At 56.7% G+C, this 140084-nt stretch overlaps 2 protein-coding genes across 8 annotated transcripts; both read right to left on the bottom strand.

Moving 5' to 3' along the window:
* Positions 1–54154: 54154 nt before the first annotated feature.
* On the bottom strand, positions 54155–60834 carry AAR2 (AAR2 splicing factor). The gene is made up of 3 exons (XM_066330474.1): positions 60082–60834; positions 57772–58001; positions 54155–55261 (listed from the first exon to the last, which is right to left on the bottom strand). Exons 1-3 carry the CDS (start codon positions 60827–60829, stop codon positions 55094–55096), a joined length of 1146 nt encoding a protein of 381 aa, XP_066186571.1. The 5' UTR covers positions 60830–60834; the 3' UTR covers positions 54155–55093.
* A 1711-nt stretch (positions 60835–62545) lies between these two features.
* On the bottom strand, positions 62546–117217 carry EPB41L1 (erythrocyte membrane protein band 4.1 like 1). Of its 7 annotated transcripts, XM_066330487.1 has the most exons (25): positions 117165–117217; positions 90282–90472; positions 89555–89719; positions 87295–87399; positions 87177–87219; positions 86421–86496; positions 86085–86303; positions 85911–85998; positions 85509–85661; positions 84743–84840; positions 84420–84595; positions 83881–84029; positions 83323–83358; positions 81368–81559; positions 80103–80201; positions 73301–75862; positions 72659–72766; positions 71129–71527; positions 69693–69761; positions 69184–69264; positions 68933–68995; positions 67931–68026; positions 66998–67078; positions 66018–66134; positions 62546–64988 (listed from the first exon to the last, which is right to left on the bottom strand). In XM_066330487.1, exons 2-25 carry the CDS (start codon positions 90453–90455, stop codon positions 64980–64982), a joined length of 5358 nt encoding a protein of 1785 aa, XP_066186584.1. In that variant the 5' UTR covers positions 90456–90472; positions 117165–117217; the 3' UTR covers positions 62546–64979. The 7 variants fall into 7 exon arrangements, with proteins under 7 accessions (XP_066186584.1, XP_066186586.1, XP_066186587.1 ...); XM_066330489.1 differs by lacking the exon at positions 69184–69264; XM_066330490.1 differs by lacking the exon at positions 80103–80201.
* Between the last annotated feature and the right edge of the window lie 22867 nt (positions 117218–140084).

Raw genomic sequence — 140084 nt, 5'->3', positions numbered from 1 at the left:
CGGGCTTCATCCTGGACTGGAGCTTCCAGAGTGCATCACGGCAAAGGCCCAGAAGAGAGTTTGTTATGTGGCACCTCTCTCCTGGAGAGGACTGGAACGTGGGGGGGACATTTGTCTGCCCCTCCAAAAGTCTAATGATAGTGCAATGACCCAACCACCACTCTGGGACTGATCCAGGCCCCTTGGTGCAGCTGGAGGGGCACGGGGGGTGACACACAGGGACAAGGACAGCAGGCACTGACCTGCCAGGTGCTGCCACTTGCTGCCAGCCAGCTCCATTCCCTGCTGGCTCCACTCCCCACAGCCCCGCTGGCTCTGGGCAATCTGGTGCACCTTTACACGGGAAAACCCGCTAGAAGAAGGGTGAGGGTCAGGCAGCTCTGCCTGCAGCCACTGCCTGCACACTGCAAATCATCGCGGCCGAGGGGAAGGACAGAGCACACGCCAGGCACAGCAAACACAGGCCGAGACCGTGTCCGTGCCGGTGGCCACTCGTGGCTTGAGTACAGGTGCCCAGGGACCACCAGGGGCCGCAGCCAGGCTGGGCCCCGCAGGAGCAGGCAGCCCGGCCACGGGCGTGCTCACACAGCTCCCCACACGTGCCCGCTCCCTCCATCCCCCCTGTGCGTTCCCTGGCACGCACCTCCAGCCCCCACGCCCTGCACACCCGCAGGGACATCACCGGCGACCGCTGCACGCGCGTGTGTGACACACCCCCCCGGGGGGCACACACGGCCCCGAGGAGCGCACACGCACATCCAAGGGGTGCACACGCACATCCAAGGGGTGCACACGCACATCCAAGGGGTGCACACGCAGGCGCGGGCCGCGCACACCCGCACGCCCGGCCCGGGGCCGCTCCCCCTCCCCGGCTCGCTGCGGAGGGCACGCACCGGGAAACGGGGCCACCGGCAGCTCGACCCCCGCCCCGCGCCGTGGGTCCCGCAGCCAGCACGGCCCCGCAGCGGCTCCCCGCACACGCGCCGGGCCGGGGCTGCCCGCACACGCACGTATTTGCGATGCGGGAGCAGCGAGGCAACGGCGGGGCCGGACTGTGCCGTGGATCCCGCACCCCTGCGCAACCGCGGCCCCGCCACGCCGCAGCCCGCACCGGCAGCCGGCCGCCCGCTGCCCCGCACGGACACGCGTGGGGTGGGCTGGACCACGCCCCCCGGGGGTGCGGGATCTCACACACACACACACACACACACACACACGCTCTCAGCCTGGTTGCTCCGCAGCCACTTAACTCCTTGTTGCCCGTTCCCGCACCATCCAGCCCAGCCCTGCAGCAGCCAGCCCCTTCCCGCACCGTCCGGCTCACACCCCGCACCCATCCGGCTCGAACCCCGCACCCTGCGGCCATCCCTCCCGCACCCTGCGGCCATCCCTCTCGCACCAGCCGCTCCCTTCCCACAGCCGCCAGCCCTTTCCCGCACCGCTCGGACCTTCGCCCCGCGACGTCCATCCCTCCGTCCCGCACCGTCCGAGCCGTTCCCCACACCATCCGTACCTTGACCCCTCACGGTCCGTGCCCGCGTCCCGCACCTCCCTCCCGCCCCGCTCCCGGCCCCCCTCAGCCCCTCCTCACCTGGCCGGGCGGTGCGGGTCCGGCGGCGGGGCTGCGCCCGCTCCTGGCAGCGCCCCGGCGGGCTGGGCAGGGGGCCCGGCTCGGCTCGGCCCGGCCCGGCCCGGCCCCGGCCCCGGCCGCTGGCCGGCCCCGCTGCCCCCCTGGCCGCGGCGCGGTGCGGCCGCCTCGCCCCTATGCGGAGGCTGGAGCGGCACCGAGGCGATGCCCATTCATTCAGCTTGGCCCCCGCAGCCCTCCCCTTCCGCCCCGCGCCCCAGCCGCCTGCATGGAGGGGGCTGGCGATGCTGCAGCGGTACCCAGAGCCCCCGGAGAGCACAGTGCGGAGAGGAGGGAGGGTGAGGAGGAGGAAGGAGAGCAGAAGGAGGGAAGAGGAAAAAGGGAGAGGGAGATGGCTGCGCCCAAAACCAGAGCTGGATCTGGAGAAGACTCTGGGATTTCCACCAGGAAATCAGGGCAGGGAGCGGAGCGGGGCCGGCGCAGCACCCCCCGCCCAGTCCGGCGCGGCAGCCCCAGCCCGGCTCCCGGCCATGCCAAGCCACAGGCTGGCGACTGCGAGCGGTGGGCACGGCCCCCCTGCGGGCCGGGGCATGGCCCCCCTGGAGAACCCCGATGTCCCCTCTGACACAGGGCCGAGCCAGCCGGGGGGCACCGACCAGCACAGCCAGGAGCTTGGCTTTAAGGGCATGGAAAGCTCGGGGGGGCACCTCTTGCTGGTGTCGCTACCCTGGTGTGCACGGGCTGCGCGCTTGGCTCCGCATCTGCCCTTTTTGCAGAGCCCAGCTTTGCTCAGATGGGGACCCTTCACCCTCACACGCAGTCAGGACCTCCTCAAATGCACCGGGGTCCTGAGCCTCGGGATAACGTCCTGCATGCCGCATCAAAATTTCTCAGCTTTTTCTAATCTGGGTCTTGCTTAACCCTCTGGAAAATAATCCACTGACCATCTGCCACAGTGAAATTCATTTACAAGCTTGCACAAATTAGGCTCAACTGTTCACTTCCTGCTCCTCTTCTGCTCGGGGCTCTTGGTCACTCTGGTGCCTGAGTGTCTTCATTCTCAGGGGCTGGGGGTGACCTTGCCGTGGACTGGGGGTGACCTTGCCAGCCCTGGGCTGCAGGGCAGTGCCCGCTCCTGCCACGCTCTTGGATCTCGGGGTGCTTTCTCCCGGGGGGATGGCATTTGCATGCCCAGCCTTGCCACGGGCTGGAGGTGACCTTTCTGTGGGCTGGGATGACCTTGTCATGGACTGGGAGATAACCCTGCCATGGGATGGAATGTCGTTGCCATGGGCTGGAGGTGACCTTGCCATGGACTGGGATGACCCTACCGTGGGCTGGGATGTCCTTGCCATGGACTGGGGGTGACCTTGCCAGCCCTAGGCTGCAGGGCAGTGCCTGCTCCTGCCATGCTCTCGGATCTCGGGGTGCTTTCTCCTGGCAGGAGGGCACTCCCATTCTGTGATGGCACTCCCATTCTGCGATGGCATTCCCATGCCCAGCCTGCACAGGGTCCTGCCCTAGAGAGGGCTGAGGAGCCTGTTTGGGGGAACAGCCTCTCTCTGGCTGCCCTTGGAGATGTTTGCAGGCAGGTGAGGAGCTTTCATGGGTCCAGGTAGGACAGAGAACAAGAGCTCTTGGATTTCCCTCTGCCAGGGATTCCCAGCCTGACCTCAGGTGATCCGGATATTGATCCAGGTATTGGTGGTTTCAGAGGTGATTACGAATCTGTGGATTCTGCTGTTTTGGGATGCCTGGCCAGGGCTGCCCCGTGGGAGAGGGAGGTGATCGGAGCCAGGACTGCTCAGTTCTGTGAAACACCTCTGCAGTCTCTGCACCTGTGTTAGAGCCTGGCCTGAGGGGTGAGCACGGTGTGGGAGCAGCTACCACGGGGATTTTCCCATGCCTTTGCCCTGCTGCTTTTGCAAATGGAGAGCTGGCTTTCTGGGGAAGAGGCTTCATTCTCTAAGGAAAATGGAAATATACAGATTTTTTTTTTCCTTCCTGTAGCAGATTCAGCAAAAGTGCAGCTGCCTTCCCAGTCCTGAATACAGAATTGACCATTCAGTTCATCCCTAAGGGGAAATGGCCCAGAGAGGAACAACGAGCCCCACAGTGCTCTCTGCACCCTCCAAAGTCTTTCTCAACCCTGGCATTTTCCTCTCCCAAATTCCAGGAGTGCAGTGGAGGTTTTCCTTATGCTTCCAACCCCCCTGTCTGAAAACCTATCAGCTTCAAAATGTATCATTTTTCCCCCTTAAATTGTAACTTGTCAGGTTATTTGCCCGTGATGGAGCCTGGGGTGCAGAGGCACTGGCACAACCAGAGCAGGAGCTGGGTGAGTGGCTGACTGAGAGGCACCCAGGGGGAAAGGACATTCCAGCCCTGCCCAAGGTCAGGATCCCAGCGCTGGGATCAGGCAGCCTGGAATCCTTTGGCTGTGAGGAGCAATGCCTTTTCTATCATTCTGCCTATTCCTGAGCTTTATGGCAGCTCCAAGTGGCTGAAAGGACATGAAAGGAAGGCACGAGTGATGATGTTTCCTGCTGATTTCACCGTGAGTGTCTGGGTGCTCCTGAGGAAAGTCACTCAGTGTCCTGAGCAGGCCAGGCCAGGTACAGTGCTGGGGGGATGGAGCAGCCCTGGCAGGCTGCAGGAGCCCCCGCTGGGGTTTCAGTCAGCAAAGCCCATGTGGAGAAAAAAACATAAGACGGGATATCTGGAATTTAGGAAGACATTTAGGCATAAATTATTTTATAATATTTAAGAAGAAATTCCTCCCTGGGTGAGGGTGGGCAGGCCCTGGCACAGAGTGCCCAGAGAAACTGTGGCTGCCCCTGGATCCCTGCAAGTGTCCAGGGCCAGCTGGACAGGGCTTGGATGTGGAAGGTGTCCCTACCTATGGCAGGGGGGTTGTAACAAGATGTTCTTTAAGGTCCCTTCTGGCCCAAACCATTCTGGAATTCTATGAATTAAGGGCATCTGGGGAAGCTTTCCTGTGAAAGAGCCCAAAGTCTCATTTCTCAGCTGTACCAAAGCCAAGAGGGGGCTTGGACCTACAGGAAAGCCACAGGCAGCTACAGAGGCTTCTCCAAGTGAAGACAAATGGTTCTCATTCCTGGTGATCCAGGAGGGACAATCAAGGGTGACACAATTCAAGGCAAAGGGGAAATGATCTCTCCAGGGGCTGGTGTGGTGAGCACTGGTTAACCACCGGGCCGGAGAGCTGGGGGCAGCCCTAATCCAACGTCCCTGAGCCCAGGGGAGTGCTGGCCTTGAGGAACTGACACCCCTGGGAGCAGTGATGGAGAGAGCTGTGGGACTCAGGTGGAACTCGGAGTGGCTGGGAGGGGGAGCTGAGCTTGAGGTGGAGCAGAGCAGTGTCTGCACAACAGGGATGGGGGAAGGCCTTGGACCAGGGTAACTCTGTGCTAAAAGTGGGCAGAGGGGCTGACTCTGCACCAGGAAACGTCAGCCAGGCTGGCTGGGTTTTTGAGAGAGACAAGTCTGGCACAGCACGGTGGATCTGAGAGTCACCATAGTGATAGTGGCTGGAGCGGGTGGGTGGTGGAGAGCAGCCAGAGATGGCTGCGAGAGGGGGGCAGGCAGGGCTGCAGGACAGCGTGCTTTGGGCACCCAGCAGGACAGGGAGGCAGGGGAAAGGCAGGCACAGATGACAAAGACACATAGAAAACAAGGAAAGGACATCAGAGAGGCTTTCTAAGCCTTTCTATATGTGACTGAATGTGCAGAGAGTAGGAGAAAAATCAGAGAGCTTTGAAACCTTTGGGAGAAACCTGGGGCCAGGACTCTGCTATGCAGGTGGGACAGAAGGCAGGGACAGTTTGAGTGTGGAGGTGGAGGAAGAGAAGACCTGGGAGATGGGGCAGCAATCCAAGGGGATTTCTCCAGGTCTAGAGATGTTTGTGCTGCAAACCTGAGGGGCCCTGGCACTGGTTATGGGGACAGCAGAGCAGAGCAGGGGGAGGGTCTGATCAGGCTGTCCCCGTGGCAGGGTGCTGATGGTGTTGCCAGGAGAAACAGAGGGATGCAGAAGAGTCCCACCACAGCAGCAGGGAACAGCAGAAGAGGATGAGGGCTGACAAGTTATGGGCTCTTGATCTCTTGTGAAGGATGCTGTGTGGGAGGGAGGGCAGCCAGCTGAGAGGAACAGGGTCTTTCAGGGAGGAGGAGACGGAAACAAATCCCAGAGGAACAGTTTTGAGCTGAGGAGTAGGCTTGGGTTGAGGTCTTGTGTTATGGTTTGCTCCCCGGGCACTCGGAGTGTGTGACCCCCTGCTCGCATTAGAACCCTTCTATCTGAAGTTTTATCACGGCAGGGTTCAGCTGGTGGTGGCTCTACAGACCATAGGATGGGCCGTGAGTGTCACTCTGCTCTCAGGCAGGAACCATTCCCCTGGCACTGCCTTGCTGTTTTCTCCAGGGGTGACAGAGTGGGTCAAAAATGACAATGGCCAGTTAAGTTATAATGTGTCAGATCTTCAATGCCCGCAGGAGAAACGATGGGTCTGGCTCCATCCAGGAAGCCGGGGGGGACCGGGGGAAAATGTGTGGAGTGGAAGGTGAGAGGAGAAGGAGCGACCAAGGAGGCAGTGCCCAGGGCTGGACACAGTGTTGAGCATGCAGCGAGCATTGCTGGGGCTGCTGCATCCGTGGGACAATCCAGGGCCTGGGGGACAAGGGGGAGGTGAGTGAAGGCAGGTGAGGGCACTGCAGGTGAGCAGGGTCCAGAGCCCAGAGCTCTCAGCCATGCAGAGGGGCAGGAACAGGGACAGGCACCGACCACTTGGCTCCCGCCAGGCTCAGCTCTGAGTCCTTCCAGGGTGATCCTACAACCTCCTGCACTGCAGGGTGCTGCAGCTACCTCTGGAGACCCCTGAGAGGTGGAAGGGCAGGAAATCTGTGGTGGGCTGTAAGAGATGAGGGATGTGTGCCTGGTGGGTGCAGACATCCCCCTCCTCCCCACCAGGCAGAGGGCAGCCCTGCTTTGCTTTGCTCTCCTGCCCATAAATCTCTCACAAGTCAAATCTTCCCCTTTCGGCTCCTCACGGAAGTCAAACACTGGTGAGTAGCAGCCTGTTAATGCAGCCTGGTGCCCAGAACCTCAGTGTCCCTCTGCCCCTGCCTTGCTCCAGCATGGCAGCCCCTACAAAGCCTGTTTCAGACAAAGAAACCCTCTGCCACAGTGGCCTCTGCTACCCTTTGTCCCAAAATTCCTCCTGACCAGGCAGTGGTTCATTCCAGCCATGTGCCTCTGCTGAAGGTTTGAAATTGTCTCTGAGGACAGATGGGAGTTTATTCAATGGGCAGCTCTGGGCAGATCAAGGAGGTCTTGTGCTGTCTGGAGGCCACCAGCCCAACTGAGGACAGACGTGTTCCGTGCAGACAAAATGCATCATCTCCAGTTGATGAGATCTTGGAATAAAAAATGTCCTGTGCCCTATTCTTGGAGCACATACAAAATAGGGCACAGCAAGGGCTGAATACTCAGAAGGGTGAGAGTCTGAACTGAAGTCAGTCCAGGTCTCACATTGAAATCTTCTGTTTCATGCACAATGAACCAAGGAGTGAGCACAGGAGGGCTGGGAGTATCCCTGCTTACCTGCTGGGGGGAACACTGAGGAGTAATGGGATAAAACTGAAGGGAAGAGCTCAGGTTCAGGAAGATTAGGCACTTAGGGAGCAGAGGAGCATCTGCAGCCGTGGTAGGCATGAGGAGGAGGCAAACAAGGGACTGCAGCCCAAGTGCTGCTCCAGTTGGGAGCCGGCCCCTGAGGGCAGGGCTGCAGGGCTGGAACCCAGAGTCATGGAATATCCTGAGCTGGAAGGGACCCACAGGATCATCAATCCAGCCCTGGCCCTGCACAGACGCCCAATAACCCCACCCTGGGCACCCCTGGCAGCGCTGTCCAAACACTCCTGGAGCTCTGGCAGCCTCGGGCTGGGACCATTCCCTGGGGAGCCTGGGCACTGCCAGCACTCTCTGGGGGAAGAACTTTAAGGGTGTTAAAGGACTTTTCTGGCACTGGTAGCCATGAACCACTGCTGAACGTGCAGACAGGGCACCAGTTTGCTCTAGTGTGATGTTTGCAGGTTTTTACAGCAGGAAACCACGGCCTGGGCATGAGGACACAGCTGGACACTGTCCAGCTGCTCCTCAAGAGCTGCCAGTGCATGTGGCATCTGCACAGCTCTGAGTGATATTCTGTGAGAAATGAGCCTGTACCAGAAAAGAAGAAGGGAATTAATAAGGCAGCTCCAATCTTCCCTCCACAGCTCAGGAGCTCACGGAGCTGCCGCACTTGAGGAGCAGCTTCACTTTGCAGCTGGGGAGCTCAGAAGTGCCAGGGCAGGGCAGGGCGAGGTGTTGTGCCCATCAGCACCTGCAGGATGGCCCAGAGTAGCAGAGCTTTGCAGGGCTTTGCCTCTGGAGCCTGGCTCAGGGTGCTGCAGCCTGGCCAGAGCACCCCGGGGTGCTGCCAGGGCAGGGCAGGGCTGTGCCAGGAGGGCAGTGAGCCCGTGTCTGGAATGAGGCAGGAATCTCCTCTGAAAGGAGCAGAGGAGCAGGAAGGTGGTTGTTGTGTAAGGATGAGGCCGGAGCAGGATGGCAGAAACCTCCCTGTGCTCCGACTCCTGCCCATGTCCCCGTGGGCTCCAGGCTGTGGCAGTAGCAGCCACATGCTCCTGTTTGTCCCCAGAACCAGGGGCCACATCCTCAGCTGTGGGAATCCTGGGCTTGGCCCTCAGGGCTCCTTCAAGCAGGGATCAGACTGCAGGCTCGGAGCATCTCAATTCCTCTCACGGGGAATTTCATCCCCATGCTGCTGAACACTGAGCTCCTGCTGCTCCTGTGGCGCTGCAGGATGGAGCTCTGGGCCCCCCTGTGCCTTGGGTCCCCTCCGGTGCCACTGCCATGTCCCCACGGCCGAGTGCCTGTGCAGAAGGGACAGGCTGGCCCTTCCCCAGCCTGGGAACGCCGGGTCCCTCCATCTCACAGCAGAGATCAGCTGCTGGATGCTCGTTGCTTGGCAGCCACAGGCTTAGAAATGTCAATTCCTAATTAAAACCGTGCACCCGAAATGTGGGATTTTGTAGCCTGTTGTCAGCTGTGGGGGGCATGGCGATATCCCCCAGTGTGCCAGCGGCTGGGAATGAGCCAGGGCTGTGCCAGGGAGGAGCCAGGGGAGGCACAGGAGGCCCTGAGCCGGAGGGCCGGCTGATGCCAGCTGATAAGAAGGGAGATGGGAGATGTGACCCAGAAAGAGGAGAGAGGAGGGCTCCACTGGAGCACATGGCAGCGATGCCAGGCACAGAAACAAGGGCAGTGGGAAGTGAATCCCACGGGACATGGAAGTGCTGGGGCCAGAGGCAGGGCAGAAGCAGCACCCCGGGCCAGCCAGGCCACATTTCCCTCCCTTGGAGACCCGTGTGTCTGTCCCACAGGGGCCTGGAGCCTGTGCTGGGCAGTGGTGCCTGGAAATCACCAAACCCCAGAACATTCTGGGTGGAAAGGGACCTTAAAGCTCGTTCAGTTCCACCTCCTGCCCTGAGCAGGGACACCTGAGTGTCACCTGGTGCCCTGAGCAGGGACACCTTCCACTAGCCCAGGGTGCTCCAAGCCCTGTCCTGCCTGGCCTTGGACACTTCCAAGGATGCAGGGGCAGCCACAGCTGCTCTGGGCGCCCTGTGCCAGGGTCTCCCCACCCTCAGAGGGGAGAATTCCCTCCCAATATCCCATCTGACCCTGCCCAAATGGTTTTCCTTGTGGGATGTGGTGTTTGTGGTGCTGGGAGCTGGATCTCAGGGTGAGGTGACATTCCAGAGCACCTGGTCCCTGGTTCTGCTTTGGGCAAGGACACAGAAAAACTACCCCCCGTGGCTGCAGGAAGAAGGTAGCTCCAGGGTAAAGTCTAAGCATGAGGAAACTCAACCCCACTGAAAAGTACAATAAAAGAAATTAGTGTTTTTTTAAAATCCATGTCATTGGATTGCAAGTTTGGGGAGATTAAAAATTAAAATTGTTGGCTTTGCAGTATCTGAACCTTTAGCATTTGTATTTCTGTGCTCTTGCTCCACGAGATTGACAAGGAGAGGGAGGAAAGGCCGTGGGAGCCCCAGAAAAGCCCCCTGCCAAGCAGGCCATGGCCAGCACGGGGCTCACAGAAGCAAACAGCCTCGCTGGGGAAGGGATTTTATTTTTTGAAGTTTGCAGAACCTCTTTTTAGCATTTTCTCACGGAATAATTCTGGGTTTCTGCTTCCAAGTGACATTCAATTTCCACATCTGAGCTAGGGATAAAATGAATATTTTTACAACCTGACTGAATTCAAACCAAAATGCTCAAAAAATGATGAAACTGTCATCCGTGGAGCCAGGGAGGGGTGGGCAGGCAGCTCCAGCTGCTTGATGGCTGGGGATGGGGGCTGGTTTGCCCAGTTCAGACTGGAGGAACCTCGAGTTTGCCCAGCTGGGGCTGGCCAGTGCCCACCAGGGGAACCCAGAGGAGGGAGCAGCCTCAGGGCACAGCCTGGGCAGGGGCTCTGTCCATTTTGGTGGGTTTTCCCCTGCCAGATCAGCCGTGGTACCACGCTCATCTCTGCCATCCTCTGCCTCCCTTCTCTCCTTTCAGCTGATCTCAGGAGACATTTGATTGGCAGGTCATGCCAAACACATTTGCTTTGAAGTTTCCCCAGTTTCCTTGGAAAAGACTTTCTCATGAAAAGGACCTCGCTGCCTGATTTCCCTCAGGTGGAGAGCACAGCCCTGAGATGGGGAGGGTGGGAGATGTTCCACTGGGCAACCTGGGCTCCTGAAGGCGTCCCTGCCCATGGCAGGGGGTGGAATGAGGTGGGATTTATGTTCCTTTCCAACCCAAACCAGTCTGGGATCCTGTGATAGACATCCCAAGAATAACTCCCCGCCCCCGCCACCAGGGTCTTGCATCCCCTGTGCCATAAAATAATCCTTTAATTAGTGAGGCCAAAGTGTTCCATAGTTAATACTTTGGGACCTTTTTTCCATCATGTGCATAATGGACACACCTAATTAGTCAGGTTTAGTTTATCCACTCTCATTCTTCAGCATTCCTTGGCCTTACTAAAATCTCCGAATTCTGTCTCAAAACTCAATTCCTGGCTGAAGCAAGACAAAACAGCATTTGCTCTCTCTTTGCAGGGTTCCTTGGGAGAAGACAGCTGGGCAAAGACCAAGCTTTTAGCTGGAGAGAGGAAAAATGCACCTTCCAGGTGTCAGGCTGGAGTTCCCTCAAGAGAAGTGGAATTTCCAGGGCCTGGGAAGCAGCAGACACAACATGTGGGGTCACTGGGCTATCCCAGAGCAACTGGCCCTGCACCAGTGCTGGGGGAAATCTGGGAGCATTGTCCCCTGGCAGGATGGGATGGGGGGAAAGGGCTGGTCCAGAGGTGCAGCATCAGCATCCCATAAGCCTGGAGTTAATTATCTAAAAAAGCCAACTATAAGCTTCATAAAACCCTATAAAGGCTTTATAAAAGCCTAATAGAAATAGAAATAGCTGTGCTTTGTTTTTAAAATCACTTACAACATGGATCATTATTAGTCTAATTATCTCCCTGCAGTGTGGAGATGCCATGGGGTTGGTGTTTTTTTTTTTTTTTTTTTTTTTTTTTTTTTTTTTTTGTGGGGGTTTTTTTGTATTTTTCAGGCACAGAAAGCACATAGGGCACATTTTGGAGCTGGAACAGGAAGGCCAAGCAGGAGGCAAGGAAAGCTGTGCTGTCCCAGGAGCCTGGGGCTGACTCCTGGCCCTGGTGTCCAGCTCCCTGCTGCCCTTCCCAGTCTGGATCCTGAGCCCAACAAGGTTCAACCCAGGGCTGGGCTGAGAGGCCAGGGCTATGGCACCTCTGGCACAGGGCAGTGAAGATGCCAAGAGTGAACAGGAATAGAGGGAGAAAAACTCGAAAGAGAAATTAGTGACAACACAACAAGAATGGAAAGTAAATAAATGGAAGTTAATTAAATCCATGGGTGTGTTATTGAATATCCAGAGACCAGGTCTGTGTTGTGAAGTGTGTGAGCTGAAGGGAACTGAGTGAGCATATCTTCCAGCTCAAAACTATTATTTTATTGTTCTGTGAAATCCTCATTTTGTGTTCAGGGCATTGACACCAACAAGACAGTACAGCCAAAGGACACAAAGGAGATTTTCCTAAACTACCTTGCCATTTTTAGTGACAGATACACTTCTTCCCTGCCAGCCATTTATTCTCCTTTACTGATATTCCATCCATTCCCTGGTGGCTGCTGCTCCCTGGGTGCATTAATGGCAGCAGCTCAGCACACCCAAGAGTCCCTCCTGAGCTCCTCGTGGAGAAGCAGAGCCTGGCCCAGAGCCCGTGGATGTTCCCAGAGGTGACTCTGGGGGTGAGCAGCAGGGCAGGAGCAGCAGGGCCAAAAGCACTTTGCACTGGGGCACCAAGCAGGGACCATCCATGTGCTCGGGGCACAGCCTGAGGTGTCTCCTTCCTCCAAGGGCACTGCAGGACACACAGGACTTCCCTGGAGCTGAGGCCACTGAACTGGGACATTGCCACTCCACCTGGAAGCTGCCTGCTGCAACCCTTCTGTCTCCATCTGCTGCAGATGGAGCCAGGGATGGCCCTGCAGGCATTCCATGGGCACTGGGATTGCTGCTGCCCTTCACAGCTACCTGTGCACAGCGACAGGGCCCCTGCAGACACTCCTGCCAAGGTTGAAAGGTTATTTTAGCATCACTTCAAGTGCCACGCTCTGAGGGGACTGCTCAGGGTGTCCCTGTGCCCTAGAGCCCTCACCTGCCTCTGCAGGAGCTCTCTGACCAGGTGAGCACGGGTGGGGGAGGCTGGGCTGGCACCTCTGTGGGTTGTTCTGCTGGGATCTGGGAGAGAGAGGAGGGCAGAGATAGTGCCCAGCCTGGCATCCACCCAGGGAGGGCAGAGAGGGGCCCGGCTGGGCTCATGGGCAGGAGGTGCAGCTCTGCCCTCCCCGTGTGCAGGGTCTGACATCGGAGCTCTCCTCCGACACATCTGGGGCCTCTTGGCACTTTCCCAGCTCCAGGTGCCAGGCGCAGGCTCTGCCAAGCAGGGGGGAGGCAGGGACAGATCCCAGGCCCGTGGGGATGGATGGGCTCCATGCCCCTGCCAGGATCTCCTGCTCAGCATGGACATGGCAAATCAGCGGAATAGAAAATGCCAGGCCTGGACATTCTGGGTGCAGAGCCCACCAGTGAGGGTCTGTCCTGTGCTGCTGCAGGTGTTGGGACAGGAGCAGTGGCCATGGCATTGCTGGGGATGGGGACAGTGACAGAGCTGTGGCTTAGGGGGAAACAAGTGCACTGGGAGATGTGACCCTGCAGCCTGGGAATCGCAGAACCTCAGGCTGCTTTGGATTGAAAGAGACCTTAAAGCTCATTTTGTTCCAGCCCCGTGCCTTGGGAAGAGACACCTTCCACTACCCCAGGTTTCTCCAAGCCCCATCCAGCCTGGCCTTGGACACTTCCAGGGATGGGGCAGCCACAGCTGCTCTGGCAGGAGATTCCTGGATCTCCATGAGCCACTAGAGCAGCCGGGACTGAGTTACTGCCACAGCACTCGCCCCAGCTGCCTCCTGCTCCTCCAGAACATGTGGACGGGGAGCAGGGCCTCTCAGCAGCCGTGTGATGTGAGGGCTTTATCTTCTTTTCTTCGTGTTAGAGCTGGGATTAACACACAGGAGTCGCAGTTTCGTGTTCGGACTCAGTGTTCGTTAATTCTTATCTATAGTACAGCCTCACGAGTCCTGAGCTCTAACAAGCGAATTAGAAAATGGAGGTACAGTGGATGCCTCCAACACTTTCCAAGGTTATTTAAGCACCAATCACCCAATTACTCAATAATGAAGTGATTATTATTTATATTTTTGACCCAGTAATTAACCACCCAAAGCCCACAGTGAGGACCTATTTTACCCAATTTGAGAAAACTACCCAAAACCAAGAAGAAGAAGAAGGTGAAGAAGGACTTAGACAGCACCCTAAGTCCTCCATATTGTGCCGTATATATTACTGTATACTAAAATCCCAAATTCTAAGTTTTCCACCCTGTGAGATCACACAATACTATTCAAACCAGACACCCACAAACCCAGTGCTATCACTCAACTTCAGAAGCCTGTTCCACTTAAGTCAAATGTAGTGCTTGCCTGAAGGTCAGTGCCTTTTAGCACAGAAAACCTAGATTTTTAGTTTCCAGAATTCCAACAGTGTGACAGCGAGGGATACACGGCTCCATCCTGCTCCCAGGGAGCTCCAGGATAGCACCACGGCCTCCTGGTGGAGCTGTGCCTGGTGTCTGGGATCAAGGAACACAATTAGGGCCCAGAGGGAATGGCAGAGGCTGAGCATGACTCCCTTGGATGCTGTTTTCCTTAACAGCACCAGCGGTCTGTGGAGAATCGCAGCGTTCCCAAAGCGCTCCGGCTGCAGGGCTGGGACAGGAGCCCAGGAATGGGGGCAGCCCCTGCTCCATCCCTGTGTGCTCCCAGCCTGGCAGAGAAGGGAGGAGGGGCCCTCGGTGCTGGCAGCTGGGCACAGCCCCGGGTGTGTGCCCAGGGGACGGTGTCACTGCGCTGTCACAGCAGTACTGGCAGGAAGGGACATCCCCTGTCCTCTGGCCACCAGCCCTCCAGGGACAGCAGTGACCAGCCAGAGGGGTGGCACCCAGCTGTTCTTCACCGTGGCTGAGGCTTGGAAACTGCGTTTAGTAAGAAACTGTTACCACCCGAAACCTGCATCAATCACAGCTGAGGGGGGAAACTGCCCAATAAAGAGAGCGTTTCCAAAATGGAGATAACTGGGAGAGGAAAAGGGCAAACTGTGTTTTAAAACAAAACGCACAAAATTTAGAATAAAATGCTGACTACATCACTTTCCCAGGGAGGCAAATGTTATTTCTATCCATTTCTCTCACCCAGCAGTGCTGTGTAACATGCACCAGGCACATGGTGAGGCAGTGGTTTCCTGCTCTTCCATTAATTTTTTCCCATTGCTGTATTTGTTTTACAACGTTCAGAGCAGCTTTTACTCAGTGTTGATTGAAACATCTTATTTTCCAGATCAAAGTGCTGCTTTGTGCTTTAATAAAATACTTTGACACAATAGCTCTGTGTTTGTTAGAAATCATTATTGAATATATTGAGAGCTGCTGGTCCTCTCATTAACTTGCTGTGTGCTTGTCTTCCCATCTCGTTCCAAGTGTCAAAACATTTCACTACAGAACAATTCCATCAGGATATACCAGCAGTGCTTGTACACACCGGGATGAGGCTTCAGATGGGATGTGTGTGCTGGCCCAGTATCAAAATAATAACAACAGTGAAAATTAGAGGCTTGAAATGAAAATCAGGTTTGAGTGTAATTTTGTCTCCCTTGTTAAAATCTTTTTACACTTTACCCAAATTTCACCCTATTTCTCTCCTTTTCACTCACTCAGCTGTCCCTTTTCCCTATCTGTTCATTTCTGTGCTTGTCTTTCCACCTGTAAAAGTCCCTTTTCTCCACTCGGAGTGCCCAACACGTGCAGTGGAACACGGAGATGCTCTTTGCCAGGCTCCTCATCCCCTGGTAGGAATGCAACAATCCTGTTTTCACAACGTATTTGCAAATCCCTACAAACCTTTTCACTGAAAACTGCCAGTTTTCTCTAATCCCTGGGAAAAGTATAGAAAAGAAATGAAGACCTTTAAGTGTCATTTAAATTGGCCTCAGCCTGGAAATACACATTTTTGTGGCTCTCAGAGAAAAGCTCAACTTGAAAAGCAGAAATCTCAGAAGTGGAGGAGCAGCGGCAGGAATTTGGGCTGTGCAGAGCTGAACTCCTTGCCCTGCCCTGGGCTGGGTTCGGGGTCGGTGCCGCCCGCTTTGGCACGGACAAAGGGCCCGGGCTGGATTGATGCGGGAGCGCCCCGCGGAGATGCTGCGTCCATCCCCGAGCTCCTGCAGACCCTGATGTGCCCTCTGCCAGCAAGAGCCTCATTCATTGCACTCCAGCCGAACCGTGAGAGGCTTTGGCTGCTTTTCCAGCCGTGCTCAGCCCCTGTCGCCGTGTTTTTCCGTGTGCTCCTGGCAGCTCCCGGGGGTTCACTTCGCTCGCACTCCCGGAGCAGCCGCTGCCTGTGCGGGCACAGCGGATCGCCTCGCTCCGTCTGTGAGCGAGTGCCTGACACAGACAGCTCGTGGACAAACCCAGTTCCATCACTGATGCTGTTCTGGCCGCTCTGGTGTTGCAGGACGCGGCGGGGAGCGGCTCTGACGGGCTGTAATTTGGCTGCGGGAGGACGGAGCCGCTCCTCAGCGCAGGCTCTGCCTCAGCCTCCCCGCCAGCCCCTTCGGAAGCGGCTTCTCCGGTGTAACAAATGAGAAGCCAATCCATGGAGCAATATAGGCAGTTTATTAATTGGCTCGATGAAAGAGTGAACAATTACAGCACCGGCTGTGCGGGGGTCACCAGCCCAAGCAACGCACGAATTCAGCTCTCGAGCCGTGTTCTTCTCATACCATTCTTGGCACTTCACTGCCCCGAGTTTTTAGTTATTTTTGGCTTGCTTTTCTTCATAATCAGCAGTTGTGGTTTTTGGAGGTCTGTTGGGGAGGTGGTCCGAGATGGTCTTCTGATGTCCCTCCAGTCTCCTATTCTTCTTTTTAAAATATCTTTTTCCACTAGCCTTATTTTTGGTTATATAGTTTGCTCAACAAGCAGATATATATATTGTTAGTCAGCATACATTTTGCAAGCCTCCTTTCAGTCATTACACAACCCAAAGCTAGCAGGGCCCCAACACCTGTCTACATGAGGCCCCTTTTTGTGTTACAGAACCTCAAAATCAGCATGTTTCAAAATGTCTCTGTAAAGCCTGTCAGTTTTATGTTAGTCCCAGTTCCCCTTTTAATGATTACAAATCCTTCTATACTTATACTAAGGACAGTTTAAAACTTATACAAAGTAATGAAACAATCACAATTTTGTTGCTAAAACAAACTGTTAGCTAAAAGCCTACTGTTACACAGTTGTCTTGTTAAACCCCACTTCCATGCCTTACTTAGCTGATTTAAAACTCTTCTTTATAATAATCCCATGGTCTGTGTTCACACTGACCACAGACACACATGCTATTTCATTGACACGAATTACACCCTGATTTCTCACGTGCACTCAGCTGTGGGATAATCCAGGGCTGGAGCAGAGGAGAAGGGTCTGGGAGCACGGGGATAAGGGCAGGGAAGGGCTGGGCATGATCCCTGCACCTCCTGGAGACGGCATCTGGTGTTTCCCAGGTTATTAACCAGACCATGGGCCATCCCCTGCTCTGTGCATCCTCACAGATCCAGCAAAGAAAAGGCTTTCTTCTGGGGGATGGGGGGAATAATGGCAGGGAATTGTCCCATCAGGAAAGTCCCAGGCTATGGGTGGCTCCTGCAGGGTCCTTGGGGCACGGAAGGGGAGGTGGAGGGACAGGGACACAAGGGCTGGTTGTTCACTGTCCCAGCACAGGAGCTAATCCAGCACAGATGCTGCACACAGAGGGTTAAAACATGCAAAAGGCAGGATCTGCCCATACACACATGAGGGAATTACGGACAGTAAAGGAATTTGGGATGGCGGAAGCCCAATATCCAAGACGATGGTCTGCACACAGTCCCAGAAGTGGCACCTCATTGTGGCAGCTGTAGAAGGAGTTTGGGCCCGTCATGTTACCAGCAACTCTCCCTCAGCATCCTCCACCAGCCACAGACTCTTGAGGCAGCAAAGCCTTGAAGATCCTCTCCTTAGTACCTCAAACAGCTCGGCATTCCCACCTCCACGCTTTGGAGCAGCTCTTTCCAGAGCAAATGCATCCCAGAATTCCAGAATGGTTTGGGTTGGAAAGGACCTTAAAGCTCATCTCATTCCACCCCGCTGCCGTGGGCAGGGACACCTCCCATAGACCAGGCTGCTCCATCCAGGCTGGCCTGGAGCACCTCCAGGGCTGGGAACCAGGTACAGGGCCTGGAGCCCAGCCCACAGCCCGGGACAGTGCTGGATTTTGTGCAAGGTGTCCCTGTGGCCCTCTCTGTCTCTGATCTTTGATAGAGAGGTGCAAGGCATGGCCATGCTTGCCCAAGCATGCCTGCCCCAGACTGCTAAAGCAGCCAGAATCGGAGCAGGAATTCTCAGCCAGGTGCATAAAGCCATGTTTCATTCGCCTTAGATATATAGAGCAGGGTTTTGCCTCACTGCTCTGTTCATTCTGCACCACAGATCAAAGGAAAAGAACCCTTTCAGTGTGGCACTGCCTGCTGGGGCACAGCCAGGGCACGGGGACATTGCCAGTGGGGCAGGGGCTTGTCACCTGGGTCTGTCCCTGCCGGGCAGGGCAGGCTCAGCCCAGAGCCACCATCACCAGGGCAAGCGGCAATGGCCTCAAGCTGTGCCAGGGCAGGTCTGCACGGGATAGCAGGGAAAATTTCTTCAGGGAAAGGGTGCCCATGGCAGTGGTGGAGTCATCATCTCTGGAGGTGTTCAAAAAACATGTGAATGTGACATGTGGCGACACGGGTTAGTGGTGACCATGGTGGCGGTCTGGCGGCCTGGCTGGACTCAAGGATCTCAGAGGTTTTCCTGTTGTAACGATTCCATGACTGTGATCAGACAAGTCACTGGTGGTGGCACAGCTCCAGGGCCAAGGCGAGGCAGGGCCAGGGTCAGAGGTGGGAGCTGAGGTCAGCCCAGTGCCCACCCAGCAAATCCAGGGCAGGGCAGGGGCTCGGAGCCAGGCAGGCCCTGGGTGCAGGACAGGTAACCCTGCCAGCGATGGGATCAGCCCTCAGCGAGCCCCTGCAGAGCTCTGGGACTGCACCGAGGGCCCCAAGGCACAGGGACCACCCTGGAGCCTCTCCAGAGGAAACCCTGTGGGGAGATGCTCTGGGGACCCACCCTGTGGCTGCTGGGTTGCAGAACATGGCTCAGCCTGTCAGGGACAGTGGCACAGGCACTGCCAGCTCCCAGGAGGCAAAGTCCTTCAGGTCCGGGGTCACAGTGTGTGTGTGGGCTGGGGTGAGGCTGCCCACCTGCCCTGTGCCAGCACAGGGACACAAACACAGCAATGCACCTGGCTGTCCCCATGAAGGCACCCAGAAATGTCACCGTGGGGCTCACAGAAAACCTCCAGCACGGAACAGGAATGTGCCAGGGGAGCTGCTGATGGGAGGGGATACAGACCCCTTGCTCAGCCCATTCTGCCTGCTCCAGGCTCTTCTGGGCTCTCAGCAGCAGGCCTGGGACTCTGCTTGTTCAACTCCCCTGGGAGACAAACACTGCCCCAGTGGTTGTCATTTAATTGCAATTTTGTTTTCCAGGAACTGCTGCCCAGGGGATGTGTTGGGGGTCAAAACAACACCCCAGGAACACCGGCATGGGCCACCTGGGAGGCAGCTGGGACAGAACTGGCTGCAGTGCAAGCTGTGGTTCATCCCCAAATCACGGAGCTGAGCCCAGCTAGGATGGGAACCAGTCCTCCAAGTGCATTCAGCACTGTCCCTTGAGGTAGGGGACCCTGCTGCCACTTCCAGCTCCCATGGACTGATTATCACACCTCGGTGACAACAGGTATGTCACAAATGAGCCTGGGGACTCTTCCAAGACAGGACAGTCTCCCTCAAAGCACAGGAAGACACAAAAATGGTGGGTTTGTCTTCCTTTGGACCTTCCAGGAAATTCCCACCAAATTGTGTTGGTTGTATTTGTGCCCCTGGGATCACAAAATTTGGGTATAAAAGACAAAAAAGCCCTGAATGAAATGAACTGGTGACAACCAACCTTCCCTGAGACATCTGAGCACTGAAGTGGTGGAGAAGGCACAGATGGGGCAGCACGGTTTGTCATGTTTTTATCTTCTTTTCTTCATGTTAGAGCTGGGATTAACACACGGGAGTCACAGTTTCATGTCTGGACTCAGTGTTTATTAATTCCTGTCTATAGTACAGCCTCACGAGTCCTGAGCTCTAACAAGCAGGATAGAAAGTGGAGGTAAAATGGATGCCTCTAACTCTTTCCAACGTTAATTTAAACATAATTTGTCTAATAATGAGATGACACCTCTACTATTTATATTTTTAACCCAATAATTGATCACACGAGGTCTGCAATGTGGGCCTTTTTCACCCAATTAGAAAAAAACACCCGGAACCAAGAAGAAGGGGAAGAACGTAGACTTAGACAATGTCTTAAATCCTCCATATTGCATGTTACTATATACTAAAATTCCAAAATCTAAGTTTCCAGAATTCCAACAGGGTCCTGCTCAAGGGCATGAGGAGCAGAGCTGGGTCAGGATGCACAGGGATGAGCTGGAGAGAGGAGCAGGGCCCTGCCCTGGACTGGGGCTCCTGCAGCACTGAGTCCAAGTAGCAGCCGAGCAGCTGGGTCAGGAGGGCATTGCACAGACTCCTGTGGGAACCTGCACTGCCCAGCTCACCACAAGCCCCCCCAGCCCCTTCCCCTGCCCAGAGCACTTTTCAGGCACTGACATTCCCTGTTCCCACCCCTCTGACAGCAGCAGCTCCTGGCAGAGCACAGCTCCTGGGAGCTGACGGAACCTTCATGTGAAACCACCTCAGTGAAGTGGCAGGGTGAGGGCAGGGACTGTCCCCAGCTCTGGCACTCCACCGGTGCGTGTGGGGGTGACTGGGGGCACAGGGCAGCACCTTGGGCAGAGGGTGGCAGGCTTGGAAATGCACAGAGCTCAGAGCTGGTGTCCTGGCTCAGTCCTGCCCTTTATGACTCCACTGCCTCTTGATCCAGCTCCCAGCAAGCACCAGCCAGGAGAGGTGCAGGACAAGAGGGGACATCCCTCAGGTCCTCACCCTCACAGCCCGACGTGAACCTGCCTGCTCTGCCAGTGGCCACGTATCCCCTGTGCTGCTGTCACTGCTGTCACTGGTGTCACTGGTGTCACTGGTGTCACTCGTGTCACTGGTGTTTGCCAGTGAGTGCTCAGAGCCAAGTCTGGCGCCTCACTGCAGCCAACATCACCCCAGACATGTTATTTACTGACTCCATCCTTTTCCTCGCTTCACTCCCTGACTTTTCCCTAAACTTAGTGGGGTGGTGGTGTCTCTGATGGTTTCCTTTGGATTGAAAGGTCCCAGTGGAGCCCCTGGGCTCTGCCCTGCTCTCCTGAATGCACCATTCCACAGAAGCCCCTCAGGGCTGACCACAGTGTCAGAGATACCCCCACTAGTGGGAGATTTTGAATCCTCAAAGCCCTGTGCTGGCTTCCCCTGATAGCATCTTCTAGATGCTGCAGGTACAGCCAGGGCATGAATTGATTTGGGGGCTAATAGGGGTGTGAAGACAGCAGAAGATTTTTTTTTTTTTCTAAAACTGTGGCATTCCTTCAGCTTCCCTGGACCCCAGCAGTGACCAGGGGAGTGACACTGGCTTGTCCCACCCCTCTGTTTGCAGTTTCTCACCCGTCTGTGCTGCTGCCTCAGTGCATGCTCCCCCTCCAGAGCCCTCCTGCAATCAAAGGCTGATCCAGGTCTTTTCTCCTCACCCTGGGCAGCTCCCTGCAGAGGGAGGTCTCCTCTCCCCCTTCCCAGTCGTTTTCCGTCCATCAGCCTGTCTCCAGCCCCTGCCGACCCATGTGCTGCTCTTTGCAAATTCCCACCTCGTGTCCTTTCCTGGAACAAACAGATCCTCTGCCAGGTCAAGATCATCAGGCCAACTCATGCTCCATGTGCCAGTTTTTGTGTTTACCTTCGGGGAGTGAATCCTGATTGGTTTGGGGTTCATTCTGTGTCTTTCTGGTGGCTTTTGGAGCTTTTTCCTCATCTCTGAATTGCTGAAAGGCCTCATCTCCTCTGAGGAATCCATCAGCCCTGGCAACGTTGCCTCTTCAGATTCGCAAGAGCCACAAATTCTCCGTGCTGATTTCTGCATTCATGCGAGGTGCTGCACAGCTCCTCCGGTTTTATGAAGGGCACAGAACGCCTCAATTTTCCATAATTCCCCATGATCATCATCTTCCTCTGCCTAGATTGGTTGAGAGTATCACAAACATCCTGTGCTCCAGGCTCTGTGTGGGAGGCAAGGAGCTGCCTTCCCTCAGCCTTCCCTCTCCCTTGCAGAGACATGGGGCAGCACCCAGAGCCAGCTCCCACCCGGCCCTTCCCGAGGGGCTGTGCCTTGGGCAGGGCTCCCTGCTTACCCTGGGGACCTCTGCAGCCCTTGTGTGACCCGTGGGGACCAGGGATCAGCCCCTGGCACCAGTCTTGGCACGGCTTTGGAGGAGCCTGAGCCTTCCCCTGCTCAGCAGGGCAGGAGGGTGATCCCTCCTTTGCCTCAGTCCTGGGGGACCTCCCTCCTTTGGGCTCAGCCCCTTGCTCTGGGGGTCCCTGCAGTGCTGGGCCATGCTGCACTGGAAATGCCTTTCCAGAGCCTTGGAAGCCCCATGCCAGACACATGGATGGGAGCATGGGCCAGCAAAAGCCTTTGTCACTGGGTCCATCCCTGCAACCTAAGCCAGGGGCTGCTCTGAGCTGCTCCATCCCCACGGCCCAGAACAGTCCCCCACCTCTGCTCAGGGGACTCTGAGGACTAGGACAGCCACACTGAGCACAACAATGGCACAATTGCCCCATCCCACAGGAATCGCTGGGGTGCCGAGGTGGCCAGTCCTGTCCCTGGGGTTGATGGAGGCTATTCCAAAGCCTTCCTATCCTTCAGCAGCTGGGACACTGAATGAGCCAGCTTGGGCACAGAGTGACCAACAGTGTGTGGTGGGAGAGGGTGATTTGGGTGCTTTGAAGACATGTGTCACCTGTCACTGCCCTGGTGAGGGGGCCAGCTGATGCCAGGGTGGCCAGGGCACAGGGCAGTCATTGTGCAGGGACTGTGAAGGAGTAGAGGAGCTCTCAGAGCCATCACAGTCCCACAGCCTTGCCCATCACTGGCTCCCCTAGAGGACATAGCACGTGAGGCTGAACCCGGGAACCCTCCTGTGCCCTCCTTCTGCAAGGTCACCCAAATCCCTGGAGGTGACTAAATATTGTGAATTGCTGTGATCAGCTGTCCCACGATGCATCAAACACCCGTCACCGCCAGTGTGCCATGAGCTCTAGCCACTATCCCTTCCCCCAGAACTGCAAGGGAAGATGCTCAGTCTGGAGCAGACCTCCTTCACCTCCTCTGCCTCCTCCTCTCCCCAGCAGTGCTGAGGGAGGCAGGTGAGGTCCTGCCAAGCGCAGCACTTGCCTCATTCTGCCATTGAGCATCACGTCAGCGCACTGATTACCTGCAGTTAGCGGAGCAGCGAGCGCAGCGCCCTGGCCGTGCCTGCCCGCTGAGCACACGGGGGACGAGGCTGCTCAGCGCCCCTGTGAGGTGCAAAGGTCCCGGGTGGCCCGGGGAGGCAGGGCTGAGCGCTTCCCCGGCCCTGTTTGCTGGAGAGGAGGCTCGTGGGTCCCAGTTCTGTCAGCCCCGCTTTCAGGCTTCGCTGGAGAGCGATGGGAGCGGCGCTGGCAGCAGGAGCAGCACCACTGCGCGGGGGCCCGGGGTCTCCAGGGGGGCTGTGTTAGCCTGGAACGGCCAGCTCAGAGCAGGAGCCCTCGGAGCAGCCGGTCTCAGTGCTTTGGTGTCGTTGGAAGAACTGCAGGGTGACTCTCCTGTGCTGGGAACACCTGGGGGCTGCACCTACAGCCCGGCCCACACGGGAACTGTGCCACATCTGGGAGGAGAAAAGCTCTCAGGACACGGCCGGCAACTATTCCCCTTCTTACCTCTCCCTTCAGAGCAAGAAAAAGAGAGTCTTGATCTAAATTGGAGCTTTGAGGAACTGAACAACCTTTAACCTGTCTCTGCAAGCTTTTTCTTTTAAGACACCCAAGAAAGGGTCTGTCCCAGTAGAAACAAACCAAACTCACTTGATTCCTGTGAGCTGTGTGCTCCTGCCCAGCAAACAGGTTGGGAAATCAAAAAGCCAGCACCAGCCAGTGACAAGAATTGCTAAGGAATGAGCCCAGGGATCAGAAAGGCCAGGAGCCACAGTGCTGCCAGCAGGAGCCCCAGCGTGTCCCTGGCACCACAGGAACACAGTGAGGAGAACATCCCTGCTCCCTCCTGCCAAGGCACCCCTTGCTCCTGGACAGAACAGTGATGGGGTGAGATGGGGCTCTGGGGGCTTTGGAGCCCTCCTTCCCCATTTCCCTTGGGAGAGAGAATGCTTTGAGTTGCAAGTACTTTTTTTACATAAATCATGGGTTTCTGTCCAGGATGTTTTGCCTCAGTCTCAGCGTTGTGAAAGTGCTGCTGCTGTGCCTGGAGCAGCGGTGGCAGGTGGCTCCGTGTCACTCTGTCCTTGCCAGGGCCCTGCAGGGGTGATGGCCCCAGCACTGTGGCTCAGCTGTGCCTCTGCAGGGGCCCAGCTTGGGGTCTCTGGCCCAAACCGAGCCCTTGCCCCTGTCCTTTGTCCCAGCAATCTTGGGGTGGCAGAGTAAAGGGAGGGCAGGGCTGGGTGTTTGTCCCCAGGGCTGGGAGCATCCACGGCTGTGCTGCCAGCCCTGTCCCTCAAAGGGTCAGAGAGGCTGCAGGATCCCACCAGAGCCAAGATAGACTCATGGGCTCTGCTGCTCAGACCAGTTTCTCCAGCCACCTTCCAGCTCACCTGCTCACCCCTCCCTCTCCCCCCATCCCACAGAGTGCCAGAGCAAAGCACTGGCTGCTCCTGCAGCATTCCCTGGCTTTGGAGGCTTGTCAGCCTGGACAAGGCTGCAGAGAAAAGAGTGAATCCACCCAGGGACTCTTCCTGCTGCTCCCATTGCTGCAGCCAGCCAAGGGAGATGGGGGCACGTGCTCTGCAGGGATGGGGTGAGGTGCGTGTCACCATGCCCAGCAGCCCAGGACTGGCACACCACAGTGCTCCCAAAGGCCTGGCACTGATGGCAAGAGCCAGTGGGCCCAGGGAGGGCACTGAGCCTCCAAGGCAGCATCTGTACAGATCTCCTGGATAATTCCAGGACAGACTTGTAGACCAGGCAAACCCAGCCAGATCCAATTGGCAGATTGGGTTAGTGAGGAGAGATAAGCCAATCCACTTAGGGTTTTTGCTGGGCTGGATTGGCTAAACCAGATTAGGTTTATGCAGCTGCCTGGGTGGTAGGAGGTGGCCCAGGACTGGGGGGCCAGGACACAGCAGCAGGACTTCCCTCCCAGTAATCTCTGCAGTCCCCAGGGACACAGGGGAAGAGCTGCAGTGACATTAATGCAGGAGGATGGATTACGTGGCAGGCTTGGAGGTGGCACTGGGCACAAATTTCTGCTTTGGCTCACTCCAGACACCTCACCCCAGCCCTTCTGCAGAGGCAGGGGCTGCACCAGGGCTCAGCCCCTCTGCCAAGTGCTGCCTGTGGCACTGATGTGTTCCTTTGGCCAGGCTGCTCCAAGCCCTTCCAAGCCTGCCTTGGGACGCTTCCAGGGATCCAGTGGCAGCACCGTGTGCCAGGGCCTCCCCACCCTCACAGGGAAGGCTTCCTTCCCAATATCCCATCCATCCCTGCCCTCTGGCAGTGGGAAGCCATTCCCTATGTCCTGTCCCTCCAGGCCCTTCTCCCAAGTCCCTCTTCAATGCTCTTGGAGCCCCTTTAGGCCCTGGGAGCACCTTTCCCATGAGGAAAGGCTGAGAGAGCTGGGGCTTGGAGAGGAGAAGGCTCCAGGGAGACCTTAGAGCGCCCTTGGAACGAGGGGGGCTTTCGGATCACTTCCAACCCAAACCAGTCGGGAATTCCATGGTCCGTCCTTCCTCCTCTGCATCCCTGCGATTCTCCCTGCACAGCACAGCTCCTTGCCCCAGCCACATCCAGAGGGGACAGGACGGGAGCAGCTCCAGCGGAGTGTGGGAGGAGCAGCTCCGGCGGCACCTGGGCAGCTCCGGCGGCACCGCCCCGAGCAGCCGCAGCCCCGGGCAGGGCTCGCTCCAGTGAATGAATGAGGCAGCTGATGAATATTCAGAGCTGGCAAAGCAGATCGCTTTCAGCTAAATTTGATCACAATACAGGATAAATTAAGCCCCGGGATGAATGCATCTGAAATGAAGATTAAAAGAACTCACTGTACAAAGTCAGGAAAGTAGGTTTAGCCAAAATCTGACAATGTACACAAACAGATAAAAATAAAGTTCCTTTCACTGAGCAAATAATGAGGTCGGGATCAGCCTCTCTCCAAGTTCCTATGGAAACATGTATTTTTTTTCTTTTTAATTTAAAAATAAAGGGGGTGGGGGTAGAATGCCTGGGAAGCAAATGATGCTCAGAAGGTCCACGAAGGTGGGCAACACCTTGGAGGTGCTCAACATAAGTGATATCTGGTGAGAAAGTAACCTCTCCTCAGGGGAGGGCCGGTGGGGGCTGCCAGCCCTTGACCCCCCACACCAAGGGAGCGACAGGACCAGCACAGCCCCAGCCCCAGCACTGGCACAGACGATGCCCAGCTCTCTTCCAGCTTGCTGAGGTCCTGGATCAGGGCACTGTGCTCTTCTGGCAGCTGGGAGAAGAGTGAAGAGGAGGAGGAAGCTTTTGGGTTTGCCATGGAACAGAACCGGGGAGCCGGCAGGAGGCTGAGGAGAGGCATGGGGGCTCACATCACATCTGCTCCCAGGTTTGGAAAATTCAGATTATTGTGGGTCCCTAGAGCAAAGCCAGGGATGGCACAACTGGGGAAACCGAGGCAGTAATCCGGCAGAACAACCCGCCCAGAGGCCGCCAGGGAGCTGGGTACCCCCTCCCAGGCACAGGCAGGGTTTCCATCACCTCTCGCTGGTGGTGTCGGCATCGGTGTCACCCCCAAGGACCCTGTTTCCTCACGGCCCCCGTCCCCGTGCGTGTGCTGGGCCGGCAGGGCAGGGGGCGGCCGCCCTGCTGCGGGAGAACCATCCCTTTGGGGTGGGTTTCCCCGCCGCCAGGAGGGAAGAGCTCCCGCAGGGCTGCAGGGCCTTTCCGAGCGCGCTGTGCGCCGTGCCGGCTCCTCGGGGCACCGGGGGCAGGGGAGCAGGCCGGGCCCGGCAGGGCTGCCCCGGCCACGGCGGCCTCCGGGGGTCAGGGGACATCGGCACATGGGGAACGGGGGAGGAAGGCGCCGTGTCTGCGCCGGCTGCGGCTGAGCAGGCAGTGAGGGCGGGCAGGGGCTGAACCCAGCCCCACACCGTGCCCGGGCTCCCGCCGGGCCTCAGCGGCCTCAGCGGCCCCAGGCCCCGGGAGCTGCTGCCCCGGGAACAGCCCGGGCTCCCAGGGCAGGGACAGGGACAGGGACACGGCTCCCCAGGGAACAGCCCGGGCTCCCAGGGCAGGGACAGGGACAGGGACGGGACACGGCTCCCCAGGGAACAGCCCGGGCTCCCAGGGCAGGGACAGGGACAGGGACAGGGACAGGGACAGGGACAGGGACAGGGACAGGGACAGGGACACGGCTCCCCAGGGAACAGCCCGGGCTCCCAGGGCAGGGACAGGGACAGGGACGGGACACGGCTCCCCAGGGAACAGCCCGGGCTCCCAGGACAGGGACAGGGACGGGACACGGCTCCCCAGGGAACAGCCCGGGCTCCCAGGGCAGGGACAGGGACAGGGACGGGACACGGCTCCCCAGGGAACAGCCCGGGCTCCCAGGGCAGGGACAGGGACAGGGACAGGGACAGGGACAGGGACAGGGACAGGGACAGGGACAGGGACAGGGACAGGGACAGGGACAGGGACACGGCTCCCCAGGGAACAGCCCGGGCTCCCAGGGCAGGGACAGGGACAGGGACGGGACACGGCTCCCCAGGGAACAGCCCGGGCTCCCAGGACAGGGACAGGGACGGGACACGGCTCCCCAGGGAACAGCCCGGGCTCCCAGGGCAGGGACAGGGACAGGGACGGGACACGGCTCCCCAGGGAACAGCCCGGGCTCCCAGGGCAGGGACAGGGACAGGGACAGGACACGGCTCCCCAGGGAACAGCCCGGGCTCCCAGGGCAGGGACAGGGACAGGGACGGGACACGGCTCCCCAGGGAACAGCCCGGGCTCCCAGGGCAGGGACAGGGACAGGGACGGGACACGGCTCCCCAGGGAACAGCCCGGGCTCCCAGGGCAGGGACAGGGACAGGGACGGGACACGGCTCCCCAGGGAACAGCCCGGGCTCCCAGGGCAGGGACAGGGACAGGGACAGGGACGGGACACGGCTCCCCAGGGAACAGCCCGGGCTCCCAGGGCAGGGACAGGGACAGGGACGGGACACGGCTCCCCAGGGAACAGCCCGGGCTCCCAGGGCAGGGACAGGGACGGGACACGGCTCCCCAGGGAACAGCCCGGGCTCCCAGGGCAGGGACAGGGACAGGGACGGGACACGGCTCCCCAGGGAACAGCCCGGGCTCCCAGGGCAGGGACAGGGACAGGGACGGGACACGGCTCCCCAGGGAACAGCCCGGGCTCCCAGGGCAGGGACAGGGACACGGCTCCCCAGGGAACAGCCCGGGCTCCCAGGGCAGGGACAGGGACAGGGACGGGACACGGCTCCCCAGGGAACAGCCCGGGCTCCCAGGGCAGGGACAGGGACACGGCTCCCCAGGGACCAGCCCGGGCTCCCAGGGCAGGGACAGGGACAGGGACGGGACACGGCTCCCCAGGGAACAGCCCGGGCTCCCAGGGCAGGGACAGGGACGGGACACGGCTCGCCAGGGAACAGCCCGGGCTCCCAGGGCAGGGACAGGGACGGGACACGGCTCCCCAGGGAACAGCCCGGGCTCCCAGGGCAGGGACAGGGACAGGGACGGGACACGGCTCCCCAGGGAACAGCCCGGGCTCCCAGGGCAGGGACAGGGACAGGGACAGGGACGGGACACGGCTCCCCAGGGAACAGCCCGGGCTCCCAGGGCAGGGACAGGGACGGGACACGGCTCCCCAGGGAACAGCCCGGGCTCCCAGGGCAGGGACAGGGACAGGGACGGGACACGGCTCCCCAGGGAACAGCCCGGGCTCCCAGGGCAGGGACAGGGACGGGACACGGCTCCCCAGGGAACAGCCCGGGCTCCCAGGGCAGGGACAGGGACAGGGACGGGACACGGCTCCCCAGGGAACAGCCCGGGCTCCCAGGACAGGGACAGGGACAGGGACGGGACACGGCTCCCCAGGGAACAGCCCGGGCTCCCAGGGCAGGGACAGGGACAGGGACGGGACACGGCTCCCCAGGGAACAGCCCGGGCTCCCAGGGCAGGGACAGGGACAGGGACAGGGACGGGACACGGCTCCCCAGGGAACAGCCCGGGCTCCCAGGGCAGGGACAGGGACAGGGACACGGCTCCCCAGGGAACAGCCCGGGCTCCCAGGGCAGGGACAGGGACAGGGACAGGGACAGGGACGGGACACGGCTCCCCAGGGAACAGCCCGGGCTCCCAGGGCAGGGACAGGGACAGGGACAGGGACAGGGACAGGGACGGGACACGGCTCCCCAGGGACCAGGCTGCCCCCAGCAGCGCTGCGGCCGGGAGCCCTGTCCATTGCGCTGGGCTCGGGCGGCACTGCGGGCACTGATGGCTTCCCCTTGCACCCTTCAGGCCTTGGCTGAGGAACCTGATCCCCAGGGGCGCCGTGATTCCCTCCTCGTGTCCCTCCCACGTCCCTCTGAGGGTTCTTACCCAACCATCTCGTGAAAAAGCCACCAGTGCTGGAGCCCGGGCAAGGCAGGGCGCGAGTGACCCCAGAGGACAAGGGGGAGGCAGATGGCAGCAGGAAGAGGCCAAGGCCAGGATTTCCAAATGCCTGGAGTCCAGGGCATTCCAGCCAGGAATTTGAGAAAGGGATTTGCAGAAGGCGATGGGCGCTTGCACGGCAGGACGGGCACCCCTCAGAAGGGCACGGGGACAGGCAGGTGCCGCCCCAGCACACGCAGGGAGGGAGCTGATGGCCACAGCAAAGAGTGCAAAGAGCTGGGGGATCACAGCCCTCATCCCCTCCTTGGGGGTGCCCTCCTTGGACCTTTCCTCCTTCCCCTCTCCATCAGTTGCCACCCCAGAGTACCCCAGGAGCTCCCCCAGCCCCTGGGACAGCTCTGCAGTCCCACCAGTGCTGCCCAGAGAGGAGCTGCTCTGCTGAGGCACCGCTGCAGGCTGGGCTGGGGGAGGCAGAGCAAGGTCTTGGTGAGGCAAAGGGCTGTTAATAGCAATGTCCAGCTTTGGCCCTAGAAGAAACAGGGATTTGAGCTCCCTGCAGCGTAGCCAGTGGGGGAAAGAAGCTGAAGCCAGTCCAGGATGGCTTCCTGCCCTGCACACATCCCCACCCCATGGTGGGACCTCAGGAGCCATGTGCTGCCTTTGTTGGAAACAAATGCTGCACCAGGAATATTTATTTAGCTGTATTTTAGAGCTCAGGCCAGAAAAAACAAATAACGGTGATTTTTACCTTCTGGAGAGCTTTCCACACGCAAGGAGGTAGAGGTCGGAGTGAAAGGAAGGTCCATCTGCAAGAGGATCTCTTCCTGCTTCCCGGCCTCTTCCCTGTTCCCTGGGTTCTTTGGTGATCCCACTGTGCTCAGAGGGTCTCACCCCTATTTCCTGTGCCCTAAAGGGGAACTTGTTTCTGTACCTGAAACACTAAATCCCTGTCTGTCCCCTACTGAGAGCATTTGTGTCACACCCTGGGATTCTGGCCCAGTGCCCCAGGACGGGGAGGAACCCAGAGGGGAGGGAGCCTCAAACGAGGTCAGGACCAGGGATGGGTAAGGGGCGGCTCCTGGGATGGAGAGGCCAAATGTGCTTGCAGAGATCAGCACCAGCTGCCTTCCACCAGTGCCACTGCCGTGGAGTGACCTTCCCCCAGCATCCAAGGGCTGGATCGTGGCACAGCCCTGCTCCCCTCCCTGGGCTGGAGGGAGGATCCTCTGTATGAGCCCTGTGTTACAGGGCAGCCTCATCCAGTGTCACCTGGGGAGCAGGACAGGGCTAGCCCCAGGTCACTGCAGGGCTGCAGTGACACACAGGGTCTGCAGTTAGCAGCACTCGTTAAAGGAATTGCTACATTAATTATTGACATGTGGCAGCTCAACCCCCAGCTCTGGCACTCGGCAAAACTTCCACTCGAGTTGACCCCCACTGCAGGAGCTTCCCAAAGCCCGGGAGCCCCGTGTGTGGGGATGTGGCAGGGTGGGCACTGTCCCAGGGGAGCTCCCTCCTCCTCCCTGGGCTCTGGAGGACCTGTCCAGTCTGGGGGGACCACACACTTGGGCCATTTGCCACAGGCCACCAGGGCCCAGAACGGCTTCTGTTTTCCTCCCCCACTTCCCACCCTGTGCCAATCCTGGGGAGAGCCCAGCACGTCACAGCTCTGGGAGGTGTGGGGGAATTGTCCCCACAGACCTCCAGAGGGGCTCAGGACCAGCATGACCAAAGCAGCACATCCTCCCAAACAAAGAAGGCCTTGGAATGCCTGAGGTGGGGTCAGGATGGAGCAGTGGAGCAGCTGGAGAGCTGCCTTGGCCAAGGCTGCCAGAGCCAAGGGGATCCTGGGCATGGCCTGGGCCAGGCTCCCACCTGGGCTGCTCTGCTCTCCTCCCAAGCTGGGGCTGAGCCCACCCAGCACCCCATGGCTCCACTGGGATGGTCCTGATGGTCCTGTGCCATTCATCCCTCCAGCCCTGCCTGTGAACCTGCCTGTGAACCCCTCCTGCCCAAGGAGTTCTGAAAACATCCCTGAGCTCAGGGATTCTACCTGAGGTTAACAGTTCTGAGGCATGGCAGACTTTGGCTCTCTCTCCAATAAAGGCTTAGGGCTGGCAATGCCAGTGGGAGCTTCAAAGCCAGAGGAGTTTGGACAAATCCCTTTCAGCTCTGGAGCTCTCACAGAAGCCAGAACACAGCTCATGTTGGCCTAAGGAACTGATAGAACAGTTCCTGGCAGGAACTCTGTTCTGCTGTGAGGTTTGTTCTTTCCTATTTCATGGAATCAACAGTCAGTGACACAGGATGGAGAGAGACCAGTGCCTTTCAGCTGCCCACAGGGACAGAATTCCCTTTGCAATGGACTGGATCCCGTTTTTCCAACTGTTCCTGTGAGCAGCAATGGCACCAGGACAAGAGTCCTTTAAACTCTTTACATTCATTCCCCAACCTCATAGGTACAGGAACAAAAGGATCATCTTGAGTCAGAGATTCCAACATCACAGAATCATCAAATCATGGAATGGTTTGGGCTGGAAGGGAATATAAAGCTCATCCAGGCCCACCCCCTGCCCTGAGCAGGGACACCTTCCACTGTCCCAGGTTGCTCCAGGCCCCATCCAACCTGGTCTTAGACACTTCCAGGGATCCAGGGGCAGCCACAGCTTCTCTGGGCACCCTGTGCCAGGGCCTGCCCAACCTCATAGGGAAGAATTCCTTCCCAATATCCCATCCAGCCCTGCTCTCTGGCAGTGAGGAGCCATTCCCTGTGTCCTGCCCCTCCATCCCTTATCCCCAGTCCCTCTCCAGCTCTCCTGGTGCTCCTTTAGGCACTGGAAGGGGCTCTCAGGTCTCCCTGGAGCCTTCTCCTCTCTGAGGGAGCACCCCCAGCTCTCCCAGCCTGGCCCCAGAGCAGAGGAGCTCCAGCCCTGGGGGCACCTCCACAGCCACCTCTGGACTCACTCCAAGGCAAAGGGATCTTCTGCAACAAGCCACTGCTGCCTATAATCTCTGCCCCAAAATCAGGTAGCTGCTGAAAAAATGAGGTGGTTTTGATTGAGCCACAGGCAGTGCACTGCAGGTCACCTCCCACCCTGGACTCATCCTGCTGGATTCCAGTGTACTCCTTCCCAAGATCCAGCCTGGCACAGATTTCTTCCTTGTTGTTCCCAAGATGTAGATGTTTAAAGAGCTCCACCCAGCCTTACTTAAAAGCCACATGAAATTTTCATGCTGTCAGTCTGCGGGGACGAGTTTAATGGTGTTTAATAAAGGCTGATGGCGCCTGAACTTCACAGCAGAGTTCTTTGGCAGACTCCCTGGTGGAGGCAGTTCTCATCCCTACTGCCTCTTTTGCTTGATCTGTCAGCACGAGGAACAAGCCCTGGTGAGCCACGTGGCAACTGTGCTCCTGAGACAGCAGAGAAAACCCTGTGTGGCTGTGGGTATTTTGTGCAAATGAGTCAGCATGGTGAAATCTGTGTTCTCGGTTTTACACGCTCTCAGGTTTTTCTCTGAACCAAGATGGTCTGGGTTGGAGAGACAAATGCTGTCCCTACCTCCCAGGAGGAATCTGGGGCAGAGGTGGGGAAAGCCAACAGAACTGGACAGGACAGAGCTCAGTGTGATCCTGCCCAGGCTGTGTCAGTGCTCACCTGGGAGCCCAAACTGCTGCACCTAGTGCAGGTGTGTCAGCACCTGGCACTGCCTGAGCAGAGCCCCCAGCACAGGGACCGTGCCCAGAGCTGGCCCCAGGCTCAGCTGCAAACCTCCCCAGCCCAGTCTGGAGCCACTTGCAGCTCCGGGAGCCCCCTCACACCATCCATGGGCCAGGCTTCCAGCCCATCCATGGGCAAACGCTCCAAGGCCACCCAAGGGCTGCTCCCAGCACTTCCAGAGCAGGTTTGGAGCCTGTCCCAGCACATCAGTCAGACAGGCCAGGCTGGGGTTTTGACTAAGGCCTGGAAGAGTCCCAGTTTGAGGGGATCAAAGGAGAAGAGCCTCCCTGGGCACCTCATGCTTGAGATCTGAGGGCCACCAGTAAGATCTTGGGTCAGATGGGATCTCAGACCTCGTCTGTTCAGGAGACTGGAAGTTACTGGGATAACAAACCCCACCCAGGGCTCAGATATTGCACCAGGCTTGTTATTTCCAAATTGAGATGGATCAAGCCAGATGGCAGGAGGGTGGGGAAGGGACAAGGCAATGATTTTCCTTCCCCAGCTGGAATCACAGCCCGAGCTGGGGGACAAACCAGGGCCACTGCTTTACCCACCAGGAGCCAGCTCTGTGCACTGCCAGGAGACAGCACAGACAGCAGTTATTTAGGGACACATCTTCCCACGGGTTCATCTCCTGAGAGGAAAGGAGGAAGGGTGCAAACAGAATATCCCACTGGAGTTACAGGTCTGGAATTCAGAGTTCTTGTCTTTGAAAAGTGTCAATGGCAAATACCAATGGGCTGCAGGACCAAAAGGCATCCTGAGAATGGCACCAGGCAAAGAATCAGGTTGACACCTCTTAGACATGGGCAGTCACCCCAGGACTGTGCCACCATGTCCCAGATCGACTGGGAGCAGTGTCAGCCAGAGACAGAAGCAGGAGGTTGCTGCTGAGGAATGATCAACCAGGGTTTCACCTGGTTCTCTTCAATGGAGCAGGTCCATGACAGGGACTCCACGTGGGTGTCACAGCACCCCTGCCTGTGTACAGGAGAGACCTCCCACAGCCCTGCAGTGCCACCAGCACTGACAGCCTGCTGCTGCCCACCTCCTCTTTTCCCCTGGGCTCTGGAATGTGAGGGCACAGATGCAGCTCCATCCCTCGGAAATCAGAGTGGAAATAATCTCAGCCCAGAGAGCAAAGCCATCGCTGCTGTGTTCTGTGACAGGAACAGCTCCTTGGTGCCTTGGCTGAGCTCAGCCCTGGGGCAGCCCCAGTGTCCTCCAGCGTGGCTCCCTGGTTGTGGTTGTGGATCCCTGTGTTCCTCTGGATCCTTTCTGGAGCAGGGGCTGCAGCACCAGGCCAGGTCTTGCACTTCTGTTCAGATCTCTGAGCCCTTCAGACACTGCCCAAGAGCAGTGGGAGCCACAGGTGCCCCTGTCCTACATTCAGAGGCACAGCACCATCTGGTTGTTTTGGGATGAGCACCTGCCTCTTCTCTCCAGCGACAGCAGCGCTTTGCCAAGAGGTTGGGATGGAAGGGCTGTAGGTAGGAGGCACCTCGCCAGCCCCAGGGCTGCCCTTGGACTCCTGTCCCCTCACCTCTGGCTCAGCCACCCCTGCTGGCTGCTGCACCCCTAGAACAGGATGGTCCCCGGGCCTTGGGTGGCAGTTTGTCCTCTCCTGGGGCACCAGGGGCTGCAGCCAGAGAGCAGATCCTGGCAGGACACAGCAGCTAAAGGAACAATCAATCAGCAGCAGCTTGGACAGCCGTGGGCACTGCACAGACACAGTGCTGGCCAGGACATGAGTATTATCCCTCTCCATTAGCAAAAAGCACTATGGGAGTGCTGGCATCTACCTGAAAAGCCATCAGGGACAGTCAGGAGGAAATTTCTCATCAAAAAGGGCTGCTGCTGCTCAGCGTTTGCTCCTGGGAGGCTTTGCCTTGGACCCCTGGGTCCCCTTGAAATAACAAGCCTTTTATATTCCCTATCTTTATGCTTGGAAGGAAGGCATGGGTCTTTGAACTCCCCCAGGAAGTTCATTTGCCCTTGGCTGGCTCAGGCTGGGCAATCGGACCAGGGCAGGTTTAGGTGGTCAGACCACAGCATCTGTGGCAGGGAAAGGAGCAGAAAGGTACAATAAAATGCACTCAGGCCTCCCTGATGGAGGTGACCCCCTCCAGACAGCACCCTCGGGTCTCCCTCTGGCACTTCAATGGCTCCACCAAGCCTCTCTGGGCTCCTGGTGAGTGAGTCCCTTGACCAGCTCACACCATGGGAGAAAAACCTGGCAGCACCAGGAGGAGCAGGAGGAACATTTCCTGCTCATGTGAAAACAAACTTTCCTCTGCAGCAGCTCACGCTGGGCCAGGGGTGACTGCAGTGCCATGGCTCTGGGGACATCCTGGGAGGAGCAGGCACCTCTTAGAGCCCCTCCCAGTACCTCAAGGGGTTTGTAAAAAACGAGAGAAAGCAATTTTACAAGGGCAAAGAGGGACAGGACAAGCGGCAGTGGTTTCAAATGGAAAGCGAGTAGGTTTAGATAAGACACTGGGAGAGAATTTTCCCTGTGAGGGCACAGGGTGCCCAGAGCAGCTGTGGCTGCCCCGTCCCTGGAAGTGTCCAAGCTCAGGTGGGACGGGGCTTGGAGCAACCTGGTCAGGTGGAAGGTGTCTCTGCCCACGGCAGGAGTGAAATGGGAAGATCCTCAGTATCCCTGGCAGCCGCAGCCGTGCCGGAGCCCGGGGCAGCGCACTCCGTGTGTCCTTGCCCAGCGCGGCTCCCCCGGGCGGTGTCTCCGCAGCGCTGCCGGCTCCGGGCTCTGCGCAGGGGCTGCGCCGCCTGCCTGGGGAGGGGAGGGTGACCTTGTCCTATATTTGAAAGGCCACTTTTCATCTACAAAAAGCAGCCAAACGAGGGCAGCAGCAGGGAGGAGAAGGATGCAGAGAGATGCAGTGCGGCGCGAGGCACGGGCGATGCGCCTCCGTCGCCGCCCCGGCACAGCCCCGGGAAGGGGCTGCCCGCAGCCCTGCCTCCCCTCCTGCCCCCTGCAGAGCTGGGGGAGGCAGGGATGGCAGCAGCGAGGTGCCAGAGGGGCAGAGCAGGAGGGTTGGGACCCACAGCCCTGGGTCGGGGTCACTGAGTCGCTGCTACCAGGGACTGGTACAGCACCCCTGGCACAGAAGGCACAGCCCCGTGGTCCAGCCTTGCTCTGGATCTCAGACACCCAGGGAGTGCCAAACCCCATCAAGAATGTGAAACAGGACCCCAGCACACCCCACAGACATCCTGCATGTGACCAGCCTTATTTCCTCAATGAAAGGTAAGAATTCTCTGCAAGGGAATCCAGTTGCACCATCACATTCCGAACCAGTCTCCCAGCCCGGTTCCAAACTTCAGGACATCAATGGAGAAGCCCGAGTGCGTGGTCAGCTTTGCCAGGGCAGCACAAACCTGAGGGTGGCACACAGACACCGCCACCACTTCCCGAGGGCCCTCCAGGCACGTGTCCTGTCGCTGTGAGCAGCACCGGCCTCAGGGAAGGGCTGGACCTTGTCCCTGTCTGTCCAGGGCCCAGGCAAGAGGCATCCCGAATGTCTCATCTGCTGGCACTGAGCCGGGGATGAGAGCTCCTCCAGGCATCTTGTGCTGCAGCTGTGAGCTCTCACTCCAGGCTCTGGAAAGCACCTCAAAGATATTCTTCAGCATTTTGCTGCTTCAGGGCTTTAATGACAAGTGCCTCGTTTGGCTGGCAGCGGCCGCAGCTTCCCTCCTCCCTAGGAAGCATTAGCTGAAGAAAGGAAGGCTGCATTAGGGGCTGATGGTCTCCATTCAGTCTCCCATTTTCTGGGAGGAAGGATTGTTCAAGTGCACCCATTAAAGAGGAAAGCAGGCCCAGCCTCTCAGCCCTAAAATTGGAAGCTTTGCTCTGCTTAAAACAATTCAAGAATTCCCAGGAAAAAAAGGTCAAGGTGTCTGCAGAGGAAAGGGTGGGGACGGTCAGGGCAGGGGTGCAAGGGGACACAACTTCTGCATCCTTAATCCAGAGGCAAGACATTGCTCTGCACACAGGGTCCTGCTAAAGCCCAGCCTGGGGCACTGCAGGGCCCTCCCTGTGCCTCCCTGCCTGATGTGCAGGTGTGAAGAACCTGGAAGTGCCATTGGAGCATCAGTCTGGGATGGCCTCCTGCTCTCCTCCCTCCCATCCGCTCCTCCCACAGTGCCAGCTGCTCTCAAACCTCGAGGCTGCCACAGTGTGTGACCTCTCCCCCTGCTGGGAGCCCCCAGCACTGGGGATGAAGGAGCCAGAGCTGGGGGAATGTCCCCAACACCTGGGGGATGCTCAGAAGTGCAGGCAGGGGGGTCAGCCCGTGAGGCTGTGGCTGCTCAGAGTTCCAGACTCCCCTAGAGATGCTCTCAGAGAAGTTCTCAGATGTTTTCTGCCTCCAGCTCTGGCCACAATTTGAAGCAAAAAAGGGAGGTTTTAGCCAGGTGGGGCTTGGGGCTCTCCCCGGTAATGACTGACAGGACTCAGGTTGCATCAAGGGGAAATCTAGGCTGGAAATTAGGGAAAAATTTCTTCACAGAAAGAGTGGCCTGGCACTGGATCAGACTGCCCAGGGCATGGTGGAGTCGCCATCCCTTGGTGTCTTCAAAGGCCATATGGCTGTGGCACTTGGGTTAGTGGTGTCCTCGGGAGGGCTGGGGGAACAGCTGAACTCGAGGATATTAAAGGCTTTTCCAACCAAAATGAAGGGCACTGAGCCCTTGGTGGCACAGCTCTGGGCTCAGACGGGCTCCATGTCCATGGGATTAGGTCCTTTGGGATGAGCTCAGGGCTGCAATCCATGAAAGGTGCCAAACCTGGGAATGGAGCTTCCTTTAGGAGACATCAACCTCCTGTTAGTGCCTGCTGTGCCAGGGAGCCAAGGGCTGGGCAGGAGCTTACAGGGGTGCCTAGCACCTGGGAGGAAGAGAGGCACAGGATTAGCTGGAACCAACAGCTGGAACTAACAGAAAAAAAAAGGAAGTACAGTCCCAAAGCCACTTCTGTGAAAATCCATCCCCCGTGTCTGGAGGAAAGGGAGGGCAGGGAGTCTGGGGGCTGTGCTGAGCTGCAGAGGTGCAGACCGAGCTTCTGCAGCCCTGGGGAGCAGCCAGGGGCTGTCCGGAGGCGCCTTCCAGCCCCTCACCCGGGCTAGGACACGGGCTGGGCACGCCAGCAATGCCTCTATGGTGCTGGGGAGGGAAGGAGCCCTGCCGCAGCCCCAGGGGCAGTCCTGGTGCTCATTGTCTCTACCAGCGGTTTGGCTCGGTCAGTCATTAATGTTAATGGCTGCGTAAATTATGCATACTGTGCATAATGCATAATTAGCATGTGGCATCCCCCAGCCCTGCTGCTCCTGCCAGCCAGCATCCCGGGACACCACAGCACCAGCGGCACCAGAGACCTGCCCGCAGAGCCAGGACTGCAGATCAAAGGGGTTTATTCTATGAAAACCACAAAACACAAAGCAAACATGAAAACAGTCCGGCCTGTGGAGCCAAGTCCTCCTGCCAGTGCGGGGCAGAGTCTGGGAGGAGGGACAAGCAGTGCTGTCACCTCTCTGCAGGTGTGACAGAGGACCCAAAGGGAGGGAGGGGCCCTCTGCCATGGGAACACAGAATGCTTTGGTTGGAAGAGACCCCAAGGATCATCTTGTTCCACCCCCTGCCATAGGCAGGGACAACTTCCACTATCCCAGGCTGCTGCAAGCCCCATCCAGCTTGGCACTGGACACTTCTTGGACACAGCTTCTCTGGGCAGCCCGTGCTGGGGCCCTAGAATTGGATGCAGTACTCCAGGTGGGCCAAGGTAGAGCAGGTGAAGGGAGGAGCCACCTCCTGACCACCCATCCTCTCCCCAGGATGGATCAATCCCTGGGACTGACCTGGAGACATCAATCCCATCACAGCCTAGATCTACTCTTCCCTATCTCCTTCCCACATCTCCCTCTCAATATTTTTTCTCATGAGATGCTCTGCTCCCTGGATTCTACTGCTGTCTCTTGTCACTGCTGATATGAGCCCAGATCACATCCCCCTGTCATTACCCAGCTCCTGATTCCCTGGTACACGGTGTCCCTGTGTGTGAGCTCTGCACAGCCCTGCGCTCCATTCAGAGCAAGTTCCTGTCTGTCATCTCCTCGTGCTCCCAGCCCCCTGCTCTGCGCACAGGATGCCTGGATGCCTGTCCTGCTTTAGGGCAAATCTTGGAGGAAACCTCCAAATGGGGTCCCTCTGGAAAAGCAAACCCAAACTGCTCCTTCCCCAACTGGTCTTCCCCAACCCCAATAAAATCTCTTTATTTAACAAAGTGCCCACAAGCATAAAAAATGAATAGCATGAAACAACAAAACCTCTTGCCACTCTGGAGAGAGATGTCAGAATTGAGGAAAGTCCTTGCCATGGGTGTAGCACAACTCTCTCAGTCCCTTATCAGTCCTTCTGGCACTGGAAAATGCTGTCCTGGGCCCTGGTGGGCTGCAGGTGTGAGCTCCCAGTGCTCTTCTGGGTTTTTCAGTCCAGGACAGGTTTAAACAGTCCCAAGAAAAAAAAAACAAAACCAAAAACAAAATCAAAAAAACTCCCAAAAAACAAACAAAAAACCCCCACCAAAACCAAAAACAAAACCAAACAAACAAAAACCCCAAACAAACAAACAAACAAAACCAATCCAGGGAACTTCTCTGCCTCAGCTAGCTAAAAACTAACTAAAAGCACAGGAGATGTCTGTCCCGCTGTCTGCCCATGCTGCAGACAACAACAGTCCAGGAGAGGAATGTGGAGGAGTGAGTGCTGTTTCTGAAAACAAAATCAGCGCTTCTCTTTCTCCCTGTCTCACTCTCAGAACCAGTCTGAAAGGCACAGAACGTAATAACCAACACAAACAGAACAGACAATTGAGGATACAAGCATCATAAAGTCACCCCAGGACAATGGCCCACTGCCTCTTACATCGTGCAACCACATGCCCCTGACAGCAACCTGTGCCTCAGGGCCTGGAGCACTCTGCTGATAAAGGGCTGAGATAAAGCTGAGTGACAGGGTCCTGTTTGGAAATCTGAGTGACATTGATTGTCTGCATCGTGGGTACAGCCTCCAGTGTGTTCCAGGGATGAGACCCCAGATAGGCCCAAGGATCCAGGGTTATATACCAGATAAAAGGGGTGGTCCTGAGGGTCAAGGTCCAATAGGGATGGGAAAAAATGGTGCAGAGGGGTGGCCAGGAACCAGGGGAACCCGGTGGAACACTGCAGCAAAAATAACCCAGTGGGGTCCAAGGGAAGGAAGAATATTTTAGGAGGAGTGCATATATGGTGAATGGGACATAACTTGACAAACCAATGAAACAATGAAACCTAAGAAATATTAACATGCGGCTGCAAAGGCCCATGGGAGGAAGGTCTTTCTCACCCGAATCTAAAGGATATCTCTCCTGGTGGCAGGGCCCTGGGCCTCCCCACTGCCCATCCACACATGGAGATTTCTTATGGGCAGAGCTCTGGGCACTGCTGCTCTGCCCCGTGTCCCATGCCCAGGGCACAGCTGAGGGGCCTGGGATGTGCTGCCCAGCAGCAGGAGCAGCAAAGGGAATTCTGCCCCTTCCACTTCCTGCCGTCACTGTGACTGTGTCTCTAAAGGGCACCTGTGAGGTACCACTGAATTGTTTAGGCTGGAAAAGCCCCCCAAGATCATTGAATCCAACCATTCCACCAGCACTGCCAGTGGCACCACTAAATCATATCCCCAAAGTGCCACAGCCACATCTTTCTTCAACACTTCCAGGGATGGGGACTTCACCACTGCCTTGGGCAGCCTGTTCCAATGCCTGATCACCTTTTCCACAAAGTAATTTTCACTGATATCCCATCTAAATCTCCCCTGATGTAACTTGAGGCTGCCAGAACCAGGACATGCTACACAGGGAGCAAAGCACCCTTGGAATGTCCCACTGCCTCCCCTCACCTGAGCGCCTGGAGCCAGGCTGCTCACCCTGCCAGCTGCTGCAGGTGCCACATCAGGGCTCTAGAGCTCCCTCCTTTGCCTGACCTGGGGGGAAGATAGAGCCTTGTCTTGGGTTGCAATATTTTACCAAAAGTGTGTATTCTATTTGCCATCTGTTGAGACTTCTTAGGGAGGTGTTTTTTCTTTTATCTCTTGTATAATCCATTCCTCATAACTCCAGGGGTGAGGGGGCAGGTGCCTTCCATTAATGGGCCAGCTGTTAAAACCAGGTGGAGCAATCGATGTTCCTAATCTCTTATCTGTTCCCATCCTCCCTCCGGGGGATATCTTCTATCAGTGGGCCATTAAGGCTCACCACATGACTGAGAAAATTACATCATTCCATTGTGGGATGCTCCACCCAGCAGGAGGGGCCAAGTGTTTCTACCTGGATAAAACCTGAGCATCAGATGAAACCAAGGCAGCCTGTTTTCCACTGGATTCTTAGAGGAAGACTGGACTCATCTCATTGCCACTGGACCCTTTTACAGGATCATCTCTACTCCAACAGAACCTCATCTGTTACTCCTGGAAGGACTTATTTGGACTGCTCCCAACACCCTGACCAACAGGGTGTCAGGTTGTATTCTGACTCTGTCAGTGTTTTTAGCATTTTTTTGTTTGCTTGGGTTTTTTTGTGCTACTATATTTGTATTCTTAATATTCCTAGTAAAGAACTGTAATTCCTATTCCCATATCTTTGCCTGAAAGACTCTTAATTACAAAATTATAATAATTTGAGAGAGGGGTTTACATTCTCCATTCCAAGGGAAGCTCCAGCTTCAGCCCCTATTTTTTCAAACCAAGACAGAGGCACAGACAGAAAGGACTTTGGGGTTGAAGAACTTCATGGTGCCAGTTCTGGGCAGGGACAGACCATGGCAGGAACCTCAGCCTGTCTTCCACCATTCACCCCAAATTCCCAGGGCAGTGCCAAGTGCCACACTTGGAGAACAAGCACTTTAGCCAAGAAACAGTTTCCAACCAGAATATACAAGGAGGGAAGAGAAGAGCCTGATGTGGGACAGAGGCATCCAGAAGAACCTGCTTGGTCCTCAGGGGATGAGGCACCTCCCAGACAGTCCTGTCCCTGCAGCTGCCCTGAGCACACAGAGCAGGAGGGGACAAGGACTCACCACAGCCATCTCCAAACCCACAGAACCCACCCCAGCACGAGAAAAAGGTAGATGTTGCACTCTCCCCACCAGCCACATCTGAAGGGATTTCTCAGCCACAGCTGGCAGATTTTTGCTCAATTCTCTTTGAAGAAATTCTCTCTCTCATAGCTCTGGTCTTTACAACACCCTGTGAGGAGCTGCTTTCCAAGCAAACCTGGGGCTGGTGGAAGGAGGCTTTGAGGTCATCAGGTGCTCTCTAGCAGCTTGGTGGAAGCTGTCCTGGGTGTCACCTCTCCTCCACACCTCTGGTTTCTCGGAGAGGCTGTTTGGCAGTGCCTGTCCATCCCTAAAATCACCCTGTCCCTCCTGCAGTCCCACCAGTCACTGCAGAGCAGCAGCAGGGACACTGACACAGGTGCCCTGGGATCACATGTGGCCCGAGGGGGACACAGAGTGACAGCCCTGAGGGCACTGTCCAGGCCAGCTGGGTTACCTGACCAGGAGTGGTCATGAGAGCTCCTGGAGTCACCCAGAGCTGAATTCCCGAGGTCCCCTGCAGGCCCCATGGAGGGCAGCTGTCCCAGAGGCCAGCACAGGGACTGAGAGCGCTGGTCCTGCCCGTGCTGTCCCCCCCAGCAGCGGGGCCACCCCTGCCCACGTCCCTAGGAAGGAGGAATGAGTCAGTGCTCGAAGGCCACTCATGCATGGTGTGGGTGGAGCAGAGCTGTGATTTCTTTCCCAGGAGATTACACTCCTTGCAAAGCCATCTTTATTTATTTCTCCTTATGGAACACAGCAATTACTCGCTCCCCGACTCCCCCGCACCCGGGGCTGCCACACGTGGGCAGGGGACACTCTTCTTTTCCCCCCCGGTGTGCCAGGCTGGCAGCACAGCACAGCGCTCAGGCAGGGCCAGAGGGTCCTCTGGGACTGATGTAACACTGAGGAGTCAGAAACTCACCACCAGCTTCACCCCTGGGCCACGGGGCACCTGCACCCCCAGTGCCACCCAGGCCTGAGTGGGACACCCGGAGCGTGGCAGCCAGAGGTGCCCGGCAGTCAGACACAGCCTGGCTGGGGTGTGGTGGGAGAGAGGCAGGAGAAGCCAGAAGGATGCTGGAAGGAGCCTCAGGGCTCCTCCTGGCTCTGTGGCACTCCGTGCAACCTGGGATGGTGTCACCCCATGTCCCCAGTGAAATGCAGGTGTAACTCACTGCCAGCTGCAGACAAACAGAGCTTTTAGTGCTGAGGACACTCCACCACACTTCCTAGGGAAAGCTGCAAAGTCCCTGCTCTGAACAGAGCCCTGGGGCTGCTGATGACCCCATAAGCTCTGTCTTAGCCCTCCTGGGGTGGCCACCACCTCAGCCAGCGCTGGATCCTGCCCTGCCGGGGACTGGGGCTCAGGGACAGGGAAATAAGGGAACCTGCTGAAGGGCTGCCAGAAGCAGGGCTGGTCACAAGCCAGGCTGTCCTCTGGGGAGGGGACAGGGCTGAGGACAGCATCCAGCTTACTCCACACTCAAATATTAGAGCTGCCTTCAATCAGCATCATAGGAGTGCAAAGCGCCTCCAGGAGCAGCTCCAAGCGCTGCTGTGGGAGAACAGAAAATCTACCAGATGTCCAGGCAGGATGGAAGGAAAGCAGAACCACTCCAGGAAAGGTCACCTCATGAAAAAGCTCCTCCTGCCGTCCTCTCCATGAGCTCTCCTTGCTTGGAAGGACACAAAAAGGGTTATTTCTGAGTCTCCACAGCACATGGCACCTGCATTGCCTGAGGCCTCTGCTGCCCACCAAGAGGGCACGGGGAAGCCCCAAAGCCCCCATTTTCTGCAGGAGGTGCCCCCAGGGCAGCCTGCACCCCCTAGACCAAGCACAGCCTGTGGGACCGATGGGCTGCTCCTGCTTTGGCATCCAATTCCTCACATCACACAGTGGAGTCCTGGGCAATACCGAGGTGTCCCCTGGGCAAGGTCACCCTTACACACGTGCCACCCTCCAGCTCAGAGCACATCCAGCTGCTGGGGCTGGAACAGGGATGTCTCTGTGGCTCTGCCCCAGCCCTGGGGCTGCACCCACAGCACAGGCTCCCAGCCCCCCTCACCCTGCTGGGCCCTGGGGGAAATCCTGCCTCTCCAAGCCATCTTCCTACCAGCACATTTCTCATGCCCAGTGTGGAATTGGGACTCCCATCGGCACTGGCCCTGCTGCAGAGACATTTCCCTGGCTGCTCACAGGGTGTTGACCCCTGTTCCAGCACACTGAGGGAGGAAGAGCTGTGGGGTTGGAGGAAGAGATCAGCCCTGTCGGATTTTGCCGTCCTTCCTCATGCCAAACACCCGCCTGCCTTGCCTTGCCCAAACCCCACTGCCCACTCGGGTTCCCATCCCACCTCACCCCCTCACACATCCCCCAGAACTGTCCTCTCTGTGTCCTTCTGTTAAATCCAAGCATTTGCATTCCACTCCATGAAACCCGCTCCTGGCCCGTGTCCTGATGCCAGAGGACATCTGGGAAGGTCTTCAGAGGAAGCCACTGCTCTCCTCCCCAGATCTGCAGGGGCTCAGTGCTCTCCTGGAGACCCCACTGGGTGTTTTCTTGGGCTGCTGGTGCCACACAGGGACACCAAAGCCGGGAGGGAGGAAAACACTTCCAGCACCTCCCTCAGCCCAGCCTGTGACCCCTCAGCACCTCCACGCCTGCAGTGTGCCAGGTCTGATTCGTGCCTCCATCCCTGACAAACCAGCCTCCATCCCTGCCTTTGCCTCCACGGGTTCTCCAGGGCAAAGGGCTGAGGCACCGCTGCTCTGGCACCAGGCTGGTCACACATCTGTGTCCCAGCACAGAGGACAGGCTCCTGTCACATGTCACAGAGCTCTGCAGCCACCACAGCACACAGGGGCCGCTGGACAAGGGCAGTACCTTGGGCACCCTCCACACTCATTCCCATCCCCTTTGGGAAGCAAGCAGGCCGGGGAGGCAGGGAAGGCACACAGAGCACCCCCCACTGCACTTCCCCACTGATGCACAGGGGCAGGAGAGGCCGGGATAGGCGGCGGAGGGAGAAACCAGGGCGGTGGGAGGAGGAGAAACAGCTTTGAAAGCCGGGCACAGAGCCGGGGGATGGGTGCTCAGGCAGGTCCCGTTCCCGGGCACTTCCCTCAGCCCCGCTCCCTGCAGGACAAGTGCAGCCGCTGCTGGTGTCCCTCCATGGCCACAAAGCTTTGTGACAGTGGGGACTGAGCAGATCCTGTCCCAGCGCCGGGCTGGATGCAGCCAGCCCTCAGCCAAAGCCCGCTCCTTGCCGGGACACCCTCGGGCATCCACCGGAGCGCTTACACCTGCAAACCCTTTACACATCTGGGGGAAACGCAGCCACAGGCCCCCGGGCTGGAGCCATTGCCAGGGATTCCTCTCTCCATCACTGCTGGAGTCCAGGACATCCCTCTGGATGCCCTGGAAGGTCACAGAGCTCAGCAGAGAGGACGGGGACCCGAACCAGAGGGTTTGAATCCTGGCCGGGGGCTGTGCAGCCAGTCCAGGGGCACTGCCTGGCACAGAGCCCAGGAGGACACAGTCTTTGACTTCAGCCCATGGAAAAAACTTCCAACACTGAAAGAATTACAAGTCACAGAGGTGTGAACACAGTAGTGTAGTTTGTCACAGGGTGGAAAATTGTGTAGTTTTAGGTTTTTAGAATATAGGTGCATGGGGGATAAAATGGAAGATTTAGGGCGGTGCCATGGGTTCATCTTCTTCTCCCTTGGCCTCCATCTTCTGATGTGATGGTGGCACAAAGTAGTTCAAGGAGATTGGGTCAGAGTAAAGGTGACCCCTTTAGTATAGGTGATAGGCATTGCTACATAACTGTAAACAATATACACGTAATTATCTGTCTAAGAGGACAGCGACCTCCCATTGAGAGGGGAGTTGTCCTGTGTCCGAGCAGCAGAACAAGACCTCGACTGGGCACAGAGAACACTGTAAGATAAGAATTAATAAACCATGTGAGAAACCTTGAAAAACAAGACCTTGAAGACTCCGTTTCATTCTTGCATCTGGCTCAGGGCCTTCAGAGGGCAAAACCTAAATCCCAGGTGCAGAACCCAAACCTGAGACATCAGCTCCCACTGAGCCTCACTCACCAGGGACAAGAGGGAGAGGGGAGGTTCCAAGGGGCACGGGGAGGAACCACGGGGAGAAGCTGAGCCCAAACCTCCCTGGCTGCTCGGGACTTCCAGCTGTGTGATGCCCTTTGTGAGGAGCTCGGGCTGCACACGCAGCTCAGAGGGACCTTACTGGGAGCACAGGCAAAGCCACCAGAAGATGCTTTCACTGTGTTGGGAAATATACCAAGTTTAAATAGTTCTATTTTATAGCTTTAGTCAGGTTTGCTTGCCTTTGCCTAGGGGGAAGGGAACTGAACTTTCTTTTCAGGGGATTGGTCCAGCAGGCCAGGTCTGACACGCTTAACAACTCAACAGACTGGCAGTAGCACAGAAGATACACAAAAGATGAGGACAAACATCACCCCTGGCATGGTCGGAGATAACTGGTCTGGGAAAAGAGAGATAAGAATGAGAACCTACTTAGCATCAGATGTGAAGAGATGGCTAAGCAGTAGGAAACCTGTTACTGAGAGCTGCACAAACATAGGACCAACAAACATTGAACCATGCATTTCTATGGGATTTGACCATGTAAGTATCTGAAAATTCTAGTAAAATTCATGAGTGATGGAATGATTTTCTCTGCACTCCTGGGCTAATGTGTGGATGAAATGACCTGTTGCACATCCTGGCCAGAACAACAACCTGGCCAGGATAAAGTAACCCCTTTGATTCTCTAACACTAAAAATGCTTCTGGAGAGGTTTTTTTTTTTTGTTTTTCCTGCAGTTTTGGTGACAACTGGGTGGTGCTCATGGAAAAAAAAATGGTTTACTGCTGGCACACGACAAAACCTTCCATCTCCTTCCATCTCCTTCCATCTCCTTCCATCTCCACCCAGTCTTCAAGTGTGGGGAGGCTGATGAGCTGAGTCTCATTAGAGCTGGATGAGGATCCCTGCCACAATCAGAGGAGTTGTCTCATCTTTTGAAGTAGCAAGAAATGTTTTGCCACTGAAGAAGGAAAGGGAGAAGAAGAAAAAAAAGTAAATCAAAGGTAGCTTTTCCCTTGGAAGTTTAAAAGAATCTTTGCAGGGAACAGTGGATAATAAGGAAGGTGGAACATCTTTTGCTAATGCAGGAGGGCTCTTGACCTACCCAATTCTACTGAGAAATGAAATGAATGAGAGCTCCAGAAGGAACTTTAGATGCACTGGTTATCAGTCTTGTTAAGAAATTCAGTCCATTAAATGAACACACTGAGGCAGTGAGAAGTTTCAGCAGCGTTGAACATGCAGAGCCCTCCCCAGTGAGCTGTGCTAATGAAATAAAGCCATTAGAGGCCCCGAGTGACCACCCAGCACAGCTGGGTGACGTGTTTAACTGCTCCCCGCTGCACTGACTGCACAGGCAAGGTCTCTCCGAAGTCTGTGGAGCTCAGCAGACTCTCAAGTGATGCTTTTTAAATCCTGAAGTGGCTGTCTGAAAAACACAACAAAAATACCCCCAGACAGGAGGCTGTGCTTCACACAAGTGGAAAAATCGAGCCCAAGGGGTCGCTCAGCAATTCTGCCTGACCCTTCTCCTCTCCCCAGGTTTGCCAGCTCATGCCTTCTCCATCCTCTCCTGCCCAGGAATTCACTCCAGGGACATTTGTGAATCTCATAGAGGGGGTCAGGCAGTCCTGTGACAGGAGCCTGTGTCATTGCCCTGCTCTGGAGCCACTGACCATGGGTGGCAGAGCAGGAGATCCCATCCCATGGGATATGTGTGTGTGCAGCTCACATCACTGTGAAGGGCGTAAGAACTTACCTAGAGAAGGATTTCAGCACTGAGTGAATGCATATTAATGTGGTCCCATAAAATCCTCCATCAAACCTTAATAAAGGCTAAGTCACTTTCTGTCCCTGGGAGCAGCTGGGCTTTGCCTGGAGGGAACACCTGACCCGAAATGCAGGTTCTTGCAGGGATGTGTGGTGCAAAGGCTGCCCTGGTGCTCCATGGATCAGGCAATCCTGGGGGCTGGAGCAGCCAGCCCCTTCCACAGCAGGAGGAATTGGGGCACATGGGCAGCATCAGCTCCCAACTCAGGCCATGTCACAGCGTTCAGCCATGAGGCAGCGCTCCCAGGATAACCCTGGGATAACAATTCCTTGGAATGACTGGGGTAGGGCTGTCTCCTGCTGGCTGTGTGAGCCAGGCACCAGGATTCCCTGCAGCCAGTGCTGAACACACAGGGACGGAGCAGGAACACAGAGATGTTCCTGTAGCACAGATGCACAAATTCCAACATTCGCCGCCAAAGCTGTGAGGATGGAGCCACCCAGAGGTCCCTCTCCTGCTCTGGCACCCCTGCTCTGCACAGCGGCAGCTTTCCCTCTCTGCAGTCAGCATTTGCTCCAGCCGGCTGAATTTTAACAGCAAAGCTGGATTTGAAGCCTCTGAGGATGCTGCTCATGGGAACCCTCCCCAAAAAGGCAGCACAAGCAGCTCCTCCCTCCCAGCACACAGGGACAGGTACTTTTTGGGGAAGCAATAAGAACTCCCACCATTAACAGGACTCCTCCTGGAACACTTAACTCAGGAGCTTCTAGCCAGGCCAGGGAAGGGATTAGAAAATTGCACATTAAGGCAGAGTCCGACAGGAAATTCTTGTCCTGGCCGGCCTGAGGCACCCAGCACTGATTCCTGAAAAACTGGGAGTTTCCTCCGTTTAGAATCCCAGAATGGTTTGGGTTGGAAGGGGCCTTAAAGATCAACCCATCCCCGGCCATGGGCAGGGACAACTTCCACTATCCCAGATTGCTCCAAGTCTTGTCCAGCCTGGGCTTGGACACTTCCAGGGATCCAGGGGCAGTCACAGCTTCTCTGGGCACCCTGTGCCAGGGCCTGTTCACCCTCCCAGGGAAGAATTCCTTCCCAATATCCCATCTAACCCAGCTCTCTAGCAGTGGGAAGTCATCCCCCCTTGGCCTGTCACTACATGCCTTTGTTGAAACGAAGATAATTTCATTAAAAAAATAGAGGAAAAAAATCTTCACAAGATGAAACAGGTCAGATTCTCAAGGAAGTTCGTGTTCCTCAGAGATCCTTTCCCAACAGACACGGCCATCTTTTTGCTTGCTCACATGCAAAAAGAATCCCCAATTCTGTCCAGTCAAAAGAAACAGCTCTTGTTTTGTGCATCATCTGAAACCTCCACAAAATCCATGTCTGCTGGAAGGGATCTTTTCCAAATGCAGCTTTTCAAGAATAATATCCTTGACACACCTCTTCTGCCAACCTCTTCAGCCTCCTGTGTGCCCACAGCTACACCAGGTTAAGCTTTCCTGGATGCTCCAGGCTCTTCCTTGCACTTCCAGCTGCTCCTCAGCAGAGGGAGAATTTAGGGATTTTTGAATAAAAACCAATTACAACTTCTTCCTTTATTTTATTTATTTAGAAGCTTGAAACTGGCTCTGTGTATTTACTGTAATGTAAAAAAATCACAGCAATTCTCTTTATGCTGCCCTCCCTCAAAGCTGTGCAGGCACAGCCATCACAGCTGGGAGGGAAGTAGCTTTTGCTATTAAAAATCAAAAAATATGGCTAAATCTGCCCTTGGGGGAGGAAAAAATACTAAAAATGCTGAAACCTTTAGCATAGGATAGAACTACACCCTGTTCTGGGGAACCCCACACATGCCACAGGCAAATGGTGCCCAACCTCCAGCCCAGGGGGTTTGAGGGGTGCCAGGCTCCCTCCCCTCATCTTCCCACTCTTCACTAGCCCTCACTTACAAATTCCAGCTGATTTCCTGACTTATCTAATGGCTGTGGTGGGAAGAGACAGAATCTTTCCAGGCAGACAGGGTGAGCAAATTGCAGAGGGGCACTGGAGGGGCATTCCCGCCTGCTGGCACCTTCCTCCTGCCAGGTCAGCCTGGCCTGGCCCTGGGGGAGAGCTGCAGCTCCCTCCCCGAGGGGGGAATCCTTCCCGGGCTGGGGCTTCAGGGCGCTGAGGGCTGGGAGCTGTCCCAGCACTGCTCTCAACATCCCCACTCTGCTCGTGCAGGACTCGGGAGGCACTGCCCTGGCTCGGAGCCGAGGGACAGGAGCCTGTCTCCTTCTGGCCCCGGCCCCTGCTGCCTGCCCGGGGCCACAGCACCAGGGGCTGTGCTCAGGCTTCTGCTTCCTGTCCTGGGTTGGAGTTTAGGATGTATTCTATCACCATCTTCAGTTAATGGCCCATCAATGCCTTTTGCATGACTCAGAGATAACTCCCTCCAGGAGCTATCTCTCTTTAATGGGCCATCAAGGCCCTCCTCTATGACTCATCATCCCATTGTGAGATGCTCCACCCAGGGGGAGGAGCCAAGCATTCTCACCTGGATATAAGCTGGGATTTGGGACAGTAGAAGCAGCCTTCACCCACTGGATTTCCAGAGGACAGGAGCTACCAGACCTTTCTATGAGATCACTGCTTTAGGAAGACCACCTCGTCCGGACTGCTTCCATCACCCTGATCAGGTTGTATTCTGACTCTGTCAGTGGTTTTTTTTTCTTTTTGTATTGTTGCATTTAATTTATTTTATTTTATTTTATTTTCCTTTTCTTCTCATTAAATTTTATTTCTGACTTAGAGCCTCTCACTTAGTTTGTTTTCAAACCACAACATTCCCCATCCAGGTCTCCCTCAGGCTGCCGGAGCCCAAGCTCAGCTCCATGGCAAGGGGAAGTTGCCAGTCCTGCAGAATTCAGTGAGACATGAATTTTGAAGAATTCAGGACTGTAGTTAAACTAGATATTGCTGAGGTAAGATAGATAAACTTCCCTTTGTTAACAGAAGACGAATTTAAGGAACTGATAAATCAGGAGGCCTGTCAACTTATGTTTGTGTTTTCTGACTAATCAATAGATTCCAAGAACACAGTGTGACCATAAATCAGACAGTCTTGAGAAAACAGGTTCCAGGTGTCACCAACACTAAAAGGTTAAAAAGTCAAAGTGAGGAAGACTCATCTTACTTCATCATTTTGAGACCCCACCCCATAAGAAGGACCACCGACCCATTTCAAAGAACAAACTACACATGCTTAATTGCTTTTTGGCTAATTACCATACGAAGTGGGGAATAGGATGGACCAGAGTTATGAATATGCATTTGTGGTTTGGGTATTCAACACTTTTGTACATAAAAAGACCCTGTGATCATCTGTAAATTGCGGTGTGTATTTGGGAGCTATCCCGCACGCTGCCCGGCGTCGTAATAAACATCCACTTTCTAACTTCAAACTGTTAGAGAGTCTTTGTCCGTCATAGTTGGATATCAGTATTAGACCAATATCCATAATTTTAATAAATCATCAGGACATTCCTGCTGCAGCTCCTCCCTCAGGAGCCCACTGAGCCCGCAGGAGCGGGACCAGCCACCCAAAGCAGCGGCTCCATGGATTTTTCCTGCTATTGATTAACCCAGATGGGTTTTTTTTTGCCTCGAAGCTCTGCGGCTCATTAGCGCTGTCCTAATGAGGCCCCTGCTCGGTCAATGCCTCTCCAGGCACGGCCCATGCTCCCCGCAGCACCCCCCAGCCCTGCTCCAGCTCCACCGTGCCTTGTGGCACATCTCTCCGTGGCACAGCTCCCAGAGCCCAGCGCAGGACACGAGGCACATGTTTCTGGAAGAGCTGCAGTAGCTGAGCACAGCAGGAAGAATGGCCAAAGAGAGCACATCCCTTGTCCAGGACCAGGGCTGCCCAGCACCTCACTGTGACTCTGTTTCACAATTACCAGCAGTACCAGGAGTAAATAGTTTCCTGTCTCAGGGTGCTGCAGTCCATCTTTTTCCATATTCCAGGAGCTCGGTGCTAGCCAGTCCATCTGCAGCAGTTCGGGCAGGCCACGTCCAGCTGCCAAAGCAATAGCAGATATAAACAGTGCTCCAAACAAAGGTGGTGTGTGTCTAAGAGATCCTGGAAAACCTCTCCCACCTGAGAGCTGTTGGAGGCACAAATGGATTTCTATTGTTTTATTTCTGGAGAAAAATAAGGGTACAATAATAACAAACACCAGAAAAAACAAAACCAAAAAAAGACTAGAACTGAACCACAGTGGACAGACACAGGCAGGGTTGCCACAGCAAAACATTGAGCAAAGAACAGAAATTCAACTTACCATTAAGGAGGGCAAGAGAAAGCCCCAAAGAAGAGTTGCTAGTTAAAAAAAAAAAAAATAGCCCTGAGATGATTTCAGATTTAAAACCACAGCACTGCCGAGCTTTCTACACTTTCCTAGCTGCCTCCCTTTCACCTTCAGTTTGCTTTTAGAGAAGAACCTCCTGGGTGACATCTGACACCTCAGTGCTGCTGGAGGGCTGCAGGCATTGCTGCCACAGAGCTGCACAAACCCAATCTGAGCAGCAGAACTACACCATGAGTGATTCCCAGTCCCACCATGGAATCATGGGCACAAATCCACACCAAAAAAGACAGAAATGGTCTGGCTGCTGCCTTGGCAGTGGGCAGGAGGTGGTGGAAGTAACAGGGAAGTAACCATTGGAGCAAGATGCGTCAGTTCTCTTCCCAACAAAAAGAGGAGATGTGCCACACTGTGAGAGGAGGGCAGCTTCCTACAGCCCCAGGCAGCATATTCCTCATGTCTGCATTTGCAGGGTGGATGAAGCAAGAAGCAGCAATCCCTGGTGTGGTGAAGGACAACCCAGAGACCCCACAGCAGGAAACTGTGCCTGAGAATTCTGCTTTGTCCAACATCACTGAGCCTGTGGGAGCAGGGAGAAGGAATGCAAGAGCAGTTTGGAGGTTGGATAGCCTCGCTCTGGGCTTTGCACAGTGACTGCAGGGTCAGTGCAGCCATGGAGGTACCCAACTCACACCATTGCTGATTCCCACAGGATCGAGCCTCACCCGGGCTAAGCAGGGCTTTGCTGCAGCCCAGCCTGTACGGAAGCACGGCTCTGAGGCAGGAATGGTGCCAGCCCACCCCTCTGGCACAGCCCTGGCAGCTCTCCCCAGGAGCAGGAGTTGGACTGAGCTCGTGCCTCAGTGCTCCTGACCCAAATCCAGCACGGGACCAGAGCTGCAAACATCCCAAATTCCACTTCATTGGCTTGCAGCAGTGTGTATTTACCAAAGTCTCTCTTTTGCTTTTGAATAACAACACTCACCTCAGCTGGACCAAGGTGCAGTGTTATCATCACCTAAGGCTTTAAGACGGCAAGAAAATATTCCTTTATTCTGTGTTGTCTCTTATACACACCCTCCTTCCTGCTGACTCCTACTCTTCTCCCCAAAAATTCATATCCCCCCTTGTAAACATCCAACAAGCTGCTTCCTATGTGCCCACTTCCCTTTTCCCTCCCAGTGTGCAGTGGGATCATGTGAAGCAGTTGGATTCTGAGCATCTCCACCTGCATTTAGCTGAAGCTTTGCTGTTTCTGTTTCCTACCCCACAGAAGGTCAGTGACCCCACGGCCTGGCTGCTCCCCACCTGTTCTATGGTCTAGTAAAAGATAATGATAAATAAAAGGAGATGTAAGGGAGCTTATAAAGGAGGACAGGGACATTTTATAAAGTCAGACAGTGACATGAACAAGGGGAATGGCTTCCCACTACCAGAGGGGAGGGAGAGATGGGATATTGGGAAGGAATTGTTCTCTGGGACGGTGGGCAGGCCGTGGCACAGGATGCTCAGAGAAGCTGTGGCTGCCCCTGGATCCCTGGCAGTGCCAAGGCCAGGCTGGACAGGGCTTGGAGCAGCCTGGATAGTGGAAGGTGTCCCTGTCCTGGCAGGGGTGACACTGGCTGCTCTGTAGGGTCCCTTCCAACCCAAATCATTCTGGGCTTCTGTGATTAGTTGTCTGTACTACAACCTTGCAAAAAGAAAAGACCCATCACAATGGAAATACAATTATATTCTCTTTTCTCAATTGCTAGAGTGCAGTTCATCATGAGAACCTGACTGTTACAAACTATTAATTTTCAGCCACTGTGTTTGAGCAAAAAACATAGGATTGCCAATTACAGCAAAACAGAGGATCCAGTTCATGTGGAAATCTGATCCTTTATCTCATGCTGGCTCTGTTCTTGGTCACCTGGATGACTATAGTCCAGTAACTATTTCCTATCACCAAAGTGTTCACTTTCTTTTATACCAGGCAAAACAGTGTCAGCAGTAAATACAAAAGGGTTTAACAGAATGGGAGGAACAGGAATGAGACACCGAGGTATTGGGTTGGAATTCTACTGTGGCTTTGAGCCACCCTCCCAAGAGAGAAATCACAGTGAGCACCATGAGCACTCGACACAGCAGTTCACACAGTGGTCACACCACTGCAACAGGAGCCCAGGAAGAGCCAAACTGCAGCTCACAGCCTGGGTTTGGGCTGCCAAAACCACTCTGTGGGATTACAGCCCTTAACCACAGGTGCCCTCCGAGCAGGGCAACAGCTCCAGGAGGAGAGGAGAGCAGGGATGCAGAGGACAGCTGAGTGCAGGATGATTGTGGCAGTATTAAGATTTAGGGCTGAACTCCATGATATCAAAAGGTCTTTTGCAACTTTAATGATTCTATGACTTTGTATGCGTTTTGTGTTCTAGGAGGACATGCTGCAGAAGGGCTGGGAAAACCTCAAGGTGTCCAAATCAGCCACGTGGCAACACTCAAACTCCTCTAGCACCTCTGGTTTCCTCACAAAGCTCAGCATCTTCCTGGGTTTCTCACAGCTGCTTCTCCAGCAGAAAGAGGATCAGCTTCAGAAACAGCCTTTAAGAAGCTGGCAAGGTTGCAGAAGAGAAGGAAGAGGTCATTTTAGAAGCTGTTAGCTCCTAACGGGGCCTTTGGCTCAGTCCACCTGCACACCCTCAGGCAGCTCCACCACCACAGGGGCACAGTCATCAGGCTCTGCCTCAAAGTCCCATTTGAATTTCTTGGTCAGGTGAGCCTTGAACTTTTCAGCCTTTTTCCTTAGAGTCTCATCCACAGCAGAGCTGCACGTGCAGGAGAACAGCACCTGAAACAAAGAGCAGAGATCAGGGAGAGTTCAGCCATGGCACCAGCTGGGCATCTCCTCCCTGCTGAGACACCAGAGAGCACCAGGAGAGAACCAGGTTAGGATCTACCACCCTGGGACTACTCCAGCTCTGGGGGACAAAACCAAAGCCCACTGCTTTCACCTCACAGCCCAAGCCCATCCTGGCCTCACACCACTGAGTCAGCATCAGAATTATCTGCACTCAGGTAAAGAACTTTGTTTAAAGCAGGAGTATGTTTGTAACTGAATTTGCACTGTGGAATTCTGAAATATGTCGAAGTGTGAGCTAAGGAAAACATCTTGACAGAAGGAATTAAAACAAATTCAAATACTAGTAGCAAATTTTCAGCAAGTGTCCAAAAGGCCAGTAGATAATTGCACCCTCATTTCCATGGGCAGAGGTCTCCCAAAGTATTTTTGTCATATGGTATTACCAAGACTTTACGATACTGAGGAAACAATGGAAATACTCTGAATGTCAGAGAGGAATGGGAGCTCTGAAAAAAGCCTGGTTATCCCCACCTTGTGGACAGGGTGCTGAAATCTGGAGGAACCTCTGCCTTCCATCCCCAAACACAAACCTATTAACATGTCACAAATTCACAGCCTCTGCTGGCACCTGAGAGGGAAATCATCTGTGTGTGATTAACAGGGCACTAAGCCCCAGAGCCCAGCCTGGATCAGCCTGGTTCTGCTCCTCCTGAACTTGTGATCCAGAACTAATTTCCATAAAAAGAAATCTCCTCTGGGGAAAATGCAGCCTCTTATTTGGGGGAGACCTACTGAAAGCTGGATAAAACACTGACAATGAGCAGCAAAGTTCACTGCTTTGTGGATGAACATTTGCCTTTTCCTTGCTCATTCTACTGGAAAACTGCCTCTAAGAGAACTCTTACACAGAAATGCTGCTGGTAGGGAAAAAATTATTAGAAGATTGTACTTCCCACTTCTTCTCAATGAACTACACATTAAATTAGTTATTTCACCAAGGTGGTTTCTTTTGTTTTGGTTTGGTTTTGGTTTTTTTTGTTTTATTTCTTTAAGCACTGGTAGGGCTGCACAGTCATGGTGGCTGTGCTGTGCTCCTCTTGCCTTGGGTTAAAGCCCCAAAATGAAGTTGCTGTTTCCAGAGCTGAGCAGGACTGCAAAGCCATGCCCTCCCCCACAGCTCTGAGCCCCTGCCACAGCCAGAGGGCAGAGAATTCGGATGTCTGTGTGTACAGTGAGGGGTAAGGCAAAGCCCAGAGCTTCCCTGGCACCACTTTGGGGAAATCCTGTGGGAGCAGAGAAATGGAGAACTCTGAGTGAGGAAGGGCTCAGTTTGCAAGGCTTTTCTTTGTCACTGGGAATGTGGTGACTCCTGCCAGGGCTTACGGGTGACCCTGACACCAGTACAGCTCCTGCTGAGGGAGTAAAACACAGACTGATGGAGCCCAGGTGTGGACAAGACTCAGGCAGCCAGAACCAGCAATAAGGCTTTCCCAAATTCCAAAATTCCCCTCAAGAGGAGAAAATGGCTGGCTGCTATATTCTGGACACTGCTGAGAAGTGACAGCACTGCTCTGAGCATGCTGCAAACACAGCTGGGCTGTCCAGTCCTGCAGTGGGATGGAAAAAAAGTCTACCAACAGAAATAAAATATAAACTACCACCCTCTCAAGACTTGTAAGAATCACAATTGAAAAATGTGAAAGACACTTGATTAAAGCAATGCTTCCCAAAACATTTTACCCAGCAATTAAACCCGAACACCTCTGCCCCCCCCAAAACTACAGCAAGAACTTGGGGTTAACAAGGAGAGGAATGGAGCTGCTCCCTGGGAAAAGAGAGGGCACCTGTAGCACAACTGCCCACAGCTTTCTGCAGGGCTGGCTCCCATTGCTCAGCTCTATCAGTGTATCTGTTTTGGGCTTTTATTTTAAACTAAGCCAGTTTGCTGCACTGCCAGCACAGTCACCATCAGTGGAGTAACTGGTTTCATTGGAGCTGAGCCACAGATCTGCCCTCACCTGTCTCAACAGAAGCAGTATCTTTTGCATTTTAGAATAACCATAAATTCCCTCTGGATAAGAACTTTACTATAGGAAATCCTCAGGTGAGCTAAGGAATGGAAAAGCTTCTTAAACACTATCACTGCCCTTAGCTCAATGATGTTTTGCTGCAGCTTCCCTGCACACTGAGCCAGCCATTCTAAAAATCATCACCATCAGTCCTTCATGCCAAAGTTTTTTGTGTTGTTTTTTCTCTTTAAGAAAGAACAGCATTTTGGAAAAATTAAACAGATATTGTGCTGTACTAGCCAGCCTCTGTTGTAGCTGTTGAGCTGAAATTTCTTGCTGAGTAACAGAGGGAAAAAGTAAATTCCTGTGTGCTTAGACAAGCTCCCATCTCCCATGCAGCTTAATTCCTTTGGCAGCTTCTCCCCAGATCTGCTGCCCTGTCTGCCCTCCCTCCCACTCCCATTTCCTAGGGAACAGCCACAAACACACCTGTAAGGTGCTGGTTAAAAAGTTGTCCTGGGAGACAATGTCCACAAAAAAATCTGCTGGGATTTCGTTGAGCTGGTGATACAGCACAGAAATGAGGCTGATGTAAAGGTCTTGGTACTTCCCCATGGCCTCCTCTGAGCGGCACAGGAGGTTCAGGAGCCTTTTCCAGTGCTCAAAGGCATCATACACGTTCCCAATCAGGAAGCAGATGAAGGCAAACTGCAACTCAGCTGTGTGGGTTCAGAGAAGGGTAGCAAAACAAAACACGTAAGACTAAACAGATATCCTGGGAATGTGTCCTCCCCAAAGCTCTGTAAATGATTTCTAAACCCTGGTTTGGCTTTTGCAAAGTGCATTTCCACCTCAAACACTGATGCTGTGCTGCTCTTCTGCTGGAGCAAAGCAAAGCAGAATGAGGCAGGTCACCTATAACTGTGATTATCAGCACTGGAGAGGAACTTTACAGACAGCCAACAACACCAAACAACAGACCCACACATCAAGCCAGACCACGCTGTTACTCTGGAAGTTCCACCTACCTGTGCTGAGTGTCCATGGCCATGTGGGACTGCAAACCTCTGTCCTGGCATCCTGGGAGAGGTCAGCAGCACACCAATGAGTGTGTTTGCCTTGTTGAATTAAGAGCCAGGGTTCATCCCACTGGATGCTTACCATCAACTGCTTTGCCACCGTTCCCTAAGGTAATTTGTTCTCTCTACATCCTACAGCTGTCTTTGGTAATTTTGAAAAAGTATAAATTGTATAACGTTAATGTACAAAAAATGGAAGAATTAACAAACAAAGTCTTATTCCAAACTTGGGCTCCAGCTGGGAAGCTGGTAGAGCTTCTCCCTCCATCCTGCAACAAAACCAAACCGTGCTCCAGGATCTCCACAGACTCAGCATTTATTTGTATCATAGTTGCAAAACAGGCCAGGGAGTGGTTGAGCTCTGGGAGGTCTGGTGTCCACACAGCAGGGCTGGCACCGTCCAGACACTGCCACTGTCACCAGCAGCACATGGAGCACACAGGGAGCTGGGCCAGGGAGGGGCTGGCTCTGGAACACAGGAGGCTGAAAATTTCAGGCTTTCTGTTCTAAAGGGCACTGACCCTCATGAAGGTAGGACATTTGGCTTAAGGCCGTGGAACAGATTTCCAAAGTTGATAGCACTGGGGTTGTGGGTGTGTAGTTTAAATAGTATTGTGTGATCTCACAGCGTGAAAAACTTCAAATATTTGGGATTTTAGTATACAGTAATATATGGGGCAAGATAGAGGACTTTGGGCGTTGTCTAAGTCCTTCTTCTTTACCACCCTCTTCCTTCTTTTTCATGGGTTTGGGTGGTTTTCTGTAATTGGGTAAAAAGGTCTGCATTGCAGGCCTTGCGTGGCCATTATTGGGACAGAAACATAAAAAATATAGGTGTCACCTCGTTATTGGGTAATTAGCACTTAAATAACCTTGGAAAGAGTTAGAGGCACTTCATTTTACCTTTGTTTTCTAACTTGCTAGTAAGAGCTCACGGTTCATGAGACTGTAATATTAGAAATAATAAATGCCGAGTCTGAACACAAAACTCTGACTCCCGTGTGTTACTCATCCTGACCTTGGCGGAGAAGAAGCCAGAACTATCACAGCTGGTCACTGCACCAGGAACCACCAGCTGGGAGCCCCACAGCCCTTGCCCAACCAAACAGGAGCAAGGGACTGGGGGTGCCCGTGCCCCCTTGGTGTTCCCAGGACTCTATACGGTATGTCCTCAAGAGGTTCACTGAACAGCTAAAGTGCCAGACACCAAGGCACCTGTGAACGCTGCTTTTGACCTCATCTGGGCTGCAGCACCATGTCCTCACACCAGAGAGTGATGGAACAGAATTTACAAAACATCCTGAGCTGGGAGGGACCCACAGGATCACCCACCCTGGGCACCCCTGGCAGCGCTGTCCAAAGGCTCCTGGAGCTCTGGCAGCCTCGTGCCCATTCCCTGGGGAGCCCGGGCACTGCCAGCACCCTCTGGGGGAAGAACCTTTCCCTAATACCCAGCCTAAATTTCCCTTGACAGCTCCAGCCGCTCCCTCAGGTGCTCTCTCTGGTCACGCAGAACAGAGATCGCAGCTGCCCCTCGGGAGGAGCTGCAGCCCCCTCGGAGCTCTGGCCTCAGTCTCCTCCAGGCCATGGGAACATCCCCTACGGCTGCTAAAAACTCCAGAGACTTCCGTGCCGCGCTGCAGAGACCCCTGGGCGCGCAGGGAACGGGCACGGCTCCCACCCCGGCACACAAGTGCCGCCGGCCCGGGGCGGTGCTCACCGAGCAGGCCCAGCGGCCGGCCGGGATAGCGCTGCTCCATCACCAGCTGCAGGGCGTAGCTCAGGTCCATGCTGTGCCGGGTGATCTCCTCGGGGCTGGCCCCGTCGGGGAAGGCCTGCCGGGGCAGCTCGGAGAAGCGGATCTGTGTGCCGGCCCGCGGCCGCACGCGGGGCAGCCGGGCCAGGCCCTCGGCGTAGCTGCGGCACTCGGCGCCCAGCGGCGGCCGGCGCTGCCCGGCGCGGTCCCGCGTGTGCCGCCCCGCCGCCTCGGGCAGCACCTCGGCGAAGGCGCAGATCTGGCCGCTCTCGGGCTGCAGCTCCTCGGCCGCCGCCTCGGTGATGAAGTTGCTCAGCGACACCCACTTCTTCAGCGTCTCGTAGGGGTAGGGCCCCAGGAAGGGGTCCAGCTCCCGCAGGCCGTCCCGCAGCGCCTCGCCCTGCTCGGGGGGCTCGGGCCGCACGGCCTCGCCCGCGGGGTCCCAGCGCAGCACCCGCACCTCGCGGCGCCGCAGGCTGAGGAAGCGGCCGGAGCGCGGCCCCGCGTCCCGCCCGCCGGCGCCGGCCGCGCTGCAGTGCACGAAGTGCAGCCCCGGCGGCACCATCTTCACGCCGCGGAACCGCGGCCCCACGGCCCACGCGCTGTAGTCGATGCCGAACTCGGTGCCCTCGGGCACGTCCAGCACCACCACGGCCGCGCCCTCGAAGAAGAGCTGCCGGGCCAGCTCGGGCTCGGAGCGCAGGGCCGCCATGGCCGGGCGGCAGCGGATATCCGGGCCGCGGGCGGGAGGAGGCGCCGCGCTGCCCGGCCCCGCCCGAGAGCGGGGAGTGCCGGGCCGGGGGCTGAGGGCGGGCGCTGCCCTCCGGCCGCCCGGGCTTGGGGCCTGCTTCGGGCCCTGGCTCCTCCACCGCCCCCAGCATGGCGCTGCCCCCCGTGGGCTCTCCGTGGCTGTCGGCTGCTCCCCGCTGACCCCCTGTCCCCGGAGCCAGTCCCCCCAGCTGGCTGCCGTTCCCCTGGGGCCCCCGTGCTCCCGGCCCCGCTGCGGGCCAGACGGACAAAAGCCGTGCCTGGGACTGATGGACCGAGAGGCCCCTCGGCACAGACACGTGGGGACCCTCACTGAGACACACAGACCTCTAAGCACCAAAGGCACCGTGCCAGCATCACGTTCTGCCTCCCAGGACGACACAGATTCCGAGTCCCCAGAGAGGGGCAGTTCCCACCGCCTCCCTCCATCCTGAGCGTTCTCACAACCGCCTCCGCTGTTCCACGGTGTGTCCGAGCCTCGGCACCGGCCACGTGAGGCCGCTCCCGGCTCCGCCAGCTGCAATTCCCGGCCTGGCAACATCTTCATCTGCCCTTGGTGGAGTGAGGTCCTACCTGCAGAACTGTGTCCAACTCTGAGGTCTGCGGCACTCGACGGACGTGGAGGTGTTGGAACGGCTCCAGAGGTGGCTGTGGAGATGCTCCCAGGCCTGGAGCCGCTCTGCTCTGGAGCCAGGCTGGGAGAGCTGGGGGTGCTCACCTGGGAAGAGAAGGCTCCAGGGAGAGCTCAGAGCCCTTCCAGTGCCTAAAGGAGCGCCAGGAGAGCTGGAGAGGGACTTGGGACAAGGGAATGGCTTCCCACTGCCAGAGGGCAGGGTTAGATGGGATATTGGGAGGGAATTCTTTCCTGTGAGGGTGAGGAGTCGCTGGCACAGGTCAACCAGAGAAGCTGTGGCTGCTCCTGGATCCCTGAAAGTGTCCAAGGTCAGCCTGGATGGGGCTTGGAGCAGCCTAGTCAAAGGTGTCCCTGGCAGGGGATGGAACAGAATGAGCTTTATATTCTCTTCCAGGCCAAACCATTCTGGAATTCCATTTCTACAATCTTCTCTTTAGACAAATCCTGGTATTTCCATGTGCAGTGCCCCCTGTTGCAAGGTTCCCCCTTCACTTCTCCATCCTCTCAGTAGGAAAGAGTAGGCTGAGGCCCCAGGCTGATTTAGCATCAAACACATTTATTTCACTTTTATTGAATACAAGAACAGTGAGCACACACGCATACACCACCAAGCACTGAAAAGGAGTATGACCAAAGGGGGAGAGGGAGAACAAGGGAAGAGAAAAGGAGAGTTAGTGAAGGAACAACAGAGTGTTGCAGTTGGTTGGTAAGGTGCTTCTCAAATAAAAATAAATATTATTATTATTATTATTATTATTATTATTATTGTTACTGTTATTATTACTCATGCAATCGCAGGCCAGGTTCAGAATGAATTTGTGGGATTGGGTAAAAACAGGCACTCATGTCTCCCCACCCCTTTCCACAGAAAAGGCCCCTGGAAGAAAAGAAGCAGTGGCCAGCTATCTGACACAGAGCGCGGTGATGGGCAGGCTGGGGCTGAGCAGCAGAAAGCCACACCTCGCCAAGAGAACAAGCAGTGAGCTTTTCTTCTTTCCTTTTTTTTTTTTTTTTTTTTTTTTCCTCCTCTTTTTTTTAAAGAAAAAGCAAGTTTTTGACACTGCCACCCATGAACACACTGCGGGAACCAGGGGCTGCTCACTGCAAACAGAACTCATGGCAGCCCAAGCACACAGGGAGCCTAACTCTGTAAGGCTGCTCAATCCCACAGGAACCTTTGCTTCCCAGACTGCACAATGCCAAAAGCAGCTCTGGAGGGTCACAGCGGCCTTGGGTGGGCTGTGGAGGTGCCCAAGCCAGGTGAGCTCCCCCGACCCTGAACTGTGCCATGTGCTGGTGAATGCCAGCATGGCAGGCAGACCCTGGCCCTCCACCACCCCTGGCAGTGCCACTGCTGGGCATGGCTGGCTCGGGGGCATTGGAAAAGCAAACAAGAGAAAAGGAGCCTCTTTGCAACTGCCTTAACTGCTGCTGTGTTGGGGCTGTGCTCTCTGAAGGCATGTGGCCGGAGGCTGGGGATGGGCACTGGCACTGGCAGCAGCCCTTGTGCTCTTGGCTTCCATGCCTGTAGGAGAAACCTCTCTGCCAGGAGAACAGACTCACTGATGAGCAATTGGTGAGCAGCTGCCAGGGAGCAGCTCCCTCCTGGGACAGTGAAGGTGGGAGCAAGGTCTGCCCATAGCATCCTCATGGTTCAGGTGCTCCTGCTTGGGCATCCTGTGAGTCCCAGCAGGGCCTGGCAGAAAGCACCTGGTCCTGGGCACAGTCTGTGTGAAGGATGGGAGACTGAAGGCAAAATGGTGCAGAATCACGGGCCCTTCTGTTTCTGCAGGAGCTAGAGACAATTCCGAGAAGGAAACCCATTTCTTTCCTTTCCTTTCTGGTTTTTGGTTCCGAGCCTACCTGAACTGCCTGGTTCACAGTGTACGGGGCCCTGGGCTTGGCCCACGATCCCCTTCCAAAGGCAGCCCTGGAGGGAGCCTGTGGCTGAAAGCTGAGCTGGGAGAAGCTCCAGTGACGCTTCCTGGGCTCTCTCATCCAGCCTGGGATGCTGGGGACACTCTGCAGGGATGGACACAGCATGGTCCCTCCACTGCCCATCTCTAGGCAGGTCAGGGGAGCACTGCCAGCGCTGTCCCCAGCCCTTTGCCATCACATCCCGGGTAGCGGGAGAGGCAGGGCACAAATAGCCCCTCTGCCTTTGACCCTACTACAAAACTCAAGTACCTCCATTACTGGGATCCAGAAACAAAGCAAACCCACCTCCCCCACCAGCACGGCTCTGCAGGCTGCAGGGGACCCCGAGCCCTGCGGCTCCCACCTCGCTCCCAGCGGATCCCACGGTGCAGGGGGGCTGGGAGCCCATCCTGCTGTTGGAGCTGGAGCCTTCTGTGCCCCTCCAGGTGACCACTGCCCCTCCAAACCTCACCACCACACACTGCAGATCAGCCAGCAGGACATTCCTGTCCCTCACCCTCTCCCCTTCCCCCCAGCCAGCAGCGGCCAAAACCTTTCCCATTTCCTTCTTGCAGGACTCAGAGTCCCAAGTGTGATCTAAGAGTCTCCAAGTACACCAACCACAGTCAGTCCAAGAGTTAATAATTTAAAAATGTTGGCATCATCTGTACCAGCACTGTTGAATTATTTCAGCATTGTTCCCTCCCTCCCCCTCCGTTATATAGAATAATATACAGAACTGAAATGCACATCCATATGAAACCCCACAGGCTGCTCGTTAGAGATGAGAAACCATGTACATATCATTTGCTTTGTTTGAAATTAAACCCATTCCTAAATACCTTCAGAGAACAAGAGGTTGGACAAGTGCACAGAGAAGATAAGGAAGGGAAGGGGAAGAGTTAACAGAACCCCCAGAAAATGCAAAAAACCAGCATGGAATGAGGAGAAGGGTGAAACGACACTTGTGAATTGGAAAATAACTCTAAGGTCATAACTTGAATGTTTTTCTCTCTTCTTTCCAGAGGTGGGGAATGGTTTTGCTTCTGCTTGTGGTTTTTTACTTCAGTTTGGTTACTTGCTTTGTTGCAAAGCAGTTTTCCTTTCCATTCAGTGTGCAACAAATGAACTCATGATTGTGTGTCCTTTCATGTAACATGCAAGATGGTGGCTTATTGTATTGTTACTGAGATTATTGTTATTATTATGACTTTTTAAATCTGATTTGATCACCAATCCAGGAAATTCTTCAATTTATCTGCAGAGGGTTGGCTTTGTTTATTGGTGGTGTTGTTTACTATTCATTTCCAGCATATAGCAGCAGTGCAAGGATGCATTTTGTTTCCTGTTTATATATATATATATATATGTATGTATGTATATATATATATAATATATTTGCTATTCCTTTTTTAAAAATTTTTGTCTCTCGCCATGAACATTGCAGCTAGGATGTCTATGTCTTGCTGACAAATCCAGCATGAAGGCTCCTCCTCCTGTTCTCCAGGTTGGAATAAGATGTTGACTTCCAGGAACATGTTGGTCAAGATTCCTGTGCAAGGCAGATGGAAAGGACCAAGTCATGGAGTGCCAATCATGGAGGCTCCTCTTTGGACTGGAGCACTGGATAGAAACTTTGCAAACACTTGGGGCCACAGTCTGCATTTAATTAGCAGGAGCTCTGGTAATTAGCAGGAATTCAGGGACTGGGCTGGTGTTGCTGCTCCCTCACTTTAAGCCCTTCAGCTAAAAGTGGGGGGATCCTATGGGATGCAGGTATGTCTAGACTTGTCTTCACTGTGGAACAGGACAAGGCAGCTCCACAAGCCTCTCCTGACCTTCCCAGCTGCATTGCCAGTCACTTTTCCAGGCTTAAAAGCTGCCAATCAAAACCTTCAAATGATAAAGAAATGGAAAATCCCAGTTCTGAGGAACCTCTCCAAACACACCAGCAGTCTGGCTGCTGCCAGAGCCCCCAAAACTGTTCCCTCTCCTCTCCACCTCTGCCACCAGTGCTCCCACACAGGAGTCTGGTGCCAACCCAGAGGAGCTGCAGCTCCTGGCTGACAGGGGGGAATGGGGTCTGGAGAAGTGTCTGGGACTGTGATAGCTTTGGGGTGTCTGCAGGGAGGTGCAAACCTTGTGTACTGCTGCCTACACTTGTGTGTGTATAAAAACTCAACCTGGAGATCCGAGTGTGACTGAAAAACTGTATGGTTTTTGTAAAGAAATTATAATTTTTGCTAATATTGGTCTGATACTTTGGCTTTGCAGAGCCTGTAGCTGAGTGCCTCAGCCTACCCATAAACCTGAGGTCCCTTCATTCCCTCCCCATCCCAGGGGGATGAACAGGTCCTTTCCTTTTCACATCAAATGCCTCTGAGCCCTGTGCTGAGCAGGACAGAAGGGTGACATCACAGCATTGCTTTTGGTGGCATGGTAGTGGCTTCCTAACCACAACCAGGTGGCGTGCCCACAGCCACCATGCCAACACCTGTGGCTGGTGGGGACCAGAGACCGTGACCTATTATATCCCCATTACCCAGCAGGAGTAATCACACCTGGCAGCTTCTCCACCTACCTGAGGTTTCTTGTCCCTTTCCTCTGGAGAGGGCTCTGTTTCTCTGTACACCACAGCTTTGGTTACCAGCATGTCGGGGTGCTGGAGTTTTGCCTCTTTGATTGCTAAAGCCAGTGCCTGGAAAGCAGAAGGATGAGAGAGCGCATTTATCCTCCCTGTCCTGCAATCAGGTACCCTGACTGCAGTCAGAAAGCAGCTGAGTAGGATTCCAGGGAGCAGAGTGGGATTCCAGGAGGATAGGAATGCAGGGGTTCAGAGCTCAACCCACAGCAGCCTGGCAGAAGAGGCTGGAGCCCAGCATGATTGGGAATTCATCTATGATCGGGAGCCCTCACATGCTGCTTTTCTCTGCTGTTTTTCTGTACAGATGTGCTACTGAAACCTGGGCAAAGGAAAACACTAGAAAAATCTACAGGAATTATTAAATTCATTATTCTAATTCTAAAAATTATTTTAGAGCCTTTTAATTACTTTATCTCTTTAATTTTTTTTCTTGAGTAACAAATCCCAAAGGATGAGGCTACAGTAAAATGACTCTGTGGCCCTAAAGACTTGTGTCAGTCTTTGTTATTTTGTCACAAAAGTGTGTCACTTTTTGTCCTCTGACACTGAGGCAGAGGCAAAACACCATCACCTGGAGAGACTCAACCTGTAGTGAGATTGTGCTGGAAGAAAGAGGTGACCTGGGTCACTCTGGAGTATTTCAACAGAGAAAGGGCACCTGGAAATGTGTTTATGACCATAAAAAAGAGATGCCATCACTCTGTTCTGCCCTGGAATGTGACCTTTGCCATGGCTTCATGGCAGAGATGGCCTAAGGGTCACTGCACCCATGGAAACCCACCCTGCTCAACAGGTCTGGGGCCTCGGTGGTCAGTTTTTGGACAGAAGGGGTAAATACGTTCAGCCAGAAGTAGAAACAGGCAGTGCTTCATCCAGGGACAGTCAGAACCAGGCAAAGGCTGGGCATCTCCTCCTACCTGGTCCTGGTCCACATCTTCATCTCCTGTGATGATGATGCGCTTCTCTATCCGGGTCTCGGAGAAGCCCCCCTTCACAGTCTGCATGAGGAGAAGGAGAGCTGTCACCCCTGTCCCAGCAGTCAGCTCCAGGCAGGGAGCTGCCATGGGAGCAGGACCAGCATCAGCATCCCCTCAGGAACCGCCCTATAACTCAGCACAGCTCCCACTGTGCTTGATTCAGGGAGAAGTGTGATACACAGCAGCCCACAGCGGGGAAGGAGAGGAGCTGAGGGCAGGTACCAAGCACCCTCCTGCTGCTCAGCTCCCTCACAGAGCTGCTCCTGTCTTTAGAGAATCACAGAATCACTGAGGCTGGCAAAGCTCTCTGACATCACCAAGCCCAACTGCTCCCCCAGCACTGCCAAGGCCACCACTGACCATGTCCCCAGGTGCCACAGCCACACATCTTTGAAACCCCTGCAGGGATGGGACTCCACCACTGCCCTGGGCAGCCTATGCCAGTGCCTGACCACCCTTTCTGTGAGGAAATTTTCACTAATATCCAATTCAAACCTCCCCTGGTGCAACTTGAGGCCATTTCCTCTTATCCTGTCCCTTGTTCTCTGGAAGAAGAGCACGTATTAAATCTGGGGATGCAATGGCCATGGGTGAGACCCTCTGCTGCAGCCTCACCTCCTTCACTTCCCACGCCTGGCCTGCCCCTGGCTGAGTGTACCCCTGGCTGTGCTTGCCTGCTGTGGTCACACCTGGCTGGATGGGACAGGCATGCCAAGGCACAGAGCACTCTGTGGGATCGCCATTCCCATGGGACAGCACACAGCTCTTGGCTTGTTGGAAGGAGAGGGGCCCTTTCTGCTGTACTAAGCACAATATAAATTAACTCATCCCCTAACTCCAGTGGCCCTCAGGAAGCCCTGGAGCTGCTCTCACCTTGGTAACGTGGGTGGTGGTGGAAGTGGAGAGCGTCTCCGCAGTGGCGCTGAATATGCTGGTGAGCACCTCCTTCCCAGCAGAGCCGCCAGAGATCTGCAGGACACCAGCAGCAGAGTCAGGGGGACGTCCTGGGAGACCCCCAGCCCAGCTCCCAGTGAGCCAGGACCTTCCCACTGGGATGCACCCACTCAGCCAAGCACAAGAGGGAAAGCATGGCAAGAGAAAAAGGTACTGAGTTGTGCTTTCAGCTGTACCAAAGGCTTGGAGGGAAAAGGGAGAGGTTTCCACAGGTAACCCTGGCCCACAGCTGCTGGAAAGGGCCTCAGCAGTGCATAGTGGTCTCATGGCTTCTTTTGTCTCTTCCCCACCCACCCTCAGGGCCACTCTAGCACAGAGCTCTCAGGCTTCCTTTATCTCTGTCCATCCCACTGAGCATGCCAAGGGCTGGGATGGCTGGGAAGGATGCACTGGTACCCCAGCCCCAGTGCCAGCTCTGCTCTCCCTACACCACAAAGGGATGAGCCTGGGAGCAGCACCTGGTGTTGGGCCAGGCTGGACTCCATCAAAACAAGAGGATGGAGTAAGAAATCCCTTTCCAGAGGAACAGCTGTGCTGGGTAGGATGGTTGGTGGCCATCACTTCCACTAGGAGTCAGGAGACTTTGTGGGTGGCCTTGGGTGAACCTGCAGGACATCCAGAGCTAAATGCATCTCAGCCCACTGCAGCAGGGACTGGGGTATTTTTGGGAATTATCCTCCTCAGGAAGATGCTCAAGGTATGGGTCTGGCATAGGAAAAACCCCACGGGTCGGGGTCTCCTGACTTCTTGCTCCCCAGCCTTCTGAATATCCTTCTGTCCTTCCCAGTACCAGCACATCAGCCAGGTGCCAGGGCTGGGAACAGAGCAGCAGGCCCATGGGACCAATGACACCCGCTCCCAGCCCCACAGGGTTGCCTTCCCCAGCTTGGCCCGGCTGGTGGCACCACTGTCCCCCCTCACCGGTGACAGAGAGCGAAGGTCTGTGGTGGGAGCGGCCCCTTTGCCAGCCTTGGCGCCATGATCCTGAAAGAAGAGCAGACAGGCACGTTGACTCATGTTGGCATGCGGCAAATGTGCCAGGTGCCACCCTCCAAAGACACCCCGGGTGGGGCAGGGTCCCCCCAGAACAGCTGGCCCCCATCACTCCAGCTGGAACAGAGGGACCACAGGGGACAAGGGCTCCCCTCCCCTCGAGGGCCAGCCCTGCTTACTGAGGTCACCAGCGCTGTCTCTGTGGTGCCAGCCTGGGCAGTGGTGGTGGTGTCCCTGATGCCAGGGGTGCCTCCGTCCACCTGCCAGGGCAAAGGAAACCACATGAGCCTCGAGGTGCCACTAGAGAATGAGTGGCACTTGCAGGGACAGTGTGACAATATCCTTGCTGCCAGAGGAACCCAAGGAAGGCCATGAGGCCACAGAGGGCTGGTGACTGTCACCCACTACAGATATTCCTGTGTGCCAGCACTGCCCAGCGGCATGGCAGATGGGGCCAGGGACACTCAGACAATATCTCTGGTTGGGCTTTAGTTTGTGTTTTAGGGACTTCAGCAAGCCAAGGGTGAGCAGAGGCCTCCAACAACCCCACAAAGCCCCTGCCCTCCCAGCACTGCTGCCAGGGACAGGCTTTGGTGGGCTGAGGCTTTGGGGACCCTCAGAGAGGGCTCAACCTCTTTGGGGCCTTGGGGAGCCACCATGTCACCTGAGCTGTGTGTGTGGTGCTGACCTGATGTGGAGTGGAGCCTTCTGCTTCGGGCTTCTTCAGAGTCACAGCGTCTGCTTTTGGGGCTGAAGGCTGCAGGAGGAACAGCACAGAGTCAGCAGACCAGGCCCTGGGGCACTATGCCAACAGCCCTGAGTGCTCTGTCCATGACACAGCGCTGGAAAGAGAATACCTTTAGGGTCCTTTCCAACCCAGGCACACTCCTGATTCTATGCTCCTTGTGGCCCTGGCAGAGCCTGCCCTGCTCCTCCACAGGTGGCACACACATGATGTCCTGTGAGCGTCACACTGAGACTTACCTGGGCAAACAGCAGGGCTGCACTACTGCCCTGGGCAGATGGGCACCATCCACAGTGCCCTGTAACCCACACACACTAAATGAGGCCTGCTGCTCTGTCCCTGGGATTTTTTGGATAGATTTACAGACACCATGGATAAGGACAAATTGTTCTTCAAAAGCCAAATGAGACCCATCAAACCAGTTTCAGGCATGTGCTGCAGCCATTTTGTGACCTGCAACAGCTCCTGGTGGCAGAGGCTGGCATAGGACAATGACACAGGCTGCCAGCACTGCCCCACTGTAGGAAACTGGAGCTGCCAAGGGCTCCTAAATGGGGGATGCTTCACCAATGCTCAGGATTCCTGAGCCAACAGCTCCCTGGCCAGACTGGCCCTGGAGCAGATTCCCCATGGCCACAGCACTGGACACTCCACACCAGGGTTTCCAGGATGACTGAGAGACAGCTCCCTCTAATTCTGCAGCTCTTTCCTGGCTTTAGACCTGGACTAACCTCAGCAGGTCTGGCCAGCACTGGGGACTTACCTGCAGGGCTGGATGCTGTCCTGGGTGGCTGGGCTGGAGATGGCCCTGGCCCAGCACAGAGACAAGGCCACATGGAGCTGGGGCTGGTTCTGCTGTTCTGTCCCCATGCGTGCTTTCAGCCCCACACACATGCACATGCAATCTTGTTAGCCCTGTTATGAGCCCTCCCAGCACAGAGTGACCCTCCATGAGCTCCAAGGTGGCTCCACGAGGCCAATCCCTCCCAGCCCCACCATGACCAAAGAGGTTAGTGGGCAGCACATGGCTCTGCACTACACAGACTCGTCACTGAATTCATGCAGGACACGAGGACTGCTCCGATGGTTAGTGCCATGTGCCATCCCTGCGGCGCACATGCTGCCGTGGGCTGAGGGCGGGGCAGCCACACTCAGGGACCGAGAGGTGACAGTGACTTCTCCTGGTTAGCAGATGCACAAAGCACGCAACAGAGCCATGCAACACAGACACAGCGTGCACTGGGCAGGAATGGGGGGTGGCAGCCAGCATGCTCCCCGGAACCAGCCGGGAGCGCACACCCGCCAAGCAATGCCGGGCACAAGGGACACGGAGACACGATGGCACTGGGCTGGTCCCGGTGAATGGTGTTCCTGTGTACCTCTGGCTGGGAGACATCTGGGCTGGGCTGGGAGACCTTATCCCTGCCTTTGACATCCTCTTCTAGTCCAGGAACTACTTTGTCAGTACGCTGGAGGGAAATCAGGCCTTCATCTTCCGTTTCGCTCTTGTCCTTGTCCAGCTCGGGCAGGCTCCGGGAGATGTCCTCAAAGGCTGTGCCGTGGAAGTCCCCGATGACAGTGAAGTCCACCTCTGCTTCTAGGCTGGATGTGGAGCTGACTGTGATGCTGGAGCACTTGCGCTCAATGGCCAGGTGGTTGTCCTTCAGGAAGACTGAGTCTTTCTCCTGGTCGGGCTCCTCGTCTCCGGTATCGCTCTCAGGGGCCCTGTGCCGGGGCGGCTTAACCCTCTCCTCAGGGCCCTCCCTCACACCCGCTCTCTGAAGGAGACACAATTGGGGAGAGACGGGGCCGTGAGCACTGCGGGGCAGCACTGGCGGGGACACGGCGCCAGGAGAAGAGGGAGGAGGCGAAGGGAGAGGAGGAGGAAGGCTGCAGCAAACATCACAGAGTAGAGTCAAACACAACTCAAGCATGGAGACCGAAACCTTTCTGACAGCAGTGGCTTTGCTGGGGGAGAGAAGGCGACTCAATTGGATTGTGCCAAAAGTTTGTCGGCAATGAATCATTTCAAAAAGGCTCGGTCAGACAAAAAAAAAAAGCTCGGCCAGTTTGGAGGCACTTCAGTGCACTGGTGGAAGCAGATGGATGCAAAACAATGGGTCTGATAGGAGACATTCAGAAAGAGCTCAGACACAGGGCTATCAGTGACTCAAAAAAAAAACAAAAACAAGGGAAAGAAAGAGAGAAGAGTTTGAAAGGGAAGGGCCCGTAAGCCAGGCACAGTGAGGGAGAAGCAAAGGAGGCTGCCAATTGCACTGAGGAGGAGTGAGGCAATTCCACTGAGCATTCTATGAAGCATCATCCTGGGGGCAGGTCCAGCCCAAAAGCTGCCCCAGGGTGACTCTGCCCCACGGACACCACCTGCCCCTCCAGAGGCCTCAGGTGAGTCTCAGGGTGACCTGGTCAGTGTAATTGACAGCATGGCCAGAGCCAAGGGATGACCTCCCTCCATCCACTCTTCTCCAGACACGGACATACCTCTCAACACTGCCATCGGAGGGGACGTGTCCCACTGCCACACTTTGCCATGAAGCCATGGGAAATATAGACCCAGTTGTCCCTTAGGAACAGCTCTAAGCCCACCGATGCCAGAAGAAACCCCACCTCCTGGCCTCTGCTTCCGAGCGTTTGCAGCCAGGGCCATCCCCCCACGGGCCGGGCTGTGCCGGCACACCCCTCCCTCGGCACTGTGGGAGGTTGAGAGGTATGGGCGAAACACAGGGTGTCCAGCAGCGCCGGAGGAACACGCCTGCAGACACGTGTTGGGGGGTGTCTGACCAATACATACAGAGCGCCCGGCAAGGGGAGTGGAGGGGCAGCAACAGCCCTGGCCGCGGGGCGAGCGCTCACACTGCCGGGAGAAACACTTAGCAAAACAGCACTGAGACCTGCGAGACCACTGGAACAGCAGCCTTTACATTCTCTTCTTTCAGACTGGATTTTACTGATGGGTCATATAAATCCTTTTCTTCCCCACTTGGTTCCTGAGATTTGCTCTGGATTAGAGAAAAGGGTTAGTCGGAAGGAAACGAACTCTGCAGGAGCTGCTCTAGTGCTCACAAGAGCAAGGGAAGCTACTCCATCACCCGGCCACCAGCTTGCTGAAGGCAGGGCAGGGTAGGGGCTAAGCAAGAAGGGGTATCAACCAACGTAGGAAATGCAGGGGTGAAGCTGGAAGCGTGGGCACGCTGCTGCTGGGGTTGCGTGTCCGTGGCAGTCCCAGCTCCTCCAGCCACCCCCCGGCGCCCTCTCCTGCTCCCGGCCACGGAGCTTGGGTGCCCCTCCTGGGTTCAGCGAGCGGCATTCTCCAGGGAGCCAGAATGTTGGGGCGGCACAAAACAAAAGCTGATGAACCGACTGGGCAGTGGCTGCGCATGCAGCCAGTGAAGCCTGACCACAGACACAGACAGAGAGGACAGGGATGCAAAGCGCCTGCTGCCAGTCAATGGATGTGTGAGGAGCCACTGGACACGGGCAGAGCCACAGAACATGCGCATGAATGTCCCGTCCGGACGGTTCAGTGGAGTTACCACGGCCTCAGCCAGGGTGAGCTCGCAGCCAGAGTCGGGCGAGGCCAGGTCAGCACTGTCTTCTTCGTGCTCAGGGTCAGCAGAGACATGTTCCTTCAGGGAGCGATGCTGGAAGGTGTCTCCTGAACCAGCCCCTTGCCCAAGGGCCAAGGAGCCCACACTGGACACAGGTCCCAGTGCAAGGGGTGAGGCGAGGCCAGTGCTCAAAGACACGTCCTGTGCCAGATTTGTCTTCCCCATGGCTGTCACCGATGTCTCAGCTTCAGGCACACACTCCTGTCCTTCCTGGGCTGCCCTTCGCTCCACCTCACCTTGCTCAAACATCTTAATCTTGGAGGCCACTGAGGTTTCCCTGAAGCTCTTGCTGTCCTGCTGGTTTCCTGGGGCCATGGTAGCATCCCCATGCTCCTGGGACACAGCTCCTGCCAGCCCAGCCATGCACACTGACACCCCAGCCTCTGCTGGATGAGTCTCGCCACTTGATTGCCCTGCCCTGCCTTCATTCCCCAGGGCAGAGAGCTGGGACGCCTCGCTTCCTTGGCACAATCCTGCTGCAGGGGACTGGAAGTGTGGGACATCAGCAGCTATTCTGGGAGGAGACTCATCCTGCAGTGGCTGTTCTGGAGCCAGACCACTGTCCCTGGCACTTTCTGTGATTGTCCAGCTCCCACCCTGCAGATCTTGTCCCACATTTAACTCCGAGTCCTGGTGTGGCTCTTGTGCTTTTGGATCTGCAGTGTGGAGGGTTAAGTCTCTCACGATTGTCTCAGTCTGGTGTTCTGCTTCTTCTCCCTTGGGGGGCAGCTCAGCCATGCCAAGGCTTTTGTCATGGGACAGTTCTTCCATCCCAAAGCCTTCATCTCTGGTTGGCTTCCCTGGTCCTGAGCCTTGGAAGAGCTCTTTGATCATGGGCTTCTCCTCCTGCAGTGGCTCTTCAGTGGCAGGGACATTGCTATGTGCTGTGTCCATGTCCTGGGCAACCTCCCTGGTGGCCAGGTGTCTAACCTGGAATGACTCTGCTGCAGTGTCTGTGTTTTGGGGTGGTTCTCCTGTAACAGGACGTGTCTCCTGATGCAGTTTCCGTGAGGCAAATCCCACATTTTGGGATTGTTCTTCAGCTTCAGGTTTGGTGCCCATGGGTAGTGCCACCTCCATGGAGGGGTCCATACCCTCAGGCATGGCCACCCCTCTGGCAGGGCTGGTGCCCAGGGACAGGTCTATGCTCTGAGGCTCTGTGCCCGGAGATGGCTCCACAGGGACTGGGCTGGGTTTCTGGGGAAGGGGTGGAGGTACAGGAGCATTGGGTTTGTCTCCCTCCAGCCCCACGGTGTGAGTATGGCCCTGCCAGCACCCAGCTGATGATGATGGTGACTTGGGCTCTATCTCTTCCATCTGGAGAACCACTCTGGCACATTCCTCCCTGTCGCTGTCTGCTCCAACCCCTTCTGAGAGCCCCTCCAGTTCTGGGCAGACGTCTGGGGACTGTGCTGGTCTTCCTCTGTGCTCCTCAGCCCTGGCATCATCCCCTGCCAGGCCACATGGCTTAAAGCCTCCCACTGAGCTCTGCAGCTCCATCTCCTCTGGTCCCACCTCCTGGGAACACAGCAGGGCTTCACTTCCCGTGGGTGCTCCTCCAAGCACACCAGCACCAGGTCCTTTCTCTGGCTGCAGGGACAGCTCTTCCCACCCAGAGAGGGCATGTGCCCCCAGGCTGGTCCCATCCCAGCTCATCCCAGGCAACTCTGGTGCTCCAGTGGGTTTTCCAGACACTGTACTGTGTTGGTGACTTGCTGAGGAGAGAGGTTGGAATCCTTCTGCCACGGGTGCCACGTGCCCAGATCCCTCCCTGGATGTGTTTACTGGGGTTTTTGGTCTCTCCTCCAAGCCAAGCCACCCACCAGTGTCCAAGACCAGGTGCGTTTTACTGTCCTTCTCCCCCTCTGGATCTCCTAAGTAGATGATCCTCTGGGTTGCAGAAGTTTCTGAGCTGTCGTCACCAGCCTTCACTTTAATTTTCAGGAGCTCTGGGGCTGCGGCTGGCAATCTGGCCTCCTGCTTCCTGAAGGCTGCAGAAGCATGTTCCTTGGAGAGCAGCTCACCTCCTCCCTGGGAAGGCTCTGGCTCCAAAATCTTGGTCCTTTGCCTCTCTTCAGGCTGCTGACAGGGCTTGGGCAGCTCTGTCTCCCTGGTGGCTGTGCCTTTGCCCGGCTCTTGGGGCTCCCCCTCCATGCTCTTGGTGGGTGGATGGGCCGCCCCCGGGCTGGCCTCACCCCTGCTTTCCTTCTCATAGAGCTCATCCTCCCACACAGACTCAAAATCCTCGGGACTAGCAATCATTTTGGCTCTCTTCCTTGTCTCCAAGGCTGCAGCTGCCAGCTCTTCCTGGCCTGGCACGTCCTTGGCTTTCCCTACCGTCACCTCCACTTTCATCAGGCTCCCACTCGTGTTCCCCTCCGAGGTACCTGCACGTGCTTCTTCTGTCTTGGCTCTCAGAGTTTTCCTCAGAGCTACAGCTTCCAGCCTAGGGGCTTCTCTCTCTATAAATACCCAGTGCTCCGAGCCCTGTATTGCAATTGGAGCAAGAAGAGTTAAACGCATCAATACCCTGGCCCCGACTGCTGCTGGCACGAGTGGCACAGCTGGTCTGCCTGGCTATGTCATCATCATTATTATTATTATTATTATTATTATTATTATTATTATTATTATTGTTCTTATCAAGGCCAGAGTTGAGGCTCTGTACAAAGAGCCTGGCAACTCACTGACGGAGAGAGGGACTGGAAATAAGGAGCTGATGCCACACTGGGGACTGAGGCAGTGTCCCCTCTAGGGACAGTGCTTTGCTGTGGTTGGTGGCTCCCTGACGCACCTGCAATACCTGGGGTTTTGTTGGTGGCACAGAGTGGGAGTGGAGCACCCTGCAGACACATTAACCAGACCGTGTCTCTCTGGAGGCAGGGGAACACAGCTGACTGCCCCCTGGTTTTCAGCTAGCTCTGGCAATTCCCAGGGGTGAGATTTCACTGGAAGCAAGACCTGGGGTTTTGGGTAGCTTCACTCTCAGCTTCATCCATGTGCTCTAAGAATATGTCAGACCGCCAAGAGCACGAGCAGGGAAAGAAACCACCTGAAGCTATCAGCAAGGCCCTGTCCTTTTCATACGAGATGCTACAGCTCAGATTCCTGCAAAGGCCATCCCTCCTTTCCAGCCCATCAGGGACATCTCAGAACCCACCATGCTGGAATCAAGTGTTCAGAAAGTGTCACCTGTGAAAGTGTAAAGGATCACGGGCTCAGCAGCAGAATAAGGCAAAGGCCACGGAGCATCCTGCAGCACAGCCACAGAGGGAATGTCACCGTGCTGCTGGCAGGGGACACCAGGTCACTGCTGCCAGGGACACCTTGTACATCCACGTGCTCATCTTGCACAACAGCTAAAGGCCTCATGAGTGCCAAGAACAAAGCACTGCTACAATCCAGCCACTTTTGGAACAGCAGGTAGGAAGTAACTTACAGGAAGAGAGTTTCAGGAGAACATCTGCACCATGAGGCAGCTCAGCCACCCCTGGCAGCACATGAGGGCAGTGCCGGGGATCCTCGTGGGGCTGGCACTGCCCATGGCACAGCCTGCCTGGGCACAGCCTGCAGCAAGGGCAAGGATGGTGCCCTCCAAGGCACCAGGATGCACTCCAGGCCCAGGGAGGGGTCTGCCTGTCCCCTCCCCCTCCAACCAGGAACAGTGATCCAAGGATCCCCCCATGCAGGGGGCCAGGGAAATGTTTGGAGCAGTTGCACACAAAATGCAAACCTAGTGACTGATACTGGAGAAGGGGAAACGGGGGGCAGAGGGGAGCAGAGCCAGAGGGAGGGAAGGGAAGATAATATTAGAGGAGAGAAAGAGAGGAAAACCAGTTACTAGTAGAAGAGCTCCCACAAGGAAATGAGAAATCAGTGAGAGCCCCAAGCAGAAAAATGCCATTCCCAGCTGCTGCTTTCTCTGTCAGGTGCCAAAGGAAGCAGAGCTCCTGCAGCACAATGCTGCGGGCCCTGCCTCTGCCTTCACTGCAGCCCCCTGCCTGCCTCTGCCTCAGGCAAGATTCCTGCTCCCCCCAAAAATCCCCAGGAGCCTGCAGGGAAGCACCTGGGAGCTGCACTGAGGCACAGCCCATGGGCCCCCAAGAGTACACCCCACCCCTGACGGCAGGGAGGTACCAACTCCTCAGAGTGCCAGGCAGCAAGGGCACCCTCTTCATCTGGTGCCAGAGAGATCCTGGCCAGGCAGCCCCACTGAGCAGCAGGGTCTGCAGGAGACCTGACCCCCAGCTCCCTCCAGCACGAACTTCTCTCATAGCCCCTTACCCTGCACCAGCTGCTCTGCAGCTCCCTTCCTCCACGCCTGCCTCCAGAGCAGCTTTTGTTCCTTCCCAGTCCATGGAAATGGGAACAGAGCTCATCAGTGCCTGCCAGGAGCAGTGGCTGCACCGGGGTCATTCCCAGTTGGGTTTGATCTGTGGCAGCAGCATCACCCCTCACTGGGAGGCTCAGTGGCTGCTGGGCAGCCCATGCTGGTGTCTGGCATTCATTCCCTCAGCACTCCCTCCTTCCATTCAGCAGCCACTCAACCAGGACACCACTCACTTTCCTGAGGGTGCAGCAGCTTCGCTCCTGCCCTCCTGTCCCACTGCTGAACCTGTTCTCAGCCAGGACAACGATGGACAGGTTGTGGGCACATGTACAAATCTCCTCAGCAAAGCCCTCTCATCCCTCTTCTCTGGCTGCAAACCAGAGTCCTTTGGAAGAGACCTTCCCTGGGCAAAGAGAATGAGTTTCTTCAGGCTCCTCCTCTGAGTTAAGGCCCAAGGTGAATGTTGTAGATCAAGAAGTCTGGTGTTCATCTATGATAGGACCTCTTCACCAGTCAGGAAAACCCCAAAGTTTCAGATTTATTTCCAAACCAGCTTCTTCCTTTTCCTCAGACTCTTGAGATGAGCACAGCCCAGCTGAATGGACATCCAGCTCCTGCTTGGTGTGAGGTGAACTCTTCTCTGCAGGGCTCAGTGCCAGCTCCAGCCACATCTCAGGGCTGCCCTCCTGTCTCCAGAGGCTGAGGGCTCTAAGGGATGCTTGGAGCAAATCTCTGGATACTCAGGCACATCCCTCAGGGAAGCAGGAAGGTCAGTGGGCTGGAGGATGGAGCCATCAAAGAGATGATGTTGGGAAAGGTCTGTCCAGAAACCAGCCTTGACCTCCCAAGGGAAAAGTGACTTTTCACACTTCCCTGCCCTCCCTCCCCATCTGCTCTAGGTGATTCCTACTGTGGCCTAGGCAGCACAAGAGACAGGAAGGAAAGAGGACAACAGAGAGCAGAGACAGCCTCTGCCCCTGCGAACAGGGGCCACAATCTCAGAGAGCCCCAGGCCTCTCCCCTGGGCATCCTTCAGGGCCCCTGGTGCCCTTCTCTGCTCTGAGGGAGACCCAGTTCACCTGAGAGGAAAGCATAGCCTCAGGAGAGGATAATGGGGAATCAGATGTTGGGACAAAACAGGGAGCTGGAGAGGCTCCTGACACTACCCAGTCCAGCATTCCTGTCCTCTAGCAGGAGTGAAGAGAGAGGGCTGGAAGTGTCAGACCACGCAACCTTAGTGGACCTGAAGCCCATGGGCACCAGGGGACCTTCTGGCAGTGATGAGAGCTCCAGGCTCTGCATATGTGCCGTCCTTGTGCCATCACCCCCTTGGGGCCATGGATCTCTTATGGAGACCACAGGCTCTGGCCTATGGGGATATGTGGGGATATTCCAGGCCTGAGTCTAAGTCACAGATGCCTGGAAAGAAACCACTGGTGACTGGAGAAACCACCTTAGGACCTGCACCCCAACTCAGGCTGGGCACGCCGAGGGCAAAACTGACTCAAGAGATGTGTGTGCACCTCACACCTGCTGTTTCTGTCCTCCAGCTCTGAAATAATGGAATGGGGAGGGTGCCAACATGGACCAGGAGATGCTGCAGCTCCGTTGAAGGTGCCATATCCTTGTTGAAGCCCAGGCTGTGCCCAAGCCCTCCCTGACCCCCGTCCTGCCTCCTGGGGATTGCTTCAGCCAGCCCAGGTTCAGGGTCCTGGGGATTGCTAGTGACTTCTGCATGGACTAAGGGATATCCACATGGAACAAGAGTGTGCCCAGCCTGTCCCCCACCCCTCTGCATCTCCCTGGTGCTCAGGCAGGACAAGTATCCCAGCACTGCATGTCCCTAGGGCAAACCATGCCTGAAACAAGGCTCAAACCCCAGCCTGCTTCTGGCTCAGTGAAGGCACCACTTTTGGCTGTTCCCTCCCCTGAGTTAAACCCACACACAGGAGGTACTGAGAGCTCACACCCGTCACACTGATGGAGTGTGACCTGGCTGCCCACAGGCACGGGTCCAAGGATGCCTCCAAGGATGCCCTTTGTCAGGGTGCCTGGCCCTAGGGAACTCCAGCTGCAGCCACGACAGCCTGAGGCTGCTGGAGCATCCACCCAGGTCCAGGACATTGGGTAACCCCTGCCTTGGGACCCTCAGTACTGGGCTCCAGCAAAGCCCCACATCAGCACTGGGAGTTCCCTCCAGGAACATATCTCAGAGTCCAGCAGGAACAGCCAGGGGAGAGGCTTCACCAACAGCCCTGTCCTGGGAGGGGTCCTGCCTGTCACCAGATAGGGGACCCAGCCAAAGGCAGCTCTGCTCAGAGGGCACAAGACCCCTCAGCAGGCTGGGGACCCCCACGGTGAGAGTGAGAGGTCGGGGAGGAAGGGGATGGTGACAACCTCAGGAGAGGAGACAAGGCTTTTCTGCGTGAAAGACTCCATGCTTAGGGAAGCTCCATGCTCAGATGCAAAATCGTCTAAGGTGTCCTCTTCCATTGTCTGTGCCAGCACGGAAACCCCAGCACCCATGGGGAGAGACAGAGGGAGGCAGAGACAGAGAGACAAAGAGAGAGAGAGAGAGAGAGAGAGAAAGGGAGAATTTGAGAAGGAATGAAGGGACAAAGGGTGGGCAGGTGGGTGAATGGATTGATGAATGGATGGAAGGATGGATAGATGGACAGAGGTCACAGCTGTGCCAGCTCTAGATGTTCCATTCACATCTCTGCACCTGATATATTCCATGGTAAAAGCAATCTGGGGGAAATCCCCTCTTCCTCTTCCCAGGCAAGTGCTTTGTGAGGGGCCACAGCCCCCCTGCAGCCCCGATCTCCGGGCAGTGCTAGGGCCCAGTGGGAACACGGGCAAATCCCGAATTCCCTACAGAGCCCATGCCCTCTCCACAGCAGGGGGCAGCCAGGGCACAGCAGCCTGGCTGTGTGGCACCCTCCTTCCTGGAGCCATGTCCCCTGCTGCAGGCACAGCACTGGCTCAGAGCCCCTCCGAGAGGACAGCAGGAGGGAGAGTCCCCAGCAGGGACAAGGCGTCCAGGCTGGCAGGGAGACACTCTTGTCACATGCTGCCTGCACCGAGCCCAGGAGAGCCCCAGAGCCCAGCAGGGCCCCATACCACACCCCTCCAACCTGGGGGCTCTGTCCTGGCACCCCAATTCCAGTGCTCTCCTGTCCCCACCATGGTCCCAGTGGAAAGCCAGTGTGCAGAATGCGCAAAAGGGAGGATGTGGGTGTGGGATGCCAGTGTGGCACCACTCATCACCCACCTCCTCCTACCACCCAGGTTTCACTGCTGAGAGAACCATGGGGCACCCCTGCACAGGGGCCTGGTCCTGCTCTGCTGGGGACACCCACAGACAGGAGCTGTGATGGCACTGCCCTACAGGCTGCTCCTGAAAAGAGTGAACAGAACCTCACCCCATGGGCCACCAGAGCCACAAATCACCTCTCAGGAAGCCCCAGAACACCTCCAGACCAGGGCTGTTCAGTCTCCTGCAGTGCCCAGGGAGACCCGCCCCCAGCAGTGAAAATGGTTCAAAAACTTAGAAACACCACCCCTGTCCCCTGCACGTCACTCCACTATGCTCCCTCAAGGAGCTGAAGGACTCCTCCCCAACAGATCTTGATTCTCTCTGAAAGAGAAGCAGAACAAACCTCAGTGGCCTTTTCAGGGGTTCCCTTTGGTGTTTCATCCTCATGCTTGGGTGAGGAAGAGGCTGGTGAGGAAGGCAGCCTCCTGTCCCGGTCCCTGTGAACCAGTTTGCTGTTGGGCTCCTTGAGGGTCCGCTTCAGCTCATTGATGCTGGCCTGATGCTTCAGCAAAACATCTTCTGGCTTGTCTAAAAACTTGGGAAGGAGAGATGAAGAGAGTGATGGTTAAAGCAGCGGCCCAGTCCAAAGGGATGAACAGGGCCACCGGGAGGGTTGGTGGCACACTGGGCTGGAATTTAGGGTCTCAGAAGCCAAATGAGGAGTGTAATGGAGCACCACGGTCTGCAGGTCTCACTGTAGGAGACGGAGCAGCTCTTTCACTGCAGGCAGCAGCAGAAGGGCAGCATGGGGCCAAACATGTATGGCAGGTAAAGGGCACGGCATAGCCTAGTGGCATCTCCAGGGCTCTGTGTCCTCCTGGCTGGGGACAAGCTAAAGATACCTGGAGGGAAAAGCAGGCTCTCCCTTAGGATTGGCAAGGAATGGGGCCTTGCTGGAAACATCAGCAGCCTGTGCTGTTGTCTGGTGCCAGGCACAAAAGGAGCTCAGGCTCTGTCTCAGAAAGGCAAGCGAGTGGCATTTCCAGCAGAGCTCCTCCAGAGCAGTCTGACAAAGGGGTGGAGGTCCAGGGCTGCACAGGGATGTCCAGCACGGATCCAGGCCTGGATCTCTGTGGAGCAGCCCATGGTGGGGTGGGTCTGATCTGCTGTGGAGAGGGGACAGCTCAGACTGCTCAGAGGGGAGGGGTCAGCTGTCAGAGCGTGGCTTGGTGAGGGCACAGGCGCTGGGGTGGCCCCCTCGTCCCGCCACAGAGGTGGGCAAACCGGCTCCCAGGAGGAACCTGGCTTCTGCCTCCAACCCATACCCAAAGCTCTCCTGGGGTTCAGAAGGAGGGCCCCAAACACCCCCCCCAGTACCTCCTCGGTAACAGAGAAGAGACCCATGAGAATCTCAGGAAAAGCCCCATCAAATTTTCCAGATGCTGAAGGCTCAGCACAGCTCAGGAAAAGTCTGGCCCTGGCCCCGCATGTCCGAGCTGAGGAGCACTCAGGTGTGCCCACCTCTGGGCTGGGTGCAGCACATGCACATGCAGTGGGCAAGCGATGAGGCGGGCGGGGTCGGGGCCAGTGCCGACACCCGGTGGGGCTGCACAGGGAGCCTGGGTGGTGCTGACGTGGCCAACCCCATCCCCTGGCCATGCTTGCTCCCACTGGCAGCTCCAGCTGGGATCTCTGCTCACAGAGGTGATCCCCCAGGGAGCAGCCCTGCATTTGAGGCCAGGACAAATCATTCCTGATGGGGCGACCACAGGCACAGTTCGTGCAGGGAGGGCCCAGCCTCCCTCTCTGCTCAGCCCCTCTCAGGGTGGGCAGGCACAGGGCTGGTGTCAGTGCTAGCCCCCACAGTCAGCTCAGAGCCTCTTGACCCCTTGTGGGGTGGGATGGCAGCCACAGAGCTTGGGGAACCCCAGCTCAGCTCTCAGGGGACTGCAGGAGAGCTGGGCAGGGGTGGATGAGGCAGTTTGGGTCAGGCAGGAGCAGAGCGTGGGTTGGGTGCCAGCAGGAGGATGGGACCAGCTCCACAGGAGAGGAGACACAAGGTGAGGACATGGCAAGGTCAGAAACATGAGCAGAAGCCAGGTCATCCCAATGAGCCAGGGGCTCTCCTGCCCTTGGGAGGGCTCTTGCTCACAGGCACAATCAAGACCACCTTACTTAGTGGGATAGAAGATGCCACAGCTGATTCCCAGCTGTCTGTTCCTCGGGCTCCTCCAGCACCCAACCCCCAGCCCGGTGCATCTTGTATTCCAGTAAATAGGGTGACAGACAGACTTGTTTTGGGAAGGATGGACAATATGATGCACCAATGAGGACTAAGATACTCCAGAGAGAGAATACCTCCTGCTTGTGCCTGGGGGTTGTTTCGTGCTCCGGCTGGCAGCAAAGAGAGGGTTAAAAGTAACCAGCAGGGTCAGTTGAGGGCACTTGTCACAAACACCACAGTTAAGTTGATAGGCTGGTAGGGACCCGCCCTCCCCTCCCAGCATGTGGCTGAAATGGGCTGGGATAGCCCAGGGACCAGGGCAGGAGGATGTGGGCTTTGCCCAGGCAGTGGTGGGCACTGATGTGCTCAGCCTGTCCCATCCCCATCCCTGTCCCAGAACTGGGCTGTTCCCAGCTCCAGCCCTGCCTGGGGACGAGCCTTCAGACCACCTGGAGGGTTCTGGGGAATCCAAGTTAAGCTGAACACCTGTGACAGTCCCACTTCCACCGGTGGGGGCCAAGAGCCACATCCCGAGGCTTCCACCAGCCTCGGCCACAGCTGACATCAACAGGACTGCAGGGACCCTGCCCCGAGGTGACCATTCCTGCCTGCAGCCCAGCACTGCTGCCTGTGCCCGGGCCCTGCCTACCTACCCCTCCACCCCCACCCTCTTCTGCCCATCTCAGCTGTACCTTCAGCTCCTTGATCTTTGTCGGGGTGGTCACTTCCTCATCCTCTGTCTCAGAGCGTCTCCTGCTGCCAAACTCACCGTCCTCATCCTGCTTCTCACCCTCAGGCCCGGCGTCGTGGTTCTCGCTGACAGAGGCTGGGCGCGAGAACTCTGCCCACAGCAGACAGCCGAGTCACCCCAGCCCTGCCACCCCACTCCTGCCCCAACGCCCCTGCCAGCTCTGACAGCCCAGTCACCCTGCTCCTGCCCCAGCCCCTCTGCCAGCTCACTCCTGGGGCAGGTGGTCCCAGGAATCCCAGGGCACAGAGGAGGGAGTGATGTGTCCCTGAGCTGCCTGACCCCAGCCCTGCCATGTCTCCCTGTTCACGCAGCCTGAGATACCCCTTGGGGTGGGGACAGCCCCTGTGCCACAGGGATGAGGCTGGGGACGGCCTCCAGAAGGAAGGCTGATGCTGCTGTGACCCCGCCCAGTGAGTCTGGGCAGCTCTCCCCATCCGTGCCAGCGGAGCAGTGTCCCCCGTGTCCCCAGGCGGGCCGTACCTCCGTCCAGGCTGCGGGACATGGTGTAGCGTTTGCTGGAGGAGCGCTCGAAGAAGGGCGCGGGGCGGTCGATGAGGGCGCTGGCCTGGCGTGTCTGCGCCTGCGTGCGCCCGCTGTACCGAAACTTGGAGCCCATCACCAGGAAGCCCTTGGGGGGTGGCTCTGGGGACACCAGCCTAGGGGTCACAGGAGCGGGAGGGCGTCAGTGAGCCCCAGTCAGGGCCCCCAGCACTGCCCCCCATGTACACCCATGGCAGCAGAAGCAGGAACGTGTCTGCCTCTGGGAAAGGAGGCCTGGAGAAGGTCTAGAGAAGGTTCCTCACCTGAAGAAGGTGTGATGCTCTATGCAGACCTTCCAGAGCCTCTTGGCTGAGCGGTGGTTGGGCAGCTTGAAGCCAATGGTGCTCTCGAACTGTTCGTACTTGGGGGAGACAGAGACAGGCTGTTACAGGCACATCCTGCTCCAGGGGACATGCCAAGGCCGTCAGCTTCCCCTGCCAGGAGCTGTGAGTATGCAAAAGACCCTCAAAAATCTTATTCAAATCCATGCTGGGAAGGTCCATGCCTAGCAGAATGATGGGACACACCCTATAACTCTGGCCTAAGCAACTTTCCTCAGCTATAAATGGCTTTTCAGTGCAAGATAAATTCCCTCAAGAAACAAAAAGCTTTTACAGCTGTTTTGGTGTGAGGGCATCACTCTCTGGTGTGCTGTCCTTGCCTTGCAGCCTGCTGGAACTTGTAGGTGGAAATGCATTATGCCACCATAAATGAGTGAAAATAAAGTCTGAAAATGAATGAAAAAACCTTGTGAAGATGTGACAAAAATGGCCCATTCCTAGGCAAGCTCCCTATACCAGCAGGGTCACAGTGTCTGTCAGGGATGGGATCTTGGGGTTCCTCAGCTGCTGAAGCCATGAGAGAACATGAAAGAAAATCTGTGCCACAGGAAATGTGCTCTCTTGGCCAGAATGGTCATGAATGTGGGATCCTTGGAGCAGAGGCTGGAGCCAGGTGAGGAAATCCTCATCATCAGCCCCAATTCCTCAGGACAGGTATCCAGGGGCTGCATCAGCAGCTGGTACTGACCTCCCCTGGGCGGATCTTGATGTAGAAGTTGCTTCTCTTGTAGGAGATCTTGAGGATCTTGGGCCAGGCAAAGCGGTTGATGCGCAGGCGGTCCCTGTAGATGAGGAGGCCATTGGCACAGACGCCCAGCATGATGTCAATGCCCTCTGAGTCCTGGAGGAGGCAAGGGGACAGGAGGGGACAGGTCAGCAGCTCAGCAAGAGCCAGCCTGGCCAGCAGTGCCACATCCTTCCTGCAGAGTGCTGTGGGGGCCTGGCTGGCAGAGGGAACACTGAATCCCAGGCTGGTGGAGTTTGATCTCTGGAGCTTTTCTGGTGTCACCCAAAGTCATGCCAGGAGCCTTCCCTGCGGGAGGAAGGTGGGCAGGAGCAGGCTGGGAAGGGGCAGTCCACAGCCCCGTACCTTGGCATGATGCAGGTCCACCCCATACATGGAGAGCTTCTTGGCATTCTCCAGGAAGTGGATCTCTGCTTCCCCGGGGGTCATTCCCCTGCAGGGAGACAGAGAGGGGGACACATGGGCAGGTGCCCCACGGGCGTGGGGCAGCTGTCCCGTGCTGTCCCTCCCGGGGCTCACCGGTAGGTCTTGTGCAGCTCCATGATGCGCTCCTCCAGCTCCCGCGTCTGGTTCGGGGCAAAGCGCAGCTCGCTGACGTAGTTGCCCACGTGCTCCTCAGTGTCATGGTCACCCAGCTCGGCCTGGACAGCATAGGAGCCCAGCAGGGCATGGGTGACAAAGGAGCAGGGCAGGCGCCCCGTGATGATGTCGGCACGGAGCTGCAGGCACAGGTAGTATCTGCAGGAGGGGCAGACAGTCAGAGTAGGGCAGGGGAGCAGGCTGGGGTTCCCCAGGAAGGAATCTGGTGCCCTCTGGAGCTCCCTGGGACTCCCTGAGAAGAACTGTGGTCCTCACCTGGTGATGTCCTCTGTGAGCTGGGCAGGGTCTGGAGGGTAGAACTTCACAGTGAAGGCAAAGTTCCAGGGCCCACCTGGGGAGGGGAGAGAGCAGCTCAGGACAGTACCTATGGGGCTGCACAAAGGGCACAGGAGCACCCGTGTGTCCACTGAGGATCCTGCTGCTCCCTCCAAGCCTTGCACAGGGCAGGGACACAGGGTGTCCAGAGGCTGCCAGAGGCACAGCCCTTGAAACTCCAGCACGACTTGCTGAATCCTCCCCAGAGAGCTGGGGACAGCAAAGCATCACAACTGAAGGTGAGCCACAAGCTCAGCGTCCCAGCAAAAGCCTCCTGTGTCCCAGAAGGTGACACAGCAACACTGTTGAGCAGCAGCTCTTCTGCCATCCCAGCAAGGCAACACCATGGCAAATGCACCCCAGGACCTGTCCCAGCAAGGCCCCCCCACTCTCCCCACCATCCCTGTCCCCCCTGCATGGGGCAGGTAGTGCCGAGCGGCATCAAGTCTCAGCCAGCTCTCCAGTGGCACAGATGGGGTCCTTTGTCCTCCCACCTCTCACGAGTAAGAGAAGAGGTGGGTAACAAACAGCTGAATGAGCAACAGTGTTCCCATCCCCAGGCCAGCTGCCAAAGGTCCCCTGCGAGGCAGGTGGGGAGGTGACCTGCCACAGGACAGCCACACTGAGCCATCCAGGAGCTCCATGGGGAGCTCCCCATCCAAGGCTGGGGAGGATGGACCATCCCCAGGCACTTACTGCGGATCTGCTTCTTGATCTCCTTGGAGGGGTCCAGCCAGTTCTGCAACGAGGAGACAGCAGGTCAGGGGGGCCCCCATCTTGGAGGGGGTGGCTGCAGAGGGCCCCCCGTGCTCACCTTCTGGCTGTCCGAATCACAGAAGGTGAGGCCAAAGTAGTCCTTCTCCAGGAGGTTGAGGTGCTCACACACCATGTCAAAGAGCACCTGGCCTCGGGCATGTTTCTGTCAGAGACATGGACAGGCTGATGGTCAGTTGGTTCCTTAGGCTCCTGGACACCCTCCAAGTGACCACCAAAACATAACTCCCACCCATCTTCACCACTTCCCAGCATTGCAGCCCCAGGAACATCTGTGTGTCCCTAAAGTGGTGCCAAAGTGTGTCTCAGGGCTGTAGAGATTGGGCACCACTGTGGGGACACGCAGGCTCCAGGGCTGCAGGGATGGGCAACTGGTGGCAGTGGTGGCTGGATCCCCAAGCACAGCATAACAAGAGCCACCAGGAGCCAGGAGCATGTGGAGTGATGGAGAGCACCTTTGGTATCAACGAATCCCAGAATGGTTTGGGCTGGAAGGGACCTTAAAGATTGTCCAGTTCCACCTCCCTGCCATGGGCAGGGACACCTTCCACTAGACTAGGCTGCTCCAAGCCCTATCCAACCTGCCCTTGAACACCAGGGATGGGAAATTAATTCCCCTGAATTTCCCTTCATTACTAGTGGCACCAAGAGCCAGGCTTACTTACGGCCATGGAAGAACAGCCCTTCTCAAGTGTGCATCTACCCTATTTCCAGCCTGGCAGCTGCCATCTCCCCTCTCCAAGGCATCTACTTACAGAACTTCCACCAGGTGCCCCCAGGATGGCAGCCCAGGGCACCAAGCAGCACAGCCTGGGCTCCTGCTGCCCTCCAAAGCTTTTCTAGCAGTTGCCATCATCCTTTCTGGATCTCCTCCCTCCTTCTAATTTGGATTTGAAGGCAGGGATTCACCCATGGCATGTGCTGGGGTGTCACACTGAACAGTTTGACTCCCCTGCTGAATTTTTACTGAATTGATGTTTAATTAAAGCATATGGACAAGGCATAACTATTCCAGCAGGGTCTGCCAGAAAGAAAGAAATGTAAAACACTCTTACCCCAGACCCTCTCCCCTGTGTTCCAGGTGGCTTTTTTAAAGAGCAGTTGACTGCATCCTTGGGTGACATTGTGAGGGGCATTGCTCTGCTCTGCCCTGCCAGCACCTGTGACCTGAGATTCTCCTGCCATCCCAGTTTTGTTGGCCCGTGCTCTGGGGAAAGCCAGAGGAAGGATGACTGCCAGGGTTTGTGAGCCCCTAGGATGCTCCGCCCCTTTCCTTCTTCAGGAAGATTTTCGTCCTGGTGCCAACCCATTTTTCCACAGCTTTGTGACCAATTTTATTGCTAAAGTGACAGCCGGGGCTTTTGGAGCACAGGGACCAAAGGCCCTGCTCCTATGCCACGGGCAGGGGCCAGACCCTGCAGCCAGCATTGGGATGCTCCCTGCTCCCACCCTCCTCATCAGTCCCGGCAGCTGAGCCCTGGGGCAGGCAGCAGCCACACACAGATCTGCTCTGTGCTGCCAGCAAACACCTGTGTGCCATTGGTCAGAGCCAGGGCAAAGACCTCTTTGGCAAAGGCTCTCATATCCCTGAGGTTCAGGCTCCTGAACAACCTCAGCTTTTCATTTTCAAGCAAAATTGTCAGTCCTTAAAAATGTCCCTCCCTCCCGGCTCATGGGGTGGGTTGGAGCAACGCTGCTTTCCCAGTATAGGGACAGGAGACAGCAGCAAGTGCTAGAGATCTGAACAGGGGTTCCTGGGATGTCCTTCTGCTCCCTGCTGCCTTGTTCTCCTGGCAGGGCCACCAGAACCTTCCACAAATACCAGCCCCAACTCTTGAGTGAATCCTGGGTGTCCCCCAGCTGTCCTGGAAGAGAGAGGTGCCCGTGGTAATGGTGGCTGAAGCAGCCCTGCAGCATCTCCCAGTGCTCAGGTGGCCACTGCCAGGTATATGTCCCCTCTGTCCCATTCTGCAGCCACTGCCAGGTGCCTGAACTGCCAGGCAGAGCTCTATCCCCATCCATTAAACTTCTGACTTAGACATTGTTTTTTTCTTATGAGTAGCTGCCAAACTTGGTTTCACAGGGCTGAAATTCCCTGCAAGGGTCTTTCTTTCCAGATTTTTAACTAATTTTGAAATTTCATCTTAAATGGCTATTTCTGTGGGTGTTTTTCCCTAGGACAGAGGTATTACAAAGCTGTCCTAGCCAGAGTTCTGTCCTTGAGGACTCTCTGGACTGGGCAGGGTCCCAGGAGTGTCCCCTCCTTGGTGCCAGCACAGGCCCCAAAATCTGGGACTCACCTCCACCTCGCACTCGTACTCAGACGCATCAAGCAGGGTCACCCTGCACAGGGCACTCTTCACTTTCTTGGTGGTTTTCTGGGGTGACTTCTGGGTCTTGCTGGGAGTCGTTTTGTCAGAGAGTCCATCGGTCTCACTGTAGTCCTTGTCCTCCATGTCTGTGCCCTGGAGCAGGGACACACAGAGGGTTACCTGGCACACTGCCGGAGTGAGACACGGGCAGAGGAGGAAGGCTCCGCACAGCCGAGCGGGGCAGCCGGTGAGAGACAGTCCCGAGCCAAGGCCAATTCCACCAGCCCGCACTGCCAGCACAGCCCAGGCCCTGGCGGACACCTGGGGTCAGTTCAGCACCCAAATCCTGCCTGCCCAGCCGCGAGTGCAGCAGCTCAGCTCCCCAGCAGCCCCCCAGCCAACAGCGAGGCTCCAAGCCCGGCCCGGGGCAGCTGAGCTGGGGACCCGGCAGCGCCGCCCGTACCCCGGCCGGCAGCTCCACTCCCAGCCCGCCGGCATTCCCGGCCCCGGCACGGCTCCCGCGGCCCGTCCTGCCCTCCGGGAGCCGTGCGGGCAGCGGGGGCAGCGGCGGAGCCCGGCACGGCCCGCCTGAGGGGCTCCTCTGGCCGTGCCGCCGAGGGCCCGAGGGCCGCGCCCGCCCCACGGCCAGCAGCACGGCCCCTCTGTGCTGCTCCTGCCCGTCCCCTGTCCCGGCCCCCGGCTGTCACCCGCTCACCGGCTCCATGTTTCGGGTGTCGGGCTGTGCCCCGAGCTTCTCATTGGGGTCGGTGTCGCGACCGGCGGGGCCGGGTGCGGCCGTGGGGCCCTGGGCCGCCGCCTCCAGCTGCTGCTGCGGAGCCTCTTCCTGCGCGTTCCTCACCTCGGAGCCGGGGCCCGTCTCCGTTGTCATGACCGCCGGTCACCGCCCTGGGCACCGCCACCGGGGGAGAGACAGGACGTGTCACCGGGGCTGGGGGGTGCTGCCGGGGCAGCTGCCGGCTGCGATGCCCTGGCTGCTCGGAGAGGCTGGGACAGGCCTGGGATGTGCCGGTCTGCGCCTCACACGGATCCACCGCCAGACCCCAGAGCCCTGTCCCCTCACAGATCCACCGCCAGACCCCAGAGCCCTGTCCCCTAACAGATCCACCGCCAGACCCCGGTGCTCTGTCTGTGCCAAGAGGTGGCTTTGCAAAGGGCTGGTGGTAGCAGCACAGCACACACACAGGATTTCATACTCTGAGCTGGAGGGCAAGAGCCAGCGGTGGGGAGGGACACTGGTGACAGGGACCCACAACTGGCGAGGGCTTGGGCTCATGCCCCATCCCTGCACAGCAGGCAGTGGGGCTGCTCTGACCCCCTGCTCCCACACCCCTGCACCAGCTGGAACCCTCACTTGCTGTTTTCTAGGAGTGGGAGGAGAAGCCAGGCTGTGAGTCAGGGGAAAGGCTGCACTGACACAGGAAATGGCAAACATGGACAGCTCCACAGCTCGCATCCGGGCTGGCTGGTCTGCTCCCCTCTGACCACCCCAGCAGCAGCGGCACGCTGGGTTCCCACGGCCAGCATGGGACCCTGTGGATTCCTGCCTCCAGCCCCAGCTGCCGGAAAAACAAACCCAGGGCCAGGAACATGGAGGGGAGGGCACTTTCCATGCCGGGATGCTCAGCAGTGTGTTTTTGGAATCTATAGTTTTGAAGCCTTTTATGCCAACACAGCATGGGCTAGCAAGATGTCCTGGGAGGGTGTGCACTCCACAGGTTGTGGAGCACCCTTTGGACCATCACCCACTCCCCACTCAGGCTGCTCAGGCCCAGCCAGCTCCCCACAAGACCATGTCCAGCTGTACAGCATCTGCTGGGATCATCCCCACCTGAGTTGAAGGGCTGTGGCTGCACAAGGTGGCTCAGTTGGAGCATCTGTGACCCTGTCACATCACTCACCCTCCTCACAGTGCAGCCTCGCCAGGAACCCTGAGTAATGCCTGCAGATCCTGTTCCAATTCCAAACCCTGCCATGGGGAGGGACATCTTCCACTATCCCAGCATACTCCAAGCCCTGCCCAACCTGTCCTTGGACACTTCCAGGGATCCAGGGGCAGCCACAGCTGCTCTGGGCACTCTGTGCCAGGGCCTCCCGACCCTCACAAGGAAAAACTTCACCCTAGTATCCCATCTAACCCTGCCCCCTGGCAATGGGAAGCCCCCCTTGTCCTGGCACTCCATCCCATGTTCCCAGTCCCTCTCCAGCTCTCCTGGAACCCCTTTAGGCACTGGAAGGGGCTCTCAGGTCTCCCTGGATCCTTCTCTTCTGCAGGTGAACATCCCCAGCTATACCAGCCTGTCCCAGAGCTGAGGGGCTCCAGCCCTTGGAGCATCTTTGTGGCCTCCCCTGGACTAACTCCAGGAGCCCCACATCCTTCTTATGCTGGGTGCCCAGGGCTGCAGGCAGCTCTGCAGGTGGGGGTCTCACCTGAGTGGGCAGAGGAGCAGAATCCCCCCAGCACAGGGTTGGTTTCTGGGCTGCCAGTGCCCGTGGCCAGGTCACATCCAATTTGTTCCCACCAGTACCCCCAAGTCCTTCTCCCAGGGCTTCTGTGAACCCACCCAGCCCCTGGCCTGTGCTGGGGCTGCTCTGACCCAGGTGCAGGAACTTGCACTTGGCCTGGTTGAATTTCTTGAGGTTCACATGAGCCCACTCCTCCAGCCTGCCCAGGGCCCTCAGGATGCCCCATTGCAGGTGGATCCACTGCACTGCTCAGGCTGAGCTCAGTGTCACCCCCAGACTCACTGCTACAAAGAAATCCAACCCACACCACAGCTCCTGTCCCACTGCTGCCCTTCAGGTGTCCTTAGCAGTGGGAAGATGTGAAACCTTCCCAGGAAAATGACTAAAACTGGCTCTGGGGGTGGAGGGAACAGAGAGGAGGTGACGGAGAAGACAGGGAGTCAAGCCTACGCCTTCCGCCGGATTCGCAGCCAGGAGATCCTGGGAACATTCTCCTCTCGTGCCTGCACTGGCTGTGTGGTCACCACAGAGACCTCAGTTCACACCCAAAGGCCCAGGATTTCACCCCCTTCTCCCAGGACTGTGTTCTCCTGGCCATGACAGGCTGGAAAACCTGCCCTGAGCAGCATCAGCTCCTCCTGACAGACACCACTGCTCAGCCAAGGCCACCAGAGGCTTTCACAGGTCACCAGTGGTTTGTTTTTTCCACTGAGGAAATGGGGTTGCTGTTTTTCCACTGCAAATTCAAGCAGTTGCTCGCTCCCAGCCCCAGTCCCTGTGCAGATCATTCCCGAGCGCTTCCGCTTGGATCTCAGTGTGTGAGTTTTTAATCAATGTGAAATCTCTAAAATGATAACACATCACTTTGGGCCAAAAACATGCTGAGTTTTTCACTTGGCATTTCTAAACTTTCTTCCAAACTTCTTCCCTGCAGTGATCCCTGAAGAAATGAGGGGTCTTTTTAAGCGTAGCAAGCTGACAATTCATCCCACCTCACTTTTGCATCTTGAGCTCCAGTTCCAACCTTCTGATAGTGGGCCAGGAGCCTGATCTCAGGGACTTCCTTCCAGCTAAAGCCAGTGAGACCATGGCACAGCAGTGCTAGGGTGGCAGAGCTCTGCTAAGGGATCCTGGTAAATCCCCAGGGACCATCTCTGTGCTCCCAGAGCAGGGAATCCCTCAGTCTTTGGCCTCACAGTTGTGCTGGGGAGGCTCTGGCCCATGCACAGGGTCACTGCTGGGGGTCAGGAGCTGTTTAAGGGAGCCAGGGCTGGCAGGGGCAGTGGCCTTGGGCAGGGCCCCACTGCAGCTGGGCCCTGCAGCTGCACAGCCCTGACGGAGGGACCACGCTGGCACCGCCACGCTCCCGGGCACAGCCACAAGGGCCGCATTCAGGAGCCATTCCCGGCCTGCCCTGGGGCTGACTGGGAAGGCCAGGGCTCCTCCAGCACTGCCACTCACCCCAGTGCTGCTGCAGCCCAGGGTCGGCCCCAGCCTGGCAGCACAAAGCCCCTGGGGACAGTGGCACCTGCAGTGGGATGCTGCCACCCTCCGTGGCAGCCTGGTCACCTGCACCCGGGGCTGTGGAAGAAGGACATCAAGGCCCACATGACCACCAGCACCCTCTGTGCCAGGCTGGGGGTGCTCAGCACCCTGGGGGCACCTGCAGGCTCTGCAGGGACCTGAGCAGGACTCATGGTGCAACCCGTCCCAGCCCCTTGTCCCTCTTTTTTCCCATGGCTCTCAAGAGCTGCAGGAGATGCTGCCCTGGGAACAGTTCTGTGCTCTCAGCAGGAGCTGTCCCTGATGGGAGGGGGCTGCACAGCACTGACAGGGAGCAGCACCCGTGGAGCCCTGCCCATCCCACAGCACCTTCCCCGTGCACACTCAGCTCCAGCAGAAACCCCAGAGTGGAGGCCACAGGTTCAGAAAGGACACAGGTCCCAGAGTGCTGCAAAAGGGACAATTTCACTGAAATATCTGCTGTCACAAACCTGTAAAAGAGGTTTACACCACAACTGCAGTAAACTTGATGGAGTTCTAAAGTTATTTCTTTCTAAATACTTCCTACAGCAGGGGCAGGACCCCATCCTATTGGGCACCAGCCTTCCCAGCACCCAGCCTTGCTTGTGCCTTTCCCGCTGGAGCAAATTCCATGCTGGGGCTGTTGGAGGCAGCAGGCACAGAGTCCCAGACCCTGCCCTGTGCAGAGCAGTGGCCAAAGGGCTCCTCCTGGCACTCACAGGCCCTGGTGCCCAATGCCTAATTTTCAGCAAGGACAAGTTTTCAGCACAAGCCCGATTTCCAGCAAGGGCTGGCTCGATCCTGCTGCAGCTGGAGCCCAGGGCTGGGGGACGTTCTCCTCAGGGGAGAGGGCTGGAGCCGGATGGAGCTCCAGGCTACCGGAACAGGCACGTGGGAATGGTGACTGCAAAGGAAGCCTTACAGGATCAAAGGCAGACCTGCCTGTCATGCCTGGAATCTCCTCCCATCATCTCCCTGCCTGCTCCTCCTCTCCTTGGTGTTTTCCTCCTTCCCCTTCAAGCCAGAGTGTGGATTTCCCAGCTGCTTTGCCCTAGCACTTTCCCAGCTCCAGTCTCTGCAGCACTCCTCTCCCAGAGCCTTCCCTTCCCTGCAGCCTGCTCTCCCTCTCCCCTGCCCGGTCACTCCCAGCTGCCGGGCTGGTTTCCGAGGCTGAGCATCCCCCTCTTCTCCTGGGCTCCCCCTTACGTCCCTCACTCTCTGCAGAGCCTCTGCCCGTCCGTGAGGCTTTGCCTCCAGAGCATCTCGGTCACAGCCAGGCAGCAGCCCCGTGCTGAGTGCCCAAACTGGGCTCCACACGCTGCAGCTCAAGTGGGGAGCACAGGGATAGGTGACAACCCAGTGACCTCACCCCTGCCAAGGGCCCGTGGGGCTGATGGTGGCAGCAAAGCCCCCATCACATTGTGGGATCACACTGGGGGACAGATACTGCCACAGGGACACACGGACACGGGGGGCACCCTGCGGGGGTGGCAGTGGCTGCACGGCATGGGACAGGGGGTCAGGTATCTGCCAGCCCCCAGGCAGAAAGGAGATGCTCACCAGGGCTGTGGCACCCAGCGCCCTGACCAGGCAAGGCTGAGCTGGCAGGGGACAGCAGCACAGGCAGTGCCTTGCAGCCATCCTGGAAACCTGTGGGGAGCCCAGCAGGGAGTCCTGAGAATCCTCCACGGACACAGAAACAGCAAACAAGGAAAGCAGCCCCAAAGCTCCCAGCAGCATACAGCACCCTGAGCCCCAGTGCCACCCCTGGGCTCAAGTGCCACCCCTGGGACCTCACCCTCTGGCACGGGACACACAAATCCTCAAACCATTCCGCAGTGCAGCCCGAGTTCTCCTGTGCTGCTCTGCAGCAGGGCCAGAGAATCATATGAGCTGTTTATGGTGAAGGGGGGGAAAGAAGAAGAACCACAGGGGATTCCCCTGCTCCAGGAGACTGAAGCTTGATCTCCTCACGGGGGACTGGCAGGGGCAGAGATCTGCAGTGCTCCGAGCCGTAAAAGTGCCCCGTCACAGAATCATAGAACCGTCAAGTTTGGAAAAGACCTCCAAGATCAAGTCCAAGCACTCCCACCGCCCCCAGGCTCCAGGAGCCGCATCCCCCTCGCCGCCCCAGACCCCCGCCGAAGCCCAGGGCAGCAGCGGCAGCAGCAGCAGCAGGGCCGAGCATCGCGCAGCGCCCGTGGGGGCCCTACCTGGGTGCCAGCTCCCCATGGCTCCGGCGCGGCTCATCCCGCCGGGCTGCCGCTGCGTCCGAGGCAGCGCTTTCTGCAGAGCCGCCTCTTCCCACGCCCCGCGCAGTGACGGATGGATGGATGTGCACTGCAGCCGCAGCCGGGATGGGAGCTGGGAGCTGGGAGCTGGGAGCGGGGCTCCCTTCCGGCCCAGCACGGGGCTGCTGTCCCGAGCACGCCCGGAGCGTCCCCCGGGGATGCCGGTTCCAGCCCCATCGCCCCCGGCCCCGCAAACACCTGACTCATCCCGGGCCGGGCGCTCCTGCCGGGATCCTTCCCTGCGCACGCCCGGCAGGGACGGAGAGCTCGGCTGCACTCTTTATCGCAAGGTAACCCGGCACAGCCCTGCACCCCCCGGCCATGCCATGGGTCCCGGGGCAGCAAACACACACCAAAACGCTGCGGCCCGCTCGCCCCAGGCGGGGCCGAGCTGTCCCAGCAGCGGCGGCTGAACAGAGGCTCTTTCATCGGCCCTGTGCAGGGTGAAGGGCTGAGCGTGACACCCGGCACATCCCTGTCTCCAGGGCACACGTCCCCTGGGAGGGACAGCCGCACGGGGACAGCACGGGGAGGACACTCTGCAGGGTGTCACACCCCACAGCACAACAGCGGGGCTCCTGTAGCCCAGCACTGACCCCGCCGGCCAGAGCAACGGGTCCTGCTGTCAGCGGGCACTGGGGACACCCAGAGCACAGGCAGGGACTCGGGAAGGATCCCGGGGGGCAGGGGTACCCTGGCCAGGTGTGCCCAGGCAGGACCCACCAGTTCTGGCACATGCTGATGGAAATCCGGGGCATGCCGAGCCATCAGGAACCCAAGGGGACAAAGCCTAAGTCTGGGGACTTGCTGGGAGACTCCTGTCAGGCTTTGGCTGTCAGGATACAGGCACTCACTGTGTGGGTGATCATGTTGGATGCAGAAGGGAGAAACGCAGACTGCCCAGCTGCTCACCAGTATGAGCTCCCCAAGCGATACCCATGGGTTAGGGTGCTCATGGACTGTTCCCCCAGCCAAGAACATCAGCCCTGGGGGAACTGGCGGGCAGAGAAGAGGTCCTAGCCCCCACAACCCTCCCTCTGAGCCCTCCTCGAGGCTGGGCACCTTCAAAGGGACTCCTGAGCCACTGAACTGGGACAGCCCAGGGGGTCTCATTCTGAAACACAGAAGCCTGCAGCCATGGAGAACCAGTAATCCCACACTTCCCAGTAAACTCATACTCCTCCAAAATCCTTGCCTGGTTTGCACCCTAATCCAACACTTCAGCAGTGCAATCCCCAGAATTCAGGCAGGCCGGGGCCAGTGGGGCCTGCAGCTCCCCATGGGAGCACCCACCATGCCTAGGCAGCCTCAGCATCTTCCAGGCCTTTCCCAACTCTCCAGGAGGGTGCAGCCACTGGGGTTTGGGGCTGGGGGCTACCAGTTCTTGGCTGCTCAGCACTGGTCAGGGCTGGTGTCACCCGCAAGTGAACAGAGTCCCTGGGTGTCTCATCACGTCGCCTGGGGAAAACAAGGGCAGGAAGGGAGCTTCCCTCCATCCCTGGCAGGAAGCAATGACGGACCCAGAGAAAGGGGCTCAGGCTCTGGCCAGGCTGAAAGGGACTCACTGCATCCACCACCACCCTGCAGAGGGGCCTCTGGAAAGTCTTCTTGGCTCCAAAAATTTTCGAGAGGGCTGTCTGTCACTGACACAGGCTTCCTAGGACAGTGGTGGAGTCACCATCCCTGAAGGAATTTAAAGAACATACAGATGTGGCACCTTGGGGACATGGGTGAGTGGTGGCCTAGGCAGTGCAGGGCTAAGGGCTGAACTTGACACACAGAATTCCTTTCCAGCCTCAGTGGTTCCATGACAGGTGAGACCCACAGGGCGCACAAGGATTGGAGAGACATTAACAGCTACAGGTTTCAAAGGAAATCCTGCTGGCACTTGGGCTTGTGGCATCAGCACCTCCACTGTGCCCAGGGAGGACCCCACTGTACCCTGCTGACCCCCTGCACTGTGCTTGAGAAGTGGATCTCAGGTTGGGTGAGGCTGGAGGCACCTCTGGAGGTCACCTTGCCCAGCCCCTGCTCCATCAGAGCCACCCAGAGCCAGCTGCCCAGGATGTGTCCAGGTGGTTTTGATTCCCTCCAGGGATGGAGACTCCACCACCTCCTGGGCACCTGCACCAGTGCTCAGGCACCCTCCCAGTGCAGAAGTGTCTCCTGAGCTCAGAGGACCCCTCCTGTGTGTCACTTTGTGCCCATTGCCCCTGGGGCTGGCCCTGGGCACTGCTGAGCAGAGCCTGGCCCCATCCTCTTGGCATACCATGGACAAGCTCCCACATTTCCTCTCTTGGGGTGGCACAGGCCAACACAAGCAGCACTTTGGAGGGGGAGGCACAGCCCAAGAGACCTTTATCAGTGTTTCAGCACAGGGATGGGGCCAGAAGAAGGACATCAGCCACAGTGCCAACCCCTAGAAGAGCCCCCCAAACTGCATTGTTGACAGGCTCAGCAACGACCAACTAATTCCTGAGTCATCCCATGGAGATGGGCCTGGGCCTGATCCTGTACCTCCTCACCCATCAAGAAACCACACCAAGGTGCCTCCTGGGGGAGAAGAAGTTTGGGGGCCCCACAGGTGCTCTCCCTCCCCCAAAAGTGCCCCCCAAGCAAGCACTGAGCCGAGCTGCTGCACAGGCAGTGCTCTTGGAGAGTTTTCCCTTGCTCCTGCTGACCCCATGGCACCATTTCCTCACATTCCTGTGATCCCACATGGCACAGGAGGGCATTGCCTGCATCCCCCACTGCCACCTGGAGCACGATTTGGTGACTCAGGCAGGGAAGCAGTGCCAGCTCCCTTGGACCACAGTGAGACACAGCTCAAGTCCTGGAAGAGTCAGGGCTGAACTGGGCTTTGGTTTCAGTTCAGTGTCCCAGGAAGCCCTTAGATCCCAGCAGAAGATGCTGTGGGGGCAGAGGGGCACTGGGCTCATCCCTGCACCATCACCCTGGCAAAGCTGCCAGCCATCCTTCTGGAGGCATTTGGGAACTTGGAGGAAGGCAGAGAGCTGCTGATAGAGCCTCTGACTTCAAGCACCGACATGTTCCTCATTAATTTGGTAGCAATAAAGATGGGGTGGAGGAAGGGGAGGGCTGGCAAAGCCAATCCCTGCTGTGCTGGAAAGGCTGGAAAAGCAATTGAAAAACGTCGCCCAAAGTAGCCCTGGGCACATCCCTCCCTGGACACTCTGGCATGGCCACAGGGAAGGAGGGAAGTGTTGGGGGCACTGCTGGAAGGCGCTGCCTCACTGCCCTGCACTCCTGAGCAGAGGAAGGGCTGGCACAGGAAGGGAAGGGTGCCTGGAGCAGTGGCAACACGGACCCTGCTCGGGGCTGGCTCTTGAGCACAGGGGCACGATGGCTCTCCCTGCTCGAGACAGGGGCTGTGAGGACCAGACTGGTCAAGAGCTGCTGCACTGGCCACGTGCTGGGGGAAAGGACTGTCCTCCCTGTGTCCCCTCCCTGGGTTCACCCAATCCTGACAGTGGAAACAGGTACCTGGGGCTCAGTCACAGCAAGGCACCCTCCCTGCCCCTCACCCAGCTGGGGGATGTTGGCATTTGGGACCAGCTTCATCCCATACCCAGCTGCCATCTCAGGCCCCTGACAGGGAAACACCCCATCAGTCCCTGAGGGTTAAAATCCATGAGGGCTCGGCATTCCCTGTACCCTCCAGCCATCAGAGGCACCCTCAGGCACCCCGGTCACACCCAGTCACAGGGAGACGCTGTCCTCACAGGTGTCCCTGCTGCCCTCTCCAGTGTAAGCACGAGAAGGGAGGATTTGGCAGGCCAGGAGCTCTGGTGTGGCACATCTGATCCATGCCCACACCAGTCTTTTCCCAATACACTCCACTTGGACCACTTGTCCCTGTCAATGTCTGCTCAGCTCTGTTCTCAGCACCTACCTCAGACCACTCACTGGAGGGGCTGCTGTTTGAATATTTGTGGGGTTCAGCCCAGTTCCCCATTTTTGGGATGCCTGGCTCACACTCTCTGAACATCTACAGACACCAATGCAGGCTTCCCTCTGGTTCCTCCCCACCTGACCCTCTCCCAGCTGTGTTTGTCACAGAGAGGGGACCCTGTGGCTGCTCAGCCACGAGCCCCATTTCCACCACTGACAGACTGAAACAGGACCAGGACCCTGAAAAACCCCAGAGTGTCCCCAAATGAGACTAAATAACACAAGCACGTGCAACACAGGCCTCCTGTCCATGCCAGGATTCCACACCACACTAAGGAGCAGGGGGAAGGCCACTGACTCATGGGATCCACCAGGACAGGAACACCAGGGAGCAGCCTGTCCTTGGGGAGGACCCACAGATCCAAGAAGAATCCATAGGGCAGATGAGGAACCCTCTGCTATGCATGGAAACATCCCCTGGTACCCACAGCACAGCGGATCCTAGGACACCGCACGGAAGGCCACAGCCCCTCTGTGGGTGCCCAGGAGTGGGAAGAAAGAGGATTTTCAGCTTCTGCCAAGGCAAGGGCACCTCAGGGGCCTTGGGGATGCTCAGGCCTTGCAGGCAATTATCAAAGAAAAGAGACAAGTGTTTTTAAGGGAGGGATGCAAAAGTGGGGAGAAGAGAGAGCAAGTGAACTCAGAGCTGCAGCAGGGTGGGGAGAAGGTACCTCAGTCCTGCCCCAGAACTGAAACCGCCCTGCAGGGAAACCTCCAGCCCAACCCAGCCCCCTCCAGTGCTGCCCACACCAGGGTCCTGTCACTCACCCCCACGCCCAGCAGCAGGACATGCTGTGCCATGCCCCAGGTCCCGTGGGACAGGGGTGTCCCCCTGCTCTGGGGAGCCTCCAGGGCCTCCCACACCAGCCAGGCTCCCTGATATCTATCCTTATGTTTTCCAGTTTCTCTTGGACAGTGATCCTGTGCCTGAGGTCCCTATGATCCTCTGGACTCTTGCTGAAGCAAAGCTCCCCAGGAGCAGAAACAGGACCAGCATCCAGGGAAGGACCGTGTCCAGACATCCCCCTTGGGCTGGCCCACAGCAGCCTTGGCAGAGATGGATGGAAAGAGGTTCAGCCTGGAACAACCTTTCTTACCTGGCTTTGACTCTACTCTGATAAGAAAACATTTCACCAGTCTCACTTCCGTATAAATTTACAGCAACAGCATTTGTGTCCCCACAAAGCTGAGGAGCATCCTTTGGCATCCAAGTGCTCAGACACGACAAACATCCAAACTGGGGCCAAACTGAGAACTGCTCAATAACTTGCAAAATTCAACGAAAAAAGTAAAGCTCCCCAGTGACTTGTGCTGGCCAGATGCAGGACCCTGGCAGGTGCCTGTCTGAGCACCCCACTTCCCCAGAGCAGCTCCTTGTGTAGGGTAAACCTCAAGGGCACAGAGGATGGGTGCTACCAGCCCTCCCCACCCTCCATGGAGGAGACAGGCCATGCCAGCAAGCTTGGAGGAGCAGGAGTGGAGCTGCCCCATGCCCTCCTCCACAAGCCCCATGTGCTCCCAGCCCCCCATCAGCTCCCCACATCCCCCAGGAGCTGGGACCCCTCAGCCCCAGTGCTGCTGCACGTGAGAAGTGCTTACATCCCATCCTGGGGAACTGCTTTACTCCCATTCCCTCCTGCTTAACACTCTGTAGAGGTTCCTGGTTGTCTTTGAGCAACGATCAGCCCTGCCCAGGCTGCTTTCCCTGCCTGTTTGCAGTTCAGGATGTGTTTGTAATGTGTGGTTTATCCACATAAATGCAGTGCCACCACCACACAGCCAACACACCCTGACCCCTCCTGCACAAACCCCAAAGCACCCAAGTCTCCAGACTTGCCCACAGCACCCACCCTTAAACCTGAGGGTTTGAAACTGTCCCAGTCCTACAGCACACTCATGGCTTAGCTGTGTTCCAGCTGCTGCAGGGAAACTGGAACTTGGAAATTTCCATCCTCTGACGCATCTCACAGATACACAAAAGGACTAAAAAGGTGTCAAAGGAGATTGAACAGGAACCAGGAATAGCATCCAGGGAAGGACCATGTCCAGACATCCCCCTTGGGCTGGCCCACAGCAGCCTTGGCAGAGATGGATGGCAAGAGGTTCAGCCTGGAACAACCTTTCTTATTACCTGGTTTTAACTCTACTCTGCTAAGAAAACATTTCACCAGTCTCACTTCCGTATAAATTTACAGCAACAGCATTTGTGTCCCCACAAAGCTGAGGAGCATCCTTTGGCATCCAAGTGCTCAGACACGACAAACATCCAAACTGAGAACTCCTCAATGACTTGCAAAATGCAACCAAAAAACCCCCACTATCAAGATTCAGCTTGGCACAGGGCACCTGCTCTGCAGAAGTCCTTCAGGAGGAAAGCAGAGGCTGGGAAACACTGCCCTGGCCACGCACTGGGGATGCAGAACAGCCTCTGACCCCACTCTGAGCTACAGCACTGAGGATGGGCCCTGAAAGGATTGTACCTGTGGGCAGTTCTCACAGCTCCAGGTGAGGGTATCTGAGCCCAGAAAGGACGTGGAAAGATGCCCAAGTAAGATTTTTGAAGCATGTGCTTGGGTTGGTTCAGAACAGCTGAATGGATTTCAGCCTGGAAAAAAAGAAGGTTCTGGAAAGAGCACAGAGCCCTTTCCAGTGCCTGAAGGGGCTCCAGGAGAGCTGGAGAGGGACTCGGGACAAGAGCCTGGAGTGAGAGGACAAGGGACAGTGGCTTCCCAGTGGCTGAGAGCAGGGTTAGATGGGATACTGGGGAGAAGTTTTTCCTTGTGAGGGTCGGGAGGCCCTGGCACAGGGTGCCCAGAGCAGCTGTGGCTGCCCCTGGACCCCTGGCAGTGTCCAAGGTCAGGCCGGATGGGGCTTGGAGCAGCCTGGGACAGTGGAAGGTGTCCCTGCCCATGGAAGGGGGTGGAATGAGACGGGCTTTAAGGTCCCTCCAACCCAAACCATTCTGTGACTCTGTGATTTACAGTTGTGCCAGATGTGCTGGAGCTCCCTTGGCAGGCAGAGCTCATCTGCCCAGCTCAGAGCTGCTGTACCTGGCAGCCAGGCTCGGGAAACGCCGATAAGATGAGGAAAAAATCTCTCCTGTGGCTCCTCCCGCGCTGCCCTCCTTGCAGCCCATTAATCCCCGCGCTGCAGCAGCCCGTGGCTGTCTCCAGCCCCGCTGTGAATCACCAGCGCTGACTCACGGAGGTGAGCCAGGCTCCGGCTGCGGCTGACGCTGGAGCCCCGGGCCCCTGCAGCCCCCACGGTGGAGAGACAACGCCTCAGAGGGGCTTTAACCCCCCCCAGCTCAGCACAGGGGACACCTCCATCCATCCCGGCCCGCGCTGGGGAGGAGAGGGGGATTAGGCTTCTCTCCCACGGCCACGGGATGCTCTGCAGGCTGGAGCCACTCTGCTCTGAGCCAGGCTGGGACAGCAGCGTGTGTGCACCTGGAGAGGAGAAAGCTCCAGGGAGACCTTGGAGCCCCTCCCAATGTCTAAGGGCACTGGAAATAAAGAGAGAGAGACTTTTTACATGGAGAGAGAATGATAGGACAAGATGGAACCATTCCAAACTAAAATAAGAGAGATTTAGATGAGATGTTAAGAAGAAATTCTTCCATGCGAGGGTGGTGAGACCCTGACACGCATTGCCCAGAGAAGCTGTGGCCGTCCCACCCCTGGAAGTGTCCAAGGCCAGGCTGGACGGGGCTTGGAGCAGCCTGGGACAGATGAAGGTGTCCCTGCTCATGGCAGGGGGTGGGACAGGATAGGCTTTATGGACTCTTCCAACCCAAATGGGTCTGGGATTCCATGACTCCTCTCCAGCACCACTACCTGCCCCAGGGCTTTATCCTCCTCAGCTTAGAGAGTTGCTCTCCATCTCAGCAAAACTCCCTCTCTCCAGATCTGGACTGTTGTTGTCCCTGTCTTGAGCAGCCAGGGCAAACAAAGATCCTTCTGCCTTTCCACTCTTTGAGGTTCTGCAGCTCCCCACTGTCCCCAGGCCACCGTGACTCCCCCATGGACCAGCCCTGCAGAGATCCAGTGGCAGTGAAGCTCAGTCCTGCACTGAGAAGCCAACAGCCCTGGTGGGTCAGAGGAGCCCTCTACAGCCACTGTCCAACCAGCAGGACTTGATACCACCCCATGTGGTGTCATGCTCAGGTCCATCAGGTTCTAGCCTTGGTCCTTTCCCAGGGCTGATCCAGAGGCTTTAGGAGAGCACCAGGTCTCCAGAGCCCTTTGGAGCTGCCCAGGGAGCTCCCTGCAGCCGCAGCAGCTCATCTCTGTCCACCTGGGCAGAGGCAGCTGGGCACCGAGCGCTGCTGGGGCCCAACCCCACACACCGGGTTCCTTCTCCTGCCTGCAGGGTCTTGGCTGCTCCCAAAGGGAACAGACCCCATGCCTGCAGCTGGATGGACCTTGGGATTCCCCCTCCTCCTCTCTGCCTGGCTCCTGCAGGTCCCTGTTAGCTGTGACAGCACAGCTTTTTGATGACAGCACTGAAACTCGCCCCCGGTACAAAACTTCCTCTGACCCCTCATCCCCACACACTTCTCTCAATCCCCCTCTCCATGTTCCCCCCTCAGGTCGAACTGTTCCCTCAGTGTTCCTCAGGTCAGTCACACAGATGGGTATTTTAGCCTCCAAGTCTTTTCCCAGGCAATCACAATCTCTCCTGGTGCTCTCCATTTACAGTAAAGCAGTTCCCTGCTGGCCTCGCACCGCAGCCCACGGCCACCTCAATTCCCGCAGGAGCAGACGGACACTGGGGTGCTGGGAGAGTCTTTGCTCCTCCCCTGCCACCACCACCCACCTCATCCCAGCCTCCCTGCAGGCATCGTCCCCCTGTTCCCCCTGAGCCTCACCCCACGCATCCATCCCTGTCCCCACGGGCACGTGCAGGGTCATGGCCACACTGCCCCCAGTCCCCTCCAGGCCTGCTCTCTCCCACCCCTTGGCCAGGAGTGTTTGGAGCAATGTCAGACCAGGAGAGCACGTTGTTCTCCTGCCCAGCAGGATGGCATTGAGCTCAAAAACATCACGCTGGGAACATGAAGGGCAGCGTGAGCATTCCCTCTTCACCTCAAATGCCTTGGTCCCCAACCTGTGAGGAGGTTTCACACCAGCCCAGGTGACCTCTGTCACCTTGTCCTGCCAGCCTGACCTCAGCTCTCCCACTCCACGGCAGCACAGCATCAGGAAGCATCAGCTCCTCATCTCAAATGCTGTGTCCAGTGCTGGGCCCCTCACAAGAGAGACTTTGAGGGGCTGGAGCATGTCCAGAGAAATAAACGGAGCTGGGGAAGGGGCTGGAGCACCAGGAGCAGCGGAGGGAGCTGGGAAAGGGGCTCAGCCTGGAGAGAAAGAGGCTCAGGGGGGACATTCTGGCTCTGCACAAATCCCAGACAGGAGGAGACAGCTGGGGGAGAATCAGGCTCTGCTCTCAGGGAACAAGGGGCAGGACGAGAGGAAATGGTCTCAAGTTGCACCAGCAGAGTTTCAGATTGGATACTGTGGAAAATTCCTTCACTGAAGGGGTTGCCAGGCACTGGAAGGGGCTGCCCAGGCAGATGGTGGAGTCCCCATCCCTAAAGGTGGTCAAGAAATGACTGGATGTGGCACTCAGTGCTACGGTTTAGTTTACAAGGTGGTGATCAGTCACAGGTTGGAGTTGATCTTGGAGGTCTTTTCCAACTTGAATGATTCTGCAGTTAAGGAAGGGAAGAGCTAAGGGGTGTGAACCTGCTGGTGAAGGAAATCACCATGGACTGACCATGGCAGGCTGCTCCCAGGGAAACAGCTGGGACACATCCACTCCTGTCCCTCTGGCACAGATGACAGGTCCAGCCCAGAGCCTGCCTGACCAGGGAGGGCAGGAAGGGCTCCTCCAGGCTGGCTGGACTGGTCCCTTCCTGGGGACAGGCCCTGTAGGGCTTTGCTGGTGACTTCAGACACCTTTGTCCAGACAGGTGGGTGCTGTCCTGCCCCCAGCCAGCCTGGCAAGCTCGGGCTGTCGAGCTGGTGTGCTCAGCTCCACTGACCTGACCTGGAGTTCCCCAGGGATACTAAGCCAAGGAAAAGGAGCCAAGCCCAGGCTGAGGCACCACTGAAGCAGACAGAGCAGACAGCGGCTCGCCACTGACATGGAGTGTGACAGCCAGGCTGGAGCTGCCAAGTGAAGAATTGGGTCAAGTGTGGAAAAATAGGAGAGCAAAGGCAGTGAGGGTGGGATGATCTCACAGGAACACACTCACGTGAGGGCAGTGATCCTGTGTGACACCTCCACAAGCTTCAGGATCTGCCACCCAAAAGGAACCCATGGCATGGGGCTCTCCCACCTCCCTGCTCTTCTGCAGCCAGCCCAGCCTTAATTGACACGTGTTGAATGTGTGTTTGGGCAATTATGGATTTACATGATGTCAGCAGTTGCCAGGAGCCCAGACATCTGCTCGCTCATCATGCCCGAGCCAGGCAGCGTGGAGACATCTGACCCTGCTGACAGGCAGCAAAGGGCCTCCCCTCCACATCCTCCTCCATCCTCCCCTGGCATCCTGGCCTGCAGGGGCCAGGCAGTGACCTCCTGCCCACAGGGCCAGCCCCTGATCGGGGGTTAATAGAGCAGCTTGAGCTTATTCCGCAAAACTACACCCTGGAAGTTGAGATCAGCATCCCTGCGGCTCCAGAGGCATTGTGCCACATGTCAGAAATGAATCATGAGAAAGTTGGGGGGGGGGGGAAAGAAGCCACCAAATTGACAGGGAGTCATCCCCCAAGCCAGGCTGGAGTCAAGCAGTGATGGCAGCTCACCATGACAGCTTCCAGTGCTGAGAGCGGCCAGGGCAGAGCCCATCCCGAGAGACTACACCCTCCTTCCAGCCTGCTCTGACCCCAACCCTTCTGGCACCAGGAAAAAACAGGGAAGAGGAGCACAACCTCTGCTGCATCCCAGGGGGCTGGGGCTGAGGCGCCTCCTCCTCCTCCTCTGAGCTCTCCAGGATGCAAAGGCAGCGTCCTCCCTGCTCCCTCTCACACTGCAGGACATGGTCCTTTTGCCAGACATGGGAAATTGGGGGCCACTTAAAAAAGGTTTCACTCCTACCCTTTTCAGTGACACCTCCCAGCTGAATAAATAAGACCAGGAATGAGTTGCTGTGTCCCCTCAGAAGCCAAGAAACACCTTCTGCAACCTCAGTAACGCTTCAATGAAGATGTCCCAGCTGGGGTGGCAGGAGAGCTCTGAGTCAGCCCCTGCAAGCACCTAGTGCCTCTCCAGATGGAAGGGCAGCCGAGACACCACAGAGTAGGGAGGGAAGAGCCAACAGACTCTGCAGCTCCCAGTTTTCCCTGGTTTCTCCCACCAGAGCAGGATGGGAGCAGCAGCACCACCACAGGCATGTGTCTGTGCCATCATGTGCCACCACTGAGCCCTGGTGTCACAGCACCGTCCTTGGGGCAGACCACATCCTGCCCGCCAGTGCTCTGGGGACTTTCCTGCTTTCCTTGTCACCCACGGCCCCCTCCCATCTCACCTCCAAAAGCCAAGCCCCGCTGATGCCCCCAGCCATGCCAGGGCCTTGGCTGCACCTGCCCAGCAGCTCCTGCCAAGCTCCTGCCCAGCTCCCACAGTCCCACAGCCCGTGGAGGTGACATGGAGATGCTGCTATTGCAGAGCTCTCCAGTGCCAGCCCAATTCCCTCACTCTCTCCCTGGAACAGCCACTCAGCAGCACAAGCAGAAGTTTTTCTCTGTCATGAGTAGTGAAAAACCATCCTCTGCTTCCAGGCAGAGCCTTGGCTCCCTGAGAGCCATCCCTGCTGCTCACCAGTCCCCTGCCTGACTGAAGCCAGCTGTCACACAGCACCTTCCTGCCAGCACAGCCACACCAGCCTGCAGGCTCACAGGGACCCCAAAACTCAGCCCACAGCACACGATCCCATGAGTGTGGCACTTGGGAGCAGCGAGTGCATCCAGGACAGATTCTTGTGGCAGGATCCACAGCAAACCAGGCATTCCCTGTGCCTGCACAGCCAAACCCACCCCACTGCCTGATCCCTGCCCACTGCCCCAGGGAAGGGTCTGGAAGTATGCTGGGGCTTCCTGCACACCCAAAGGCTGCCCAGCTTGTCCCCTCCATCACTCCAGGCAGCCCCACAAAGCCAGGAATGTGCCTCTTCCAGGGAAATACTGACCTTTCAAAAGGCATGGCTTGCAGAGTCAGCAGAGTGGGGAACGCACCAGGAGTGGAGAGAGGGGAAATTTGTGATCTGATGGCACAGCTGGGGCTTTCAGCTCTTCCAGCAAAGTCCAGTAAGGAGCACTAGCTGAACAAAAGGCTGGGGAGAAAGCAGGTGCTCAGCATTCTGCACACAACATCCTCCAGTGCCATGGCATGCGATGAAACAGCCCTAGGGAGGCACTGAAGGGCTAAAGCTGCCCCCAGAACATCCTCCCCATCCCCCAGGCAGACAGGGAAGGCTCCATCCCACCTGCAGGATGTCACCCGAGCCAAACACCCGGCCTTGGGAAGGGTATAAAGAAACAGGAGCCAAAGCCACAATGTACCCAGGCAGGGTTGGGGTCACCCTGACGGACATCCAGTCCTCCTGTGCCAGCCTGAGTGTCCCTGTCACAAAACAGCCACTGCCTAAGGAGGACCCAAGACACCCAGGCTCCTTGGGCACAACTGTGCCAGAAGGGAAAGTTGCTCCTGCAGCATTCCACAGCCAGCTCACCCACACGCCCTGCCCAGCCAGAGATCTGCAGGGAGTCTCAGGATGCAGGAGCCTTAGGCTCCCCTCTTTTGGCCCTGCTTCCCAGAGCCAGGCAGAGAAGTAGTGCTGAGGTGGGAATCCCAAGCAAAAGGGTCAACGGAGCTTCAAGACATCTTCCTTCCCCAGGGAAGGGTTTGGGTGATCTTGGGCAGAGAACCCCCAAATCAGTGTTTGCTGATGCCCAAGGACACCCTGGGGTGCTCTCCTGCCCCAGGACAAGGTGGTGTGGGCAGCAGGAGCTGTCTGGGAGAATGTTGGAATGCCAGAGCAGGTAGGCACGCAGGGCTCAGGCAGGGATGTGCTGGGAATGGTACCCGGGAAGCTCCACCTCTGCCGGTTGCTTAGCGACCAGCATCCCGCAGGAGGCACGGCACCGCGCGGCCCCGCCGGCAGCACCGGCCCTGCTGCAGAGCCCGCAGCAGAGGGGAGCCCGGGAACCACCCGGGAACCACCCAGGAACCACCCCTGGTGCCCGCCAGCCTCCCCCTTCCCGCTGCAGCACCACGGTTCCATTGGAGTGTGCTCCTCTGCAGCCTGAGCTGCACAGCTCAGCCCCACCTCGGCCCAAAGGCCGCCAGGAAAGGGAGCAGCACTTCCAAATGAGACCCTCCCATCCCAGGCCGAGCTGCTGCCTCCAGAAACTGACAAATGCTGCGTAGGGAAGGGAAAGGACACAGGGAAACACCTTCATCACATGTGAGTCCATCTCAAGAGCCTGTCCAGTTGACTAGGATCCCAGAATGGTTTGGGTTGGAAGGTATCTTAAAGCTCATCCAGTTTGACCCCTGCCAGGGGCAGGGATACTTCCACCACCCCAGATTGCTCCAAGTGCTGTCCAGCCCAGGTTTGGACACTGCCAGGGATCCAGGAGCAGCCACAGCTTCTCTGGGCACCCTGTGCCAGGGCCTCCCCACCCTCACAGGGAAGGCTTCCTTCCCAATATCCCCTCTAACCCTGCCTGGCAGTGGGAAGCCATTCCCTGTGTCCTGTCCCTCCATCCCTTGTCCCAAGTTCCTCTGCAGCAACCTTTAGGCACTGGAAGGAACTCTGAGGCCTCTCTGGAGGCTTCTCTTCTCCAGGCTGAACACCCTCAGCCAATAGAGGCCAACATCCCTCCAAACACCTCAAGATTCTTTTGCATGGGAGAAAATGCTACAAGTTCATAGGAGAAGAGCAGCAGATCTGTAAGAGAAACAGGTAGGAGCTCAAGGAAGAGAATTGCTCTTGCAAATGTCTTTTTGGGCCCATAAATTTTGCAATTTATGCGGCAGTTCATCTCCCTTCTGAGGGAAGACAGATTACCTGGCTGGAAAGAGGTGTGGGAAACTGCTGTATTAACCCTGGAAAACCACAGCTGTGAAATAGATCTTTGGGGGCTTCCTCACACTACCCCGAGCATTCGTGTTTCTAGCAGACTGACTCCTCCACAGGTCAGAGGCAGAGGGTAGACCCAAGTTTTCCCTTTGACCTGGCACCCAAAAATCTGACTGATGACCAGTGCTGCAGGAAATCAATGCATACACCAGCACACGGAGGTTTTCATGAGCTTCCCACCTTGGCACTGCACCCCGGGCACTAAAGGACCCGGAGAGCTGAAGCTGCCTGCTCCCCAAAGTCCCCAGCTCCCCTCCCCCTCCACACTGGCTGACCCACCAGCAGCATCAAACCCTAAGGTTTTTCTGGGAAGTGGAGGAGAATATCTTACGTGGGTTATTTTGGGTTTTCTTTAAGATATGGTACGGAGATATTTTTTTTGCAACAAAATGCCTGTTGCTATAAGGGTTTTAAATCAAAATAAACACCCCCAGAAATGCATTCTTCCATGAGTGGAGGTTCACCAAGGCTCAGGGGGCTGGTCACAGGCCCCACTAGGGCCAGGGCAGCCCCCAGGAGCCTAAAAGGCTGCTCTGCCAAGGCCTATGAGGTGCAGCCAGCACTGGCTTCCATCACAGACCGAGGCACTGCCACCTCTCCGAGCACTGCCTTGATCCAGGCCTGACACCACAAACAATGCCACTGCTTGGAATTTATTCCATTTGCTTTGCCTCACTCCCAAAGACAAAGCTGCAAACTCCTTTCCTGCCCTGCTGAGCTGCCGGTCGCGGTGTGACTCAGGCTGTGCAGGCAGCAGCACCCCGGGCGCTCAGGCACAGCCCCGCTCCCCTCCGGGACCCTCCTGCCCACAGGAGCCCCCCCAGGGCAGGTGTGCCACCAGCTCAGCCACTTCACAGCCCGTGTCACCGACCCCTGCCCCGCTCCTGCACTACGGGAGCTGAGTCATCTCAGCAGGGCACAGCCCCGATCCCGCCCAACAGCTGGACCAGCCATTCCAGGGGCTGATTCCAGGGGATCCATGATCCAGCTCCCTCCAAGGCCTCGCCACACAGAGACACCCCACACCAGCCCCCTCCCAGGCACGGGGCAGACATTTTCTGGAAAGCAAATATTGTTGCTTTTCCCTCGCTCTCCCCCAGCCCTTCCATTTTACCTCCTGGACAAACCTTGCACAGCAGTTGTTTTTCCTTGCTGTTTAATCTCTCCCCAGCTCCCAGAGGACGTTCGCTCAGCACCTGCAGAAGCTCAGCTACCTTTGATGTGTCTCAAATTCTACCCCCAGGCAGGTGACAAGTATTCAGGGAACTTGGACAATTAAATGACAAGAGAAGGAAGGGCTGCAGGAAAAGCTTAAAAACATAATAATAAATAAATAAAGGGGAAACAAAAAGCAAATCTGAGCAAAGCCTCCCCACCACACCCAAGGGCAGAACCCGAGGGGGGCAGAGCCTGAGAGAACCACCAGAGCCTGCTGCTCTGACAGGAGGGTCCCAGCCCAGACATCCTGAGCCCTACATTGGGAGCAGGGATCCCACAGCCAGGCTGGAAACAGGGATCCCACTGTCACAGCTGGTCTGGCCCCACCACAGCAAATCCCAACACAGCAATTTGTGTCCAGGAGGTCCTGGACCATGCATCAGCCCTGGGCAGAGGCTGGCACAGCTCCTGCCCTCCCAGTTAAACTGGGAAAGCTTCAGGCAGGACCAGAAACACAAAGTCAGAGGTGGCTCCAGCTCAGCCAGGTCCACCCCAGACTGAGCCCTCTGCCCCACCCAGCCTGGGCTGGCACAGCTCCGTGTGCCTCTGCTCACCAGTCCCTATCACCCTTGGGGACCTCAGGGTGGGCTGTCATCGGTACCTTCTAGAAGAGGAGAGAAGCCTGGACTTTCCAAGAGTTGGGGTGGCCCATCTTGGTCACCAGGGGAATAAGCTGAGTGGTGACAAGGCCACCTGCCCACTCAGACAGCATCACCCTGCTGGGGCGGGCACAAGGGACACACCTGAAGATGCCTCTGGAGCATGGGCCCTGCTCCATGCCAGGAGCACCCACAACCACCCAACTCTTCCCAGCCTGCCCTGACCTCAGGGCACCATCCAGGGCAGCCACAGCCTCCAGAGCCGCTGAGGAGGGTGCTCACAGCGCCAAGGCCTCTTGGCACACACATGGCTCAGCACTGTGTCCCCTCAACAGCCTCAGCGACTGTCCCTGGGGCTGTCCCTGGTGACTGCAAAGGGTGACACAATCCTCTCGGCGGCCGCAGCATCTGCCACATCCCACGGCTCTGTCTCCCCGGCAACCCGGGTACCTTCTCCCCTGCAGCTGAGCAGGCTTGAGCACAACAGCCGAGCTGAATCCAGAGTGGGATTAGGGCAGCCCTCTCCTTCCCTCATCCTCCCGAATTCGTCCAGCCCCAATTTCCCATCCAAAATCCATCACGAAGCACAACCTGGCAGGGAGGGACGGGAAGTGCAGCGCTCCCGCCCAGCCCAGCTGCCTCCACACCAGGGGCTGTACTGGCCTCACTGGGATTTTGGACCAGGGGCTGTACTGGCCTCACTGGGATTTTGGACCAGGGGCTGTACTGGCCTCACTGGGATTTTGGACCAGGGGCTGTACTGGCCTCACTGGGATTTTGGACCAGGGGCTGTACTGGCCTCACTGGGATTTTGGACCAGGGGCTGTACTGGCCTCACTGGGATTTTGGCTGGAGGAGGGTGGGACCTGTGGAGCAGGGGGAGTGACAAGGGTGCCACAGCACTGGCTGCCTCGAGCGACATGCACACAGGAGCTGCACAGGTGACACCAGTGGCAATGAGACCCAGCCTCCCAAAGCATCCAGCAAGCCGAGTGCCCTGAGGCTCTGAAAGCTCCCCCACAGTGCAGAGCACCCTCCAATGCCCCACCAAGTGTCCTGCCTGCGACACAGGGGGTCCCATCATAAAAGAAAGAATAGCAAGGGCTGTGACAAATGGGATAGAAGAAGCTAAAGAGGTGCTGTTGGAAGATGATGCCCCAGAGCACGCCTGCACCAGTTCAGGTGCTCTTCTGAACACAGTCCAGCCTCCGCTGTTCCCCTGGGAGCAAGTCCTGCAGATCCCCAGCCACACTGGGCCTGCTCAGATGCTGCCCACAGCTCCACATCCCTTGGGCTCTGTTGTCCCAGAAAAGCTGTTGAAACACCAGTCCCGGGTGGCAAATCCTCCTCCACAGGGATCTGACAGCAGACAGCTCTTCCTCTCCACCCAGCCCCACGGGGACCCCCAGGGCAGCAAGGCAGGAGCCCAGCCCAGCCCTGCAAACCCTTGGCCAGGAGCAGTGGGGAGGGTGGGACATCAGGTGGGAACAGAGCTCCATCACCTGCCAAGGGCTTGGGTGAGCTCGGGGCCCTCAGAGCAGCAAAGCTGCATCTCTCCAGGAAAGCCCCAGCTCCTGCTGCCTGAGCACACAGCCCTGCATGCCAGAGGAGGGGCAGGAGCCCAGCATGGCTCTGGGCAAAGGAGGCTCCAACAGCCAGGCCCAGAGATCAGACATGGGTGGGCACCCCAGCCTGCCCTGCCGTGACCCAGCACGGGGGAAGCCCAGCTCCTGAGTGCTGTGATGCACAAGAGGTTAAAGGCTCAGCCAAGGCAAGCAGGGGTTTGGCCAGCAGCCAGCCTTTCCCAAGAGTTTGAGGGAGCTGGCAGCTCCCCCAGCCTTCAGGGCCCACATTGCCACATACCACAAACCTGTTTGCTCAGCCCAAGCAGCTGGGATGGCACAGAGCAAGGCTCGTTGACCAAGGCATGTCTTGCAGCCAGGATGGGCCCCAAATCAAGAGGAAAGTGCAGCAGCAGCCCTGGGGCAGGGCAGGGACAGGCAGGGCACTGCCCTGGTACCTGCAGGTGGCACTGCCAGCTCCCATTGGCTGTGCCAGGGCTGTGCCAGGGCTGCCAGCCCTGCCAGGGTCCTGCTGCAGCGAGGGGTGGAAGGCAGGGACCACAGAACAGCCTCATCCCCTCACCTACTCTGTAAAACAGCCCGACAGCTTTTCTCAGGCCAAAGGGGATCTGTGCAGTCCCCTGGGCCAATTCCTCTTACAGGGACCTAATCCTGCCCAGGGTGTTGAGGGGGCATCTCAGCAGGTACTCCGAGCTTTTCAGGCATTAAAAACTGCCAGTGAGCAGGGCTGTGGGACTGAACCCCGCAGTGGCACATCCCAACAGCCCTGGGGCTCTGCCTGGGGCCGGCAGCTGGCCCTGCCCCGCTGACCCTCTGTGAGTTTTGGGATGGGGAGTGACAGTCCCAAAGCTGCAACAGCAAACTCAGCCGGGGCAGGGACCAGGACCACCAGCACTGCAGCCATCCCTCCCCTCCTGCTCCAACCCTCGCACAGGGACGGCACCAGAGCCCCGGAATGTTCTGGTGCAGCAGGGGAGGGAGGCTGAACCAAAGGCTGTGTTGGCAGCAGCCAGCGCGCTGGGAACCAGTTCAGATGCCACTGCCCACTGTGGAGCACCAGCAGAGCACCTGGGCTGCACTCCAGGAGCAGGGAGGGGTGCTGCAGCCCTTGGGCAATACCCCCCACCAGGGAATGCTCTTCCCCTGCCAGTGACTGGCAGAGAGCTGCTTCCATCATTCATCCTGCCTGCAGGGGAAGGCAGAGACCACAGGTTCAGCTCCCTTGTGCTGGGATGTGGCAGCCAGGGGACATGACCTGCTCCCTGGGCAAGAACGCAGGGCCAGACACCCCGGGAAGCAGTGGGCTGGAAGAGGAGAGGAGCTCCAGGAGAGGAACTGTACCCAGAGCAAGGGAAGCCACCAAAAGGAGCCCAGTCCTGGTACAGGCTCAGCCCTGCCTTCTCCCATCTTCTCCTTCCATCCAAAGGAAGGGCCAAGCACTCTCCCCACCATCATCATCCTCTGCTCTGCAGCTCCAACAAGAGCTCTGTCAGGGTCTAAAGTCACCACTTTATAGTATCATTTTCCCCAAGGTAATGGTGACACCATTTTGAGGAGGACAGAGTAGTTCAGCTGGAAGGGACCTACAGTGATCATCAGGACAGCTGATGAATGACCATGTCCTTTGAGCAAGCTCCCATGGAATCAGCCCCCACACAACTCCAGCAGCCAGGAACCCTGCCCAGGAGGTGGGATCCAGCACCAGCTGTGAGGGAGCTGCTGGAATCCAGAGACAGGAGAAGCTCATTGCCAGCACAATCCCTGTGCCACGACCTCAGCAGGGGGACACTCCCTGGGCACACAGCAGCACCTGGGCCAGCTGCCCCAGGCTATGCTGGCAAGGATCTGCTTGCCCAGACGTGTGGGGGAGCTGGGACCTGCAGGGGACGGGCACAGGCTGGGAGAGCCAGCCCAGAGTGCAGGGACGCAGAGCAGCTCTGCTGCAGCTGCCCCGAGTGCCAGCACCCAGGGGAAACAAGGGGGAATTGTGAAACCAAAGACACCCAGACCTACGCCAGAGCCCCCAGCTGCACCTGAGCCATCAGAGCCACCAGAGCACGGGCAAGGAGCTGGCTGGGTACCAGGGGTCACCATGGGGATGGCACATGTCCTCCTGCTCCTCATGCCACCCCAGCATGGGGGACCCCAAGAGGGATTTGCACCCTATCCAGGGGCAGAGCTCCCAGTGGCACTGCCCAGGAGCAGAACACTCCCAATGGGTCCCTAGTCTCCCAGGTACAGAGCCCAGGGCACCCTGAGGCCATACAGGAGCACATGAAATCCACCAGTCATGTTGGGCCTGCAGCTCTGCCTCCACCAACTCCAGCCTGATCACTCGGCTCCCAAGCCCCTGCACACAGGAAGGCAGGACAAGAATCCTCGCATTCTCCTGGCTCTCCCTACAGACCTGCACCCCTGGGAAAGGGGGCAGTTGGCATCTTGCAAAGTGCCTGGAGGGGGAGAACTGGTGAGAAACTGCTCATAAAACATGGAGATCTACCCTGCTGCCAGCCAGAGTCAGCTCTAGCCCCAAGGGCCCATCAGAGCCCTCAGCAGGGACTCAGATCCCCTGCCCACATCCATATCCAAGTCATGGAAAATCCTGAGCAGGAAGGAAGCCACAAGGATAATCCAGTCCAACCCCTAGCCCTCCAAAAGACACCCCAGTAATCCCACCCCATTCCTGGGAGCATTTTCCAAATGTTCCTGGAGCTCTGGCAGCCTTGGGGCTCTGACCATTCCCTGGGGAGCCTGGGCAGTGCCCAGCAGCTTCTGGGTGTGGAACCTCTGGATGAGGAACCTGCACCTATTTCCTTGTGTGGGCAGGAACCAAACCCTGTGGCCAACAGGGTCTGAGCTCTGTGATGCACACTGCCACACACTGTCACCTGGGAAAGAGCCAGAACGGCACAGTGCAGCTATAGAACTCCTCATCCCAATTTTCAGATAAGGACATCATCCTCCCACCTCAGCCCAGGGTGAGGGTCATGTTGCAGCTCTGCCCAGGCTCACCACAGGTCAGAGAGACAAAGCAGAAGTGGGACCTTATCCCTACAGCCATCCCCAGCCCTCACTGGCTGCTGGAAGCAGCTCACATCTGGTTTCACATGGATGTGACTGTGCTGTGTAGTGTGTGACTCTGGAATGGAGCGATCCAACCAGCTGGAGGGACTCTGGGGTCCCTGAAAAGGCCTGGAACACAAGCCCTTGACTCAAGCATCACATCAATTGAATTCTGCAGCTCAGACCTCTTCTGTGCTTTGCTCCCAGCTGCCCAGCCTTGCCAGCCTTCCTGGGCTGCACCTCAGGCCAGTGTGCCCAGCCCCGTGAGCGCAGGGACCTGAGCCCTGGGCAGGGATCCAGGGCCAGAAAAACACCACAGCTGGCTTGCAAACGTGCTGCTTCCCTCAGATCCTCCACAAAAGAGACCACAGAAACCCAGGGCAGGGAAACCCTGCACTGAGTGTGACACCCCCAACCTGCTCCGTCAGGGGACACCAATTTGGGCACTGTGGGAGCCTTTCTGTTGGCAAAGGGGCTGTTGCCCCAGTCCCAGCTAAACCAGGAAGCAGTCCCAACACAAAGAAAGCCACAACAAGCCCAAGCCCTGCAGTTGAGTGTTTTGGTGGGAGCAGGCCAGATTCCCAGGGGTTCCTGGCAGACAAGCCTCTCCCTGCAGCACCTCTCCGTGCTGAGCAACCTTTTCTGTGCTGCAAAACCCACTCAACCTCACGTGGGATGTGGAAAGGAGAACAAAAGCTTTCAGGATAAACTCACGCTGCTTCCAGGGGCTGCTCTCAGAGCTCGGCTTGGGCACGATTTACAACCTGCAAAGAAGAAATCAGATTTAGTTAAAAAGAAAGGAAAAGCCCTTCCCAAAGACGATGGCAAGCTCTTGGAAGGACAGCTACAGCTGACACCAGAGGGTGCCTGCCCGGCTCCAGCGTTGTGTTTGGATTACATACAAATGTCCCTGCTGGAAATGGGAGCTGTGCATTGCTTTAGAGGCCGCTTTGCTCTCCTGATGTGCGGCAGCCCCGCTCCTTCCTGGAGAACTGCAAATATTTACTACGGCAGCGCACAGTGCCCACACACCTCTGAGTGCCACTGGATCCCCTGGGCACGGCCCGAGGTCTCCTTTCAGGCCATCTGTGCCAGCCCTTGGTCACCCACGCCTGAGGCCCTGGAGTGGAGCAGTGCTGTGGGACCCCCAGAGCAGCCCCTGCTCCCCGGCCACGGCAGCTCCAGCACGGCAGCAGGAAAACCAGCAGTGAGCAGGGACAGCCCCAGCCCGCAACAGCATTTTCAGAGCCTCTTTTTACATGACAGCTGCACCTAAGGAGGGAGGAGAATCTGCCCAGTGGCACTACAGTGTCATGGCATAGGAGGGATACCTCCCACTTTTCCAAGGGTTAATTTTCACACATCCTTAGACAGGCGAGGCCCAGCCTCCCCCCAGGCAGAAGCAAAACAGGCCTATGCAAAGCTCCCATCTCTCCCATGGATTCAGCAAAATCCTTTCACTCTCCACAAGCAAACATCAGCTGTGTGCAGCCACAGCCCACCCTGAGCAACACCAACCCACAACAGCTTTCTCAGGAGGCACAAAAGCTGCTTGCTTCTCTTCTGGACCAAGCCACAAAACCTGATGCACCAAGGCTGTGAGCTTCAGCACCTCCAAGGAAAGAACCTCACCTTTGAGGAGGTGATCTGCATGAGAGATAAGGTGAAGAGGAGGGGAGTGTTGCAGCCACCATCTGTGTGGCCCTTTCGTGTGTCTGTCACCCTGGGTAAGGACAGGCAGGATGTCACCACGTGTCACCATGTGCCGGCTCTGGGTGCACTCCTGTACACCCCTGCCCAGCGGGCAGAGATTCCTTCCCAGCCATGTGGTTTCACTGGCTTAGCTGTCCTGTGCTGTGGAGGGTAGGACTGGGTGGCCACACAGGGCACCCCTGTGCCCAGCTCCAGTGCTGGTGACACCCACAGGCACCCAGGGCCACTGTCACAGGGCCTGAGCACTGGAGCTGGATGTTTCCGTCCAGACTCAGGCACACCACTGGTGTGTTGGAGCTGCTGTCCCCATGCCAGTACCTGTGTGCCGACACCACTCCATCACAGAGGCCAGACAAACCTCCCTCTCCTCCACCTGCCTCTTCTGCTCACAGAAACATCAGAAGCATTCTGCTCAGAGCCTCAGGAGCCAGAGCAGACCAAGAGAGCTATGAGAAGGGCTCTGTCTCTCCTGCAGGACACAGGGATGCCCGGACAGGCTGAGCTGATCCATGGGCTGGACTCCAGCAGCAGACACAGGTCACGCAGGGGATCTGTGGGATTCTACCCCCACTTTGGCACAGCTTCCGTGGCCCTGCTCATTCTCTGCTGAGCCAAATGATTTCTGTGGGTACCCTGTACTGATTCCAGGTTTGTGTGCTCAGATTTCCCTCATCCCAGCTCAAGGGGGGTCGATAGATGCCTGGCAGAGATGGGCAGGCAGGTGGAAGAGCAGCCAGCTTTCCACAGACCCCAAAGGAGGAATACGGCACCAGCCTGTTCCCGTGCGAGGCAGGATGGAGGATGCAGCCACCACGGGCACGGCAGTGGCACTCGGCACTCCCCAGCCTGCCTGTGCTGGCACTGCCAGACAGAGCCCCTGCACTGCCCCTGAGCCTCAGACCATCCCTCCTGCCCTGGGAGAGGCCACCGGGGCTGAGCAGCCACAAGCCGTGGCCATTTGGGGCTGTGAGACACCGCATCAATTAGGATCATATTAATGAAGTGGCAGTGGGAGTGAGACCTCCCCCAACCCTGCTCATTCCTGCCCACCAGCAGCAGCTCCCCAGAGCAGGAACCCAGGGCCAGACTGCGCCTGCCCTCGCGCTCTGCCGGCGCCAGGCTGGTGTGGACAGATCTCAGCCACAGACACTGCCCCGGGCTCACAAACATCCCACAGTGACCCGCACTGCCACCGCCTCATCATCACAACCAGTCTGCCTGGCCCTGACAGGCCGGCGTGACGCTGCCTGGGGACAGGCGCTGGGACACGGTGGCACACGGATGCAGGGCTCAGGAAGGAGCCCTGCACTGCTCCGGCTCACTCAGGCTCAAACCAGCACCTTGCAAAGCTGCTGATGGCTCCAATCAAGGGACAAGGACTCGCAGTGCCCCCTCCAGCAGAGCAGGAGCACACACACGGCAGGGAGTGCGCCTGGAGAGGAGCTCTGGAGACACAGAGGAGTCCATGGACCACACCACCATGGCCTTGCCATTCTGCCTGGGGTGGGACTGAGCTCCAAAGCTCTGTCAGCAGCGTGGAGGTGGCCAGAAGGGCTGAGAGGGACCCTGTCCCCAGACAGCATGGGCAGCTGCACCCCTTCTACATTCTGTGGCCCTTCTGTTGGTCACCCCACGTCAGCTGCATTTCTTACAGATGGGTCTTACACCAGACCAAGGTGACAAGCAGGAATGTACTCATCCCATAGAATCCCAGAATGGTTTGGAAGGGACCTCAAAGCCCAGCTCATTCCACCCCCTGCCATGGGCAGGGACACCTTCCACTAGACCAGGATGCTCCAAGTCCCATTTAGGCTGGCCTTGGACACTTTCCAGAGATGTTATGCTGCCATGGCCACCATGGCCTACCAGCAGAAAGCATTCCTTGGTTCCCTGAAGAACAGCCTCAGGGAATTTGCAGAGATAACAGCTCCTGCCCCACATAGGGGTGTGCAGACCCAAGCCAGATCAGCCCTCACAGAAGGCTTCTCTTGTTCTGGCCAGTTCACTCCACAGGACCTTCATCTACCAGGACTTGAGTAAACATCCTAAAGGGAAATACTGCTGAGAATTCGGGCTCGAATTTTCCCCTGCCAAAGTTCACCATCACCATGTAACATTAGTCTCTATCCTTGTCAAAAATGGCACCTTCCCAAACACACAGTGAGGAGCAGCCCCAGCTGTCCTACTACCCCTCTCCCACCTGAAGCCTTCTGCCACATCCCTCTCGGCATCACCAGAGCCCCAAAGCTTTGTCAGTGCCACGACCCGCTGCGCTCCGTGGGGCTCCTGCCAGCACCGACACTGCCAGACCCAGAGTGTACCCCATCACGGCACCCAGCTGCTGCCCTCATGCACAGGGCGCTGCTTCCTACGGGGTCACCGAGAGAAAAACCTGCAGGACCCCCAGACCCTTCACTTGTGGCCACCTGGGGATGGTGAGGAGGATGCGAGGGGCTGGTCCATCCCCCACCTCCGGCTGGGCCAGGACGCCTCGCTGCTGGCACTCGCCCCAGCCAGGCCGATTAGCTGATTACAAAGGGGAATGTGTCATTTCAAACACACAATCAGATTTCCCGGCCCTTCTGCCCATAACAAAATGTCTCGTGAAATGGCTCATTCTGTTCTCCCATAGAAACGTGTTTCCCTTCAAAAGCCTGATACGAGGAGAGGAGGGGGGAAAAAAAAGGAAAAGGCAAAGCTAAAAATATCATCCGAAAGATACCATGACAGCAACAGATTCACAGGAAAATGAGGTGGGAAGGGGGCTGTGAATGTGTTAAGATCCTGTTTAATCTCTCCCCAGCCACCTAAAAAACGCACGGAAGGCAGAAACGATACCTCAACATTTCCTTTGTGCGAGAGCTGACTCCACCCTGTGTTTTCCTCTCCATCTGATGCTCGGGGAAGGATACCAGCAGACATCTCCGCTGCTGCCAGGCAGCGAGGGGCCCCGGCAGTGGGTTAGTAGGAGCAGAGGGAGGAAGGAGCCGGTGGGAGGAACCTGGCAGCAGGGCTGGGCTGTGAATCCCCATTCAGCATCGCCTCAGACGCAGGATGCGCTTTACACTGGCACAGCACCTGCTCCCGCTTCCCAGCGCAGCGCCAGCTCCTCACCAAGGATGCCAGCGGGGCTCGGGGACAGCAAGACCCAGCCAGGTGCTCCCAGGGTCCAGTCACAGCTGGCGGGGAGCAGGCTGGGCTCTGAAAGGGGGATGGAGCAGATCCCAACCTGCGGCCACATTTCACTGCCACAAAGAGGCCGGGTGTCCAAGTGAAACTGCTGACCTGCTGGCAGCCACAGATCTGCAGCTTCAGCCTCATTTGTCTCATTTCTGAGCACAATAGGGTCAGCCCAGCGTCCCCCTGACGCTGTGATCCCACCAGCCTGGGGTGCTGAGCAGCTCCTGTGTGAGGCAGACCCAGCCCGGGGCACTGCTGAGCCCCCAGGAGGGCCCTGCAGAGGGCAAGATACAGACCATCAGCAGGAGATGGAACGAAAATTCACTTCTAGGGATTCTTCATCCAGATTTTAAGGCTGTGTCTGCTGCTCCCGTTCCTCGGGAGGGTGCATGATTTGGGCTCAGGGGTGTGCACACACCGGTTAGGACACTGACAATGCTGAGCTGCATCCAGGGCCCCCTCAGCTGTGTATTGGGACAAGCAGACATGGGAATTTGTACCAGATCACCCATCCAGGGCTCTGGGATGTCTGTCCCATTCCACACAGTCCCACCACTCCCTGCCTAGTGCAAGGAGAGCAAACCTTGACTCCTGCCCCAGTGGTACCAAACTTCAGCCCAACGGCTCCTCTTAGGATCGGATATTAGAGAGAAATTCTTCCCTGTGAGGGTGGGGAAACCCTGGCACAGGCTGCCCAGAGAAGCTGTGGCTGGCAGTGCCCAAGGCCAAGTTGGATGGGACTTGGGGCAACCCAGGATAGTGGAAGGTGTCCCTGCCCATGGCAAAAGGATTGGAATGAGATGAACTTTAAGGTCCCTGTCAACCCAAACTCAGGGTTCTATGGCTCCACACATCCCCAAACAGTTCATCCCCTTGGAGCAAGGCAGGGCAGAGGGAGCAGTTGTCATCCAAGACAAGGGACATCCACGGGGCATGGGCCCAGCACCCTGCTTGGCACCAGGGACATGCTGTGTGGACAGGACAGCTGCTGCAGGAAGTAGCCACTGCTTCCACACTAGAAAATGTGGCTGCCCAGACTTCCTTCTCTTCACTTGAAGACACACTTTGGTCCTGGACAACCTGCAAGCTTCCACCCAAGGGCTGGAAGCAGAGGAAGGCTGGATCTGCAGCCACAGGGAAGCCTTGCAACATGTCCCCATCAAAGACAGTCTCCTTCCACCGTGCCTTCCACCTCCTGTAATCCAGACAAGAGGATGATGAAGGACTGGACCAAGAAGCCTGTCCGGCAGCACTGATGCTCAGCTTTATAGCCTTGAAGGGCACAGGGTAGGGGCTGGAAGGGGTCCCCGAGGGAGGCTGTCCTCCAGCTTGCATAGACACAACTCCTTCCAGGCTCAAGGGACAGCACAAGCTCACAGTGCCTTTGAGTCCAGGCTCAAACCCCACATCCCCCTGCAGCAGGGTCAGGGCCAGCCCCACTGAGCACCACAGACCTGCACAGGCTGTGACAAAACCAAACCTGCTGACTCAGAGCCACAACTGCTCTAATGAGAACAATGAGCACGCAGCCAGCGCCGTCACAGCCCCAGCCCCAGCATATTCTTAGGTGCAGCGCGAGAGTCAGGTATTTGTGGCTGCACAGGTTTCCCTGCTCAGGAGCTCCCAGCACTCAGGGACTGCCACTGTTTCATGTTTGTCCTTTGGCAGAGGGAGCTTCAGGCTCAGCTCAGACCTCCAAGTGACAGGCACCGCATGAAAGTCTACTACACCCAGGCCTTGAGCCGCCCACGCCGCTCCGCGCGGAGCCGAGCCCGTACTGAGCCCATTTCCTCGCGCACACGCGCTCCCCATCGGCCTCCCAGCTGTCACTCGGCGCCGGAGCACCGTGCCCAAGGCAGCAGGGAAACAGCCCAAGTGCACAGCCAAAGAGAATTAAGGCAAAGGACACTCCAGTGATGTCTGTGAGTCCGGGCAGGAAGCTGGGAGCGAGGCCGGGAAGAGCCAAGCCCACCCCCTGCCCTTTAACCGGCAGGTCATTCTCAGCAGATTCCTAATTTAGAAACCCTAATTAGTTATGGGAAAGATTTCTTCTGTTAGGGAGAGAATTAGTCAGGCACCTGACTGGTCTGTGTGCGTCTGGAAGCCTCCCGTAGGAAAGCTGAAGTCCCCAGAAGTGCTGGGGCGAGGGGAAGGCAGGCAGGACGCCCAGAGCGACGCCGCAATCCCCGGCGGGACGAGGGCTCACTGCTGCCAGCACAAAGCCTTAATGTAATTCTGGAAATCAATGAGGGATCCAGCTCCTCACCAGGACCAAGGTCATCACCCAGAGCTTAACAGGGAGCTCTGCTGCCTGGGGGAACAAAATTAACTTTTAAGACTTTCCCCATTCTATGCTGCAGTGACTTCTTCAGCTGAGCCAGCCACCTCTCCTGGCCACAGAGACATCATACACCAGGAGATACTTACCCTGGAAGGTTGGGGTGGTGATGGCAACCACGGCAGCAGCCCAGGGAAGGAGGCCCAGCACGCTCTGTGTCACCACTGCACAGGGAAGGCACCAAAATCTTCCCCCTCTGCACACCAGGAACACTCATACCTTTAGCTCAGAAATCTCATACTGGACTTCAAAACCCCTTTCTAGATGCTTCCTCCTGACCAAAACATCTCCCCTAAGAGTTCTGGATAATGCTTACATCTCAAAAATTGATAAAAATAATAAAAAAAAAATTTAGGCAGTTCTAGGCACAACATCCATAAGCAGCCAAAAAAGCAGCGGAAGAACCCATCCTCTGCCAAAGGTAGCCAAACACTGGCTCTGCACCCCACAGCCCTGCCCAGGTCTCTGCTGGGAATGGCTGCGTTGAGGAAAATTATCCCCGTGGCACAGAGATGGTGGGAAGAGCAGAGGAGATGGGAATCCCCCCCTCCCAGAGGGGCTCACAGCCCAGGGGAGGCAGCTGCACCCTGGTCCTTGACTCAAAACACAGAGGACATCCCTGGGGAAGGAGGGGAGCTCTGGACCTGCCACAGCTTCCAGAACATGCCCTGCATCCCTGCAGGCAGCAGAGACAGGTCCTCATGGAGAGCACGGCTCTGAGCACCCCAGGGAGCCCCGGACGGGCTCCGAGCCTGCCAAGCCAGACTGCAAACCAAGATCATTAAGGAGTACTTCATTCCCTTCTTGCAAGGACCATCACCCAAGGCCAGCAGCCTTCCTCAGGTCCAAACTTGCCCGATGGCAACAAGGGCACGCAGCTGAAGGCCACCAGTGCCTCTCTCCGGCCATAGTCCAAGGGGCCTGACACAGCCACAGCCCTCCCGTGAATGTGGAGACCCACAAGGAACAGACCAGAGTAACAACCTGCTTCCCACACCTCAAGTTTTTCTGGAGCAAAAATCCATTTGGACAAGTGTAGCATGAGAAAGCTAGAGGGAAAGTGCCAGCAAAGTGCAGGAAGGAGACGGATGCATGGGCTGGTCTCTCTGGGGATGCTGGAGAAGCCACACCTCATCCACAGCAATGGAGAAGGGGCTGATCAGGAGTCACCTCACACCATCCACAGCTGAATGAAACACAGCTTTGCCATCGACTGCAGCACACTGAGACTGCCCAGCCAGCACACCCAGACCATTGTCTGCCCACAGGAGGGTCCCCACCGAGACGGGCTGAGGGCTGGGCACACCAGAGGGAACAATACCTCGGGAAACAGCCAGAGAAACAGTGATGGGAAATACAGAAACCATTGATGGGAAAGGGACACGCAGGTCCTCTAGTACAATCTCCCGGGTAACCAGCCTGTGGAGAAAATGCTGAGCTCAAGGATACCTCCGGAGCCCACCTCCTGCCATATGACGGTACTCCAAAAATAACCGCAGAAATATGCGAGGACCCATTCCAAGTTGTTCCTGGCTCTCTCCACATTCTCCCTCTAATGTAAATCGTCTCCCTCAAATCACAGCCCGGCAGTTCAACGCGTGCCGCAGCTCGAGGCTACGGATCCCCGGGGCTACGGATGCCGGAGGTCGCCTCATCCCGCCCGCAGGACGCGGCTGGCGCTGCCGCCTCCCCGCGCCGCGCTGCGCCCCCCGGAGCCCCGCCCGCGGCATCCCGGCAGGGCGCGGAGCGGGATGCGCCGCTGCCGGCACGGGAAGGCCCGGCTCGGGGCAGCTTTCCCGGCGGCGGGGCTGCAGCCCCGCCCGCCTCTCCCTCGCGGCACCTGGGGTTCCGCGGCCGCGCACCGCCCCGGCCGCTCACCTCGGCTCTGCCCGCTCGGCTGGGCTCCGTTCCGCCGCCGTGTGCCGGGCGCGGCCGCCGCCGCTGCCCGCTGCTGCCCCGCCGTGCCCGCTCCTGCCCCGCCGCTGCCCGCTCCTGCCCCGCCGTGCCCGCTGCTGCCCCGCCGTGCCCGCTCCTGCCCCGCCGTGCCCGCTCCTGCCCCGCCGTGCGGCGGGCGCGGCGCAGCGCGGGGCGGGCCGGGCGCGGGGCGGCGCTGCGGAGGGGCGGCTCCGCACGGCCCCGCACCGCCCCGCCCTGGGGCCGGGCCGCGGGCATTGCGGCGGGGCTCCCTGCGGCCCCGGGGCGGCCGGGGGCCCCGCCCGTGTCCCCGCGCGCGTCCCGGCCGTGAGCGGGGTCCCGCGGGGGCACCCGGTGCTTTCAGCCGGCTCCCCCGGGGCCCCGTCCCCGCTGAACCTCCTCCGTCACCCCTCGCGCGACGCGCGGCGGGTCCTGCAGCGCCTAAGAGCGCTCGGCCCTCCGTGGAGCATCCCGGGCGGTCCACTTGAGGAGTTTGTGGGGGCACACCCGTGAGCCGGACCCGGGAGATCTCCGCATCAGCAGCTGACCAGACTTGTGTGTTTTGGGGATGTTAGGGCAAGCAGCCCTCCCAGGAGATGCGGAGGGAAAGGCGAGGCTATTGCTCTTAGAAATATCCGTGCACCCGCAGCATGGGATGCATGGGCACGCTCGGATGCACAACAGGGGTGCAGCTGGAAGCATCGGGATGCACTGGTTACGGAGGGATTCACTGGATGCACAGAAGGGATGCAGTGGCCGCTCTGCTCCCAGTGTAACTGCTGAGTATGGGGTTGGCTCTCACCGACAGGAGCAGGGAGGCTGCACACTCAGCCCTCTCTGCCCCCCCGGCTGGCAGACACTCAGCAGTAAAGGCTGGAGAGAGGTGCCAGCCTAGCACTGGGTCTGGTTTCCCCAGTCCCGGAGCCTGTGGTGGCTCCCAGCTCAGTACCCAGTGCCCTCTGCTCGTGTGCACTGTGCAGGACTCCCAACAGCACCTCGTGCCCTGACTGCCCTGCAGGGCCTGCCTTTGCTCCCTTACCTGGTGACACAGCTGCCCTCGGTGACTCTCCCGGTGTGAGGGACAGAAAAGGCCTCCCACGGTGTGAGGAAGGCCGGGGGACCCTTTCTAGGAGGGAAGCTCCAACCAGGTCACCTCCGCTGGTCCTCTGCAGCCGGGCAGTCACAGTGTGTCAGCACATGGTCACCTGGCTGGCAGCAGTGGGTGCCAGGGCTCTGTAACAGCTGCCTCTGGGCGCTTTTCCTCGGCTTCCTCCCCTGCAGCCCCAGGGAAACCTGCGGTTCCCAGTCCCACAGGGAGCCTGACCACTCAGCACCACGGCTGGGCTGCAGCGCTGGAATGAGGCGGGCTTTGTTTTAATGCTTTAGAAAGTGCCTCCTTTATTAGCCACACTGAGGCTTTTTCCCTGACAAACCACATACCAGCAGAGAGTACCAGGAAAAAAATGAAGCTGCATGGTCCAGTGGTTCGAGCCAAGGCAGTGATGCCAGCAGGATTGTGGGCTCTAATCCCCTGCTGAGCCGTTGACTCACTGTACAAACTCAGGCAGGTCCTGCCGCTTTGTGCTGTGGAGAAGCCCAGCTGGAAAGTTGGGTAAATAGCAGGAACCTCTTGGAAAAAAGAAACACCCCACTGCACGGGAGCCAACTTGAGGGAGGGCATTCATTTACAAATAAATATTCCAGCTGGCTGCTGAGATCCCCTGTGCAGGCACAGCTTTCCCTTCCAACCTTCCACTGCTGCGCATCCTTGAGGGACAGTACTGAAGAGGTGCTTGGCCTGGGGCTGGGGTGGCTGCCCTGCAAGGGATACATTTACTGCAAGGCATACAATTGGTGTGAATTTGTAGGGAATTTATACAGGGGAAAAGCTGCGCCGTGTTGTTGAAAAAAATAATTGCAGTTGTGTGCAAGCTGCTGTGACTGTCTGCATTCATCTTCCAGGCCTTCAAAGGGAAAAACAGTGATGGCTGCTCAGGGGGGTCTGTCACACTCCAAAGGAAAATCTGGGAAATGTAAATGTTAATTCACCCTCTTCATTGAATTTCAGTCAGATAAGTCAGTGGGTGACCACATCAGCAGCATTCTGAGCACAGATACCCTTAATGTCACTGCCCCCTTGGGGTGTAACATACCCATTGAGAAGCTAAGGAGCTGGAAGAAGAACGTATAGAACAGATTTCCCTAGTGAATCCTTCACTCCTCTTCTCACACTGATGCAAACAACCCAGCCTGTCTTCCCCTGAGCACCAAGCTACAGCCTGAAACTCTCCAACAGTCCTGAAGGCATGGAAAATGTACCTCTGCCTCCTGAGGGAAAGAACTTCCCAGGCAAAATAATCCCCTGTGAGGTCTTGGTGACCCCAGCTGTGCTGGACTCTCCTGGCTATTCAATAACTGATAAATGAGCCTTCCTGCATCCCTGTCCAATTCCTGCTGCAGTGATGAGAGCAGTGGAAATACCACACATGGCAGATGGGCTAGGCTGGGAGAGGACAGCAAGACTTCTCTTTTCCCCCAGAAAACACTAAAGAAGTGTATATTTTACAAGGTCTTGACTAAAAATTAAAAGATATTTAAAGACACTTAAAGGAGCTGCCATTTGTTCACGTATTTTTTTCAGATGAATTGAGCACATTTCCAGAAAACACAGCTGTTTAAAACCCTAAATGCAGCCAGCTCCACTCAGCTGGTGGAGCTGCCCTTCTGCCTGTCCATTGTCCAGTGTCCATCCTGGTTTTCCATGGGTGCCCAAGAGAAACCTTGGAGCTTCCTGCAACATCCATGTGAACAGAGGGACCTGTGAGCCTTGGGGAGCTCTATAGGAAAACCATAGGTTTCCACAGGAAAACCTCCCTCTTTTGAGGGTAATTTTGCAACCCAAGTGAGGATGTCCTGACCAGATTCCCATTGTCCAGCAGAATCAACCTGAAACAATACAAAAAACACCAATAAATGAGGAGTGGCATAAATTGCAAAGGGCTGGCAGATGTTTCACTGTTCAGTGTTAGGACAGATTCAGGCATCAGGCTTTTGCCAGATTTTTAGCTGTGCGGGGAGACATCCTGGGCTGCATCAAAAGGGGATTGGGCAGCAGGGGACAAAGGGAGTTCTGCCCCTCTGCCTGGTTCAATGAGATCTCACCTGCAGAACTTCCCCCAGCCCGTGGGTCCAACATCAGACGGATGTGGAGCTGCTGGAGTGAGTCCAGAAGGCCGAAGAGATGCTCCAAGGGCTGGAGCGCCTCTGCTCTGAGCCAGGCTGGGAGAGCTGGGGGTATTCAACTGGAGAAGAGAAGGCTCCAGGGAGACCTCAGGGCCCTGTCCTGTGTTTTAGGCTTAGAAAAATGAAGGAGAGCAGCTTTTTACACAGGCAGATGGTGGCATGACAAGGGGAAATGGTTTTAAACTAAAAGAGAAGATATTTAGATTGATTGTTAGCAAGAAAATGTTCCCTGTGAGGGTGGGCAGGCCCTGGCACAGAGTGCCCAGAGCAGCTGTGGCTGCCCCTGGATCCCTGGCAGTGTCCAATGCCAGGCTGGATGGGGCTTGGACCACCCTGGGACAGTGGAAGGTGTCCCTACCCTTGGCACGGGGTAGATCTGTATGGTCTTCAAGGTCCCTTCCAACACAAACCAGTCTGGGCCTATGGCTCCATCTCCTTGAGAGCCTCCAAGCTTTTTTATTCCAGCAAGTTTTCCCCTCTCAATTTACCTCCGCAGTGGCGCTGACCTGGCTTTATGGGAAGGCAAGCAAACAGGATCAGCACATTCTCCAGCAGTGCCTCTGGAATGTATTTCTACATGGAAATCTACGTCTATCTCTCTTCGTTGAAGGAGATAGGTAAGAGGAGTGCAGCTGTGGAAATAAATCTCCTACAAAGAAGAGCACCATGGAGCTCTTGGAGCTGTACCTTTCAAGCCCAGAGCAAACTGTTAGTCAGCCCTCACAATCCGGGTGTGGGGAAGGCCCTCTCCAGACATCAGCCATCCCTGCTGAGGATGCTCCGTGGCACAGGGATGCAGCAGGAGCTGGAGCAGGGCTGTGTTGAGCTGAAAGAGGCCCTGCCTGGCATAGGGGGACAGAACGTGGGCTACAGGGCTCTGCAGAGGAGCTGGGGGCTCCCAAAGCCTTTATTTCCTAAATCCCAGCAGCATGGAAAAAGGGGTGTGCGTGTCTGTGCCTTTTGGGAGGAGGTTATTTTGGGAATCCCTGCCTGAGCTGCTGCTGGTGCTGATGCTCTGCGATAACAACCTTTCATGCCTTTTGCTTGTTTATGCAGGGCATGAAAAGGCCCTTTGTGCAGCTCGGGGAGCTGGCTGCCAGCTGGGATCAGTGAGACTCTCCCTGTGTGCTCCTCAGCACCAGCCCCCTCGGCAAAACCCCCTGCAGGAGGCTTGGGGGTGCCCACGGGCAGGGATTGGCACCCCACAGAAGAGGGGGCATAGCTGCTGCAGCTCCTGGGCACCTCCTGCCCTTCAAACTTTGGGTGGTGGGAACACTGGAGAGCTCAGGCAAATGTTTTCACCCAAAGAAAACATTTCCAGCTCTTGATGCCATCTTCCTCCAGGCTGTTTGAGTGGGATCCCAAGCTCAAAGAAGTCTCTGGGACAGATGTCATCAGGGACTGTCACCAGATCTGGTAATCAAGCCCTTATTATCCCTGCATGTCTGGAGCCCTGAAGTCTTGGGGGATGAGCAGACATCCCACTGCTTTCATCCTTTGCTTCCCAAGGGTTGTGAAGGACCTTCTCCCCAAATGCTGTCAGTGCCTGGCCCACAGACAGCTGGGATACTATAGATAGTTATGCACATGGTAGAAAAATAGGAATAAAAGGGCAGGAAATGCATTTTTTAAATTAATCAAAGATATTAATGATTCGTGTCACAGTTAGGACACATCCCACCTGCTGCCTTGCAGGTAGGAGGACTGCAGTTGGAAGCATTGGAGCACCCCTGGGACACTGGGAGGAAGGAATATTTGCCTCTAAGACCCAGGGCAGGGTGTGGGGTCCCTGATACCACCCAGCACAGCTGAAACCAGATGCAAAGAGAGCATTGGTGCTGCAGCAGAGCTGGGGACAGGAGAGAGTGACAATATTGGCAAGGGGTTCCTGCTGTGCTGTGGGGTGTGAGGGGCAGGAGGAAGAGCTGGGCAGGTGCTGCTCCAGCAGCAGCTCCAGACCCTGGTGTGGGTCCTGAGCCCACTGGATCCGCTCCCTGCTTAGGCAGGTTTCCTGCACTGACCAGCTGGATGGAATCCTGGACCATCCCTGCAGGGCAGCAGGGTGATATCTTGTGTTTTCCCATCCTGAGGCTGCCAGGAAAGTGCAGTTCTCCTGAGGGAGTCCCTGGCACAGGTCTGCCATGCTCTGATTCAAGGGAAGGCTCTAACAGCTTAATTAACTGCCAGCTTGGAGATGGCAGGGTCTGAGCAAAGGTGAGGGACACCAGCCTGTCCCCCTGAGAGCAGCCAAGTCCCCCAGCTGAACCCCAGAGAGAGAGGGCAGGGACAGATGGAGAACAAGGTATGAGGAGAGGAGTGGATGTGGTGACATTTGCTCCTTCAACCCACCCTGCCAACGTCACCCCTGTGGGTGACATCTCATCCTCTTTCATGGCTCCTGCATCCCTCATGCCCTGGTGAGAAAGATGCTCCTGGACACTGCCTGTCCTGCATCCCTCAGTTTCAGGGGGCCCCAGAGGAGGATGCAGTGCCAATTACAGCAGGAACCCCAGGACACCCAGGCCCCTCACTGACCTGGGGGACTGTATCAGCAGAAAGTGGCATTTCTGCCCAAGAGCCTGACTTTGTCCTCTATAACCTTTTCTGCTGGCCAAGCTCTTCCTTCTCAGTGCAAACATCTTGAGACTGTATGGATTTTTCTATTAAGAGTCACAGGCATGAAAGGAATGCCAAAAAAAAAAAAAAAAAAAAGCCATCTGTTGTGGATTTGAGATATTTTAGATGACCAGATACAGCTCCCAGTGTCTCAGCACATGGTGCCAGGTGACCATGTGAAAATCCTGGCTTCTAACACTGCTGGGCACAGCACCAGACGTGCCATCCCTGGAAGTGGTCAAAAGGCATGGGAATGTGGCACCTGGGGACATGCTTTAGTGCTGACCACAGTGGTGCTGATCAGTGGTTGGATTTGATGATTTTGGAGTCTTTTCCAACCTCAATGACTCAGTGGTTCAAAGAAAGGCAGGAAAATTGGAAAGCTAAAAGCTGGAATGGCAGACAATAAATCAAGAGAGGGTCAAGAATGATCTAAGGATTTCCTTAGGTGGAAAAGTCACCAAGCCATGTGGAACTACTGCAACTTGTACTGCCAAGCCTGGAGAACTGTCCCCCAGAGTCCCACGGGGCTGGTGGCTGAGCTGGCCCATGGGCGGGACACTCAGCTGAGGAGTGATGGTCACCTGGCCACGGCCTGAGGAAGTTAATGACCTCCACTCCATGAGCAGCATCCCAGCTGTCATCTAGCTCTAATTGCCAGCCTAATTACTGGGTCTCACTGCACATTTGAGGTTAAAGAGTGCTCGCATGAGCTTCTTCCCACGCTGGATCCTGTGGCTCCCACATACCTCTCTGGGCATTCTCCTGGGGAAACCCAGCAAGCTGGAGCTCACTCTGCTGCTGCCAGGCGGGTTCCTCTGCCCCAGGCTGGGCTGGCAGCCCTCATGGACCTCTTTCAGCTTCATGATGACTGTAAATGTTTGTGGGTTTAAGACACACTTGAGATTCAGTTTCATACAGAAAGGGTTTGGGTTTGCGGTAGGAAGAACAATCCTTTCTTTCCAAGGGTCCCCAGCAGTTTGTGCTTCCTACCTGGGTTTGATACGTGGGGAAGAGTTAAGGACAGCTCCCTTCTCTGCTGATGCAGAGAGGCAGAGAAGTTGTAGGGATGTGGATCACAACAAGCAGAGTTGCCATCCCTCCAGTATCTTCAAAGCAATCAGTGGTTATTGTGGTTACAATACGGTTCAGTGTGGTTCAAGGTGGTTACAAGCCCTTCCTGGGGTGAGAAAGGACACCCACTTCTAAAATTTTCAAAGATTTATTAAACCTTAAGAAAACACCAAATGGACTGAATAAGGAAAAATGACAGCGTCGAGAACATAGAACCAAACCACCACGCGCTCCGCCACAAAATGGCTGCTGCGCCTTTTACACCCCTGGCGCTGCATCTGCTAACCCTGGCCCCTCCCAAAGGCTGCCAATCAACTCTTCTTCGCCATCCATTGGTGGAGACGGCGCTCTTGGCAAGCTGATTGGAGGTCAGTGTTGCCCCAGGAACAGGCCTGCTCTCCTCCCGCATGCCCGCTGCAGGGCACCGGCATGGCCCTGTCCGAGCCCTGGGCACGGAGAGCTTCAGGCTTTCTGTGCTGACAGGTACTCACCCTCTAGAGAACACTACATTTGACCTGAGGCCGTGGAACAGGCTTCCAAAACTGACTGACAGCACTGGGATTTATGGGGGTGTAGTTGAATCGAAGCGTGTAATATCCAGAAGGGTGGAAGACTTAGGTTTTGAGGTCTTAGTATATGGTAATATATGTAAAGCAAGATGGAGGTTTTAGGGTGTAGGCCAAATCTTTCTTTTTCACCTTCTTCTTCACCTTCTTCATGGTTTCGGGTGGTTTCTTGTAATTGGGTAAAAAAGTCTGCATTGCAGACCATGGGTGGTGGTTATTAACCCACCACAGGTGGCTTAAAAGAAAAAAATAATTTAGGTGTCCGTTCATACTTGGACAATTTGTGCTTAAAAGACCTTGGAAAGAGATAGATTTTCTACCTTGTTAGCTAGAACTCACAACTTACTGTACTGTAGTACAGTGAGTGAACTTCTAACAACTGTACTATAGTACAGTGGGACTGTACTATAGATAAGAATTAATAAACAACTGAGTCTGACCATGAAAACAGAGTCTTTTGAGCATTTAATCCCAGCTCTAACAGAAGAAAAGAAGATAAACCTCCCCCATTTTAATGGTACCCCGTGTGAGGATTGAACTCCCAACCTTCAGACAGCCCTCCTGCCCTCCCTTGGCAACCATACTGCAGGAAAGAGGGCTATGGAGAGAACAGAGGACATCCAAACAGCAAATCACAATAACACAATTATACATGGATAAAACTTCTCTTAACATACACATAATATTCATCCCTTAATTGCGAGAGGCAGCCGTTGTATTACCTGTCTATAACACTGGGATGTCTGCTGAGTGAAGGGGAACCCAGAGAAGTTTTCCCCTGGATACAACAACAAAACCACCCTGCCTGAGTGAGGGCTGTGCTGCAAGGATTTGCCAGGTACAAAAAAATTACTCTGGTCTGGGATCAGCAAATGGGGAGGGCTGAATAGATTACAAGAACCTCTTCTAAAGCCACATTTGGTGCTAAACACTCTGGAATGAGGTCTGGATGTTGCCACAGTACTCCTGGGTTTGGATGCAGGATTCACATGGTTCCCATCTCTCACCAAATATCCCAGAGAAGATCAGAAATTTACCCAGAGATTGGGCAGAAACAGATCTCAGTGTCCCAAGTGGAGCTATAGGGTACGCCAGCCCTCCCTTTAATGCAAAAAGCCTGCTCTCCTGTGTTTTCCCAAGAGCCACGATCCCACTGCTGTCATCAGTGGGGCAGGCAGGGCACGGGCAGGGCAAGGGCAGGTGAGGCAGTCTCTCTCTTCAACAGGCACCTGTCTCACTGCCCTCTCAGTCCCGGGTACTGTCTGTTTGCTCAGCCGCTCCTGCTCTGTCCCAGCCCTCTGAGTGTCAGCCTGTTTCCATCAGGCCCGTCTGCTGGAAACTGGAGCTCTGCAGCTCTCACGACAGAAGAGCCTCTCTCTGACAACCAGCCAGCAGGAAGGAGCACTGAGACACCAGGGAGCCCTGGATCAGCCAGATCCAAACCCAGCTGGATCGGTGCTTCCCCCGTCACTGCCAGGGGACCTGCAGGAGCCGTTCCTGCTCCTTCCATCCCCGCTCCACCCTGAGCAGGCAGGGTAGATGCTGATGGCTGGCTGTCCCTGCCATCAATCCCCACGCCTGCCCTCCTGCCAGTCCCTTCCTGGCTGACCCCCTGTCCCGGGAGAACAGCCTCGGTCCAGCCCTCTCCAAGGGACTTGTGTCCCCCAGCCTGATGGGATACTTGTCTTGCCCTGGGACACAGGGCTTGTTCCCAAATGGCCTAACCCTAATGGGGTGGGGGCCCCTGGGAACTGAGCCGTGGGCCATTCATCCTACCTTCCTGCTTCCAGTGCCTGGGAAGGTGTGGCAGGACAGTCCCTCACTGCTGGACATGCTGGCCATGAGCATCTGGCAGCTTGGGGGAAGTTAACTGGAAAAGCCCGAGCCAGTATTGCTAAATTACAGCCATGTCTTCCACAGAGGATTTGCAGCCAAACTTCCAGTGAGAGGCTCATGGTTGGGTCCCCGTCACTGGGCTATGTCCATGGGCAGGAGTGCAGCACAGGGATTAAACCAGAGCCCAGCCCTGGCTGGGCCACCAGGACCACAGGATCACTGGCATCCATGGGCAGGATGCAGCAGGGAGCTCCTGCACCTTCACGGAGTCCCTGAGCCACAGGGGCCCTGGCACGTGGGGCTTGTACAGTGCTGGGGCTGGTGCAGCACTGTGCCATCACCCCACTGTTGTCTCCATCCCTGAGCCCAGCCTGGAGGTGGCCCCTCAGTGTGTTGAACCTGGAAAAGCTCTGTTCCCCCTTCTCCCCCAGACCAGCCCCTGGCAGGATGCTCTTGGTGCTCCAGGGTCGTGCTGAGCCTCCCTCTCCTGCAGCCTTGGCTGTGGGGCCCAGTCCCACAAGTAACGCAAAAAAGGGGAGGTCAGGTCCTCAGCAAGGTTCCAGTGAGGACACAGGACCTTTGGCCTCCCCCCCACTAATGTCATGGGACAAGAGAAGCATCTGCACAGGGCTTCCACCCCACTGAGACGTGGGAACACAGGCCCACAGCTGAGCTGAGGAGAGAAGTCAGGGCTGGGGAAACAAACCCTGTTTTGTCCCAGATTCCTGCTTCCCTGGACTCCGAGCAACATCCACTGCAGCCTCTGGCATGAGCTGCCCCCGGCCCCGTGGCTGAGGGCACCGAGAGCAGAGTCCCTGGGGCTGCCAGGGCTCAGCCCCCCACACGCTGCCAGAGCACTTCCAGTGCTCCACAGCCAATTCCCCTGGCCCAGGCGCCCTGGCAGCGAGATCCCAGCCTTGTTACTGCTCATCACATACAGGGTCAGGGATAATATTTGGAAAATAGAGATCTGTGCGGAGCCAGCCTCTGCCAGGGATGTCCAACACTCAGCTGGAGCCTCTCGCAGCAGCACAGGATCAGGCTTGATGGTGGGGCTTCTTTTCAGGGTATCTATTTGCGGTGCTGAGACCTTCACCCCCCTGCCAACTTCAGCTGCTGCTGGTGGATGGGTCCAGAAGTGAGGAGGGAAGGGGCCTGTGGAGCAGTTCATCATGGTGCTAGCTCTGCTCCCTGGCCAGGGCTCCTGTGGTCACCATGGTCCTGTTTGACCTCTTGCGAGCAGTGCAGGGCTCACCAAAGCTCCCCCAGGCCGGTGGGATGGCAGCTGAGCACAGGAAAGCAGGGATCTGAGGGGAAGGAGCAGAGCCACAGAGCCCTCAGTGCTGGCAGAAGCCACATGCCCCTGGTATGGAGTGCACTGGGCAAGGCACTGAACCTCTCCTGACCCCTGGTTCTGCCCCAAATGCCTCGGGGAAAGGGTTGGAAGCCCAGGGCTTGGGAGGCCACAGAGACCCGGGCCCAGTGACACTCCAGGCAGTCACTTTGGGGAGAGATGTGGATACTCAGCCCCTGTGTGCTGGTCAGGCCCTCTCTGATCACAGTTCTGGAGCCTGGAGAGGAGCCCTGAGGGCTCTGCTGCAGCTGGGGGCACAGGGACCACCAGCCAATGCTGATGCCAGCTTTTGGGACATGGTCTTGTCTTCCACAGGGACACAGCTGGAGATCCCCAGTGCCAGTGGCCATCAGGGTCCAGGGAGAGCCACTCCATTCTGAGCATATCTCCCCAAGCAAAATCGGTGTTTGAGGGATGTCCATCCCCACCTCGTCCCTTGGGGTGTACCCTGCAAGTAACTCAGCCTAGAGGGGTCCTGGCTTAGGTATCCTCAACCCGTGTGCTTGAGGGACCCAGTGCCCCTTCTCCAGACCTGAGATCAGGGAACTGAGGGCCAGTGGCCATCAGCAGTGGGCAGCCCTGCCAGACTGGCACTGCAGGTGCCCACGTGGACAGCTCCAGATGAGTCCTGGAGCAGACAAGCACCAGCACAGAACCGCCAGGGATTTCCTCCTGGCACAACCCACTTATGGGAGCCCAGGGGAATTCTTCCTGCCCCTCAGAGTTGGTGCTTTGCCTGTTCCAAGCCCCTGCCCACCTGCCAGGGCCCAGTGTCCTGTCGGTGGCTGTGACAGTGCCCTGGCGCTGGTCACAGGTGCACTGACCCTGGCAGGTCACCCAGAGGAGGACAGCCCAGGCTGATGCCCTCCTCCAGCACCATCTGGCTCCTCACTCCCCCATTCCACGGCTGGCACAGCTCCCCAGCCCCTGCAGGCACATGGAAGGTTCTGGGCAGAGGGGAAGGGTCAGTGCTGGTGCTGGGGAAAGCAGCTGGTGAGCTGTGCCGAGGCAAGGACTGATGGTGAGCTGTGCTGCAGTGGTGGAGCAGGCTGGAAAACACTGCTTATTGCTGGAAAATGTATCCCTGAGCAGCGAGTACACCCTGGGGCAGCCATGGTGACACCCCAGCGGGTCACACTGACTGCAGCTGCACTGCACCAGGATCCAGGGATGGGGCCCAGCCTGGAATGCATGGGCCCATCTAGACCTGACACCCCAGAAGGGACCTTTTCTGGCAAAAGCTCTTTGCAGGCATCCTTAGAAATACCACTGGGAATGTCAGACCTTGAACACCAGCCCCAACTGGCCCTGGAGCAGAGCCAGGTCCTGCCCCCTGCTCCTGCTGGCACAAAATGCAGATGGGTCAGAGGGACTGGTAAGACCCCCACCCTTCAGCCTGTCCTGGGATTCCTCAGAGCCCCTCCCAGGGCCTGAAGAAAGCTGGAGAGGGACTTGGGACAAGGGCCTGGAGTGATAGCACAAGGGGCAATAGCTTCCACTGTCAGAGGGCAGGGTAAATGGGATATTGGGAGGGAATTGTTCCCTGTAAGGATGCTGAGGCCCTGTGAGGGTGCCTGGAGCAGCTGTGGCTGCCTCTGGATCCCTGGCAGTGTCAAAGGCCAGGTTGGGCAGGGCTTGGAGTAGCCTGGGACAGTGGAAGGTGTCCCTGCCCATGGCAGGGATGGGACAGGATGCTCTTCAAGGTCCCTTCCAACCCAAACCATTCCATAACTCTGTGATTCCATGGGAGAACAGGGCCCAGTTTCTGACAACTTGGTGCTGATTCATCCTCCAAAGGCAGGATTTCCTTCACAAAGCACTGTTAGGATTAGCAGCCATGATCTGTGGAAACCTCTGCTGTCTCTCAGCAGCAGAAGGTGGATGTGCCCTAACTGTGTGAGCTCTTTGTGGCTATAATTGCTGGAATAAATACGAGCACTTCATTTCTATTAAGGAAAGATTTTAGGACCAAAATTAGCATTATCATCTCCTATCAAATGCTGATAACACCCTTTCCCAGGCCAGCCTTTTTCCATGACAAGGCTCTGAGCAGCAAAGCAGCAGCTCCCTGCTGTCACATTTGCAGCCCAGGCCCTGCAGCCCAGGAGCAGCTCAAAGGAACTGAAATCAGCTGGAAAATGACTCTTAACCAGCCTTGCTAAATTGCCATGAAAATCCAACAACCCGAGCACAAAACTTCTTTTCCTGTTTGCTTTTTCCATCATGGAAGAGAGGATGGGAATCAAGTGCTATTATTACACCCCAGCCAAGCCCAAAGGGACACGGCTCTGGGCCCTGCTGCTGTCACCTGAGGGCACCACCAGCCCCTCTGCTCATGGGTCCCAGGGGCGCCACATGTCGATGGCTTGTCCACAGAATCACAGAATCATGGAATGGTTTGTGTGGGAAGAGTCCTTAGAGACCCTCTAGTTCCAGCTAGACTAGACATGGGCCTGTCTGGTCTAGCTGACAAGGCACACAAGTGGTCACCACTGAAACACACCCAAGGCTGCAAAGTGTCCATCCCCTCGGCTCTGTTACCAGCAGAACATGACCCTCTTTCAGACACCTAAACTCCTGGGCAGCATCTCTGCTTTTGGAGACGTCAAGTGTGCCCCCCCAGCACCAGCTGCCTGCACACTGAGAGTGAATTTGAATCCATGGAAAAGGGTTGGAGGCTTCCTGAGTAAATCAGAGTGCCAGCCCTGTTCCCACTCCCTTTGCCCTTGGAGAAGGAGACAGCTAGAATTGTGATTTCCAGCCCAGTGGGGTCCTTTCCCTGAGGAAAACCAGCAGGACCTCCCATCCTCAGCTACACCTGAACTCCATCAACCCAAGCTTCTCCATCTTGGTTGCTAGAGCTTGAGAGGCTTCATTTAAAGTCCAGGATTTTGGAAATGCATGCCCGTGGATCCTAAAAGAAACAGTTTAAAGAGGGTCATGGATATTCTGTTTGATTGGATGTTACTGAAAATTCTTTTGTGGCTTTGCAATGCTGTGTAAGGGATAGGCACCGTGGGCTGGAGAAAGGTGTCCTTGTCCACGGCAGGGGTGGAACGAAATGGTCTTTCGGGTCCCTTCCAACCCAAATCAATCTGTTATTCCATGATTCTGTCCTCTAAGTGAACCTGGCCCCTCTTCTGCCCTGTGCCACAGCTGTGGCTGGAGCTGCTCCTGCACTGGCTGGGCATCTGCAAAGTGAGCATTGGTTCCACCTGGCACACAGAGAAGTTCCCCAGATACCAACTGGCCCTCTTGGTTTTTCTTTAACCAGGAGGTGGAAGAGAATGTTGAAGGGCTCCGTGTTTGCCAGGAGAAAAACTCCTGGAGGTTAACCATTAACTGGCACCTGGTAGAGGAGGAAAGGAGCAGCCTGGGAGGCTGGAAACTCTTGGCCTGTGCATAAATCCCATTTAGCCTGGTGAGACTGGGACACTGGAAGGAAAACAGGCAGATCTAGTGAGGCTGAGCACACAAGGGCGCCCCCAGAGAAGGCAGGAGGAGATGGAGAGGGTGGACAGCCACATGCTTACAAATCTCCACCCCAGCCCTGTCTCCCAAGGGACCTCGGGGAACATGCACCTGGGAATAGTTCTGGTCTTGGGGACCTTCACTACAGAGCCTCCCATAAACATGGATATTACAGGATGAGATTTCCTGGCTCTCCCTTCTCCAGGTGATGCAGCTGGGGAACCCCAACTGCAGCCTCAGTAGGGCCAGGGCAGGAGTGGACCTGTCACAGCAGGTCCCAAGCCAGCCCTGGTCTGGTCTCTGATGGATGTTCACATGTCCTGCTGTGC

This window comes from Sylvia atricapilla, chromosome 16 (assembly GCF_009819655.1).
Source record: "Sylvia atricapilla isolate bSylAtr1 chromosome 16, bSylAtr1.pri, whole genome shotgun sequence".
NCBI lineage: Eukaryota > Metazoa > Chordata > Aves > Passeriformes > Sylviidae > Sylvia > Sylvia atricapilla.
This window is presented reverse-complemented; position numbering and strand designations above follow the sequence as displayed.

Excerpts from the sequence above, each read along its gene's own strand:
- AAR2 (XM_066330474.1), bottom strand. The coding sequence starts at position 60,829 with ATGGCGGCCCTGCGCTCCGAGCCCGAGCTGGCCCGGCAGCTCTTCTTC. Across the intron at positions 58,002-60,081 it reads CCGGCCGCTGGGCCTGCTCG|CTGAGTTGCAGTTTGCCTTC; the intron begins GTGAGCACCGCC and ends GAACCCACACAG. Across the intron at positions 55,262-57,771 it reads TTTTAACCAGCACCTTACAG|GTGCTGTTCTCCTGCACGTG; the intron begins GTGTGTTTGTGG and ends TCTTTGTTTCAG.
- EPB41L1 (XM_066330487.1), bottom strand. The coding sequence starts at position 90,455 with ATGACAACGGAGACGGGCCCCGGCTCCGAGGTGAGGAACGCGCAGGAA. Across the intron at positions 86,304-86,420 it reads CTCACAGAGGACATCACCAG|ATACTACCTGTGCCTGCAGC; the intron begins GTGAGGACCACA and ends CCCCTCCTGCAG. Across the intron at positions 68,027-68,932 it reads ACCTTCGCTCTCTGTCACCG|ATCTCTGGCGGCTCTGCTGG; the intron begins GTGAGGGGGGAC and ends GGTGTCCTGCAG.